This window comes from Rana temporaria, chromosome 5, assembly GCF_905171775.1.
Source record: "Rana temporaria chromosome 5, aRanTem1.1, whole genome shotgun sequence".
Lineage (NCBI taxonomy): Eukaryota > Metazoa > Chordata > Amphibia > Anura > Ranidae > Rana > Rana temporaria.
This window is the reverse complement of record NC_053493.1, coordinates 114,177,193-114,299,088: the sequence shown is the minus strand read 5'-3', so window position 1 is coordinate 114,299,088 and position 121,896 is coordinate 114,177,193. Positions and strand designations below refer to the sequence as shown.

Sequence of the window (121,896 nt, the reverse complement as noted above, 5' to 3'; positions counted from 1 at the left end):
ATGCGTTTTCGTCCGAATGCATTTTCGTCTGAATTTCAGGTATTTTCGTTATCGTTTTAACAAACGATAACGAAAGCACAGAAAACGAAAACCGAAAGATCCGACATAAAAAAATGCTTTATTTTCGTTTTGTGGTCGAATGTGCCTAATTAGTCCAATAGTGTTCTACATAGAGAGAAAAGATTCGACATAGAGAGAAAAGATTCGACAAAGAGAGACATGAATTATTATTTTTTTAGATTCTATCGACCTGGGTCCTGTCCCAGGGGACATGTATCAATGCAAAAAAAAGTTTTAAAAACGGACGTTTTTTCGGGAGCAGTGAATTTAATAATGCTAAAAGTGAAATAATAAAAGTGAAATATTACTTTAAATTTCATACCTAGGGGGGGTGTAAAGTTAGCATGTGAAATAGCACATGTTTCCCGTACTTAGAACTGTCCCTGCACAAAGTGTCATTTCTGAAAGGAAAAAAAGTCTTTTAAAACCTGCTTTGCGGTGAAATTAATTGTCGGCTCTGGCAATTCAGAGCGAATCCATTCATAAAAAAATAAATAAAAATAGCGTGGGGATACCCCCAATTTCCATTACCAGGCCCTTCAGGTCTGGAATGGATATTAAGGGGAACCCCGCCGTCAATTTAAAAAAAAATGGCGTGGAATTCCCCCCAAAAATTCACACCAGACCCCTTATCCGAGCACGTTAACCTGGCCGGCCGCAGAAAAGAGGGGGGGACAGAGTGCGGCCCCCCTCTCCTGAACTGTACCAGGCCACATGCCCTCAACATGGGGAGGATGTCCCCATGTTGATGGGGACAAGGGCCTCATCCCCACAACCCTTGCTCGGTGGTTGTGGGGGTCTGCGGGCGGGGGGCTTATCAGAATCTGGAAGACCCCTTTAACAAAGGGGACCCCCAGATCCTGCCCTCCCCTATGTGAATTGGTAATGGGGTACATTGTACCCCTACCATTTTACGAAGCAAGTGTAAATAGTTTAAAAAAAACACACACCTAGAAAAAAGTCCTTTATTAATAAAAAAAAAAAAAAAAATATCCAGCGGTGACACTCGTTCCCGGCTTCCTGCTCCAACGTTGTCTGTATCCAGCGACGGGTGCCGGTGATCTCCTGTCCACCGATGAGAAGATCCATCCATCCAGAGCGCAGCATCGCTGACCTCCTCTCACCGGGGAATCCCAGTCTATCCCCTTGCTGGGCTTCTCCAGTGACGTAGCAGAGGGTGCGTCAGAGGGGGTGGGGTCACGTGACGGGTGGCCCCGCCTCCCCTATATAAGAAATGTCACAGCTTCAGCCGCTCATTCGCTGGGCTGTGTCCAGCGGTGAGAGGAGGTCGGCGATGCTGCGCTCTGGGATGGATCTTCTCATCGCTGGACAGGAGATCACCCGCACCCGTCGCTGGATACAGACAACGTTGGAGCAGGAAGCCGGATTTTTTTTCTTTTTTTTATTAATAAAGGACTTTTTTCTAGGTGTGTGTGTGTTTTTTTTTTTAAACTTAACTTTTTTTTTAACTATTTACACTTGCTTCGTGAAATGGTAGGGGTACAATGTACCCCATTACCAATTCACATAGGGGGGGCAGGATCTGGGGGTCCCCTTTGTTAAAGGGGTCTTCCAGATTCTGATAAGCCCCCCGCCCGCAGACCCCCACAACCACCGGGCAAGGGTTGTGGGGATGAGGCCCTTGTCCCCATCAACATGGGGACATCCTCCCCATGCTGAGGGCATGTGGCCTGGTACGGTTCAGGAGAGGGGGGCGCACTCTGTCCCCCCCTCTTTTCTGCGGCCGGCCAGGTTAACGTGCTCAGATAAGGGGTCTGGTGTGAATTTTTGGGGGAACTCCACGCCATTTTTTTTTTAATTTGGGGTGGAGTTCCCCTTAAAATCCACACCTGACCTGAAGGGTCTGGAATGGATATTTGGGGGAACCCCACGTCATTTTTCTTTTTAAATTGACGGCGGGGTTCCCCTTAATATCCATTCCAGACCTGAAGGGCCTGGTAATGGAAATTGGGGGTACCCCCACGCTATTTTTTATTTTTTTTAATGAATGGATTCGCTCTGAATTTCCAGAGCCGACAATTCATTATAGCTGCAAAGCCGGTTTTAAATGACTTTTTTTCGTTCAGAAATGACACTTTGTGCAGGGACAGTTCTAAGTACTGGAAACATGCGCTATTTCACATGCTAACTTTACACCCCCCCCCCCCAGGTACGAAATTTAAAGGAATATCTGACTTTTATTGTTTCACTTTTAGCATTATTAAATTCACTGCTCCCGAAAAAACCCTATTCTACAGACACCAAAAGCCTTCAATGACAGATTCGACATAGAGAGACAATGATATTGGCTTTTTTTTTTTTTTTTAACCACTTCCTGACGGCCGCATGTATATGTACGTCCACAATATGGCACGTACAGGCAAATGGGCGTACATGTACGTCCTTGCCTTTCCGCGGGTCGGGGGTCCGATCGGGACCCCCCCCGCTACATGCGGCGGTCGGGTTCCCTCGGGGAGCGATCCGGGACGACGGCGCGGCCATTTGTTTTTAGCCGCTCCGTCGCGATCGCTCCCCGGAGCTGAAGAACGGGAGAGCCGTGTGTAAACACGGCTTCCCCGTGCTTCACTGTGGCGGCGTATCGATCAAGTGATCCCTTATATAAGGGAGACTCGATCGATGACGTCAGTCCTACAGCCACACCCCCCTACAGTTGTAAACACACACTAGGTGAAACATAACTCCTACAGCGCCCCCTGTGGTTAACTCCCAAACTGCAACTGTCATTTTCACAATAAACAATGCAATTTAAATGCATTTTTTGCTGTGAAAATGACAATGGTCCCAAAAATGTGTCAAAATTGTCCGAAGTGTCCGCCATAATGTCGCAGTCATGAAAAAAATCGCTGATCGCCGCCATTAGTAGTAAAAAAAAAAAATTATAAAAATGCAATAAAACTATGCCCTATTTTGTAAACGCTATAAATTTTGCGCAAACCAATCGATAAACGCTTATTGCGATTTTTTTTACTAAAAATAGGTCGAAGAATACGTATCGGCCTAAACTGAGGGAATTTTTTTTTTTATATAAGTGGTTAAAGATTCTATCAAATCTTTTTTTTTTTAGAACATTCGACAGACACCATAAGCCTTCAATGACAGATTCAACCTTAATTCTGATTTTCGGACGAATTCGTTTTTTTTTACGAAAAACAAAATAAATAAAAACGAATTTCGGGAGTAACTAAATAAATGTATTTTTTGGACGAAAACGAAATTACGAAACAAAATATTTCAGTGTGCACATGTCTACAGAATACAAGGTTGTTTGCTGTCAGGTGAACGCCTGTGGCCGTGGGCTAATTTTTGGGGCCTTTAACGGGGGCCTATCAGCAGCCGCAGCAATGTCCCGCCGCGGCCGCTGATAGGCTGAGCGCACTGTGAGTCACCGACCCGCAGGAAGTGGAAGAGACCGTGACCGGAGAACAGGACGGCGATATCGGAACAACGGGGGATCGTAGGCAGGTAAGTGAAAGTTTATTTTGTATAGTTTTACAGCCCGGGCACAGCGGGGGTTAAAAGTTTTAGCTTGGAGAACTCCTTTAAGTGGTTAAGCAGCTTTTCTACTGCCAGGAGAAAAGGCGTTTAGGGGAACCGAGCAAACACTGTGCATGAAGTTTTAATCCTCCCTTACTCTATCCAAATTAAAAAAAATTGTTTTGTATTCAGTTCTACTTTAAGTTTCTATTATAAAGTCGTTTTTTTTTGTTTTTTTTTATCTACTGCACTGTTGTTATTGTTTATTTCTCCACAAAGAAGAAATTGAAATGTTTTAATAAAGTTACACCTTATCAACCAGCCTCAAAACAATGGCCCAGATTCAAGAAGCACTTGCGCCCGCGCAACCATAGGTTGCGCGGCGCAAGGGCTTACTTGCTCCGGTGTAATGAGTGCTCCTGATTCAGGAACCTCGTTACACCGACTGCAGCCTAGGATGTGACAGACATAAGCCTCCTTATGCCTTCACATCCCAGGCTGCATTCTTGCGTTGGCCGCTAGGGGGCGCGGCCATTGTGATCGGCGTATAGTATGCAAATTGCATACTACCACCGATTCACAAAAGTTGCGCGGGCCCTGCGCACGCAAGGTACGGAGTTTCCGTACGGCCACTTTAGCATAAGGCTGCTCCTGCTAATAGCAGGCGCAACCAATGCTAAAGTATAGCTGCGCTTCCCGCTCGCGACGTTCAAATTTTACGTTGTTTACGTAAGTGAACCGTGAATGGCGCTGGACGCCATTCACGTTCACTTAGAAGCAAATGACGTCCTTACGACGTCATTTGCCGCAATGCACGTCGGGAAAGTTTCCCGACGGAGCATGCGCTGTTCGCTCGGCGCGGGAGCTGGCCTAATTTAAATGATTCCCGCCCCCGGCGGGATCATTTACATTAGGCGCCCTTACGCAGGGCTATTTAGCATATCGCCCGCGCAATTTACGGAGCAACTGCTCCGTGAATCGCAGGCAAAGCGCAATATTTGCGTGGGCGCAGAGAAAAATTTTTGCTCTTTGCCCACGCAAATATTGCGCGATTCTACCTGAATCTGGGCCACTATATTTATTTGTCCTTTCAGCTGAGCATTCTACAAGAGGTGACATGTCTAAACAGTATAGTGATATACTTTTACTTTTTTACTTTCATTTACAATAGAACGCTTTGCTCCGCCCTACCACTTATACATATTCAGTGCACCGTCTAAAGGTTGTGCCAGGTGAACTTGCTCTACAAGACGAACAACAATGCCTTCCTCTCTCCCTGCTACAAGACGCTTATTGTATTTTTTATTAAGTTGTTTTATTTTCCTGAATGTATTCTTTCCTATTCTGGGGCAGTCTGCTGCGGAGAAGAAACTTAAACTTGTGATTGTGGTGAGTGATCTGCATTACAGATGTTTGTAGAGGAATATGCTCTGTTTCCTGCTTTCCTGGCTGCTTTATTTTCCTGTGGTCTTCAGGCTCATTTACACCGGAACATGGTGCAGAAAACCTGCGTTCTGTGTGCATTTCTCACGCCGTGCTCAAAACACACTGGGTGTGCGATCTGCTGCAGATGTCAATATACTCCTAATATAATGTCGCACACGTTCCTGGATCAGATTTAAAGGTAGCGGGGGCTGCAGCAACATCTGCTGGTTTTCTGCCAGAATCAGCAACCCATCAGATTAGGTTCCGTCATCTGAATACTTACTGTGCGTGCGCAGCAGGTTTGCTAATCTGACAGAACACCTGCAATCAGAAGGCGGCAGCAGAGGTCTTACTACACCCATCTATGTCATGAATTTCACAGTCATTTTAACAATAAACGGAGTGGATATAATTAAATATAGTACGTATATTGAAATTTGTGATGCTGTTTTAATGTTACATTTTGAAAGAAGCAGTAGGAAGGTGGCGCAGAGGCCATCTTGGTACACTCCGCACTGCTCAGCGCTACTGATTGCAGGTAACATTTCTACACTAAGGAGCAATTGGCAGAATGTGGAATATGGTTCATTAGAGATAGGTAATGTTAATGAACCTTTATCCTAGAAAGACAATTTAAAGCGGGGGTTCACCCTATATAAAAAAAAAAATATTATTTTTTTTCCTCTAGCATTAAATTCGGCATAGTAGCGCGAGCTACAGTATGCCTGTCTGTATTTTTTTATCCCCGTACTCACTGTGCTATTGTACATTGAAGATTCCGGGGAATGGGCGTTCCTATGGAGAGAGAAGGTGATTGACGGCCGGCCCTGGCACGTCACGCTTCTCCGGAAATAGCCGAAATAGGCTTGGCTCTTCACGGCGCCTGCGCATAGCCTGTGAGCAGGCGCCGTGAAGAGCCGAGACCTACTCCGGCTGTCTTCGGGGAGCGTGACGTGCCAGAGCCGGCCGTCAATCATCCTCCCTCTCCATAGGCACGCCCATTGCCCGCGGGAGTCGGAATCTTCAATGTACAATAGCACAGTGAGTACGGGGATAAAAAAATACAGACAGGCATACTGTAGCTCGCGCTACTATGCCGAATGTAATGCTAGACTGTTGTTAAGGAGGGTGAACCACCGCTTTAACTAAACTTCTGCTTTAAATAAGTTGTCAGCTTGTTATAGCTCTTGTATTCTGTTGGAGAGATCTATGTGCCTGAGTACCTGGATCTGCATATTTCCTCTGGTCATTAAGGAGTGCCATTCTACTTGTAGCGCCTGTCTATTTTCATGGCAGGTGCTATTGTAAATTTAGAGGGGGGTCAGAGAGTAAATTGACTCTGACCATGTTTATTTAGCTAAATTTGAGGCCTCTGTTCCAGCTCCGGCTGTACTGTTTGCCCGTGCTGCTGTCTGGAGGACTTCAGTCACCCCCCAGACGGTAGGTGGCAGCAGTAGGAGTCAGGGTCGTGTGGATACTTCTCCTCGGCAGCCAATTAGGAGGGTTGATCGCCTCGCTGTGCATGCTGGGGAGGGGTATTTAGGGGGCAGATGTCATTGGTTGGGCGTCGTCGCCCCGCCGCTCTCCACCTGGGCAATCGTCCTACCACCCCGTGTGTCGCCCTCTTGGCTGGGATGTGTGTAGCCGTGTTCCTGGCTCCGGGACCACATTGGCCCGGAGCACTAATCTACTTTGTAGACTGGGTAGGCAGACTGAGTCTAAAAATTGCAAGTGGTCCTGTGCTGTCCGTCCAATGTGGGAGGAAGCCGGTCGATGGAGAACCTGTCTCAGGGACACTGAGCACGAGCCCGGTGTCACAGGAGAGACCTATCTGCTCATCGAAGGACGCTTCGTAACTGAGGCCTTGTACACACGATCAGACATGTCCGATGAAAACGGTCCACGGACCGTTTTCATCGGACATGTCTGCTGGCAGATTTTGGTCTGATGTGTGTACACACCATCAGACCAAAATCCCTGCGGACAGAAAACGCGGTGACGTGGCGGCGACGTGCGCGACCCAGGAAGTTCAATGCTTCCACGCATGCGTCAAATCACTTTGACGCATGCGTGGGATTTCGGCCCAGCGGACATGTCCGATGAGTCGTACTAACCATCGGACATGTCCGACGGACAGGCTTCCAGCGGACATGTTTCTTAGCATGCTAAGAAACTTTTGTCCGCTGGAAACCTGTCCGCTAGGCCGGAAAACTGTCCGGTCGGCCCTACACACGGTCAGACATGTCCGCGGAAACTGGTCCGCGGACCAGTTTCAGCGGACATGTTCGGTCGTGTGTACAAGGCCTGAGAGGCTGGACGAAGTTCCTGACGTAACTAACTAAAGCTGTTAGAAGGAGATCCGGGTGCAAAATCCAGTTGAGAAGGATTTTGGACCGAGATTATCTCCACCTTTAGGAGGGTCTGTGGCAGAGACTTCAACCTAAAGTTTCCGGGTGACACTCTGGCTGCTAGGCTGGTGAGAGAGGCCTATCCAGATGCACTATACCCACTCTGGCTAGAGTGGCGAAGAAGTTTTGTTTTTTGGGAGCAGGACTGTTTCCAGCACCAGTTAACCCTGAATCCGCCATTCTTATTTCTTCTATCCCTTCACCTACTTCTACTCCTATCGTTTTTACCCGGCTGGGTAATAAAAGCACAGAAAGGGCACCTGTCGTATGGACATTGACTTTATTACAGCACTCATCCAGTACCCTAGACGGCGGGGGTACAGACGTAATGTGCCACCCAAAACAAACCAGCAGCTCCTTCGGGGGTAGTGCTACATACTTATCAGATCTATTATTTATTTTATAAAGAATGCAGCAGGAGGAACTAGAACATGCAAGGCAGGGTGGGAGCTCCCAAACCTCTTAGGTAAGCATCCCAGAACTGAGAATTATAGCAGTTATCATTACTGAACATATTTCTGAAGCCAGTGACTGACATGGCTGACAAAACATCCTCCTACTTAAAGCGGAGGTTCACCCTAAAACATGTATATACCATTCCATCCAGTATACTGCCGACATGTACAGTATGCTGTTTTTTATTTTTTTTTCGCTGTACATACCCTCGTATAGCTATTCCCCCCCCCCCCCCGGCTTCCGGGTAGTGTCTCCGGCGGGAGTGGGCGTTCCTATTCAGAGACTTAGGCCCCGTACACACGGTCGGTTTAGTCCGATGAGAATGGACCGAGGTTCATTTTCATCGGACCAAACCGACCGTGTGTATAGGCTATCGGTCTGGTGTCCTTCGGTCCAAAATTTCTAAACATGCTTCAAAACCGAACCGCTGCCCGATCGGACCAAACCGATGGTTAGTACACAAAAGCATCGGTTCAAAACCCGCGCATGCTCAGAATCAAGTCAACGCATGCTTGGAAGCATTGAACTTCGTTTTTTTCAGCACGTCGTGTGTTTTACGTCAGTGCGTTCTGACCCGATCGGATTTTGAACTGATGGTGTGTACACACATCAGGCCGTACGGCCACTTCAGAGGTGAACCGCTGGAACCGGTCCGACGGGCCAGTCTCATCGGTTTGGTCCGACCGTGTGTACAAGACCTAAGTGATTGACGTGATGACAAAAGCTTCCCCCCGGTGCATAATGCGCGTCACCAGTTTCGGAAAGAAGCCGAACTGTGAGTCGGCTCTATACGGCGCTATACGGCGCCTGCGCACCGACGTTCGGCTTCTTTTGGAAATTGGTGACGCGCATTCTGCGCCGGGGGGAAGCTTTTGTCATCACGTCAATCATTTAGTCTCTGAATAGGAACGCCCACTCCCGCGGGAGCCAGTATCCGGAAGCCGGGGGAAAAATAGCTATACAATGTACAGCGAAAAAAAAAAAAAAAAACAGCATACTGTACATGTCGGCAGTATGCTGGATGGAATGGTATATACATGTTTTTTAGGGTGAACCTCCGCTTAAAATATCCCTATTGGGTGTGTTTACCCTGTGTACCTTTGACTGGATTACCATTTAAATGCCATATTACAGGGACCATAGTAATTTTTAGAAGAGGCTGTTAATGGAAAAAAAGAAGTTGACTGAGTGAGAATGAAAGACAAAAGTCCATAGGCTTTTAACCATCACTGTGTAATAAAGATGGTTCCCAAAGAGCTAAAATTAACTTTACTTTTCCAGCACAACAGAGAACACTCTACACTACTCTTAACGTGATTGTAAAGTCTAGTTTTTTTTTTTCTATAAAAATATCAAACATGTTACTTACCTACTCTATGAAATGGTTTTGCACAAAGCAGCCCCACTTCTCCTCTTCTTGTGTCCCTCTTCTGGTGCTCCTGGCCCCTCCCTTCTGTTAAGTGCCCCCGCAGCAAGCAGCTTGCTATGGGGGCACCCGAGCCGAGCTGCAGCTCCGTGTATCCATTCATACATAGAGCTGCGGTTTGGCCCTGCCTCCACTCTCTCTTCATTGGCTAACTGACTTTGATTGACAGCAGCAGGAGCCAATGGCGCCGCTTCTGTGTCTCAGCCAATCAGGAGGGAAAGTCCCGGATGGCCGAGGCACTCGTGGACATTGCTGGATCGAGAGGGGGCTCAGGTAAGTATTAGGGGGGCTGCTGCACACAGAAGGGATTTTATCTTTATGCATAGAATGCAAGATGATAAAAATCTTCTGCCTTTACAACCACTTTAACATTAGTTCACCTTTACCAAAAAAAAAAATGCCTATACAGGTAAGGGGTGCGTGTTGACAAAAACAAACTGAGCAGCTTTGATCAAAGTAAAATAATGCCCTTGATATATGTGTAGGTTGTTTTCCCTAAGCGTGGACAAAAAACACATATGGCATCATCCTATCATGCCTTGTTGCTAGGATGTTGCTAAGACACTAGCAGGTAATTCAAACCCTTTTGCATGTATTCTTTCTCCCCTGTTGCAGTAGCTCTGAGTTCAGTGATACTGTGATGGAGGAGATAGTGGACTACACATGATAGTGGACTACACATGTGTAGGGGTTTGATAGCTCACTGTAGGTGTGGGTAAGCAGTAATGGCTGGAATAATTTTACAAAGTCCTAGCAAAAAGGCAGGATGGGATGTTTTTTAGTTTATGTGGAGACTCGTGGAATGTCCTGTTCTCCTCCTAGAGCAGATAATGCCAGGCACCAACCTCCACCAGTTATCAATTTCCTTTAAGCTAGAAAAGACCTGTAAAGCTGTATTCACGCTTTTGTCATGGCGTTTTAGATGCCAATACTTCTAAGTTATTGTGCTGCGATTGTCACATGGTTAATTGGGATTCAATCGAGGCAAATTGCAATGCGTGACACTTTCGCTCCAAAGAAACTCATGCTCCTTTTTGAGTGACAAGCCCATGATCATGTGTGAATGCAGCCTTATGCCGCATATACACAATTTTTTTAATTGGTCATTAAAAACGATCGTGTGTAGGCTCCAGAGCATTTTTCTCGACGTGAAAAATGGCCATTTAAAATTTAGAACATGCTCTAATTTTTCACATCGTCGTTTTTCACATTGTGAAAAACGGTCGTGTGTAGGCTTTAACGACGGGAAAAAAACGCGCATTCTCAGAAGCAAATTATGAGACGGGAGCACTCGTTCTGGTAAAACTAGCGTTTGTAATGGAGATAGCACATTCGTCACGCTGTAACAGACTGAAAAGCACGAAGACTGAAAAGCGCGAATCGTCTCTCACCAAACTTTTACTAACACGAAATTAGCAAAAGCAGCCCAAAGTGTGGCGCCATCCGAATGGAACTTCCCCTTTATAGTGCCGTCGTACGTGTTGTACATCACCGCGCTTTGCTCGAGCATTTTTCTTTTTCACGATCGTGTGTATGCAAGGCAGGCTTGACAAGAATCACGCCGAGAAAAACTTTGTTTTTTCCATGACATTAAAAACGGTCGTGTGAACGCCGCATTAGTATTTAGAAGTTTTACAGTACAAAACGACTGTGTGACAATTTCAAATGCGGATTTCCATAGAAATCCAAAGTGAAACCACAAAAACAAGAAGACAAGAAGAGGCAAGCATCAATTGCATTACTGAAAAAAAAATATGTATTTGAGCAAATAAAATGGATAAAAATTTGATACTCGATCGGTTTTTGAACTGATGGTGTGTAGGCACATCAGACCATCAGCCTTCGGACAGTTCTCATCGGATGTACTGATCGTGTGTACAGGGCCTAAGAGAAAACTATTACATTTATAATAAAGAAAAAAGCTGCGCTAATGTGGACTATAGATGACACTAGTGATCATAAATACTAGATAGAATCACAAATGAATATACTTTTAGTGCTAAACATTAAATAAGTGAAAAATGATTATGAAGATGGTCTAAAGACCTCAATGAAATAGTGACAGAAAAATATATAATAAAAATAATTATAATTAATATCTCCAAAAATAAATTGAGAACTAGAAGACATCCAGTGAATAGATCTCAGTCCGTGTAAAAATGTAATAAAGATGAGGATAAAAAAAGCAATCCTTGAGGGTGACACTGACGACTGTGTCATAAACAGCAAAGACAGATGTCCATATAAGCTAAAACTTCCCCAGTGTGCAAATGGATCCACGGCATTCAGAAGAAAGTGATGACAGAAAAGTGCCTCCACCGGAATAACACACTGCCGCTTACCAGATGGATGTGATCTCTTGGTTATAGGAGATCGGTTAGCGCATATGGCTATTAACCCAGCCTGGGGTCTCTATATGATAAGATATGTGCCTCAGCTTGGATAGAAGATATCTCATATAACGCAACGATTCGGGGTACACCACATAGGACAAAATAGACTTACATAGCAAAAAACACTTTGGGCTGGATTCATAAAGAAGATACGACGGCGTATCTCCTGATACGCAGTCGTATCTCTGAGTCCGGCCGGTCGTATCTATGCGCCTGATTCATAGAATCAGGTTACGCATAGATCTCCCTAAGATCCGACAGGTGTAAGTGACTTACACCGTCGGATCTTAGGCTGCAATTCTAGGCCGGCCGCTAGGTGGCGATTCCATTGCGGTCGGCGTAGAATATGCAAATGAGTCGTTACGCCGATTCACGAATGTACGCTTGCCCGTCGCAGTAAATTTACGCCGTTTCCGTAAGAGATATGCGGCGTAAAGATAAAGCTGCCCCCTAGGTGGCGTAGCCAATGTTAAGTATGGCCGTCGTTCCCGTGTCGAAATTTCAAATTTAACGTTGCTTGCGTAAGTAGTCCGTGAATGGCGCTGGACCAATGATGTCCTTGCGACGTCATTTAGCGCAATGCACGTCGAGAAGTTTTAGGGACGGCGCATGCGCAGTACGATCGGCGCAGGAACGCGCCTAATTTAAATGATCCACGCCCCATTTGAATTAGGCGGGGATACGCCGCCGCAACTTTACAGGCAAGTGCTTTGTGAATCAAGCACTTGCCCGTAAAACTTGCGGCGGTGTAACGTAAATGTGATACGTTACGCCGCCACAGATTTAAGCAAAACTACCTGAATCTGGCCTTTTAAGTTTAATGAATGTCATTAAAATGCCAACTTACATTTACAGTATGTAATAAAATACTGGCATATATGAACAATCGAGCCGGCCGGCTCATCGATAAGACAGCCGGTATCTTCCCGGTCTAACATACAGCGCAGTGACGTCAGAACGTCGTTCCTCCCAATGTTGCGCCACTAGAGGGACGTGGTCATGGATTACATTTATACCAGGTTTACCCAGAAAAGTATTTATTTATTTTTTTATTTCAGTAAGGCTAACAAAACTGGCAGCAGGAAACCACGGGTTGCATTAAAGAACATCGCTGGCTTCCAGTCAGTGTTTCGGGGGAATTCCTCCCGCGGAGCTACTGCGTTCTCCTGGCGAGAGCCATCTCGGATGGGAGAACATGAAGTGATTATTGCTAGCCGCTGGCAATAATCGCAAGAAAAATTACACGGGCTGGCTGTACTGAAGTTGATCAATCGATCAACTTGGGTGCAAGCAGCCTGCCCATACATGGTTTGAGTTTTGGCCAGTCCCTTCTGAACCAATCAGCCGACATTTAAACCATTTATGGCCGACTTAAGTGCTTTATTGAATTCCCTTGCCATTTATTTACCAACCCTTGAATGGAGTAAGTCTGTCCACCTTGGTGCTCAGTTTTTATTACATTTTCTCTTTGTTAGGTGTTCCGACATGGTGATAGAAGTCCAGGTGAAACTTATCCTAATGACAAGTATAAGGAAGATTCTTGGCCTGATGGATTCGGACAACTTACACAGGTATGACCCAAACATTTATTTTATATGAAATACTTCACCTACACTATGTTTTGGAATAATGTACTAACAACTGTAAAGTAGTCTAAACAATTGCCTATTATCTAGCAGGTTTAATCATTTTGAAACAATAAAAGCAACCAAATGAATCATGAACACCTACCATCAATTTAAATAAACATGTAACTACCGTATATAATATACTGCATATGGTAGCCTTGATCTATTCCATTTTTTTTGTTAAAAACCTGGTTAAAACTGCTTGCAAAATTATGATTATGGCTAACTGCAGTTCTTTCAGGAATTATATGATATGTACAGTACCTAATGGAAACTACTTTTCTGGGAAGTCCATGTGGGTACTAGTTCTAGGAAGGTAAAGTATCTGTTCCCAGCAGGTGTCTGCTCACAATTAACATGCAATCTAGTGGTTGTAGTAGATGGTTTCTGCAGTCAGCATGTTCCCAGCTGCATGCTTCTCAGCTTTTAGGCAAATACCCTGCAATACTCTGCAATACCTAGCAATACCCCGCAATACTTTGCAATACCCCGTAATACTCTGCAATACGCCCCCCCCTCCTGCTTCTACCGACTCAATGCTACGATCGAAGCCAGGATTGTTTTTTTTATTGTTTTTTATTTCAGGCTTCCTAGCTTAGAGGTGAAATGTGGGGTCTTATTGACCACACATCTCAGGCCCCGTACACACGACCGAGTTTCTCGGCAGAATTCAGCCAAAAACTCGATCGGAGCTGGATTCTACCGAGAAACTCGGTCGTGTGTACACTTTTCAGCGAGGAAGCCGACGAGGAACTCGTCGGGCCAAATAGAGAACATGTTCTCTATTTCCTCGTTGTTCAATGAGGAAAGTCGGCCCGCCGAGATCCTCGGCGTCTTCAACACTGAACTCGACGAGGAACTCGATGTGTTTGGCACGTCGAGTTCCTCGGACGTGTGTACGGGGCCTCACTGTAAAGAGGACCTGTCATGCCATATTCCTATTACAAGAGATGTTTACATTCTTTATAATAGGAATAGAAGTGATCAAAATGTTTTATTTTTTGTGGAAAAAAGTGTCAAACTAAAATAAATAAAGTAAAATGAACAATAAAATATATATATTTTTTAAAGCGTGCAGAAGCGAACGCATATGCAAGTCCCGCCCACATATGAAAATGGTGTTCAAACCACACATGTGAAATATCTTTGCGAACGTTAGAGTGAGTGCAATAATTTTGTCCCTAGACCTTCTCTGTAACTAAAAACATGTAACCTGTAAAAATATTTAAAGCGTCGTCTATGGGGATTTTTAAGTAGCGAAGTTTGGCGCCATTGCACAAGTGTGTGAAATTTTGAAGGGTGACATGTTGTGTATCTATTTACTCGGCGTAACTTCATCTTTCACATTATGCAAAAACATTGGGCTAACTTTACTTTTTGTTTTTTTTAAGCACAAAATAGTTTTTTTTTTTAAAAACACGTTTGAAAAATTGCTGCGCAAATACAGTGCGAGATAAAAAGTTGCAACGACCACCATTGTATTCTCTAAGGTCTTTGCTAAAAAATCATATATAATGTTTTGGGGTTCTATGTAATTTACTAGCAAATAAATGATGATTTTTACATGTAGGAGAGAAATGTCAGAATTAGTCTGGGTGCTCCAGAACACCTAATGGTGCTCCCTGCATGTTGGGCCTCTGTATGTGGCCACGCTGTGTAAAAGTCTCACACATGTGGTATCGCCATACTCGGGAGGAATAGCAGAATGTGTTTTGGGGTGTAATTTGTAGTATGCCTATGCTGTGTGTGAGAAATAACCTGCTAATATGACAATTTTGTGAAAAAGACAAGAAAAAAAATCTTGATTTTGGAAAGAATTGTGGGAAGAAATGACAACTTCAAAAAACGCACAATGCCTCCTTCTAAATACCTTGGAATGTCTTCTTTCCAAAAAGGGATCATTTGGGGGGTATTTGTACTTTTATGGCATGTTAGGGTCTCAGGAAATGAGATAGGCTGTCAGTACTTCAGGTGTGATCAATTTTCAGATATTGGCACCATAGCTTGTGGACTCTATAACTTTCACAAAGACCAAATAATATTCACCAATTTGTACTTATTTTTAGGGCTGTGGAGTCGGAGTCGAGGAGTCGGAGTCGAGGGAAATTTTGGGTACCTGGAGTCGGAGTCGGCAAACAATGCACCGACTCCGACTCCGACTCCTACTAAATTTAGATTGCAATAAAAATAAAAAAAAAGCAAGTTTAAATGTCCCAATTCACAAAAAGTTATAATTAATGACTTCTCTACTGTAAGAATAAAGACCAATGCATGCAGTGCCTCACGTAACCGCAAAATGAACACGTTAAGTGACCGTGAAGAAGCATGCTTTTCATGTGCTTCACTATATGGCACGCAACGCACAATTAGGAGCTGCAATACTTATACTTTCCATAGTGTTGTGTTCTGCTTTTACAGGGAACGCATGTTAGAGAACCAGTAAGTGTCCAAATAAAAAAATTCCAACAGGAGTTTTATAAAGCACTAAAAGAAGTTGAAAAGTATGATCGCTCATCAAAACTTACCGTTGAAGAAGCCATCCTTGTTTATCCAGAGATCGTTAGTGATGTGGCCAGAATAGTTACTGCAATGCCACCCACCCAAGTCAGTGTCGAAAGATTATTTTCAGCCCTAAAAATAATAAAGTCTGACTTAAGAGCCTCTATGAAAGAGGATCTGGCAGAGGCAATTCTCTTCCTTAGAACTCTACATTGAATTGATTTGCATTTGCTAAGCCTATAACTACATTTTAAGATTAATATAAACCATTTCTAGGTTTTACAGATTTTGTTTTTGGTTCATTATAGATAAGCTTTGTTTTTGTTCTAAAACAACCAAATAATGTGGTTTGTATTTTTGAACTGGTAAAGATCCTGTTCCTGATGTTTATGCCTGCTGCTACTATCCAGCCACTTGATTGTTTTCATTGTGTTTGTCTTTTGCTTAAACTGTGCAATACAGTAGACTGTCGGCTTCCCAGCCAGTAGTCCAGTGGTAGGTTGCATTTCTTTCCCTCAAGGAATGTATAAAATACATTTGCATATTAATACAGAGTAGTCGGAGTCGGGGAGTCGGAGTCGGGGAGTCGGAGTCGGAAGTACATAAAACTGAGGAGTCGGAGTCAGAGTCGGAACATTTATCTACCGACTCCACAGCCCTGCTTATTTTTACCAAAGATATGTAGCAGTATAAATTTTGGCCAAAATTTTTTGAAGAAAAAATACTAATTTGCTAAATTTTACAGAAACTAAAAAAAAATCATTATTTTACACAATTTTCAGTATTTTTCTCTTATAGCGCAAAAAATAAAAAACCCAACGGTTATTAATTACCACCAAAAGAAAGCTCTGTTTGTGGGAAAAAAAGGACACAATTTAATTTGGGTACAGCGTTGTATGACTGAGTTATTGTTATTCAAACTGTGAGAGCACTGAAAGCTGAAAATTGGTCTGGTTATTAAGGGGGTTTAAGTGCCCAGTGGTCAAGTGGTTAATAGCTCTGAGCTGTCTTCTCCCACTGCTGTCTCTCTCCGAGCCTCTCTCCTGGTGCCATCTTCTCCCAGTGCTATATACAGCTATATACAGTGCTTGTTCAGATACTTTTTTTTTTTAAAAACAGATGTCAGCGGACATGAAAATTAATGTAAAAATTTACATCCGTGTCTGTTTTTGATCCGTTTAAAAAATAAATAAAAAAAGGTAACTGAACTAAAACTAAAAAACAGAACGCCCGTGTGAAACCAGCCTAAAACGTAGAGAAAAGGGATATCTTTTAGTACAATATATGCAAACAAATGACTTATACCATACCCTTGACAATACATATTGTGAAATGAAATAATCTAAATGAGGAACAGTTGGGAGCAATTGGTTATGTATTCTGATTTCCTTTAACATACTGTATATATGCTGACCATTATAAAACTGAGAGTAACATTTACCTTTAGGTCCCTTTCACACAGGCTTTCCAATCAGGTCCTCCTGTCAGTTTTTCAGGCGGACCTGATCGGAGCCTCCATTCACTCCTATGGAGCGGCAGATGTCAGTGGTGACATGTCCACTGACACACACTGCTATCCCACTCTGTCTGTGAAATCCAGATGGATGGTGACCCTATTTTCCGTCCGTCAGGCAGGTACCGGAGCATGATGGGACTGTGACATCATAAGAGAGGCCTATATAAGTCGGATGCAAACCGCGCACCCGTCATTGCAGCGAGAAGAGGCGTCGTGTCAACATCGGAAGAAGGGAGAAGAAGAGAAGAGAATAAGAAGACGACGTCACAGAACAGCGGGCTGGCCGCCTGCTAGTAATTGAGCTAACACACGAAGATAGCGGCGGCCAGCCCTGAAGGAGAAGGCACCGGACAGCGGGAGAAGAACCAGGGTGCGCCGAGTCAACAGCGGAGAGCGGCGAAGATAGAAGAAGACCCCCCGAGAGCGGAGAAGACCCCCGAGAGCGGAGAAGACCCCCCAGAGAGCGGAAGAGAACCAGACGGCGGTGAAGAAGCCCTCCCTGCTAAAAGAGCTAAAGAAGACAGGGGGGCCCCCGGAGCAGACTAATAAATGATTTTAAAAACCCTGTGTCGTGTGTTTATTAACTTTAACACTTTGCCTCCAGGTGAATGGGTAGGGGTACGATGTACCCCATATCCATTCACTTAGGGTGGGGGGCCGGTATCTGGTACCTTATTTGAGGGGGCTCCCAGATTCCGATAAGCCCCCCGCCCGCAGACCCCGACAACCAACGGCCAGGGTTGTCGGGAAGAGGCCCTGTCCTTATCAACATGGGGACAGGGTGCTCTGGGGTAGGGGGGCCCCACAGTGCGCCCCCCTGCCCCAGAGCACCCAACCTCCCCATGTTGAGGGCATGCCGCCTGGTATGGCTCAGGAGGGGGGGCGCTCGCTCGTCCCCACTCCTTTTCTGGTCGGCCAGGTAGCGTGCTTTGGATACGGGTCTGGTATGGATTGTAGGGGGACCCCCTACGTCGTTTTTTCGGTGTAGGGGGGTCTCCTTACAACCCAAACAAGACCTAAGGGCCTGGTATGCTCCTGGGGGGGGAACCCATGTCGTTTTTTATTTAAAAATTGGCGTGGAGTTCTCCCTTTCAGGAATGCATACCAAATGCCGCAGATATAATTGGCGGGAATCCAAGTCGGATCTCCCGTTGCTTCTATGACGGCTTTGTCTCCATCGCAGCAAGCCAGCTCGGCGCTGGCTCCCGTGATGGGGCTCGTAGGTGGTCAATCTCGCCGAGAAAGGGAGCGAGATTGACACAATATCGCGGTCACCTACTGTACATCCCTGACCGTAAATCGCAGGAACCGCTGATGTCCCTCACAGATAGGAATTTACAGGTATGCATCCTTGATGTCTATGGATGCAAAAAAAATTATGTATGGAGAACACCACCAAATGGATGGATACCATCTTGAACATCTGTTCCCACACTAAGCGATTCAGGGCCTTGAGGCTCAGCAGTGGGCAAATCCCATCCATCTTCAGGACCAAAAACAGACTGGAGTAGAACCCCCAAAAATACCCTGATTCCTTAACCTGGGGCAATCACTACCTGGAGAAACAAAACCTGCACAGCCCTGTACAGGCCCCGTAGGTAGGACGGGGGGAGACGAAGGTTGGACAGAAAGAATTTCTCTGTGGGGCAAGAAAGAAATAGAGAAATTATATTAATCAGTTCGTGAACCCACTTGTCAGGAACAAGGGAGGTCCATAGGCCCACGAACCAGCAAAGGCAACCCCCCACCCCCAATATGGATAGGGGCAAATCTTTATGCTGAGGAGGACTTGTCCAAAGGTTTGTGTGGCCAGGAACACTTGGTACCATCCGCAGGGACCTTAAAGGACTTGGAGCCCTTGTCCAAGGAGCAATGGGAACTAAGCCTCTTGCGAAGGAAGGAAGGACCAGGCCTACAATGCAGTTCATTGCCCTTCTTGGCGTGTGGGAGGAAAGTAGGTTATTGATGATCTCATCCAAGGTACCATTGAATCCCCCTGGAAGGGTAAATCCTCCATAGCTTTTTTAGATGTGAAGTCAACAGCCCAACATTTAAGCCAAAGTGCAGATAGAGCTTGGAAAGTATTGGTGCCCTGGACCAACTGGTCTGCCAGTTTCACATACACTGGGAACTGCCTTGTTGGCCAGACTGGGATGACCACTGGATTTAGATTACCCAGCCCATCGCTCAGCCCAGGTGTTGATTGAAGATCTCTGCAGGAAAAAAGAAAACAAGCTACTAAACCACAGGTCTCAACAGAGAACTAGATCCTTACTCCTGAAACACTATAGTAAGCAGAAATAACTGGCTTGCCTAAAGCAGAGTGGGTTTATACCAGATATGACTGCCTAGCTTGTGTTCATTTTCTGCCCAGTGTCCTTGTTCTGGGGCTATAAACCCTGTGGTCAGGAATCAGAAGAGCTATGTCCATCAATAAATGAAAAGAATACAGGTTCTTCTGACTCTCTGGTTTCCATCCTAACCCAATGCTTTCAGTGCTTTTTAAGGCCCCATTGGCTTTCCGATCAGGTCTGCTTGTTGGTTTTTCAGGCGGACCTGGTTGGACGCTCCAACCAGGATGCAAGCGGATGAAAAAAATGCAACCGCCATTCTTTGAGTCTGACACTACTTCCTTTTTGACCAAAACATGACAGAGGTAGCCTGATGCAAACGGACACAAGTCCATGTACAACTATCAAAATGTGGACCATAACTGAATGGGCAAAGATGTCACAAATGTGACATCCATGCTGTTCTACTCTGATTCAGTAGGGTATCTGCTCACCGATCTCTTAGTGAAGGGAACAGAGCACCTGCATAGAAAATAAATCTAATGCCGCGTACACACGATCGGTTCGTCTGATGAAAACGGTCTGATGGACCGGTTTCATCAGACGAACCGATCGTGTGTGGGGCCCCATCAGTTTTTTATCCATCGGTGAAAAAACTAGGAACTTGTTTTAAAATTATCTGATGGTTAAAAAACCGATAGAAAAAAACGATTGTCTGTGGGCACGTCCATTGGTTAAAAATCCACGCATGCTCAGAATCAAGTCAACGCATGCTTGGAAGCATTGAACTTCATTTTTCTCAGCACGTCTTGTGTTTTACGTCACCGCGTTCTGACACAATCGTTTTTTTAACTGATGGTGTGTAGGCAAGACTGATGAAAGTCAGCTTCATCGGATATCTGATGAAAAAATCCATCAGACCGTTTTCATCGGATGAACCGATCGTGTGTACAGGGAATTAGTCATATGGTTGCAATCTTTACCCAGCCTGGACTGGCTCTGTGACATCATAGGAAAAAACAAAATATCCCCCAAAGGGTTGGACTTTACAAGTGACCATAAACTAAGTAACAATTGTATAAAAAGTAGCAAATTTTATTAATTACACATAGTATACCAATTGTATCAAAAATATGTACATCATGAATACAAATCATTCAAATACATAATTGAACAGGAAACACAAGGCTGCTTAGAGTCACACCCAACAGCTGTTTCGGAAATTCTCCATTCTTCAGGGGATTTATAGACAATAAGATCAAAAGATATTTAAAAATAAAAGTATTCCATGTGTCCAAGAATGTGTGTGGCTCAAGATGTGATTGAGAAGCAACAAAAGTCTGGCTCGCCGTCACAGGGCCGGGTCAAAGGCAGAAACCCAAAAAGGGTCCAACTAAGGTGAAAGCAATTAAGCTGACAACCGTAACCACTCCCAGCGGAATCTGAAAGCCTGATGACAAAATAAACAAGCCTTGGACTGTCCTGAATACAAACAGTGTTAGATAAGGACTACAAGTCAAAAGACTTGTTAGTGAGTAGCAGATCCTACGGGATGTAAAGGGTGGAGAGTCCAGCAGTTGAAATCCAGAGATATCCTGTTACCATCCACCACCAAGCACAGGAAGCATTGAACTTCATTTTTCTCAGCACGTCTTGTGTTTTACGTCACCGCGTTCTGACACGATAGTTTTTTTAACTGATGGTGTGTAGGCAAGACTGATGAAAGTCAGCTTCATCGGATATCTGATGAAAAAATCCTTCAGACCGTTTTCATCGGATGAACCGATCGTGTGTACAGGGCATTAGTCATATGGTTGCAATCTTTACCCAGCCTGGACTGGCTCTGTGACATCAGCCGACAGCGGGCTTCATCCTGCTGTCAGCTGAAAACAGGTCACAGGAGTGGCTGTACTTCTCCTTTAATAGTTTTCTCTCTTTTTTTTCTTTTTTTAATGCAAACACTACAATCTGGCATTATGGACAGTATTAAATGTCAAAGTTTGACCTTTACCAAGTGATAGTAATAAGTCAACAGATTCAAATGCTGATGTGAAAAAAATAAAATAGCACTCACAGATTTTTTTTCATGAAAATTCCATGTGTATCTCAACAGCTAGGAATGGAGCAACATTTTGAACTGGGACAATACCTGAGAAAGAGATATGCTGGATTTCTGAATGAAACATACAACAGACATGAGGTAAACACGTGGCAGATTAAATTTTTCTTTACAGGTAACTAGAGTTGAAGCCGAATGGAAATCACAAACATAGATGTATAGCCAGATAGACATTGTACAAACAATCTCCATTTTCTTGTAACATCAGTGTCTAATGCCGCGTACACACCATCACTTTATGTGATGAAAAAAAACGACACTTTCTGTGAAGTAAAAAATGACGTTTTTGAAACTTCAATTTTCAAAGACGAAGTTGCATACACACCATCGTTTTCTCACAATGATCTTGCAAAGTCAGGTTACGTTCCACCACGTTTTACCATTGAAGCTAGCTTCTGGGCATGCGTGGATGAAAAAACGTCTTAGAAAACGACGTTTTTTGCTACACACGGTCAATTTCTGTGAGGTAAAAAGTGCACTTTTGAAAAACGACACATAAAATTGAAGCATGCTTCAATTTTTTTCTGTCGTTTTTTAGAAGACATAAAACGACGTTTTTGCCCACACACGGTCAATTAAATTGACGTTTTTGAAAATGACGTTTTTTTCCATCGCAGAAAGTGATGGTGTGTACGCGGCATAAGGCTTAGTTCACATCACGATTTTTACATCCGATAATCGGACCGTTAAATCGGATGTAATCGTATATGACAAAATCGTATGTAATCATATGCATCCGATTTTCACTAAAAAATCGGATCCTGATTTTAAATAATGTCTTTTTTTTTTTTGTTTTGTACAAAAAAGCTTGTTTCTAGCTCGTTCCAGTGTCTAGTGCGCATGCGTAATAAAAAATCGGGTACGATTTATCGGATAAAAACGCACAGTCATCCGATTTAGATCCGATTTAGATTGACCACAATACAAAAAAAAACGGACACGATTTTAATACGATTTCAAATCAGGACCAAAAATCGTGGTCAAACACGTTTTTTGATACGATTTTAAATCGTATCAAATCTGATGCGGATCAAATCGGATGCACTTGGGGACCTACATTAATGAATGGAAGTGAATGGATACGTTTTGCCATACAGATTTGTACGATTTAAAAACTAAAAATCGTGAGAACAAGTAGGATGATAAAATCGTGGTGTGAATGCACCCTAACAAGTATCTAAATGTGAATACAGTACAACAGGTCCTAGAAAAGACCCATTGCTCTCAGTAATGCAATACACTGTTATTTATAAGGACACTTGTGCTGAGGGGTGTAGCTGTTATTCAGCTCTGCAAGCACAAGGCACTGCAGTGCGAGGGCAGGAAGCAGCATTTTTACTGAGCGTAAAGGGTATTTTAATGGCAATTTAAAAGAAAAACAACTGTTTTATTGTTTTTCATACAAAAAAGATAATAGCACAAATGTAATTTGGCAAAATGTTGAGTGGAAGAAAGTTATTGAATGGTTACCATGTGCAGGCTATAGCATGCTGAGTACAATGGGCATGGGGTGCTGAATGTTATCGGGTGTAAAATGTAAAGTGTTCAGTGCATAATGTGGTGTATGTTGCAGATTGCTTGCTGTATCATTGCATGATGTAGAATGCTAAGTGTATTTTGGGGTGCATGTTGCAGTGTGCTGTGTAAGTGGGTACATTGTATGAAATGTTGAGTTTATTGTAGTGATTGATGTGGTGTGCTGAGTCTAATGAGGTGCATGGTGAGGCACTATAACACTATTTATACATATTGTTGAGAGTAGGGTGTGCTATCTGGTTCTCGCCCTGCTTGATCAAACTAAATTCATAACTGGCCTGAAAGACACACTCTCTATTACAGACCCACAGGATAAAAACTTAACACATGTTATTGTACACTAATGACCCCTTACACACGACCGGTTTTCCCGTCTGAAAAACTGCGATGAGAGCTTTTCGTCGGGAATCACGACCGTGTGTATGCTCCATCTGACTTTTTCCCACAGGAAAACTGCCGGGGGAAAAAAGAGAGCAGGATCTCTTTTTTCCCGTCAGGAAAAATCCTATCGGGAAAACCGTTTGTCTGTATGCTTTTCCGACGGGAAAAAACATGCTCAGAATCAAGTCGACGCATGCTCAGAAGCATTGAACTTCATTTTCTTGGCTCGTGGTAGTGTTGTACGTCCCCACGTTCTTGACAGTGTGTATGCAAGGCAGGCTTGAGAGGAATTCCGTTGGGAAAACCATTGTTTTTTTCCCAACGGGAAAACCGCTCGTGTGTACAGGGCATAAGACGCTGTTATGCTATGTTATGTCTAATGGGGACACATATGTTGCTGATACTAGCTACTGTTATATAGCTGACTGAGTGTTATACTATTGCTTTGGGAGGGTTTGTGTGCTGGCATGTAGAGGCTGAAAGGTTTATCACTATTTAACAGCACCCTTTTAAAACACACCCATGTTTTTCCTCTCTTATAGTTAAAGGGTAACTCCACATTCGTGGGGAAAAACAGTAGCAAATAAAGAAAAAATAATATAGTGTATACAATTGCGACACAAGTCAATATTGTAATTAAATCTTATTAAAAATTACCTTTCCTTTTTAATCTGCAGCTCTGTAGTTTTATGAAAATGCAATGCAATATGGCTACCTGGGTGTGTTCTGTACTCAGATTGTGTACAGAATGCCCCCCAGAAACATAATTTCCTCCTTGTGCTTACTGATTTTCCCAGAAGTCTGCCCTAAGATACAAGTCAGATTTCAGGTATCCCCTGCAACAAAAATTTCATTTTTGGTGAGATACGCTTAACAGGAAATCACATCTAAAGGAATGCAGGTGCAGCAGCTTTCCTCATTAGAGCCCTGCAGGTGCACAACTGATTGATAATTATAAACCACTCCCATTAGACTCACTTTCCGCCTAGGTTCACACTGCTGCGAATTCAAAATCGCGGTAAAATGCGCGATTTTACCGTGATTTCGCGGCTGCGATTTTGCCGCGATTTCGGCCGCAATTTAATGTAAATCGCGGCCCGAAATCGCAAAAAGTAGTACAGGAACTACTTTTTGAAATCGCAGATGCGGCGTCGCACTGATTAGGACAGTGCCATTGCCGACAATTGCCGCCGATTTGAGATGCGATTTGACATGTCAAATCGCATCTCAAATCGTTCCAAATCGTACCCAGTGTGAACCAGGGCTCCTACATGGATACAGACAAGCACACAGGGATTTCTTCAGAATAACAAATGGTAGGAACCATCAACAAAGTTTGTTACAATCCTTGCAATGTACATAGAGGATTAGATCACCCATAGAGGAATATTTTTTTCTCAACAAAAGTGGAGTTACACTTTAACTGTATGAACTTTAGACTTCACTTTGTATACATTTAGACCCATGGTTCTGTTTTGACACCCCTCTACCCAACAAAATATGTATTGTATATGTCCCCCTTCTGGCCAGAGCCCTTTATATTGCAAAAATGCTACTTCGTACTGTAAATACATAGAATAATGTTGTCCTGAACATGCTAAGATGATACAGGTTCCTTAGGATATTTTTCAAATCTGATGTCGATCACAAGCTTTTCTGCCAATTAACACAGCTTAAAAATGGGGGAAATCACCTTATTTATTAATATATTTTGCTTTTTTTGCATGAAGTTTCCCTTTTAGTGTCTTCTACTTACAGCTTACTCTATTGTGTAGGTAGTTCAGTATGACTGTGGTATCTTCTATAGTCTATATACAGTGCCTTGCAAAAGTATTCACCCCCCTTTTTTACCTATTTTGTTACATTACAGACTTTAGTTCAATGTTTTTTTAATCTGAATTATATGTGATGGATCAGAACACGATAGTCTAAGTTGGTGAAGTAAAATTAGAAAAATGCTGTCTATAAACTAAGCTAGGGGGAACTGCTGCAGACACCTGGTGATCTGTCCTAACCAGAAAAAGTGTAAATGAATAAATGAAAATGTCTGCCCTGTGTGATACAAAGGGAAGGGGAAAAAATATGACTGATGAGCACACTGAGTGAATGTACACTAAATATGTAAATCACAATGAGTACGCAATGTGTGATCAAATGACATCAAATCGTCAACAAGCAATAATAGGTGAATAATGTGAAATAAATCCAGAGTGAATCACATTTATAAGCCAACATTGGCAAAAGAACAAATATATAAACAATAAAGTCTCTATGTGGTGATCCCAACACCAACGCACACGTGTTGGAAGGAAGCAAACTTCAGTGTGAACACCTCTTGTGTCCACAAAGTGGATGGTTACAGCACTGCGGTGGTGTCCTATAATTAGCTGAGAAGACTCAGTGCCAGAAAAAACAAAGAATATATATAGCGTGACTCTGTATGATAACCAGTGATGGGGCAAGGACAGGTCACACAGTGATGCACTCACTCATAAAAAGGGGACCATGGGCGTATCTCCACGAACGCCGAGTTCGTAAACCCTACTGTGCGTCAGCTCTAGTCCTCTTTGCCTCCTGACCGCATCAAATGGTTGCTCAGACAATGGCAATTGCAGTAAAAATAAAAAGAGGGAGATACAACCTGTATGTTGAAGGACTCCAAGGTGCATGTCGCCATTCTTGTACAAGGGCAGTGTCTCTTTGATTTATACTGGGGCTCAAATCGAGGAGAGAATCTGTGAGGCCATCTTCACTCGTGGAGACAGACATTAGCTGGGAATCTATGCGGAGGAACCATCCCTGGACCTACCCATACTCATACAAGCCTGCATATACCTGCCTTAAGGTAAGCGCTCTCTCTGTGAGCACAGCACCTAGAAGATTTACACAGAAAATTTCGAAGTTCCTTTAAGACCAGGTGCTAACGAGCAAACATGTACGATTTAACCGGTCCGTCGGACCGTTTTCACCATACATGTCTGCCAGAGGGCTTCTGTACGATGGCTGTACTCATCATCGTACAGAAGTCCGCGCGTAAACAATACGCGGGGCGTGACCGCGTCGTCGCTGCGACGATGACGCGGCGATGACACGGCGACGTGGGCGGGCCTGCCATTTAAATGCTTCTACGCATGCGTCGAACTCATTCGACGCATGCGAGGGACGGCGGGCGCTCGGACATGTACAGTAGGTCTGTACTGACGACATGTCCGAGCGGGCAGGATTCCAGCGGACGGTTTTAAAACACATCCAGGAATATTTGTCTGCTGGGAAAAGGCCCGGCGGGCAAATGTTTGCTGGAAATCTGCCCGCTCGCGCCTACACACGACCAAACATGTATGCTGAAACTGGTCCGCGGACCAGTTTCAGCATACATGTTTGGTCGTGTGTACGGGGCCTAAGATTTGGATTACACAAGGACCCTCATTACCTTATTTTTTGTCATTTTCTGTTCACTTATGTTTGCATTTTGGGACAATTAGCATTTATTGCACATTATTGTCACTCATCACTGATTTTGTTATATATTAGTGGTATATTATCTATATTATTTATTCATTGGATTATATGCACTGATCACTCTCTTTATCAGACTTAAAGATTGCTTTTAACAAGCGCAAAACATCCAACTTGAATGAGCTGGAGCAGTTTTGCAAGGAGGAATGGGCCAAAATCCCAGTGGTAAGATGTGGAAAGCTCATAGAGACTTATCCAAAGCGACTGGGAGCTGTGATAGCCGCAAAAGGTGGCTCTACAAAGTATTGATTTTAGGAGGGGGTGAATAGTTATGCACATTGACTTTTTCTGTTATTTTGTCCTATTTGTTGTTTGCTTCACAATAAAAAATAAAAATAAAACATCTTCAAAGTTGTGGGCATGTTCTGTAAATTAAATGATGCAAATCCTTAAACAATCCATGTTAATTCCAGATTGTGAAGCAACAAAACACGAAAAATGCCAAGGGGGGCGAACACTTTTGCAAGGCACTGTATTCCTGTATAACATATTTGTGCTATTAAGACAGATGATGATAATAATAACAATACTGTTATAAAATGTTTGTACCATAGGTTTTTGTGAGAAGCACAGATATGGACCGTACATTAATGAGTGCCCAGGCTAATCTTGCTGGTTTGTTCCCACCCACTGGCAGGCAAGTCTGGAATGCTAGTATAGCCTGGCAACCAATACCTGTTCATACAATTCCTGTGTCTCAGGATAACGTGAGTAATGATTTACATACACGTTAATACAGTTTTTACATTTTTTTTACTGTATTTGTTAGTGAGCCATTTGCAGAGTATTATAGGATAGCTGGATCGCACTAACTTTTTTTATATATGCCAGTTCAAATTATGCATACCATGAACAACAATTCCAGTGATCAAAGTGCTTGTGCCCAATATAAAATGAATTCAATTATGAAAATATATAAATATATCGACACATACACCTATAGCGTACAGAGCTCACATTACTTATACACTAATTGATGTTGGTTTTAGTTATTATAGAGAGTGGTAATATATATAAAGTTAGTGCGATCCACCTATCCTATATAGTTTTTAAACACCCAGTTCACAGGTGTGTATGTTTATTTGATTGCAGCAAACTTAATAAGCATATACTAAATGGTATCTTGGCACCGGTAACACATTTTTGCATATTTGCAGAGTATTACCTATTGTAGAGGAGTTTCCGTTTACTCATCATGCTCAGATGCAGGCATATGCCCCTCTTACATATTTTTCTACAACTTCCTGGACACACTCAGGGAAGATACATTTCTCTGTTTCCCTTACTTAGTCAACAACTGATGAGGCAGAGGGAGCTGGGCAAGTAATCTGCAGTCACTTGCAGTCAGGTGAGATGTCCTTCACTGTCAAAACAGTTGTGAAGGCAGCCAGGCCAGAACCTAATAGCACACAGCTTCTCTAGAAAACATCCAGCTATACTGTAGTGGGGAGTACCTCCCTGATTGCTACCAAAGTACTTTAGTTCCAGCGGAGAGTGTTTCTTCCTAAGCCGTTGGATCCCTCCAGCTGTTTGCCTGTGTTACCACAGCTACCCTGGACTTTACTGTGATGGCTGTCTATGAGAACAAATGCATGTAGCTGTGCTCTGTACTGTTTTACTGAAGTAGCAATTCTCAGTTTAACTCTCTGTTGTTATAGAGTTCTACTGAGTAAATTTTATCCATTAGGTCAGGGATATGCAATTAGCGGACCTCCAGCTGTTGCAAAACTACAAGTCCCATCATGCCTCTGCCTCTGGGTGTCATGCTTGTGGCTGTCAGAGTCTTGCTATGCCTCATGGGACTTGTAGTTCTGCAACAGCTGGAGGTCCGCTAATTGCATATCCCTGCATTAGGTCATCTCTTAATGAAAATAAAAATTAAGTATATTTACGCTTTTTTCAGTGTCCCATTGAGGTAAAGTGACCCTGTGGTGACATGACCACTTGAATATTGGGCATCAGCCAAGAATCTAATTTCTTTTGAATGACATTGACACCAGTGTCTGACAACTATCAGGGCCGGATTCCTCACAAGGCCACCGAGGCCAGGCCTCTGGACGGCAGGGGCGGCGTGCTCCCCTCCCTCTGTCCTCTGGCGCTCAGATGTCACGGAGCTGGGTCTGTGTGTGCAAGATCCTGCCCCCCTAGACCAGCTCGTGTGATAGAAGATTGAATCAGTATTCCGCCTATCACACGAGCTGTTCAAGGGGGCAGGACCTTGCACACAGACACAGACCCAGCTCCGTGACATCCGAGCGCCATAGGACAGAGGGAGGGGAGCTCTGCGTGTTATCCATTAAGGCAGGGGTCTCAAACTCAAATTACCTGAGGGCCACAAGACGAGTTTTCATATCCCATGGGGGGCCGCATGCAAACTTTCAAACTTCAAAAACAACAGTACTGGTGTCGGTGAATGCATTATTAACCCCCCAGCACTGGTGTCACTGGATGCTTTATTAACCCTGACCACTACACTGCACACTGACCACTACACACTGACCACTGCACACTGACCACTACACACTGACCACTACACTGCACACTGACCACTACACTGCACACTACACACTAACCACTGAACACTACACACTGACCACTACACTATACTACACGATGACCACTACACTGCACACTAACCACTACACACCCCACTGACCACTACACTACACACTGACCACTCACCATCAGGGCACAGCACATCAGGTCACAGAGCCCAGCACATCAGGGTACAGCGCACATCAGGGTACAGGGCACAGCACATCAGGGTACAGAGCGTTTACTTGTGGTTTTCTTCACATGCAGAGTAAAGCAGGAAGCGTCTGTCATAAGTTCACTTCTCTCTCATGTCACGCTGCGGCTGCTCCCCGCCCCCCGGCGCCCCCCCCCCTCTCTTCTCGTCCATCCCAGGTGATATCACAAGCAAATAGGGATGGACGAGAAGAGAGGTCGGGCCGCCGGGGGCGGGGAGCATCCACAACGTGACATGACAAACAAGTGAACTTATGACAGAGAAGCTTCCTGCGCTACTCTGCATGTGAAGAAAATCTACACCCCCCACTTCCGCGGCACCCCCTGCCCTGCCTGCGGGCCATTTAGAACCGGTCCGCGGGCCGCAAATGGCCCGCGGGCCGGTACTTTGAGACCCCTGCATTAAGGAAATGGTGAGGCAGGCTGCATTAATGGGCACAGAGGCTGCATTCAGTGGGCACAGAGGCTGCAATTAGTGGGCACAGAGGCTGCAATTAGTGGGCACAGAGGCTGCATTAATGTTTGAGCAATATATCTTTTAGTGACAACTTTGTGGAAAAAATGTAAAAAAATTAAAATTATTGTAATTTCCTCGAAACTTTTGGCAAAATACAAAATATTCCACAGACTCAACATTCCTATCAGCAAATAGCTTAGGGTGTCTAGTTTCCAAAAAGGGGTAATTTGGGGGAGTTTTGACCTGTCCTGGTATTTTATGTACAACATTAGAAGCTTATGCCACACATCACCCACTCTTCTAACCACTTGAAGACAAAGCCCTTACATGAGAAAAAATATATTTTTTTGCTAGAAAATTACTTTGAACTCCCAAACATTATGTATTTTTTAAAGAAAAGGGTCCTACAGATTAATGCACTAAAACACACTATATTGCCCAAAAGTTTGGTATAACATAAAAGATGATCTTATGCCGAGTACATAGATACCAAACACGACATGCTTTAAAATTGTGCACAACTGTGCAGCGGCGACAAACTACATACATATTTAAAAGCCTTTACAGGTTACCACTTTGGATAAACAGAGGAGATCTACCGCTAAAATGACTGCGCTCAATCTGACGTCCGTGGTGATACCTCACGTGCATGGTGCAACTGCCGTTTACACATGACACAAGACCGATGCTTGTGTTCGCCTTTGCGCGTGAGCACGGGGGACAGGGATGCTTTATTTTATTTTAATTATTTATTTTGCTTTTTTATTTTATTTTCACACTGTTCCTTTCATTTATTTTTTTAATCTTTTTTATTGTTATCACAGAGAATGATACGATAGCAATAGGTAGTGACAGGTACTCTTTTAAAAAAATGGGGTCTATTAGACTCTAGACTTCTCCTCTTCCCTCAAAGCATCTGACAACACCAAGATCGGTTTGATAAGATGCTTTCCCAATTTCCCAATGGCGCTGTTTATGTCCGGCGAAACCGAAGTCATGAAATGCTCGTAGCTTCCGGTTTCTTAGGCCATGGAGATGATTGGAGTCATTCGGATATTTGAACAGCTCTATTGTCAGCTGGCGGAACCACTAGCTGCATTTTCAGGTTCCCCGATGGGACAGGAGAGCCTGAGAAAACCAATGAAGATGACAGGAGGGGGTGATCATACCCTCCCACTGCTTGTAAAAGCAGTCTAGCAGCTAATTAGCCACTAGGATTGCTTTTACATGAAAGCCAACCGCTGGCTGAAAAGAACAATAATAAGATGATACCTAAACCTGCAGGCATCTTTCTGCTATAACCACTTAAAGTCCAGCAACATACCAGTACGTTGCTGGTCCTTGTTGGGCATGTATTGTAATGTTCATTTTTTTTTATTCAGCCTGTGAGCTGAACAAATAAAATAAATTGATCAGTAGAATACCACCCTGCATCCACCCACTTCTCATGATGGGCATACATTTTTTTTAACTGTGGTGGTGAAATCACCTCCTACAGCACTTGAGTCACTGATTTATCGTGAGAGCAAATACTGTTGCTGTCAAGATAAAGAAATCAGTGCTGCAGCTGAATGGTGTACCTGAAAAGCAAACAATGTTAACAATAAAACATTAACTCAATAAAACAACAATCTGTGCCAAAAAAAGAGTAAAAAATATATGCCGAAGCATTGGGGCAATCTGCCCCTAATGTTAAGGACAAATCGCCCCTCCACCGCTGCCCCATGCTCTTTTTTTAACTGTGATGGTGAAATCACCTCCTACATCGCTGTAGTCGCTGATTTACATATAGTGGGAGTGAATGTTGTTGCTGTCAAGATAAGTAAATCAGTGCTGCAGCTGAATGGCGTACCTGAAAAAAAATGGTTAACAATAAAACACAGTAAACAGTAAAGTATAAAAAAATTACATACCTGAAAAGCAATCATGATAAAACATAGTAACAATAAAACATTGCAGTTAAGCATAGAATACAGTAAAAAAAAAAAAAAGCAGAACAATAGAGAGAGAATAGAGGGATAGAGAGAGAGAGAACAATAAAACTACAACTATTTTTGTCTTTTTTATTTTATTTTTATTTTTTGATTATTCTTTTTTACTTTACTTTTTATTTGATTTATTTTTACAGTTTTATTTGTAACTTTAATGGTTCGGTTACAGGTTTGGGTCTCTCAAAATGTGATGGCATCTTTGGAGACCCAGTGAAAGTGTGTTCTAGTCTGTGCAGTGCTGTACCCTGCGCTAATACACCACTAGTGTGTGGTAGCATTCAAAACATTCACTGCTGCAAAGACCAGGTTGGTCAGGACAGAAGGGATAATAATAGCGGGTCTCCCGCCTATATCCGCGTTTCCTACAGGCACAACATTTTCTTTGGGGTGATCGTTGGGTAGGGGTACCAGGGAGGACATATGGGGAAATGCCTCTCATGCAGCCAGCTTAATGCATTGGGAAGGTGGGGCACAGCACCTTCTGGAAACAGAAGGGCTGTGTCGATCTCTTCCTGGAATTTAAGGAGGGATCCAGTTCATCCTGATGCTTTCTATAGCACATAAGCGTTCAGCAGAGCCAATTGGAATAAGTATACAGACACTTTTTTATACAGCATCTGGCCTTACGGGGAATTAAGTATGGCACCATCAACTGGTCATTGAGGTTCATCCCTCCCATATTAAGGTTGTATTCATGGACACAGAGAGGTTTCTCCAGACCAGTCGCCGTTTGAATTTGGACCGCCGTGTCTGCGTGAAGGGAGGGGACAGAACGAAAACATTCCAATTATCCCACAACTTCACTGTGAGCAAATTATTACTTCTCAAGCAGGCTCTCTCCCCCAGCCTAAGATGGGAATATACAAGCTTCTGGGGTAAGCACCGGTGATTAGATAACACGGTGCCACATGTGCCAATTCCATGATCAAACAAGTGACTAAAAAGTGTCACAAATAATTGTCCACATACAAGTGGTACCCCTTTCCATATAAGGGTGACACCAAGTCCCACACAATCTTACTAGCGCTCCAGATGTAGTCTGGGCAGTTCTCCGGCTCCACATGACTATCTTTTCCCTTGTAAACTATAAAACTATATGTATAGCCTGTGGCCCTGTCACAGAGCTTATACATTTCGACCCCATCGTCCCTAATTGGAAAAAGAAACTTGCTGAAAATGAAATTTCTCCCCCTATTCCTTTACATCTTTAGGAATTCCCCAGTTTGCATACCTCAGACCAGGCCCGGACTGGGACAAAAAATAGGCCCGGGCATTTTAGACTGAGCAGCCCGGGTGGGGGGGGGGGGGGGGGCGGTGCAGCTGCACTTTGCGGCGGTTAATCATGAGATGTGGGGTTCCAGCACCCTGCACCTCTGGACCCTTTACATTACACAACACCCTGGACCTCTGGACCCTTTACATTACATAGCACCCTGCACCTCTGGACCCTTTACATTACATAGCACCCTGCAGCTCTGGACCCTTTTACATTACACAGCACCCTGCACCTCTGGACCCTTTACATTACATAGCACCCTGCAGCTCTGGACCCTTTTACATTACACAGCACCCTACACCTCTGGGTCCCTTTACATTACACAGCCCCCTGCACCTCTGGGCCCCTTTACATTACATAGCCCACAGTTTGTTACACAGACACCCCCCTAACAGTTCTGGACCCCCTGCATGTTACACATACCTCCCTACAATGCAGACCCCCTCCCTACAGTGCAGACCCCCCTACAGTACAGACCCCCTCCCTACAGTACAGACCCCCCCTACAATACAGACCCCCCCTACATTTCAGACTCCTCTTACAATACAAAACCCCCCCTACATTTCAGACCACCCCTACAATACAGAACCCCCCCCCCCCACAATACAGAAACCCCCCTACAATACAGACCCTCCCTTCAGACCCATAATGTACCTCATATCCGTGCGCGACTGCATGTCGGGTTCCCTCCCTCTGTGTAGACATAAAGGAGGCGACTTCACTCTGCGGCTCCGACTCGCAGCTGAGAGTGCACTGGGGGGCAGTGGTGTATTTAGGTTTTGTGCTGCCCTAGGCCTGACTAAACATGTGCACCCCCTAATTTAAATATGACCTACCCCTTTCTGTCAATGCCACGCCCCTTCATGTTTAAAACCTGCCCTATCACCTGCAAATCACACCTCTTCCTCTTAAGGATCCACCTTGATGGCACAATATAAGTACGTAAAATGAAATAAATGAATAACTAGTACAGTGATAGGGCATATTTTTACCACTGATCACTGTATTACTGTCACTGGTCCCAAAAAAAGTTACAGTGTCTGATTTATCCACCACAATGGCCCAGTCCCACCATGTACATGAAAGAGTAAAGCCCAGGTATCCATAGTGTAAATTCATATAGTAGGAAGCGCTTGTAGCTTGGGAACAAGCAGTTTTATATGTGAGTAGCAGCTACTTGTAATGGGAGCAAGTGCTTTGTGAATACTGTTCTTGCCTCTCAATGTTACATCGGCGTAGCGCATATGAGATGCGCTACGCCCGCACAAATATACGCCGCTCTACGTGAGTCCGGGCCATGGTGTTTTTATCATCAAAGAGATAGGTGACAGGCAGGGACAGAAGCTATCAGACCCAGTAGCAGCTGGTGCTCAAAATTTTTAGAGGGGCGCAAACAAACTGAAAAATACTGAAAAAAAAAACATCAAATGCAGCCGCTGTGCCCATCAAATGCAGCCGCTGTGCCCATCAAATGCAGCCACTGTGCCCATCAAATGCAGCCACTGTGCCCCATCTAATACAGCCACTTGTGCCCAATCAAATGCAGCCACTGCGCCTATCAATTGCAGCCGCTGTGCCCATCAATTGAAGCCACTGTGCCCATCAAATGCAGCCACTGTGCCCATCAAATGCAGCCGCTGTGCCCATCAAATGCAGCCGCTGTGCCCATCAAATGCAGCCGCTGTGCCCATCAATTGAAGCCACTGTGCCCATCAAATGCAGCCACTGTGCCCATCGAATGCAGCCGCTGTGCCCATCAAATGCAGCCGCTGTGCCCATCAAATGCAGCCGCTGTGCCCATCAATTGAAGCCTCTGTGCCCATCAAATGCAGCCACTGTGCCCATCAAATGCAGCAACTGTGCCCATCAAATGCAGCCCCTGTGCCCATCAAATGCAGCCCCTATGCCCATAAAAATGCAGCCACTGTGCCCATCAAATGCAGCCATTGTACCCGTCAAATACAGCCACTTGTGCCCCATCTAATACAGCCATTTGTGCCCAATCAAATGCAGCCACTCCTGCCCATCAAATGCCATCACTTTTACCCCATCAAATGCTGCCACTTTTACCCCGTCTAATGAAATCACTCATGCCCATCAAATGCTGCCAGCTGTGCCCATCAAATGCTGCTACTGTGGCCCCTGCCTGCCCGGCACTTATTCCATCTCAGGCAGTGGGTGACGGTGTCGAGCTGTGGGACAGCTCCTGTGTCCTCCATTCTTTGCTCTCCTCTGTTGTTCCATTGCATCCAATAGGAGCCAATCAGGTAACGGGTATTAGACCCACGCTACCTGATTGGCGGAGAGGCGGTTCAGTGTTAGAAAAGCAAATATTAATTTGCTTTTCTAACACATCTGGGTGGACTGCAAGAACAATGCTTTGTGCTTGCAGTCCTCCTTTTTGAAGCCTGTTAGAGCCTACGGCTCTAATCAGGTGCTTCAAAAAAACACCCCTGCTGATGTAATTCAGACGCCCGGCATCAGAAAAGAGGCCGGACGCATGAATAGGGGGTGGCAGCGGCAGCCATGGATAGATTCATGCAATGCATGAATCTATCCATTCTACATAGAGGGGGTGGCTGTAGAGAGGGGGCAGTGCCCATGTACCCTTAATGGACGGGACACCTCAGACCCATGTGGCATTTAATTGCAGCTTTTGTCCATGTCTGCACCAACAGGGACATTGCTGGAGCCATGTGTTTGCTGGGGACAGACCTATACAGCATGGATTGGAGCCATAGGAAGTGCTCTTAAAATCCTCCTCAGCTCTGTGCTAGCTACACAGGTCTGACTGACAGGAGGTGGGCAGAGACAGGAGCCAACAGCTAGGGTACATTAAACTCCTCCTTGGCTACATCGTGCCACACAGGCTTGGCAAGTAGCAGTGGAACTAGCACTTACATTTGGGAGGAGGATGCAATAGTGCTTGCTGGACGTGCAGGTCTGCATGTAAGTTCCCCTCACTCTCTCATCCAGTCCACAGAGCCCGGGCAGGAAGGATGGTGCGGAGGAAGGTGGGCGGAGTATTAGGCTCCGCCTCCGGCAATTGTAGTGAGTGCGGCCAGCCTGGACAATCACCGCCCAAGTTTTTTTCACGGGGTTCGGCTTTAAGACACAGCACTGCTCGGGGGGAGACATGCCATGCCACCCGAGGGCCGTCGCGGGCCACTCGCGGGCCACTGGCGGCCCGCGGGCCACTCGCTGGCCAATGGCGGCCCGCGGGCCGCCGCGGCCCACCGGGCATATGCCCGGTATGCCCTATGGCCAGTCCGGGCCTGCCTCAGACTATCTTCCAGTCCATTGATAGAGTGATTTCAGACTTCCACTGGGGTGGGGGGTTGCCACGCATTAGATTGCAAGTGTTACAGCAGCCCTGGAAAAAAGGGGGGTTGGCGGTACCCAATTTTGTTAGATATTTCTCAGCGGGGCAGTTGGTTTTTGCACATAGATGGCTGACTCAACCAGATGATGATGCTGTGGTAATTTTGGAAGCTGCAGTAGTTGGTTCATATGAGGCTCTGTCTGGCCTGTTATACAGGGGAAGAGGGGATCCCTATCCCATAACGGGGTCCATGCGCTCAGTCATCAGAGCATGGGGCTTGTCTAGAAAGTCTGCAATTCAGGGTGGGGTAGTGTCACCCTATAATCCTTTCTGGCGCAATCCAAGCTTATCTCACTTTTTTGCATATCCAGATCGAATAGTCTGGACCAGATATGGGATTAAAACTGTGGGGGCGGTGGTTGGAAATGGGGTGTTGTTGACAATTGATGTGCTCAGAAGTAAGTACCAGCTCCCTAACTCGCACCTGTTCTGTTTTTTACAGTTCAGGCATGCTTTTTTGGCCCAGTTTGGGTCCTTCACCCTGAATGTGCGGGCTGGTGACCTGGAATCACTGCTCAGGGACAAGGACCTACCCAAAGCCTTGTCTACTATATACAAGGAATTATTCACTGATACTACGAAACTTGTTGCATCCTGTCGTGCTGCCTGGAAGGTAGATTTCCCGAAGCTTGACAATGATGATTGGGGTGATATCTGGAGCACCACGTTTGCCAGACTGGTGTCTGCGCGTGATCATCTAATACAGTTCAAATTTCTTGTTAGGATATACCAGGGCTCAAAATTTCAAGTCTTGCGCTACTAGCCAGGTCTTAGGAGTTACTCGCCACCAGCTGCCCCACCCAACCCCTACTCTGCCCCATCCCGATTCTGCCCCTAAACACGCCCTCAGAAATATCTCATGAAATTACACTGCTAAATGTTTTATGCAAAATTAAGTTACAAAAATAAATATTAACAACTTTATCAGTGCCCAGGAAAGCAGCCTATCAGTGCCTCCTCACCAGTGCCTATCAGTGCAGCCTGATTAGTGTCCATCAATGCAGCCTCACCAGTGCCCATCAGCTCAGCCTCATCAGACAGGAAAATGTGGTTGGTTAGCAGGCTGGTTAGTAAGTTAAGAAAGGAATTTCTCTGGTTTTGTTTTTCCTCCCCCAGTACACCTCTACCTCCAACACCTCCCCCGGTACACCTCTACCTCCAATGCCTCCCCCAGTCCTCCAATGTGTCCCCCCTCCCCTAGCTACCTCTAATTCCTCTTCCCAGCATATCTCTGCCTCCTTACGCCCACCTTCCCAGCACACCTGTGCCTTTAACGACCCTCCCACCCCCCAGCAGGGTTGCCAACTTTCAGTAAATTTACAAACAGTTTGTAAAATCCATAATTGTTGCATCTGTTCATGAATGTCAGTGACGGACATGCAGCCTACATGTCCGTAATGGACATTCAAGGACAGATGCAAAAAGTGCAGTTTTACAAACTGTTTGTAAATTTACTGAAAGTTTGCAACCCTGCCCCCCAACACACCTGTGCTTTTAACGACCCCCCACCACACCTCGTCTTCCAAACACCCCTCTCCAGCACACCTATGCCTCTAACCCCCCCCCCAATCCAGCACATCTTTGCTTTCAATCCCCCCCCCCCCCAATCCATGATACATATGCCTCCAGATCTGTCCCCTCCCCATCATACCTAAACCTCCAATTCCACCCCCCCCCCACTCTATCATACCTAAGCCTCCAATTCCACCCCCCTCACTAATCTGTTATACCAATGTCTCCAGTTGCCCCCCCCCCCCCCCCCACCAATCTATCATACTGTATGATAGATTTGGAGATGGGATGGAATTGGAGGCATTGGTATAACAGATTGGGGAGGGGGTGGAATTGGAGGCTTAAGTATGATAGAGTGGGGGGGGGGTGGAATTGGAGGTTCTATTAACTCTAACCCCAATCCAGCACATTTAGGCTCTCAAGGTACAGTAACAAGGTAATGGTATTCCTTGGAATGGTTGATGCTATAGGTGTTTATGTACAGTGTTCAAATAGAAGTGCAATAAAGTGTTTCCCCAGGGCAAAGCAGTCTGTACACACTGTCCCAGTAGAGAAACAAAGGAAGGTTTGCAAAGGTGGGCAATTGCCCTCTCACCAACGAGCAGGCCGATACAATGCCTTCTGGACAGCGACTCCCGGAAAGACGTCCTTGTAGCAGATCACAATCGTCTGATGCAAAGTAGGGAGAGCGGGTTGTCAGACTGCCGAGATGGTGCTGGATAGATGTCTGACGAACAGCAAGCAGTGCTAGGCCCTTCTCAGCCGGGTTGGGATGTTGTACTTCATGTGGTAGGCCACGACCCCTCTCTCCTTGTACGTAGAGGTCCATCACACACAAGGCCCCGGAAGGAAGAGAGCATGGGGCAGGTCTTTGGCCTCTTTTGTAGCTCTTCCCAGCAATCTTGTGGATGGTAGTAAAGATCCCTGGGATATGTTGTCCAGGTGTATATAGATGTGAGGCGATTGCCATTCTGAGGAACTATCAATCCCACAATCCCTTTGATTTGGTGCACAAATATGATGTCAGTTAGTGGTGCTGAGCACTAGAGGGACAATACGATACATGGAGATGATCAGGAATCACTGTACTCTGCAATTGTAGTTCACATTGCTACACAACATTTAGCAACATGCATATTGTGGGAGTACCTGCTTACACTGTTCGGCAGAAAATAGTATGCAACAGTTCCAAAGTATTTTTTTGACAACATCTTATCTGTGTAATATGTTGGACCTACCAGACATTGATTTCAAATCTAAGTAGCTGGTAGGAACATATTTTCTTGAGATTTCCTGAACTCATACTTAAAAATAATATTTTTCTTGAATGTTGCAGAGAATCTGATTTTATTATCTTGATTTCAGATGCTTTTCATATCTACAGACAGCTGCCCAAGATTTGCCCAACTTGTAAATGAAACATGTACATCGGAAAGGTTTAATGAACTTACAAAGCCCTATGTGGTAAGGTTATTTTTCATTGGTAAGAAATTAAACATTATGTGACTGCTTTACTAAACTAGTAGTAGTTTTCATCCAAGTTTGCGTTTCCTTCAAATAGCCATGATAGTAGCCACTCCCGTGTTCTATTTTACATGTTTTTACTTCCCATAAACCTGATGAACACAGGCAAAAATTAAAATAACGCCTTTAAAAAAATAGTCTAATGTTTCCAACAGTGCTGTCAGTTAAACGCGTTATTAACGGCGTTAACACAAACCCATTTTAACGCCGTCAATTTTTTTATCGCGCGATTAATGAGGTTCACCCTTTAAAACATTTTTTTTTTTTGTCAGCACGTACCTCTTAATCCCGATTTTCACCTGACGGCGATCCCGCGGGAGTGGGCGTTCCCAAGCACTGCCTGTGATTGACAGGCTTCCGAACGGCGCATACTGCGCGTCACAGGTTGCCGGAAAAACCCGAACGTCGGTGCGGCTCTATACGGCGCATGCGCACCGACGTTCGGGTTCTGTCGGCAACCTGTGAAGCGCAGTATGCGCCGTTCGGAAGCCTGTCAATCACAGGCAGTGCTTGGGAACGCCCACTCCCGCGGGATCACCGTCAGGTGAAAATCGGGATTAAGAGGTACGTGCTGACAAAAAAAAAATGTGTATATATATATATATATATATATATATATATAAAGAAATATAGTATTTGGAATGAAAACGTAAGTCCAAACAGTTAAAAAATAATGCAGTAATGAATGTGTTCTTCAAAGACTTATTATTGTGATTAATCGTGAGTTAACTATGACACTAATGCGATTAATCGCGATTAGAAATTTTAATCGCTAGACAGCACTAACCAATGTTATGTTTACCTACAAGTTTAATCCCTTGGAGCCAGCGCCTCCCGGCCCTTAAAGGGGTTTAGGATGCTGGAAGGCAGCGTGGGGTTTATGATCACGTGACCACCGTGATTAGCTGTCACAGCGGTCACATGATCAGAAATCTCCCAATCGCAAGAAGGCGTTAGCTGTTCTCTTGGTACAGCTGTATTCCACCAATTCACGCAAATATGTGGCCACTCTGTGCCAAGGCCCACCCCCCGAGAGGCCGCATATTTGCATGCGGACGGCAACAACAGGCTAAGAGAATTGTGTAATGCACTCGGCACTTGAGAGCTGCGCTGTGGACGTCTTTTGTCTATAGCGCAGATCTCAAGTGGTTAAGGAGCGGATAGCCACCATGGCCTTAACAACTGATGAGTCATCAATTCTCAGCGGGGTTCCCTGCTGACAGTTAAATGTAAAAAATAAATAAAAAATGCAGTGGAAAAATTAAGAACAAAAACGGTGTCCCCCCCCATCAATACCAGGCCTGGTATGGACTTTTAGGGGAACTCCGACATCAATTTGTTTTATAAAATGGCGTGGGCCCCCCCCCCCCAAAATTCATACCAGATCCTTATCTGAGCAGGCAGCCCAGCAGGTTGGGAAAGGGGGGGAAAAAGCAAGCGCCCCCTCTCCTAAACCATACCAGACCACATGCCCTGAACATGGGGGGGGGGGGTGCTTTGGGGTAGGGGGTCTTCTTCCTCACAACCCTGGCTGGTGGTTGTGGGGGTCTGTAGGTGGGGGGCTTATCGGAATTTGGAAGCCCCCTTTAACAAGGGGGCCCCCAGATCCCCCCGTGTGAATGAGTAGGGGTACGTAGTATCCCTACTCATTCACCAAAAAAAAATGTAGTGTAAAAAAAACACAGTGGGCAGCTTCTGACAGGTCCGTCATATAAATAAGAATGAAAAGGTCATCCATAATAAACCAACAATATTCCAGAGCAGCGCAAACAAAATTTCAAAAATAGCGAAGAAACATTTTTAAATTAGTGGTTATTTAAACAGTAAACAATAAAAGTCCATATGAGTGTCACACGCCAGTGTCAAATCTTGTAAGCAACGTAACCAATGGGGCGTGACTGCGCAACAATCGGATGTGATAGTAAAAACGTACTTTTTAAGTTCTCTAATTGGTGATAGCGATAGATTGAGCAAGACATGTCCTTCTCCCTGCAGTGTCTTCTCAGAGCATGGTGGCTGTTTACTTCCTGTGAAGATTCTACCCAGAATTCTCTGCTTACTAACAACTTCCTGTACATACAGTAAATCAGATAAACAGAACTGAAGCAATACCAAAAAAGAACACTAGATGGAGCCTGCACTCCACATGAGATTGTCTTATGTAAATTACAAATCCTAAATGTAATTTCAACAACACAGATACAGGTAATCAGAATATAAATCTGGTGGACAGAACACACAATGCTTGCTTTAACTGAATAAATAATCTGGTGTTTGAAGTAATACACTATTGGAGGCTTTCTACATATACTTGCTGAGATCTAAAGTTATAAGTAAGGCGGAGTAACAATTTGGAGTTTCTTTAACCACTTCCCTACCGCCCATTGTCATATGACGTCCACAGATGGGATCTCCCATCCTGGGTGGACGTCATATGGCGTCTGGGCTTCCCGGCCGTCCAGAGGGGCGCGTCCCCCGCAGCATAGCGCGTGACCCGGTGCGCTTCCTCAGCGGCCGCGATGCCGCTATTGATCTGTGTTTGTAAACGCACAGATCCACGGTCTTGTCAGGTGAGGAGACCGATGTGTGTTCCCAGTACAGAGGAACACACATCAGTCTCCTCCCCTTCTGTGTCCCCTCCCCCTACAGTTAGAATCACACATTAGGTAATACATGTGCCGAATCGCAAAAAGTGCTCTGGTAAGGAAGGGGGTAAATTCTTCCGGGGCTGAAGTGGTTAAAGGAGATATGACATCTGTTTTAGGCACTATTGCCAACTCATGAGAATGGGTGGCAAATTGGTCTGGTGAGTGTTATTCCTGGGGAGAGGGGCTCTCAGTATCACTTTGGTGGAGGATTCAAGACTTCTTTTGGACTTATTCATTATGGCCCGGATTCACAGACTTATGAATAAATAGTTGTGGAATTAATCATATGAGTTTCCATTATTTCTTATGGGGAAATTTGCTTTGATATAAGAGTGCTTTGGATTACAAGCATGTTTCCACAATGAATTATGCTCACAATCCAAGGTTTTACTGTATAGTAATTAAGGCCTGTGCGCAGTGGAACACATTTATTTTATTTTTTTAAATGTCCCCCGTTGTAGATCCATCATCACAATGCCCGCTACCACCACTGTCACAAAAAAAATGCTCCTGACGCTGGCTCTCGCCGTCTAAAAAGTATCAATCGCTTATTTTTATCATTTGGAAAATCGTAATAGCAAGCATACGTGTATCTCTATACCTGTAATATTGCTATTTTGTATAATAATTGGATTTCCAAGGGCATTTCAAGACAAATGTTTATGTATTGCTTTGAATCCAGTAGGGAAGGGTTATGCCGCGTACACACGACTATTTTTCATGACGTGAAAAATGCAATTTTTTAAAATGGTCAATAAAAAACGATTGTGTGTAGGCTCCAGAGCATTTTTCTCAACATGAAAATTTTATTTTTCGCATCATTTTTCACATTGTCGTTTTTCACATGAAAAACGGTCGTGTGTGGGCTTTAACGATGGGAAAAAAATGCGCATGCTCAGAAGCAAGTTATGAGATGGGAGCACTCATTCTGGTAAAACTAGCGTTTGTAATGGAGCACATTCGTCACGCTGTAACAGACTGAAAAGCACGAAGACTGAAAAGCGCAAATCGTCTCTCACCAAACTTTTACTAACACGAAATCAGCAAAAGCAGCCCCAAGGGTGGCGCCATCTGAATGGAACTTCCCCTTTATAGTGCCATCGTACGTGTTGTATGTCACTGCGCTTTGCTCGAGCATTTTTTTTTCACAATCGCGTGTATGCAAGGCAGGCTTGATAAGAATCACATTAAAAATTAATTATTTTTTTCTAGGACATTAAAAATGGTCGTGTGTACGCGGCTTTAGACCCTTTGTCAGTTAATTGCTCTTTGCCCCATTGGGGAGATCTCTCCTTATCTTTTGTTGTCACTGTCGCAGGACACTCAGCAGGGACACAAACAGCAATAAAAAGGTCCTTTTTGGTAATGTTGGGAGGGCCAGAACCATTATTAGCTTTTAAATCTTCCTACAGTAGATTGGTCACAAAGTCGTCACAGAGACAGGAAGTGAGGTTAAATTCCCCCATTCTCCTGACAGCAATAATAACCTGAGAGTGTTCAAAACTATAAAAACAAAGTGGATTAGATGAGCAGCTGCATAACCAATACAATTCTCAAATGTATGTCTACTGTTGTTATTTTTAATACAGGAGTTTCTGAACATTTTACAAAACGAAACTGGCTACACATATGAACAATTAAATGGACCGGAAGGACGCAACACTTGGGCTATAATCCACGATATACTATTTTGTGAGGTAAATAAAAGTACATTGCTCTGACATCCAGGAGAAGAGAAGGGGGTAGCAGCGGGAGATAAGCTGAGCAACGCTTCCATGACCTGATCCAAGCACTGCAGGGGGAGGGGGGCTGAGTTCCCCGGCTGACAGCCAGAAGAGAAGGGGAGAGCAGCGGGAGATCAGCTGAGTGCTGAGCGGTGCTATAAGAAGGCACCTGATTAAACCAGATCACAGAAACACACACCTTCCACGCTATACAACACTGCAAAAGTGAGGATTCTAGCAGTTTAAACAAGGGCTTATTTTCAGGGTAGGGCTTATATTGCAGCCCTCCCCGAATATCACAGTAGGTCTTATTTTCAGGGAAAATAATGCAGAGAATGCATTAAAGGGGTTGTAAAGGTAAAAAAAAATTGTTTCCCTAAATAGCTTCCTTTACCTTGGTGCAGTCCTCCATCACTTACCTCATCCTTCGATTTTGCTTTTAAATGTCCTTATTTCTTCTGAGAAATCCTCACTTCCTGTTCTTCTGTCTGTAACTACACACAGTAATGCAAGGCTTTCTCCCTGGTGTGGAGAAAGCCTCTTGAGTGGGGAGGGGGCAAGCAGGATAGTCAAGACGCCCACTGACACCCAGCTCCTTTCTCTATATGCAAAGTAGAGAGTGTCCTGACACTCCTGCTCGCCCCCTCCCCCCTCAAGAGGCTTTCTCAACACCAGTGAGAAAGCTTTGAATTACGGTGTGTAGTTACAGACAGAAGAACAGTAAGTGAGGATTTATGGGGCACCTGGGAACAACCTAAGGGTGCCCATGCATTAAGCCCTGGGGATCATAATCATCCTGGTGCACTGCTAGTGTACATTCTGCAGGAGATTACAAACAGACAGATAAGTCTGTATTTTATTGCAGAAGAAATATTGCATGTCTCTTCTGCAATGTGGAGCCTGCCTGTTCACAATATAAACTTCCTTGGCTTCAGTTCCACTTTAATAATTGTAAAGTAAAATATATTCAGTTTTTGCTTTTGGGTTTAGATACACGGTAAACAATACCAAAAATTCAGTTATGTTAGTTTCTTTGGTGTGGCAGAGCGAGGCTCTATTCCTACATACAGTAAATCAGATAAACAGAACTGAAGCAATACCAAAAAAGAACACTAGATGGAGCCTGCACTCCACATGAGATTGTCTTATGTAAATTACAAATCCTAAATGTAATTTCAACAACACAGATACAGGTAATCAGAATATAAATCTGGTGGACAGAACACACAATGCTTGCTTTAACTGAATAAATAATCTGGTGTTTGAAGTAATACACTATTGGAGGCTTTCTACATATACTTGCTGAGATCTAAAGTTATAAGTAAGGCGGAGTAACAATTTGGAGTTTCTTTAACCACTTCCCTACCGCCCATTGTCATATGACGTCCACAGATGGGATCTCCCATCCTGGGTGGACGTCATATGGCGTCTGGGCTTCCCGGCCGTCCAGAGGGGCGCGTCCCCCGCAGCATAGCGCGTGACCCGGTGCGCTTCCTCAGCGGCCGCGATGCCGCTATTAATCTGTGTTTGTAAACGCACAGATCCACGGTCTTGTCAGGTGAGGAGACCGATGTGTGTTCCCAGTACAGAGGAACACACATCAGTCTCCTCCCCTTCTGTGTCCCCTCCCCCTACAGTTAGAATCACACATTAGGTAATACATGTGCCGAATCGCAAAAAGTGCTCTGGTAAGGAAGGGGGTAAATTCTTCCGGGGCTGAAGTGGTTAAAGGAGATATGACATCTGTTTTAGGCACTATTGCCAACTCATGAGAATGGGTGGCAAATTGGTCTGGTGAGTGTTATTCCTGGGGAGAGGGGCTCTCAGTATGCCCATGCATTAAGCCCTGGGGATCATAATCATCCTGGTGCACTGCTAGTGTACATTCTGCAGGAGATTACAAACAGACAGATAAGTCTGTATTTTATTGCAGAAGAAATATTGCATGTCTCTTCTGCAATGTGGAGCCTGCCTGTTCACAATATAAACTTCCTTGGCTTCAGTTCCACTTTAATAATTGTAAAGTAAAATATATTCAGTTTTTGCTTTTGGGTTTAGATACACGGTAAACAATACCAAAAATTCAGTTATGTTAGTTTCTTTGGTGTGGCAGAGCGAGGCTCTATTCCTATGGAATTGGATGTAAAAGGGACACAGAGTTTGCATATCTGAAGATTGCAAGACTACAGAGGGTAGATTCGAAATAGAAAAAACTGTTCTGGCAGTGTTCTCCAGGTTTTGCTAGTTCCGGATGGGACTCTGTAGTTTGGAGATCCCTAAGGCCGTGTACACACCAGCAAACATGTACGATGAAACCGGTCCGCCGGACCGTTTTCACCGTACATGTCTGCCCGGGGCTTTCTGTACGATGGCTGTACTAACCATCGTACAGAAATACGCGGGGCGTGTCCGCGGTGTCGCCGCGTCATCGGGCGGGCCTGCCAGTTAAATGCTTCCGCGCATGCGTCAAAGTCATTCGACGCATGCGAGGGATGGCGGGCGCTCGGACATGTACGGTAGGTCTGTACAGACGACCGAACATGTCCGAGCGGGCAGGATTCCAGCATGGGATTCCTAAGTGGACTTTTGTTTTGTTTTTTCATTTAATAAACGTGGGCTACCAGGCCCTTAACTATAAACACTTGTCTGATGTGGACTTACTACACAAAAATGCATCTATCACTGAGCCCATGTCACATTGGGTATATTAATTTTATTCTAAAACTAGGCAAGTGGCTGAAACGCACATCCAGAAGTTGTTTGACCTGGTGTGGAATTCCATTTACCAAATGTATTTGATCAAGAACATATCTCAAGTTTGCTGAATGGACAGTGAAGGAGCAGCAGTAGACTGATGAGGTCATCCTTCTGCTTCTTTTTCCTGTCAATATGTGCAGTGCAGGAGAGTCCAATTGGCTGAGATGGTTGAACCTACCTCTAAAACTGGGTACTGGAGGCAATTTACAGCACACAGTAGTTTTGACAGCACAATTAATAATGTGGAATATATGTTCTTTTGTTAAAGAACATTAATTGTTATCAAAGTGTTATGGGTAAAGTTCTGCTTTATAACGTCTTAAACATTTATTTCAGAAAGTTCACAATTTCACTTTGCCTAATTGGGCAACAGATACGGTACTGGAAAATCTTCTTCACCTGTCAGAAATATCCTTGGCTGCTTACTTGGGCATGTACAAACAACATGAAAAGTCTAAGCTGATGGGAGGTAAGTGAACCTACTAATTTTATAAATAGGTACTGACTAGGGTAATAGTGAAAGCTGGCATTTTTTAATAATGGAAATGTGTTTTGAGAAATATGGAGTTTGTCATTCTATCTTTCAATTTCCCAGCTGCCAATGGCTTCAGCAGTTTCTAAAATATTGGCTATACACTAATAGATTTTCAAACAAGCATTTGTACAAATATTCCTATAAAAAAAATCCTCCAATTCCTTCATATGAAAGTACCTTCGATGATTAGACGAATTTCATTTGAAAGTACCTAAAAATGTTGTTTGTTTTTAACCCCTTCACACCTCAGGGTAAAACAAATCTTAATGCCTAAGCACAATTTTGCAACTTTGACATGTTAGTAAAACGGTACATATTACCACAACTACTTTGTGCATCCAGGTGGATCATACCAGGACAAATTGGCTTTCATTTGGTGGTAAATGGTAATGGATGTCTCCTGATATTTTTTTATTTAATTTTTTAAAGGAAAACTGGCCCAAAATAGTAAAAAAATAAAGTTTTTATTTTATTTAGCTGTATACTTCTTGCTCTTATCATAACTTTCCACCTAAGAACAACCTATAATAAATTTCCCTGTGCCTGATGATCGCAGCGATACCACATAGGTGTACAGTGGGGATCGAAAAATTGGGCATCCCAGGTAAAAATGTGTATTAATGTGCATAACGAAGCCAAGGAAAGATGGAAAAATCTCCAAAAGGCATCAAATTACAGATTAGACATTCTTAGAATATGTCAAATAAAGTTAGCAATAATTTCCATCATTTACACTTTAAAAATTACAGAAAACAAAAAATGGCGTCTGCAAAAGTTTGGGCACTCTGCAGAGTTAATATCTTGTACTGCCCCCTTTGGCAAGTATCACAGCTTGTAAACATATTTTGTAGCCAGCCAAGAGTCTTTCAATTCTTGTTTGAGGTATCTTTGCCCATTCTTCCTTACAAAAGTCCTCCAGTTCTTTGAGATTTCTGGGCTGTCTGTCACGCACTGCTCTTTTAAGGTCTATCCATAGATTTTCAATTATGTTGAGGTCAGGAGATTGTGAAGGCCATGGCAAAACCTTCAGTTTACACCTCTTGATGTAATCCCCCATGGATTTTGAGGCGTGTTTAGGATCATTATCCATTTGTAGAAGCCATCCTCTCTTTAACTTCAGCTTTTTCACAGATGGCATCAAGTTACCATCCAAAATTTGCTGAAATTTTATTGAATCCATTTTTCCTTCTACTCGTGAAATGTTCCCTGTGCCACTGGCTGCAATACAACCTCAAAGCATGATTGATCCACCCCCATGCTTAACAGTTGGACAGAGGTTCTTTTCATTAAATACTGTGCCCTTTCTTCTCCAAACGTACCTTTGCTCATTCCGGCCAAAAAGTTATATTTTAACCTCATCGGTCCACAGAACTTGTTTCCAAAATGCATCAGGCTTGTCTATATGTTCATTTGCAAAGTTCAAATGCTGATTTTTGTGGTGAGGACGTAGAAGAGGTTTTCTTCTGATGACTCTTCCATGAAGACCATATTTGTACAAGTATCTCTTTATAGTGGAATAGTGTACCACAACTCCAGTGTCTGCCAGATCTTTCTGGAGGGATTGTGCAGTCAAACGTGGGTTTTGAATTGCTTTTCTCACAATCCTGCGAGCTGTTCTGTCTGATATTTTTCTTGGTCTTCCAGATCTTGCTTTAACTTCCACTGTTCCTGATGACTGCCATTTCTTAATTACATTCCGAACAGAGGATATTGACATCTGAAAACGCTTTGCTATCTTCTTATAGCCTTCTCCAGCTTTGTGAGCATCAACTATTTTCAGTTTCAGTTTTCTAGACAAGGTGCTTATTGTTGGGGCAAGGTCAGATGAGTCTGGGCATTTAAAACCTTTGAGATTGACATCACCTGGTCTTCCCAGACGATGATTGAGAACAATCCATGAAACTGGCAGGTCTCAGCTTTGCAAAGGGGGCAGTGCATGCTATAAATTCTGCAGGGTGCCCAAACTTTTGCAGACGCCATTTTTTTGTTTTCTGTCATTTTAAAAGTGTAACTGATGGAAATAAAATCTAACTTTTTTTGACATATTATAAGAATGTCTAATCTGTAATTTGATGCCTTTTGGAGATTTTTCCATCTTTCCTTGGCTTCGTTATGCACATTAATACAAATTTTTACCTGGGGTGCCCAAACTTTCGATCCCCACTGTATGTGTCATGGTCTTACCTCTTGCTGGCTTCTTTCATCTGACATGTGCTGGCGGCCATGTTGGTTTCTGGGCTTCTTATAACTTACCACACCCTGCGGCTCCTCCTTCCCACTGGGAGGAGCTGGATGCCTTGCATATATATAGGAGGTCTGTTGCTTCAGTTCCCTGCTTGGTCCTCTTGTATTCACATGCTCCTGAGATTGTGCTGCTGCTTTTGGTTACCGACCCGGCTTCCACGGACTACCCTTCTGGCTCCTGATCCCTGACTTCGTTCGGACTACCCTTCTGGCTCCTGATCCCTGGCTTCGTTCGGACTATCCTTCTGGCTCCTGATCCCTGGCTCCGGTGGAAGACTCTGTACTGTTTGATCATCCGTTTGGACTTTTACCTTGCTGTTTGGTTTTCAATAAAGCCTTCCTATTTCATTTATCTATTGTTGTACGTCTGATTCATGCTTCCGTGACAGCATGTTAGTTGTTGTTTGTACCCATAGTACAGCCCAGAAACAATAGTGCGCATTTTGCTTTTTTAGCCTACCAAAAACACACTGACATTGGTACTGATTAAAATAAAAATCCTGTTCAAAAAATATACTGACCTGACCTTGACCCAAACACTAACCCTGGTACTGACCTATGTCAAACCTTGATCTAGGTATTTTTATTTTTTTTAGTATTTATAAAAAAAAAATTGTTGCACACACTATTTTTTTCTCTCTCTTCGAAAAGAGAAAGAAAAACAATCAGAGGCTATTACAGTGATCAGGTGACCCAAGGAGTTCAGTGTCCCAATCGTTGGTACTGGGCCCGAGGCTCTTGATGAGACCCTGGTTAACTGTGTTTCCTAGTGTGTGTTTTAACTGTAGGGTGATGGGACTGACTAGAGGAGACTACAGATCGCTGTTCCTAGCTAGTAGGAACACACAATCTGCCTCTCCTCTCCTCACAGTACCAAGAGAGAAAAAAAACAAAAAAGAAAAATGACTGCTGCACACCCTTAAGAGTTATTACTACGTTTTATTAAATATCAGAAAATAGAGCATAAAAGGCATTAAAAACACACAGGTAACCAATAATGGTATAGTACCCTAGAAGTGACCTGAGAATACACTCACAAAAGCGAGACGGCAAAAATCAGTGACAAATTGAAAACTGGAGCTTGATCATCCAATAAGGAGATCTAAGTCCATAACTCACCCATTCACCCTCCACACAACACAAAGAGACCCCCCACCCCAAGCACATATAAAACCCCCACTGCTATCAATAATCCTAAAGATTTCCACACCATGCGATGGTTCCCTGTAACTACAGGTGAAAGTACCACCGTCTAAGTGGGAAAAGTTGCAAAAAAGAAAAAGCTCAAAAATGGGGACATGAGAGGGATCCACTATATAGTGGTATAGTAATACTGCTCAATTGGAGATAAATGGCAAGTGATAAATCAGATGAGAGAGATATAGTCCCAGGGACCACAGACAATTCTACTAGGCTGGAGAAAAAAAGTGGTATATATATATATATGTCTCTGCTCTTCAGATGGGTCGCCGCATCTGGCGTAAACAGTTATTCAATTTCCATCAGATAGTAACTGATAAGGAGGCATTCAACAAAAATATATATTTGAGACACTGTAGTAGTGATCATTAAGTATCAGAGTTCACCTATGCTGCACTTGAGAGGACTATGCAACAATGTAGCCACAGTTGATTGACGGGTTCCCATTACTTATGGGTAGTGTCCATTCTAATATATCAAGTAGATATGTCCATCAGATATTGAAATCTTGTTGAACTGCTAATGGCAATTAGGCTTACACGAATATTGGATGTGTTGATATATACACTGTTGGTGAGCAGATAATTGATCAGCATTCCACAGAAAATAAACGGTTGAAGTTGTACTCACTGTTGGGCTGTTATGTGTAGCTCAGAGTTGTAGCTACCACATCAAATCTGTACTCACGTGCTGCCAGAGAGATTTGCAGCCGGGCCATCCATCCATGTGTAGCACACAGAGCCTGAAGCACTCCTCATCAGTGCAGTAATGATAGGTGAATGATATAGTAATGTCCAGTATAAAACTGCAATTATACAGTGTCTTCAATGATGTTTAGGCAAATACCAATCTCCAAAGTTGAGAATAAAGAATGTATTAGGTCTCCATGGGGTCAGTCTCTCCAATTTGAGCGTGCAAGTAATGTTCAGATTGCACTGTTCATGTCTCCATGTGATAGTTTTCCTTAAGCTGCTTAGTGGCTCAAGGTAACTATGTTACCGAGCTCCAAAAGAAAAAAAAAAAAAAAGCACTGAGGTTCAAAATGTGCATCGGGGGGTCCCTGTACCCCAAGAGTTTACATGTGTCTCCTCATCAGTGTTACTGCACTGATGAGGAGTGCTTCAGGCTCTGTGTGCTACACATGGATGGATGGCCCGGCTGCAAATCTCTCTGGCAGCACGTGAGTACAGATTTGATGTGGTAGCTACAACTCTGAGCTACACATAACAGCCCAACAGTGAGTACAACTTCAACCGTTTATTTTCTGTGGAATGCTGATCAATTATCTGCTCACCAACAGTGTATATATCAACACATCCAATATTCGTGTAAGCCTAATTGCCATTAGCAGTTCAACAAGATTTCAATATCTGATGGACATATCTACTTGATATATTAGAATGGACACTACCCATAAGTAATGGGAACCCGTCAATCAACTGTGGCTACATTGTTGCATAGTCCTCTCAAGTGCAGCATAGGTGAACTCTGATACTTAATGATCACTACTACAGTGTCTCAAATATATATTTTTGTTGAATGCCTCCTTATCAGTTACTATCTGATGGAAATTGAATAACTGTTTACGCCAGATGCGGCGACCCATCTGAAGAGCAGAGACATATATATATATATACCACTTTTTTTCTCCAGCCTAGTAGAATTGTCTGTGGTCCCTGGGACTATATCTCTCTCATCTGATTTATCACTTGCCATTTATCTCCAATTGAGCAGTATTACTATACCACTATATAGTGGATCCCTCTCATGTCCCCATTTTTGAGCTTTTTCTTTTTTGCAACTTTTCCCACTTAGACGGTGGTACTTTCACCTGTAGTTACAGGGAACCACCGCATGGTGTGGAAATCTTTAGGATTATTGATAGCAGTGGGGGTTTTATATGTGCTTGGGGTGGGGGGTCTCTTTGTGTTGTGTGGAGGGTGAATGGGTGAGTTATGGACTTAGATCTCCTTATTGGATGATCAAGCTCCAGTTTTCAATTTGTCACTGATTTTTGCCGTCTCGCTTTTGTGAGTGTATTCTCAGGTCACTTCTAGGGTACTATACCATTATTGGTTACCTGTGTGTTTTTAATGCCTTTTATGCTCTATTTTCTGATATTTAATAAAACGTAGTAATAACTCTTAAGGGTGTGCAGCAGTCATTTTTCTTTTTTGTTTTTTTTCTCTCTTGGTACATTATATTTTTGATTGCACCCCCCGAAAATATCGGTGAGTACTACATATTTGATAAATAGGTGGGATTCCCATATCCTTCTCTCCTTTGTTTATACTCCTCACAGTACAGGGATTTGTGTGTATACACACATACATCCCTGTTCTGGCTCTTATGCCCATGATTGTGCGTGGCCGGCGGTCATCGCGACCACCGGCCACACGCATCAGAACCCCCGCAGTGTGTCGGGGCGCGGACGTGCCTGCTATCCCGCTTAAAGGAGACAACGTACAGCCTTGACGACTCTCGGGATCGTGTCGACCTGCCACAGTATAATGACGCCCCCTCTCTCTCCTTATTGGTTCACTGGCTATGATTGACAGCACTGGGAGCCAATGACTGTTGCAGCCAATGATGAGGGAGAGTAGCTGGAGAGCCAAGGTTCTTGTGCACATCACTGGATCGAGATGGGTCTCAGGTAAGTATTATGGGGGTTGCTGCACAGAGGCGGTTTTTTACATTCATGCAAAATTACCCCAAGCATTGGTGCCAGTGGATACATTAATAGCCCCCAACACAGCTATCAGAGGATGCATTGATAACCCCCAGCCTTGAGGTCTGTGGATACATTAATAACCCCTAGCACAGGGGTCAGTATTATTAACCCTCTCCCACACATTAGTGCTCAATGGCAGTCAGCGTGCTGTTCAGGCAGGCGAGCAGGCAGGTTGGATGTCCGAACCTGGCCACATTTCCTTCCTGCTCACACAACAAGCAGCCTAGACCAGATCCTGAAGCTGCCACAGGAGGTAGGCAAAGGAGATCCAGTTCCGCGGCTGGAGGGAGGGGAGCAAAATATTCCCCACAGCAGCTATCGCAGCCCAGCCCAGTACTGTGCTCTGCTCTGAAAGACAGGAGTGTCACTCCTGTCATGCAGGCAACTGGAGGATGGAGGCTTTCAAACGGAACTTACCCTTTTGGGTGGAGCTCTACTTTAAAGCGGTTCTCCCACGCAAAAACTTTTTTTTTAAAGGGCTATTTAAATTGCTAATGCCAGTTATTCTTTAAACTCACGTATTTTTTTTTTTTGCGGCCGCTCCGCTGCCATTCGGTGCAAAATATGTAGTTATATTCCCCGTTTTTATTATTTGCCATCTTAACTGTGGGCATAAGCCCACAAGCAGGCACTTCCTGGTTCGGGTGGATGCTGATGTCCCAGCATACTAATCTGTAGCTTGCATCAGAAATCCCGCGATATTTGATATCACGGCTGCGCAGTGAAAACAGGGAGCTATGCAGAGAAGCTCCCAGAGTACACTGCTTCAAACAGGAAGTGACGGAATGCCCGTATTATTCCCGCAACGTTACAGACCGGAAGCCTCATCAATATTACAGGTACTGTACAGATTTAGAAAATGAAAACATCGTTTTTTTTGCGTTTTTGATCGAGAAAATGTAATAGAGGCAATGTTGTAATTAGGGTGGAGAACCGCTTTAAGGTTAAGCTGGAATTCCACTTTTATGTAGCAGAGAAGGTAGGAAAAGTCCAAATATTTTAGACTATCAGGTACTGCATATATTGTTTTAAGGAAAGTAGAAATGAAAATACCCAATTGAGAAATCTTTTTTTTTTAAATTCTATATTTTATTGTTTTTTAATCGATTTTATACAAACAAACATACTTCAATTGCATGCGTATCACATATATAACATATCACAAATCGATTCTGCAATAAAAGGAATTTACAGAGCATTTCAGTTCCAAAATGTTTCCTTTTCTAGATATACTGACGGTATAGATAATCTTCATTATCCTTCCTATTTATCAAGCCGTCACAACAAAAAACAAAAACAGAACAAAAACAAACAAATGGGAAAATCTTTACCAGGGAAGATTGTCCTCTAAATTAAGAAAGATTGAGTAACAAGGACAGGAAGTGAAATAAATCTCCACAAGAAGATACAGACAGATTGAAAAAACAGGGGTTTTAAAAAAAATGACCGCTCTTACAATAACTAGGATTTTTTTTAAAGTTTTCTTAAGATACGCTTTGGATCCCACTGTTTTAAAAATAAAATTAAAATACATTTTTATTAAAATAAATCTAGTAGTAAAAGTACCCTTTAGACACCAGATGCATATTTGTAAATCAGTGAATGTGACTTTCATCAAGTTTTACTGAGGCTGGGTTCCCACTATTGCGTACTGGATGCAGTTTTCTCCACATCCAATTCACATGTCAGGAGACTGTGACCACCTCTCAATGGAGCCATTCGCACTGCTCCTGGACAGATGCAGAGCAAATTGCACAGGAGTCCCGTGCGTCTTCTGGTCTGTTTCAGGTCCGAATTCAGCCAAAAATTCTGACTGAAATCAGACCTGAAACGGTGAACAGGGACGCATCAGACCCCTGCTGTGAGCTACTTTGCACGGTAGTGTGAACCCAGCCTTAGGGTCAGAGGCGTAGCTTGAAGCTTGTGGGCCCCCAATGCGAAAGATGACCTGCACCCCCCCCCCCCACTACCACCCTCCACTTCCACCATGCTTGCAGATACACCCACGCCAACATATTCAAAGTGGCTTAAGAGTTCCCAGGGTTCCCACTTACATCAGAGGACAGGGATCACTGTCACACTTCGAAGGGTGTATCTGGCTTTTATGTTGCCGTTCTGACCTGTGAAATTCTCTGTTTGGAAGGGCAGTGTAGTTGCAGTAGGCAGATACACGATGCGCAGATCGTGGTTGACTGGCTGTGTTCTAAAAGAATGTGGCTTCAGCCCTGTGGAAGAGGAGCAGTATAGAGTGCTGTAATGGGAAAGATCTAGGGGGGCAAAGCCATGTGACACAAAATCTGGAGCCTGGAGCTCCTCAGGGACCCCTCAGGAGGTGTTAAGGGATTTGTTAAGGGGGAGTACATAGAATCCCAGCTGGTGACTAAGAGACACTGAGTGGTGTCTTACCTCACCAGTGACGTCGGTCCCATCGTGGCTACAGGACAACACTCTCCTCCTCTTAAATGGTCACTAAAGGAATTTTTTTTTTTTTCCGCTAAATAGCTTCCTTTACCTTACTGAAGTCTTGGTTTCATGTCCTCATTGTTCGTTTTTGCTTTGATGTTGCTGTAATTCCTCTCTGTTCTGGACACTTCCTGGTTGTCTGTTTTCTGATCACCACAGTAATGGGAGATTTCTCACTGTGGTGACTAATCAAGGAGGTGTGTCTAAAACCCCTCAGCACCAATCCAGTTTCGTTTTGCAAAACCTTCCCTGCCCTCTATTGGCTCTCTGGCTCTGTACCCCCAGAGAACCAGGAAACAACAGCAAAAACGAAACTAAACTGTAGGCACATTATCTGATTGGTTTTTATCTATTTTTAATCATTTTTAAAAGGAATTAGTTAACTATTATGTCTCTATACCCTGTAAACAGTCATTTCAGCAAAAAAAATGTTTTCCTTTAGTGACCCTTTAACTCACTGAGCTTGGTTACCATTCCTTGTTGCCAGCACCCAGCACAGACACTTCCCCATCCTGGGCTGTTCTCACCCCGTGCTCCTCTCCATTCAAGAAATGGCTCACCATTCAGGAAATGGCTCAAAGCTTCTCCCCAGCCAATGAGAATAGAGGGGTGTGGACTGTAGAAGGTAAAGTGGTAGCTGAAGCCCAGTACTGGAGCGTGGCTGTGTGGCCCTAGGACAGATCGGAGGATATGATAATATGACAGGGAGGCTGCAGGGGCCCCCTGGAGCTAGGGCTCGGGGTTGCGATTGTGACCCCTGCAACACCCTACGCCCATGCTGTCATGTAAGACACATTCAACTGGAAAATTCACCTGCAGTAATTATTTGGTAAATGTACTGTAGATTTTTAAAGACAAGCTATAGCTAAACAATTGACAGCTAATGTGAGAACTCATGTAGGCTTGAAGTAAACAATATACACTTATCAGTGAATAGGGTGAAGGTGTTAAAGCCAAAAATTGCACAGCTGGTGTTCTTTGACTTTTTGCAATTAATTGAAAGCATTTCATCTTGTTTTCAGGTGTCCTTGTGAAAGCCATTTTAGAAAATATCACACAAGCTCTCATGCCATCTAGCAAACAAAAGCTGATAATGTACTCTGCGGTATGTATTTGGCTTTCCTAGCAGTATTTCTTCATTATTTTTAAATGGGTCTCTTATGTAAGAAAATCTAGCACAACAGAAATATACCTTTAAAGCGGGAGTTCACCCTAAAAATAATTTTTAACCTTAGATTGAGGCTCATTTTGTCTAGGGGAATCGGCTAGTTTTTTTAAAATCGAAGCTGTACTTACCGTTTTAGAGAGCGATCTTCTCCGCCGCTTCCGGGTATGGGCTGCGGGACTGGGCGTTCTTATTTTGATTGATAGGCTTCCGACAGGCTTCCGATGGTCGCATCCATCGCGTCACGAGTAGCCGAAAGAAGCCGAACGTCGGTGCGGCTCTATACGGCGCCTGCGCAACGACGTTCGACTACTTTCGGAAAATCGTGACGCGATAGATGCGACCGTCGGAATCCTTTCGGAAGACTGTCAATCAAAATAGGAACGCCCAGTCCCGCAGCCCATACCTGGAAGCGGCGGAGAAGATCGCTCTCTAAAACGGTAAGTACAGCTTCGATTTAAAAAAAAATAGCCGATTCCCCTAGACAAAATGAGCCTCAATCTAAGGTTCAAAAAAAAAAATCCCTAAATAGCTTCCTTTACCTTAGTGCAGTCCTCCTTCACTTACCTCATCCGTCCATTTTTCTTTCAAATGTCCTTATTTCTTCTGAGAAATCCTCACTTCCTGTTCTTCTGTCTGTAACTACACACAGTAATGCGAGGCTTTCTCCCTGGTGTGGAGAAAGCCTCTTGAGGGGGGAGGGGGCGAGCAGGAGTGTCAGGACGCCCACTAACACACAGCTCCTTTCTCTATCTGCAAAGAAGAGAGTGTCCGGACACTCCTGCTCGCCCCCTCCCCCCTCAAGAGGCTTTCTCCACACCAGGGAGAAAGCCTTGCATTACTGTGTGGAGTGTGAAAGTTAAGTGTGAAGCTAACAAGTTCACACTTCCCGCGGTAGACAGGCGGCATTCATGAGCACTTATAGGTGGGATCGATGAACATTGATAAGAGGCACTAATGGGCACTAATAGGTGGGGTTGATGAGCGCTGGTAGGCGCTGATAGGTACTGATAGGTGGAATTGATGAGCGCTGGTGGGCACTGATAGGCAGCACTGATAAGCTGCACTGGTAGGCGGCATTGATGAGAACTGATCGGTGGCACTGAGAGGCAGCATTGATGAGCACTGATAGGCAGCACTGATAGGCGGCACTTGCTATGGTCTGTTTTTCTCTTGCAGCATGATGCAACTATAGCTGCTCTGCAATCAGCTCTAAATGTAACCAATGGAAAGATCCCTCCTTATGCCTCTTGTCATTTTTTTGAGATTTACCAGGTTGGCAATGAGTAAGTATCTAAACAATAGATTACTGTAGGATTATAGTTTTCTCTTTTATGATCTCATTTAGTTTATATATATATATATATATGTGTGTGTGTATTTTACATAAAAGCATTCAGTAATGAAGAGGAGGTTTTCATGTTACATGTATACTGTATAATAGTTCTTACAGCACACAGATGGCCATGCCAGCGCACTTAAAAAAAAAATTCAACAAAAATGTTTTGAATGTTTGTTGATTTTCTTATCATTTGTTATAATTGGCAAATTCAGTTCATTCTAAAATGTTAAAAGCTAACAACATTTTAGAATGTCATTCGCCAAGTTTCTGATGCCATTGTCAAATGTACTGACAAGATTTTTCAAATGAACACTTTTTTGAAAATCTACCAGTGTATGGTTAGCTTTAGCTTCACTAACTATTCGTGATAGCCTGTAGGTCACCTTCTTGGTGTAAGAACTATGTATTAGATATTAACAAAAGCCTTGCAGTCTATGTATCAAATGCTTATACAAATTTCTTGGTTAATCCTGTTCAATGTAAAGTAGGCCAGGAGACAATTTTTTTTCCCTATCTACCGTGATTTTCACAAACAATGGCAGACACTGATATTGCTAAGCGTGCCTCCTTCAGTTCTGGACCTTCGCCACTGGCCACACATATTAGTGAATGGTCAGACCAGCAGGCACAATCCAGCTGTCTGGAAATGTCTTCTGGACCATTTGCCCCCCTTAACAGCAATGCCCTAGCCTGAACAATTGTGTTTAGGGCAAAGGAGGGGGCAGGGTGACCTGGGTGCAGATAATCGTAGCACTAAGGAAAACAATAATCTGGCAGGGTTCTCTAACTTTCTGGATCATGTTCATTATAAATGCTTATTTGGGCTGCTTTATGCTGCCTTGTAGATATTGGATCATCTTCTGATCCAACTAAAATAGGCCAGATCAGAGAGTATATGGGCTGCAAAAATGGTACTCTAAATTAAAGGATAACTTTGGGTATGGTTGTCGTTGGTTCATAATAAACTTTGTGCCAAGGCTATGGGCATTTAGTTATTCACACATTCTTAGGAAAGAGTATATGAGCTTTAAAAGAAGTCCCTCACTGACCTCTGTAGCTACAGGCACTTTGGAGCAATTCATCCTCTAAGGTGATAGCAAAAGCACTGAAGTTGTTAGGTTCATTGTCTAAGATAGTACAACTTCCACTAAATTGTATTTCTAGTCAGAACCTTTATTTGTGGTTTTGGATCAAGCAATGAATGGTTAAAAACCTTTTTTCCTTTTTGGAATATTTCCCTTTACTTCCTGTTTTGCAGACACAGCAGTAGGGATGGGACTCGAACGTTTGAAATCTAAAGTGCTAATTTTAAAGGCTCATATGCAAATTATTGTCCTAAAAAGTGTTTGGGGACCCAGGTCCTGCCCCAGGGGACATGTATCAATGCAAAAAACAGCCGTTTTTTTTGGGAGCAGTGATTAATAATGCTTAAAGTGAAACAATAAAAGTGAAATATTCCTTTAAATGTTGTACCTAGGGGGTGTATAGTATGCCTGTGAAGTAGCGCTTGTTTCCCATGCTTAGAACTGTCCCTGCACAAAGTGTAATTTCTGAAGGAAAAAAAGTCATTTAAAACCTTGCGGCTATAATGAATTGTCGGCTCCCTGCAGTACAGAGAAAAGTCAATGATAAAAAAAAGATGCGTGGGGGTCCCCCCAAATTCAATTACAAGGCCCTTCAGGGATGGTATGAATATTAAGGGGAACCCTGCATCAAATTTAAAAAAAATTACATGGGGTTCCCCCCAAATATCCATACCAGACCTGAAGGGTCTGGTATTGATTTTAAGGGTAACTCCACCCAAAAAAAATGGCGTGTAGTTCCCCCCAAAAATCCATACCAGACCATTTATCCGAGCACGCAACCTGGCAGGCCGCAGGAAGAGGGGGGAAGAGAGAGTGCCCCCCCCTCCTGAACCGTACCAGGCCACATGCCCTCAACATTGAGAGGATGCTTTGGGGGTCTGTGACCCCTCAAAGCACCATGTCCCCATGTTGATGGGGACAAGGGCCTCATCCCCACAACCTTTGCCCGGTGGTTGTGGGGGTCTGCGGGCGAGGGGCTTATCGAAATCTGGAAGACCCCTTTAACAAAGGGGACCCCAGATCCCGGCCCTCCCATATGTGAATTGGTAATGGGGTACATTGTACCCCTACTATTTCACAAAGAAAGTAACAAATTGTAAAAAAAAACACAGACACCATTGGGAAAGTCGTATCCTGCGATGGGTGATTTCCTCTCCGGGGTCCAGCAATGAGAAGATCTTCACTTTATCCAGGTCCAGGATCCAGCGATGAGATGTCCGCAGCGCAGCGCATCACCTGTCTCCACCGGACACACCCAGGGAATGACGCGGCTTCAGCCAGTGACAGCTCTTATGTAGGTGAGGACGGGGCCACCCTCTGACGCAAGGGAAAACCCAGGCTTTCCCAGTGATGTGACGGGTGACCCCGCCCCCTCTGATGTAATGACAAACCTGGGGTCTTCCAAATTCCGATAAGCCCCCCGCCCGCAGACCCCCAAAAACACCGGGCAAGGGTTGTGGGGATGAGGCCCTTGTCCCCATCAACATGGGGACATGGTGCTTTGAGGGGTCACAGACACTCAAAGCATTCTCCCAATGTTGAGAGCATGTGGCTTGGTATGGTTCAGGAGGGGGGATGCTCTCTCGTCCCCCCCTCTTTTCCTGCAGCCTGCCAGGTTGTGTGCTCGGATAAAGGGTCTAGTATGGATTTTTGGGGGGAACTCCACGCCATTTTTTTTTTAATTTGGGGTGGAGTTCCCCTTAAAATCCATACCAGACCTGAAGGGTCTGGTATGGATATTTGGGGGGGACCCCATGTAATTTTTTTTTAAAATTTGGGGTGGAGTTCCCCTTAATATCCATACCAGACCTGAAGGGCTTGGTAAGTGAATTTCGTGGGACCCCCACGCATTTTTATTTTTTTTTCTTAATGGCTTTCAATGCCTTTTCTCTGTATTGCCGGGAGCCGACAATTCATTATAGCTGCGAGTGATTTTAAATTACTTTTTTTCCTTCAGAAATTATACTTTGTGCAGAGACAGTTCTAAGCACGGGAAACAAGCGCTGCTTTACAGGAATACTTTACAAACCCCCTAGGTACGAAATTTAAAGGAATATTTCACTTTTATTGTTTCACTTTAAGCATTATTAAATTCACTGCTCCCGAAAAAAACTTCAGTTTTAAAAACTTTTTTTGCATTGATACATGTCCCCTGGGGCAGGACCCAGGTCCCCAAACACTTTTTATGACAAAAACTTGCATATAAGCCTTTAAAATTAGCACTTTAGATTTCTCCCATAGACTCTTAGGCCTTGTACACACGATCAGTCCAAACTGATGAAAACGGACTGATGGTCTGATGTGCGTACACACCATCGGTTCAAAAACCGATCGAGTCCAACGCGGTGACGTAAAACACAACGACGTGCTGAAAAAAACGAAGTTCAATGCTTCCAAGCATGCGTCGACTTGATTCTGAGCATGCGCGGGGTTTGAACCGATGCTTTTGCGTACTAACCATCGGTTTTGACCGAACGGTCATCAGTCCATCAGTCCGATTTTAAAGCAAGTTCTAAAACTTTGGTCTGAAGGACAAAAGTCCGATGGGGCATACATACGGTAGGTTTGGACTGATGAAACTGAACTTCAGTCCATTTTCATCAGTTTGGACTGATCATGTGTACAAGGCCTTACAGGGTGTTCTGTGGCTTTTTGAATTTGCCGCGAACACCCCAAATGGTTTAGAGGTGGTAAAATCTAGGACAGGAAGTGGTAGCGTTAGGGACTGTTTTGTTGGCAACAGTTCCTCATTCGTTTGCTACATCCTTATAACTCACAGCTGCTCATAGCAACCATGCAAATCATTTCCATCTTTATATTACCTGCACTCTAATGTCAGCTGGAATATTATTGCTTTCCATAGGAAACAGATGTTTCTCGCCCTTGTGTACTATGGGTATCTTCAACCATTTATACCTATGGTCAATATGTAAAATCATATATGCATTTCTACACAGATTTTCGATTATTTCTTGCCTACTTCTATTAACCATTTCAGTCTCGGACCATTTGGCTGGCCAAAGACCAAAACAGTTTTTGCCATTCGGCACTGCGTCGCTTTAACTGACAATTGCGTGGTCATGCGACGTAGCTCCCAAACAAAATTGATCTCCTTTTTTTCCCACAAATAGAGCTTTCTTTGCTTTTTTTTTAGTGCTATAAAAAAAGTTAATTCTCAGTTTAGGCCGATACTTATTCTTCTACATATTTTTGGAAAAAAAAAACTTGCAATAAGCGTTTGTTGATTGGTTTGCGCAAAAGTTATAGCGTCTACAAAATAGAGAATAGTTTTATGGCGTTTTTATTAATATATTTTTTTTACTAGTAATGGCGGCGATCAGTGATTTTTAGCATGACTGCGACATTATGGTAGACACATCGGACACTTTTGGCGCTATTTTGGGACCATTCACATTTATACAGTGATCAGTGCTATAAAAATACAATGATTACTGTGTAAATGTGACTGGGGGTTAACTAGGGGGCTAGGAAGGGGTTGAGTGTGTCCTAGGGAGTGATTCTAACTGTTAGGGGGCGTGGCTCCTGATGAGAGGGAGCAGACAATCAGTGACCTGTCACTAGGAAGAATGGAGAGAATTTAAAGGGACGTATCTGTACGCCCTTTTGCCTGTCTGTGCCATTCCATCGATGTATACGTTTGTGTGACGGTCGGCAAGCGGTTAATCTGAACACTCTTTGTAACCTTGGTGAAGATCCCCACACATTTATTTTTTTTAATTCTGTGACACATATTCACTATTCCCTGTGAGTAGGTACTTCTGTGTCACATATTCCACAGGGCCTGATTTCTAAAATACAGAGAAGTCAAAAGGAGGAGTTTCAGAGGGTGGAATCATTATAGGAATCACAGCTTGCAGGTAGCAAGTTACCATGGGATATGTAGTCTTTAGAAATTGAAGGAAAACAGCAGATGGACTTCTCTGCATGCAGGGAATCCAGGAAGTTGTGAAAAAGATATTGCCAGCAGACAGACATCAATTGGAGCGTGAAAGGAAAGCTTGTCAATAAAAAGTATTATTTGTATTGCTGTCATAATGCTGAAAAGTGTATGTTGTGACTCTTTTAACACTAAGCCCTCTTTCACATTGACTGCAGCTTGAAATCGCACAATTTCAAAGTTGCATGTCAGTGCGACTTCGGGTGCGACTTTGAAGACATCTGTGTGGCTTTATGCACAGATATCTATTCAAGTCGCATCTGAAATTGCCAAAATTAGTGCAGGAACTACTTTTTCAAATCGAACCGGCACCACAAAGTCAGCATCGCACGATTTGAACACTGCAATCACCGACAATAGGGTGCGATTTGTCATGCGATTTGACAAGCAATGTAAACAAGGGCTTACACACACACTACCTAAAACATTTTTTAAGTATCACATATTTCCTATTTATTGAGATACATGTTAAATGTCATTTTAATATGATTAAAAACAATAATTAAATTATTATATATTCAAATAATAGGAGCTATACTATTGAGATGTACTATAAGAATGATTCTTCCGCTGAGCCGTACCCAATTGCTTTACCAGAATGTTCCCAGTCTTGTAGTCTGAAGCGTTTTACTGACCTGACATCCTCAATCATTGTGGAAGACTGGAGAAAAGAATGTGGATTTAAAGATGAGAATGATAATTCAGGTATCGTTACAGTTATATCTTTATATAACCAAGGTGTCAAATGTTATACTAAAAGGATTGAAACCTTTAAGTGATACTAAAGGTTCAGGTTTTTTTTATTTTTTTAAAACAAACGTGTAATACTTACCTCCACTGTGCAGTTAGTTTTGCACAGAGTGGCCCCGATCGTCCTCTTCTGGGGTCCCACGGCGGATCTCACGGCCCATCCCTGCAATAGATAACCCCCTCTGGGAAGCTCTATCCTGAGGGGGTTACCTTGCAGGCGTGCTCTTGAGTCATTAACCAGCGTCCATAGCCGCCAAATCTATGACTCAGCCCTGCCCCCCTGCAGCCGCATCATTGGATTTGATAGACAGCAGCGGGAGCCAATAGCTGCGCTGCTATCAATCTATCCAATGAAGAGCCGAGAAGCCTAGGAAAGAGCGATGCAAAATTGCGCCCACGGAAATTCAGGGCTCAGGTAAGTAAAACGGGGGCTCGGGGGGGGGGGGGGGGCGACACTGCAAGGTGTTTTTTCACCTTAATGCATAGGATGCATTAAGGTGAAAGAACACGAGGGTTTACAACGTACCCTTTTACTATACAATTAGACAATATGTTTTTTTTCACATTGTTCAAATAGTCATGAAACAAACTTTTGTTGTCAAAGATATACATACTATGACCAACCAAAAGTAGAATTCCAGCCTAACACCAACTAGTTTTAAAAATGTCCCCTTCCCCCTCCTGCTACCTATAACTATATTATCGCATGTAACAAAAGGAAGGTATGTATACTTACCTATTTTTAGTCCTCTCCAGTCTGTTCACGTGATCCCTGTGTCAGTGTGCATCGGCTGCAGGGGAGAACGTTCAACAATGGCTGGGAATTCCAGGAGCTGTGACGTTGCTCGTAGGTATGTCCCAGCCTTTGCCAGTATGGCATCCTCTACCCAGCGGATCACGTGACCGCAGCGGACTAAAAATAGGTATGTGTACAACTTTTTTTACACAGGTTAATCAGCGGCGGACTGATCGGACACTTTTGACACTTTTTTGGGACTCTTTTCTCTCCCCATGTGATATCTCCAGTGGACAGGGCTGAAATTCCCCTGCTGACGTCAGCAGAGGAGCAGAAAGCCAGAAGTCACGTAATCGCTGGAAGATACTATTAAAACCGATAGAAATATGCTTTTTTATAGAAAGCACAGGCACTAGGACTCAGCTTTTTATGTGACAGAGGGGATGATATTAAGATGATATATTTTTAAAGCAGCAGGGAGAGGAGCAGAGCAGCGATAGTGAGAGCTGACAGGCAGGTAGGGGAGAGGGGAGGAGGACAGAGGGAGACACAGGGAGAGCTGCAGATAGCAGCATATGATGGAGGTACATACACTGACCACGGTGTCAGGGCTCAGGAGCCCTCATATATCGTGGTCAGTGTACAGAGGAGAGTATAGAAACTAGCAGGATCAGCCAGGTTTTTCAGGTGATACAGGGGGCAAATTACACAGCACAAGCACTGTGCTGTATAACATGTTTTAACGTAACAGGATCCTTTTTTTGGGGGGGGGGGGGTTAACAAACGCTTTAAACTGCTTTTTAGAGTAAAGTTAGTCTAAGCAATTGAGAAATTAATGCGTGATCTCAAAATTCACCAACAGGTGGTGCTGTGGGCAAAATATCTGAGATGACAGCTAACAGCCTGCTCAGAATAGAGGGAATTATAGAGTGCAGGGATCTGTACTATCTGCAAAATGTTGCTGCAATAAATATATTGTATGTTGATGGTAATTCTTGTATGGTGTTTATTTTTAAAGAAAATGTTTTTTTTTTGTTTTGTTTTCTACAGGCAAGGTTGCTGGATTGACAATTGCTGTGGTTATCCTGACCATCGCATTACTTGGTCTTGTGGTCGTGTTTCTTATCTGTAGGAAACGGTGGATGAAGGAATATTATGCGTCAGTATGAGAAAATCATTGGAGAAGCGCTCAGTTGTATGCCATTAAAAATTATGTTATATTAAAATGACCGTGCGTAAAAAACAAGAGAACTGGCTACTAAACATCTGGCACAAAGGCAGATGAAAAAAAAATATCACTGCTGTTATCTCATCAAGAGGTCACACAAATCTGTAACAAGACTGTATGAAGTGGAATCAGAGGATGCGCTTGTATCTGAGTTTTTGGATGATGCTTTAGAGAGCAAAAGTGACCGCTATGCTTTGCTAAGTGTACAGATTACATCAATCACTTCATTTCTGGAATATAAAGTAGGAAATACACAAGGGGAATGAAACAGATTTACACTAATGAGATTTCTTGCTAAGAAAGTGTTCAATACATATATATTACATAGCAATAATATAAACGTTATATATTTTAGCCATTTTTACATTCTTTGTTGATGGAATGGCCCTCCTCATCACAGCTAGCAATAGAAATGATGCCTTTGATGCAGACAAAAGTCACTTGTTTATGGCCCTAGCTTTAGTGTTCTCTGCATGGTGTGCAAGTGTTGGGTGCTGCCATAATGAAATGGCCATTCTCAGTAGAGGCATAGAACAGCGGACACCTACATGAGGTTAAGTGCATAGAGCAGGGATATGCAATTAGCTGACCTCCAGCTGTTGCAAAATTACAAGTCCCACCATGCCTCTGCCTCTGGGTGTCATGCTTGTGGCCGTAAGAGTCTTGCTATGCCTCATGGGACTTGTAGTTCTGCAACAGCTGGAGGTCCGCTAATTGCATATCCCTGGCATAGAGTATGCACAGCAGATTACGCCTGATCCAGGTCTTGTATACAAAGTTCGCCACTGGGCTGTCTGGGCAGTGTGCCCTATAGAAGGTATGTGTTTTAAAGCTCAGGGATTTTTGTCTACATAGGCAAAGGTGCATTTTGCCCCAACCGTCCTCCCTCACCATCCTCCTGCCTGCCCACCGTCCTCCCCCACCATCCTCCCGCCTGCCCACCGTCCTCCCCCACCATCGTCCCACCTACATGTAGCAGGTGATTTTCTAAGTAGAAATCGGCCCATTTATAAGATGACACCAGCTCGATTCCCGGGCGTTTGTTTGGGTGGAAATGTGTCGTGATGACGCGGAGAAAATCCCCGACACGTTTCAGCCAATCATAGGGCCAACATTAGGAACTTCGCCCAAACGAACACCCGTGAATCGAGCTGGATGCCAAAAGCAGTGTCATCTTATGAGTGGGTGGATTTCCCCTTAGTAAATCACCTCCTACACACGCCAGGTGTTAGGACGATAGGCACCTTAAAATGTGAGTGGATATTTTATATTGTTTTAAAAAAAAAAAAGGTCTCAAATGGCATTGCACAACGAGGATTTTTTCTGTCATTTCCATCCATCTGCATGAGGCTTTTTTTTCTACACGAGACATCAGCCAACAGACTTCCACAGGGGTATCCCCACACGCTTGCAGGACCACATTAGAGATAGGTGGTCAACTCCTATGGGTGAGAGCACATCCATGTGGGGCACCCAGTCTGAGCACATCTGCACACGGATTCATTATTGAGCATTTTATATCATCACTATTTGGGACTGTATAAGATATATATGTGTGTATAATAATTTGTATACTATTTTGATACACTAAGCACAGTGGACGGTTTTATATAATAAATATCCAGTCAAAGGAAGAACAAAGGGGATAGCAAGCAAACAGCAGCTGGTCTGGATCATGCAAATCAAAGAGCAGGACTGGATGCTGCTTTGAGGCAAAAGACACAAAAAATCACGAAAACAAGAAGAGAGGGATGGTCGGTGGGTGTGTTCTACTAGATCAAATGCCACCGTCAATACAAGTTACAAAAAAGAAATGAATTCCCCTAGGTGGACTTTAAAAGCATAGATCTAGAAAAATATGTAGGATGCATAATATTGTAATGAAAAATATTTATTTATACAACAAGATTAAAAACATGAATTGGAATGTATACAAATCTGTATGAAGACACCAATGATTAAGTATAGAAGCAGATGTCATCTTTCACCCGACGCGTTTCAAAGTAAACTACTTTTTCTTCAGGGGTGTGTTTTTAACAGACATAGGCGTAAATTTACAACATTGTAAAAAAAATGTATATTTATATTAATTTATATATATATATATATATATATATATATATATATATATATATATATATATATATATATATATATAAAAAGAAAAAACATGCCAGTTGAATTACGTATTATTTGTTGTAAACACTTGCATGCATTGTTTGGTGTTAACAGAAAATCATTCCAAGTGTCGTGTTTGTAGTTAAAACCAAAGTAGAAAGAAGAAGGTAGCATGCCTCAATGTTAAACATATAAATGATGAAAAAATTGTTGTGGTCTATTAAGAGATATTTCTGAAGACCTATATGAGCGGGTTGCCCGGCTTGCCAGAGGGGTAGATACTGAGGTCGGCAGAAAGGCAGAACAACCTACAAATTAAAAGATATACTGTATATATAATGACATGTAAATCTAGTATCATATTGTAAGAATATTATTACTTATAATAGGCACAGGCATAGGTGGTCATTTGATATTCTATTGTGTTTAAAGCGGAAGTTCCGTGGTATATCTTTTTTTTTTTAATAGTGCATTGATTGTTTTAATGCTTAGTAATTTGGTACTCACGTGTTTGAGGTTTCTAATCATCCCCAGTCTGAATTGGGCGAAAATGTAAACTTATAAAAATCGCTGCCGGAATTTGCCATTTTGTTTGCTTTGTGAAGCCCACAAGCAAATACTTCCGGGAAGCGGTGAATGCTCGTCACGTGACCTGCTTGATAAGTCATGTGACGAGTGAAATCCCGCGAGATTACGACAGTGGGCGTTGTGAATTGTCTCCTTGGATGCATGACACTGTGCTCCCAGGAGACATTGGGGCGCTGGGGAAGAGAAAAGACACGCCCACTCCCGCGGGAGGGATACCAGGAAGTGTCTGCAAATACTCCAGATTCACGGTAATTAAACACAATAAAAAAAATGAATAGCCCAATGTTTATGTATATACTGCACTGATCTGGATGAGCTGAAGTGTATATTTAGGGTGAACCTCCGCTTTAAACTATAAAACCAAAACAAGGTTAAAAGCTAAAGCAAATGTATAATTGTATTATATATTATGTAAAGTATATTTTAGAATAACATGGGGCTTATGTGAAAGCAAAGTATTACTTATGTCAAAATCATTACTCGGTCGAAAACTGTATATTTTTTGCTGCTGCTTTTTTTTGTAAGATGTGATAATAAAAATATTATTGTGAATTGGTTCCGTCTACTATAATTTCATTTAAAAATGGCATCATATTCAAAAGCCAGTACAGCTACCTATACCTTTTGTTTTATTTTTAATACTCTTTCAAATATATAACATAAAGTGATTGTAAAGGTGTTTTTGTTTTTTTTTAAATATCAAACATTAAACTTACCTGCTCTGTGCAAGGGTTTTGCACGGAGCGGTCCCGATCCTCCTCTTCTGGGGTCCCTCGATGGCGCTCCTGGCTCTTCCTCTTCATCGAGTGCCCCCAAGGAGGGTCGCTTTCCTTGGGGGCACTCGTGCTGGCAAAGCTCCCGAGTTTTGCCTCCATTGACACAGACAGCAGGACTCGGCCCTGCCCCCCCCCCCCCCCCCCCCGCTCCTGTGACATTGGATTTGATTGACAGCAGCCGGAGCCAATGGCTGCTGCTGCTATCAATCAATCCAATGAGAACCAGAGACAGCGGCTGGAGCTGTTGTGCTCGTCCCCATTACTGGAACGATCGGGTTTAGGAAAGAAAAGGGGGGGGGGCAGCTGCAGCACAGGATTTTCACCTTAACCACTTTAGCCCCAGAGGATTTGGCTGCCCAATGACTGGGCCATTTTTTGCGATTCTGCACTGTGTCTCTTTAACTGACAATTGCACAGTTGTGCGACGTTGCACCCAAACAAAATTGACATCCTTTTTTCCCCACAAATAGAGCTTTCGTTTTGTGGTATTTGATCACCTCTGCATTTTTTTTTTTTTTTGCACTATAAACAAAATAGAGCGAAAATTTTGAAAAAAAAGCAATATTTTTTACTTTTTGCTATAATAAATATCCCCAAAACGATATAAAAAAACAGCTTTTTTTAATGAATTATTTTACATATTTTTGGTAAAAAAGCGGATATTGATTGGTTTGTGCAAAAGTTATAGCGTCTACAAAATAGGGGATCGTTTTATGGCATTTTTTTTTTTCATGACTGCGACATTATGGCGGACGCATCGGACATTTTTGAAGCTATTTTGGGACCATTGTCATTAATACAGAGATCAGTGCTATAAAAATGCCAGGGGCTGGGCTACCAGTGACACGACACTGATCACTGCTCCCGATGACAGGGAGCAGTAGATCAGTGTCCTGTCACCAGGCAGAACAGGGAAATGCCTTGTTTACACAGGCATCTCCCTGTTCTGCAGCTCCATGACACGATCGCGGGACACTGGCAGACATCGAGCCCGCGGTTACCGCAGCCGTGCCATTCTGCCAACATATATGTACTGCCGGCGGTCATTAAGTGGTTAATGCATAGAATGCATTGAGGTGAAAAACAATGAGGGTTTACAACTCCTTTTAATGATTGGACTTTTTAGTAACTTTGCAAGTGTGCATCAATAAATGTGGTCCCTTCATTGCAATGCATAGCAGTAACACACCCCATGTCATCCCTACACACCTGCATTGCAGCAAAACGCAACAAATGTCAATACCCTAACATGGTGCAGGAATTATGTTTTTACAAATGAACAATCTGCCTTAACATAGCATTAGAGCTGCACGATTAATCGTCAAGAATCGTTATCGCAATCTTTTTCCGTTGCGATCTTGACACAGGGTTTCACGATCTTTGGTATGCAAAGAATTTCCTCTCTGCTCTCAACCAGAAGTCAAAGTCTGGGAAATCTGCCAAGTCTGGGCAGTCTGCCAAGTTTTGAAAACATTCTTTCTCAGTGGAATGTTAAGTCTAAACATTGTATCAATTTGACTTTTACATCAAAGGAATAGATTTCTGTATGTAAATTCGGAACGTTTAACCACTTAAACACCAAGGGCCAGATCCACATACATTTAGATCCGCTCAGCGTATCAGAGATACGCTACGCCACCGTACCTTACCTGGCGGAATTTCGAATCCTCAACGATTTAGCGCCGTAAGTTACGGTGGCGTAGTGTATTTCTGGCGGCGGAATTCAAATCGGCGATTAGGGGGCGGGTTTCATTTAAATGAAGCGCGTCCCCGCGCCGATTGAACTGCGCATGCGCATTATTATGCGAAGGAAAAATTGAGAAGGGCATAATTTCTAAAATATATCAGATATTAAACGACACAAGAACACAGAATACTCTACCATTTATCGAGAGATGGGAAGAGGAACTGGGCTCTCGGTTGAACGAGCTTGATATTAACCAAATAATAACTAGGGTCCATGAAACCTCAATAAATAATGACACTAGAGAACTCAACTACAAATGTTTGGTTAGATGGTATCTTACGCCGGATAAATTATATAAATTCTCAGGCTCTGCTTCACAGCAATGCTGGAGGGATTGCGGTGAAGTGGGCTCTATGGCCCATGTTTGGTGGACATGCCCTAAAATAAAAACTTACTGGAGGGAGATCAGAAAAAAAATCCAAGAAATTACAAATAACGTACTCCCGGATGATCCTTGGGTATGTGTTTTGCATGGATCCCGAACTCCAACAAAACAATATCTGAAGACTCTGATCCCGGAACTTTTGAATGCGGCAAAACATCAAATAGCGCGTAACTGGCGGAAAAAAAGAGAGCCCCTCATTGAGAGGGTGGTGTAGCAGAGTAGAAGACATTTATAATTTAGAATTTTTAAGATTTAGAGACGAAGAGAACTGGGAAGAGTGTATTGAAAGGTGGGATAAATGGAAAAGGTTTAAACATACAATGAGTTTTGTTGACGCCATGGGTATTAATATTAATATTAATTTATGATGCACTGATGAGAGGCTGGAGCTTTTGTAGTTTACGGATTGGATAGGCTTACACGGGGGACGACTGGTGGGGGAGAGGTCGAGCGGGCAGAGGTGAGCCCGAGCGGTCTCTCTCATGTAGTCCGGAGAGAGCTAGGGCGCAATGCATACGATTAAGAGAGGGGAGGGATTGCGCAATAATGGCATCAAAAAGGTACTGAAATTAGGGAAAAAGAAAAATAAACTGGCAGGGGAGGTTGGGGGAGCGGGAGGAAGGGGAGGGGAAGAAAGGGTATTTTTTCCACTCAGATTTGGAGTGTTTTGTTGTTTTTATGTAAATTAACTTGAAAGATGAAAAGAAAGAAAAATATCTTAAATACATTATAAAAAAAAAAAAAAAAGGGAAAAACATAATCATAAATTTAATTAAAACGATCATGATCCACTTATGATGCGATACCATAGAGGAGATGATATCGGCAAGTGAAGTATGGGCCAGGAGCATGGTCCTCTCCTCGTCCAATAGATCCTTTTTATCTTTGGTGGAGTCTGAAGTGGAAAAAAAAAAAGAACTGCGCATGCGTCGTCCCGAAATTTCCCGCCGTGCATTGCACTAAATGACATCGCTAGGACGTCATTTTTTAAACTTAGACATGAGTTACGTCCATCCCGATTCACGGACGACTTACGCAAAAAATAAAAAAAATTCAAATTTCGATGCAGGAACGACGGCCATACTTAACATGGCAAGTCTATCTATACGCTGCAAAATACCAGCTTTAACTATACGCCGGAAAAAGCCGACTAGAGACGACGTAAGAGAATGCGTCGGCCCCACGTACGTTCGTGGATCGTCGGAAATAGCTAATTTGCATACCCGATGTGGAAAACGACGAAAACGCCACCCAGCTTGAGTGAAGGATGGTGGCTTCCTCTTACTAGTCTGTGGCCACCGCCGCCTGGACTTTTCCTCCTGTCATTTGCTTAATTGCTTTGTTCAGTGTTTGGCCAAACAATAACCTCCCATTATAAGAAAGGTCAAAGGCTTGTGTAGAGGTTCAGCCTGCCCTCCAGTGGCATAGCCATAAGGCTCTCATAGTAGTTACTGAGTGCGCCAGCGCTTGTAACAGGTCTACCAAAAGCATCAGCCAGAAGCCAGAAGTCAGTTGCTAGATTCAACTCTTTCTGGAAACTATGCAAAATCTTGCAGTTTTCTGTGTTGAATGCAATACTATTCCTGAAGTATATATATATTGTGAGGGATTAGCTCGTGGGGATCACCTTTTCTGAAATCACAGTCTGTAAGCAGGCACTTTCTTTTAAGTCTGGCGGATGCCAGATTTTATTTATAAACGGTTTGCAGATTAAAATAAACAAAACAATAAATTAAATCCTTGCCGTCCGGCGCTAAACTAAACAAACAGGATCTCCTCTCTATACAGTGTGGGGCTAGTCCCTGACACCCACAAAACATGTAGTAAAGCAAACCTTTTCAGTCCAGCACTCAGCGCTCCCCTCACTCAGGTCCCTTCCTGAGTTTCAAGCCAGAGCCCTGTTGTGCTCTCTTCCTGGACATTTAAAGTCCAGCTGATTGTGGACTCCAGTGGACCCAAACATCCGGACCGGAATCCTAGCCAGGCCCAGAGGCTGTAAAACCCGGAATGGATTCCGGTTCAGTCTCTCATAATGGAACGTATGCGAGGTGAAATGTACCTATGATCATGTATCGCACCTCGCATACTGTCACATATCCTCCCCCTCTGCTCAAGCCCCTGCGGCTGAGCACTTGACCCAACCATACAGTGCACACGGGAGAGGGCATCTGCATTATTTTGGAGCTTCCCTGGCCTGTGCTCCACCGTAAATTTAAAAGGCTGTAGAGCCAGGAACCACCTTGTCACACGAGCATTTTTCTCCCTGTTATCACACATCCACTTCAGGGGAGCATGGTCTGTGACCAGCTTAAATGACCTCCCCAGTAGGTAATACCTCAGGGAGTCTAAGGCCCACTTAATGGCGAGACACTCCTTTTCTACGATGGCATAATTTTTCTCGTGCTTGTTCAGCTTCCTGCTCAGGTATACCACTGGGTGCTCCACACCATCCCTGATCTGTGACAATACGGCCCCTAGTCCCACCTCAGAGGCATCCGTCTGTATAACAAACTCCTGGCTAAAATCCGGGGTTACTAGTACGGGTACCATACAAAGAGCCTGTTTTAACTTCTGAAATGCCCCCTCGGCTTCGGGGTTCCATTTGACCATGACCGACCCCTTACCCTTCGTTAGATCGGTCAAGGGGGCGGCAATGGTGGCAAAATTGGGTATAAAACGCCTGTAATACCCCGTAATGCCCAGGAAGGCCCTCACTTGTTTTTTATTGACTGGTTGGGGCCATTTTTGAATTGCCTCAATCTTATTGGTCTGCGGCTTGACCATTCCCCGGCCAATAATGTACCCAAGGTATTTGGCCTCCTCCAGGCCTATGGCACATTTCTTTGGATTGGCCGTGAGATGTGCTTCCCTAAGGGAATCTACGACCGCTTGTACACGGAGCAGGTGCGATTCCCAATCTGGGCTGTGGATGACCACATCGTCCAAGTACGCCGCTGCATACGAGCGATGTGGTCTCAAAATTTTGTCCATCATTCGCTGGAATGATGCAGGGGCTCCGTGCAGACCAAACGGCATCCGCTTATACTGAAACGAGCCCTCAGGAGTGGAAAAGGCAGTCTTCTCCTTGGCCGATTCAGTAAGCGGTATCTGCCAATAACCTTTCGTTAGGTCTAGGGTCGTTATGTAGCGAGCCTGTCCCAACCTGTCCACAAGTTCGTCGACCCGGGGCATCGGGTAGGCGTCAAATTTGGACACACTGTTAAGTTTTCTAAAATCATTACAAAACCTAATACTGCCATCAGGTTTTTGGGACCAGCACTATGGGACTTGACCACTCACTGTGAGACTCCTCGATCACATCCAACTCTAACATATTTTTTATTTCTTCCGCAACTGCCTCTCGCCGGGCCTCTGGAATTCTATATGGTTTTACATTTACCCGAACCCCTGGTTCCGTCACTATGTCATGTTGGATCGTGTTGGTCAGTCCGGGTAAGGGGGAGAAAAAGTCTCTATTTTTCTGCACGAATGCCCTAACGTCACTTTGCTGTGCTACAGACAGGGAATCCGTGATGGGAACGTCAGGTATCACGGGTATCCGGTCTGTTGGAAGTGGGGACGTGGCCAGTAAAGTCTCTCGGTCCTTCCAGGGCTTTAAGAGATTTACCTGGTAAATTTGGTGTGGTTTCCTTTTCCCTGGCTGGTAGACTTTGTAGTTTACCTCCCCCACCCTTTGGACAACCTCAAAGGGACCCTGCCACTTGGCTAAAAACTTGCTTTCTACCGTGGGAACCAGTACCAACACTCTGTCCCCCGGGTTGAAAGTACGGACCTTGGCACCCCGGTTATAGACCCTCCTTTGGGCCTCCTGGGCTCGCTCCATATGTTCCCGTACTAGGGGCAGAACGGCTGCAATTCGGTCCTGCATCAAGGAGACTTGCTCTATGATGCTCCTGTATGGGCTGACCTCTCCTTCCCACGTTTCTTTAGCAATATCTAGCAGGCCCCTGGGATGCCTACCATACAAGAGCTCAAAGGGGGAATAGCCTGTGGAGGCCTGTGGAACCTCTCGTATGGCAAACATGAGATATGGTAGCAAAAAATCCCAGTCTCTCCCATCCTTGTCAACCACCTTTTTCAACATACTCTTCAAGGTTTTATTAAACCTTTTGACCAGACCATCTGTCTGGGGGTGGTAGACAGAAGTACGGAGATGGGAGATTTTGTACAATCTACACAATTCCTTGGTAACCCTTGACATAAAAGGGGTGCCTTGATCGGTCAAGATCTCTTTTGGGATCCCTACTCGACTAAACACCTGGACTAATTCCTTGGCAATAACCTTGGCGGAGGTGTTACGCAAGGGTATGGCCTCAGGATAGCGAGTCGCATAGTCCAGGATCACCAGAATATGCTGGTGACCTCGGGCAGATTTCACGACCGGCCCCACCAGGTCCATGCCAATCCTTTCAAAGGGGACCTCAATTATTGGTAGAGGAACAAGGGGGCTGCGAAAATGGGGCGATGGTGCTGACATTTGGCACTCGGGGCACGATTCACAGTACTCCTTGACCTCTGCATGCAAACCGGGCCAGAAGAATCTTTGGGTGATTCTCTCCCTGGTTTTTTCGACCCCGAGATGTCCCCCCATTACGTGACCATGAGCCAGGTCTAGCACCACCCTGCGAAAGGGTTTGGGAACCAGTAGCTGTTCTACCTCTTCCTCTCCATGTTTTATCACCCGATATAACAAATGGTTTTTAATTGCCATGTAGGGAAAGGACACCACCCAATTAGGATCCACCGGTTCCCCATCCAACACCTTAACATTTTCCCTGGCATTCATGAGGGTGGGCTCTCGCAGCTGCTCGGTACAGAAATCTTCCCTCCTGACCTCCAAGTCGGGTACCACATTTTGGCTACTCTCCATGTCAGGGTCAGGCGAGGTTTCCTGTTCGTTACCCTCAGGCTGGGTGCTAGCTTCTAAGTCCTCCGGTTCCCCAGCCATGGCAGGGAATGGTGGAGGATCTCCGGCCTCCTCGATCCCACCAACAGCATGCCCTTCCCTTTGGCAAAACGGGTCTGGTGAGAGTTCTCGAGTTTCCCCAGGAGGGGGAGCGCTATCTACGGGCCTCCCTTCACTCTCCCATAACTTCCAAAAATTAGGAAAGTCCCTTCCCACTAAGGCTTCATGGAGCAGTGAAGGTACCACCCCCACTGAATGTGTTACACAGCCCCAGGGGGTATCAACCTCAACCACCGCTGTCTGGTAGTCCCGAGTGTCCCCATGGATGCATATTACCCCAATACAACTGGGGTGTAGTTTTGCGGGGTCTACACACACACTCCTGACTAAGGTCACCACACTACCAGAGTCTAGCAGGGCTGTAAGAGGCTTGCCATCTACTGAAATAACGCACATTTGTTTTTCCAGGCGACGCTGACCTGTCGCAACACATGCGACCTGTGCAAACAGAGAAAGGCGTCTTACCCTATCAACATAATCACATTGCATAGGTTCATCATTTAGAGGGCAGTTTGCAGCAATATGGCCTAATGAATGGCAACGAAAACACCGTATTTGCCCTACCCCCAGTCCTCTTACCGGTCCCAAAAACCTTCCTGGCTTCTTTGGCCAGTCTCCAGGTCTAGGACCTACAGTCTCATCTGCTGTAACAACAGTCTTATCCACTCTCCCCAAACTCTTGAACCCCGGAACAGTCTTACCCGAACCGTTGGGAGATCTTGCACCCCGAGACACTCCGAAGTGGGGCGTGGGTGGGTTTATTAAGTCCTCGGTAGCACTGTACCTCTCCACTAGGTCCACCATTTGGGCTGCAGTGTTGGGGTCCCCCTGTCCGACCCACTTTCTCAGGGTAGCAGGGAGCGCACGCAGGTACCGGTCCATTACCACACGCTCCACAATCTGAGGGCTGGTCAGAGTCTCTGGCTGCAACCACTTCCTGGTGAGGTGGACCAGGTCAAACATTTGTGACCGGGGTGGCTGGTTGCTGGAATAGGACCACTGATGCACGCGCTGGGCCCGGACTGCCATGGTGACACCCAAGCGTGCGAGTATTTCTGTCTTTAGAGTCTCATAGTCCTGGGCCTTATCTGGTTCTAGGTCAAAATAGGCCTTTTGGGGTTCTCCTGTTAGGAATGGGGCCAATAGTCCCGCCCACTGCTCTTTTGGCCATCCTTCGCGGTCAGCGACTCTCTCGAAAGTCGCCATGTACGCCTCAACATCATCCGCCGGTGTCATCTTTTGCAGGTGGTAGGAAGCACGTACAATCTTTGGTTCCGCTAACACCGGAGGTGCGGACCCCTTTTTCAGTTCCATCAGAGCTTCGGCAAACTGTCGGTTCATCTCCTGCTGGGCAGCGTGTTGTGCTGCAACGGCCTCTGCGACTTGGCGGTGTTGTGCTGCAACGGCCTCTGCGACTTGGCGGTGTTGTGCTGCAGCGGCCTCTGCGACTTGGCGGTTTATCTCCTGCTGGGCAGCCTGTTGTGCTGCAGCGGCCTCTGCGACTTGGCGGTTGGTTTCCCGCTGGGCTGCATTGGCCTGTAGCAGGGCCTTTAACATTTCTTCCATTTTCAGAAAAGTGCCCGCATTCTCCACCACGTGTGAGGGATTAGCTCGTGGGGATCACCTTTTCTGAAATCACAGTCTGTAAGCAGGCACTTTCTTTTAAGTCTGGCGGATGCCAGATTTTATTTATAAACGGTTTGCAGATTAAAATAAACAAAACAATAAATTAAATCCTTGCCGTCCGGCGCTAAACTAAACAAACAGGATCTCCTCTCTATACAGTGTGGGGCTAGTCCCTGACACCCACAAAACATGTAGTAAAGCAAACCTTTTCAGTCCAGCACTCAGCGCTCCCCTCACTCAGGTCCCTTCCTGAGTTTCAAGCCAGAGCCCTGTTGTGCTCTCTTCCTGGACATTTAAAGTCCAGCTGATTGTGGACTCCAGTGGACCCAAACATCCGGACCGGAATCCTAGCCAGGCCCAGAGGCTGTAAAACCCGGAATGGATTCCGGTTCAGTCTCTCATAATGGAACGTATGCGAGGTGAAATGTACCTATGATCATGTATCGCACCTCGCATACTGTCACAATATATATATATATATATATATATATATATATATATATATATATATATTAGGGCTGTGCAAATTAACTTTTAATTAATCGATTAATCGTTTTTTTATCTTTTTGATCGATTAAAATTCTTTTGATTGGTACTCACCTCTCCGCCGGCTTCTGGGCCTTCAGGGAGTTCTGTCAGAGATCCGGTGACGTCACGGACACCGACGGGGCTTGCCGTGTCCATCTGAAGGGCTCCTTTGCTGTGCCTTCATATCTACATGCCGGCGGGACCTTACTATCAGCCACACGCAAGGGCTGTTACACTTCCCTCTATCACTTCCCTCTATCAACCTGGGATTCTACAACCATCCATTGGGAGTTGTGATAGTTCCCTTCACGGGACATCTACGGACTGATGTTAACCCCTCCTCATCTAGATTCAGCAGTTGTATCGTTGTCCCCCTTTTTTTATACCAGTATCATACTTGGCTACATGTTTTTATGACTGATTTTGGTACCGTTTGGTATTACTCGCACCATTTTTACAGTTTATGTAGCTACATCGATTTTATCTCCAGTGCAATATTTATTTGGTTACCTACTTGAAGACTATAAAAGTTTTAATGCTATTCCCATCGAGCGCTGCCTTTGTGTGTTTTTTGTATTCTTCTATCCATTTTTCCAGTTGTTGGTAGCTGCACTGCAAGCGAGTTTTTCTCTGTTGCTGATTGGTAGGCAAAATCTGTCACTGCACAGGTTTGGTGCAATTACTATGTTCCAGATGTGTTTCTGCATGAGTGTTTTTGATGCATTCTCAATGCGTTTTTGCCACTTTCCAGATGTGTTCCATACAGAAACAAGGCAACATTCTTCTTTTGTTGACTGCACTAGAATGAGCTGTACTGGTGTGAACTAAGTAAATAGAATAAAAGTTGCAACTGTTTATGCGTTTCTTGATGCAGATTAAAAAACGCACTGGACTGCATCCGGTGTGAACAAGTCCATTTTTTTTTTTTATCCATAGGATCTCTGGAAGACATTTGCCGTCCCAGACACTAGAGGGCAGCATCCACCCTGGAAGTGCAATGCATAAACATACGTCAGCCATCTTATTTGGATAAAGTTCAGAGAACTTGTTGCTGTAAATTGGTCTTCTGACGAGGTCTCGGTCATCCTTCATCAACAAGTAATTTACGCTCTGCCAGTATGGGAAAGGACCATCATTCATGAACGAGCGGTTTACACTCTGCCAGTATGGCAAAGGACCATCCTCCATGAACGAGAAATTTACGCTCTGTCAGTATGGTAAAGGACCATCCTTCATGAACGAGCGATTTACGCTGTGCCAGTATGGGAAAAGACTATCCTTCATGAACGAGCAATTTGCACTCTGCCATTATGGGAAGAGACCATCCTTCATGGACGAGCGATTTACGCTCTGCCATTATGGGAAAGGATCATCCTTCATGAACGAGCGATTTACGCTCTGCCATTATGGAAAAGGACCATCCTTCATGAATGAGCGTTTTACACTCGATCGTCAGGGGTGTTGCCTACTGCGTGGATATTTGGCAGCATACGTTCTGTTATAGCTGCTTTAATAGACCTTAGAATTTTGCACAACCACATACTTGTGAGGTAACCTGTGCGATTTCATTTCTTTGCCACTGCAGACTGCATACAGGCTCAAAATGCACCCTGAGCTTGGCAAGGCATCTTCTATCATTCTGGTATAAACGCATGGGCCAATCTCCTTTACCTGGCAGGACTGCAGAGGGAGAGAAGCCTTCCCAACTGCAGACCTCCAAGATCATTTACCCCATTGCATTGGGTCTGGCGATTCATGGTACGGGAAGACCATTTCCAATTCAAAGGTCTACCCTTCAGGATCAGCACAGCACCTCGAGTCTCTCCAAGATCTTGCCAGCTATCATCGCCGTTATACGTTTGAGGAGCATAAAGATCTTCCACTACCTATATGACGTTTTGATAGTGGCCCATGCAAGCGAGGAGTGGACAGCACAACGCGAGGTGGTGCGGAAGATTCTATCCGAGTTCGGCTGCATTGTCAACAAGCAGAAGAACCAGTTGATTGCCTCCCAGGAGATAGAATACCTAGGGCTTGTGTTCTATACAAGCAAATAGCCATGTGTCGCTACAAAGACGCAAAACAGCCAAGCTAGTAGCCCGTGCAAACAGCTTGAGGGAGTCCTCATCACTGTCAGCAATGGACTGTATGACGTTCATCGCAGCGATCCCAGCTGTCCCCTGGGCAAGATTCCACACAAGGGCATTCCAGGTGACTTTTCTGAGCCAGTGGGATGGCGTATCACTTCACCAAAAAGTCTGCATACCAAGACGGATCCGCCAGGGCTTAGCATGGTGGACAGTACCAGAAAATCTGTCGCGGGGTATGCCCCTCAGCCCCGGAGGCTGGATTCAGATAACCTTGGGTGCCAGTCTCCGGGGCTGGGGCGCTCACTGCCTTGGCAGACAGGTACAAGGCGTATGGGGCAAGATGGAAACCAGACACTCTTAGAATTGCAAGCAGCATATCTGGCCCTGCGGGCCTTTGAGGATCTGGTTCAAGGGCCTGGGTCAAACTGATGTTAGACAACAGAACGGCGGTGGCATATATAGCCAAACAAGGAGGAACCAAGAGCTTGCCGCTATTGCAATTGGCGACCAAGATATTTGTCTGGGCCGAACCACATTTGGAGGCCCTGACAGCAGCCTACATTCCGGGCAGCCAAAATTGCATTGGGGATTGTCTGAGTTGGGAGTTCCCCAACAAGAACGAGTGGCCACTGAGCAAAAAGGTCCTGGAAACAATCTTTTGCAAATGGGGGACACCCTCGGTGGATCTAATGGCGACCCCAGACAATGCAAAGACACCCCAGTTTTTCTCAAGGTTCCACTGCAACGAAGCGATAGCCCAAGATGCCTTCTCTATTCCTTGGGATTTTTCCCTAGTCTACCTTTTTCCACTGGTACCGCTAGTAATGAAAACCGTGTTGAAAATTGCGAGGGAGAAGGGCCATGCAATTGTAATTCTACCCTTTTGGCCACGGAGACCCTGGTCCCCTCTGCTCCTACAGATGACGGCAGTTCCCCCAATACGTTTGCCACTGAAGAGAGACCTGCTGCAGCAGGGCCAGTGGTATCATCCCAATGCGGGCAGGTTGCAATTGACGGCTTGGTTGCTGAATCAGCCAGACTACAGGCGCAAGAAATCTCAGAAGAGGTAATCCCAACTTTACTGAAATCTAAGAAGGCCACGACCAATGTTACTTAAAACAGAATTTGGAGAAAATTCACATTTGCTTTACAACAAAATTTCTCCCCATTGGACCCAAACGTCGCACAAGTGCTGGACTTTTTACAATTGGCTCTAAAAATGGGCTTAGCCTATAACACAATAAAAGTACAAGTGTCAGCCTTAACATGCTTCACAGGGCACAGATGGGCAGATGAACCACTAATAAGACAATTTTTTTAAAGGCGGCCATTAAGTTGAATCCACCAAGAAAATCTCTGTTCCCAGCCTGGGACCTAGGCACGGTACTAAAAGCTCTTCTACATCCATTCGTGCCGGCGGAGACATGTCCGCTTTGGTTCTTAACAGTCAAGCTGATTTTTCCCACAGCCATAGTGTCAGCAAGGAGAGTCTCCGAGCTAGCAGCTCGATCCTGCAAGGACCCATATTGCATCATTCTCCCGAATAGAGTAATCCTAAGGCCCTCATCAGCCATAACTCCTAAGGTGGTTTCCAAGTTTCATGTGAATTGGGAGGCGGTTCTACCTAGCTTCACACAACCGCCAAGGCAAGAAGAGGAGCTAGACTTCAGACCGTTAGATATGGTCAATCTGTTTTCAATGTATCTACACCGCTCTCTACAGGTGCGCAAAACAGATTCCTTTTTCGTCCTGCCATCAGGTCCGAAAAGAGGACAAGCCGCCTCAACAAGAATCATATCTACCTGGATCACCTATCAGTCTTATGTATGAGAAACAGGGGCTGACACCTCCACAGGCGATTAGAGCTCATTCTACGAGAGGGGTGGCAGCCTCATGGGCAGGGTCTGCTAAGATACCGATTGAAGACATATGCAGGACCGCTAGCTGGAGTTCCTGCGAAACCTTTGCGAAACATTACAGTTTAGACGTTACAACGGCTAATGCATCGAATTTTGGGAACGCAGTGGTGTCGGCACCCTTTTCAAGCAAAACAAAATATTCACTAAAGCAGCATTTTCAGTTGTTCGAGTCTTATATTTATTTTCCCACCCTAGATGAACTAAATTAAATCCCATCGTGTGCTGACGTGAGGCTGGCCAGGAAAACTGAAAATTGTTATCAATACTTACTGTAATTTTCCTTTCCTGGCCTGTCCTCACGTCAGTACAGCTCTTTTCCCTCCCTATAAGCCTGTCGTCCGCCAGTTAAGTGGAACAAGGATAAGGGAGGAGGGGCCCCCTATTTATCAGCTAATAAAAAGGTAGTACTGGAGAACCGGAGGTAGGGATTAACCCATTGTGTGCTGACGTGAGGACAGGCCAGGAAAGGAAAATTACAGTAAGTATTGATAACAATTTTCTGTTATTTTCTCACTGAAAATTACAGAAAACGATACCACATTTTGACCACGAGATGGAGCTGACAATCATAGGAGGGAATCTATTGTGTAAAATAACTGCAGCCTACATGAACGCTTGTGACATTTGTCTAACTAACATTTTAGAAATAGACCTCCTTAGGGTTTTGAATTTTTAAAGTATTTTGTTTCTGTTTTTACCTTCCTTGTAATATTTAAAGGGGTTGTAAAGGTTTTATTTTCTAAATTGGTTCCTTTAAGCTAGCGCATTGTTGGTTCACTTACCTTTTCCTTCGATTTCCCTTCTAAATGTTTTTTTTTCTTTGTCTGAATTTCTCACTTCCTGTTCCTCCTCAGTAAGCTGTTCTGGCTGACTAACCCCCAGCCAGAACAGCTTGGATGATAGGGGCAAGCTTACTGAGGAGAAACAGGAAGTCAGAAATTCAGACAAAGAAAAAAAAACATTTAGAAGGGAAATCGAAGGAAAAGGTAAGTGAACCAACAATGCACTAGCTTAAAGGAACCTATTTAGAAAATTACAACCCCTTTAAACTCTCTTCTTGATTTTGAAGTTTACTTTATAGTATCTGCAGCTTAATATAGTGATATTTATGCAGAAACTTTGCACTTAGCTGCTATAATGTGCACTGCATAATCCCAGAGTTAACTTAATTTGTAAAGGATTGCAGAGTGAAAAAAAAAACACGTCAGCAGATCGCTTTATTGATTTTCTTTTGTACAGCTGCAAAAGATTTGTGGAACAAACTTATAATAAAGAACATCTACTTTGGGGCTCATTCACACCAGGGGCCAGATTCAGGTACATCTGCGCATATTTGCGTCGGGCGTAGCGTATCTAAGATACACTACGCCGCCGTAACGTACTTTTTTTTTTGGAATCCTCAAAGAATTTGCGCCGTAAGTTACGGCGGCGTAGTGTATCTTTGGCGGGGTAAGGGCGCGCAATTCAAATGGATGTGATGGGGGCGTGTTTTATGTAAATACGTCGTGACCCAACGTAAACAACTTTTTTTTTGAACGGCTCATGCGCCGTCCGTGGGGGTATCCCAGTGCGCATGCTCGAAATTAAACCAGAACAAGCCAATGCTTACGACGGTGACGTCATTCTACGCAAATCCCTATTCGCGAACGACTTACGCAAACAACGTAAAAAATTCTAAATTCGACGCAGGAACGACGGCCATACTTAACATTGAGTACGCCTCATAATAGCAGGGGTAACTATACGCCGGAAAAAGCCAAACGCAAACGACGTAAAAAAATGCGCCGGCCGGATGTACGTTCGTGGATCGCCGTATCTAGCTAATTTGCATACTTGACGCGGAATTCGACGGAAACGCCACCTAGCGGCCGCCAAAAAAATGCACCTAAGATCCGACGGCGTACTAAGACGTACGCCTGTCGGATCGATCCCAGATGCAGTCGTATCTTGTTTTGTAGATACAAAACAAAGATACGACACAGGAACTTTAAAATTACGCGGCGTATCAATAGATACGCCGGCGTAATTCTTTTGTGGATCTGCCCCCAGGTGTGTATTGTTACACTGGGCAGATTTGCCCAGCACAGTCAAAAGCATGGGCAAGGCAAGTTGCTTTATGCTATGTGTGTTCAGTTCAAGGGTACAGTAGTGCGCACTGACAAAAAGTAGGACAGTGCTTATTTCATGCTGCATTGTATTACAGTACACCACATTATAATACGCTGTGGTGAATACTTATGTAGCGCTACCCCCGAAAGAGCCGCTGATCTGTTTTTGGGATCGGCATATTGAGTTACCTTAATGTGGCGTATGGGTGCAGTTGGAGAACAAAGCAGTGAGCGAAAGTCCAGACAGTGAATAAAGAGTTTTCCAATGCTTTATTCCAGGCCAAACACGGCCAACATCAACATCAAATAGGAAGAGCAGGTTGATGAAGAAGAAAGAGAACCTTGCAGTGTCAGGCCTGGATATTGATTGAGCAGTCCTTGCTCAATAGAGTACCAAACTGTTATTCGTCGCCACTCTAGTTGGAGTGGGTAAAGTGCCCCCGGACAGACCCCTCTCACAAGCCTGGCAGCCGAAGTGTCACTTAGGATTTGCTGGGAGGAACAGATCTTTCTCACAGATCTGGCTCTAGGGCCTCTGCCACAGGCCTATTGCTTTAGGTGAGCTAGATGAATAAATTGAGCAAATCCTCCCAGTAGGTTTTAGCATAGGTCACCAGATGACAGCAACACGTACCTGTCACCATTCCGGTCACCAGATCCCCGATTGGCTCGCTCAAGCCCTGTTGGACAACCTACCTCCGGGTTCCCCTCAAGCCGACTCCCCAATCGAACGGCACCCAGCCTGGGATCCTTTCAATAGAACCAGGAATCCAGTAAGTCACTGGAGTCCCTTTTTACCTCAGGATGAGGGTTTAGGTAAACTGCAATTCTGGCCTGGTGGGCCTCGCTGACGGGGTCCATGGATGCGCGCACCCCGAAGGTGGATGCCGCACCTGGAACCGGGACCCCGCAAAAAAACTTTCTTAGCACATGACACCTGTCACAGATATACCCCTCCCCAGCATGCCTTTCGAGGGAGAAACTTCTCTGATTGGCTGCTGGGGAAAGTTGCTCTGCCAGAACCCCTCTGGCGCTAACTGCTGGCCAGGGATGCACAGTCTGACTCAGTGGAGTGACAGAAGTCCCAATTTTAGCACATTTTGAATGGGAGCAAAGTAACTCTCCCATTCCCCACTAACTTTAGCGTAGTGCCCATACTGAAAGTAAGGGGGCGCTACACTTAAAATGGAATATCACTTTTTTGCATTAAAGCGGAGGTCCGCCTTAAAAAAAATATTAAAAGCCAACAGCTACAAATACTGCAGCTGCTGACTTTTAATAAATGGACACTTACCTGTCCAGGTTGCCCGCGATGTCGGCAACTGAAGCCATTCAATTGCTCGGCTCTCAGCTGACCCCCCGGCCGCCATCCTCGGTAAGGGAATCAGGAAGTGAAGCATTGCGGCTTCACTTCCCGGTTCCCTACTGTGCATGCGCGAGTCGTGCTGCGCATCCTAACTGGTCCCCGCTGTCTTCTGGGACCTATGTGTTTCACAGAAGACAGCGGGGGGACAGGAAGGGGTGTGACCCCCGCTGGGGTCTATGCCCGGAAGTGGGTGCAAATATCTGTATTATACAGGTATCTGCACCCCCCTGAAAGGTGCCAAATGTGACACCGGGGGGCTGGGCCAGACTTACCATTGGGCTTGACTGGGCTCAAGCCCATGGGCCGCGTCCAATAGGGGGCCCTGCCCGTTTACATTTAATTTTTTTCAATAATATGCCAGTCATTTAATTTTTTATTTAAAGTGTTTATTGGTCTACAGTCTTACCTGTTCTAGGGACATTTATCATTTTTGTCCTCCGTCCAAGTAGACAAACTGTCTTTCTTTTATTACCCTTGTAAAGCTATTTTTGCAATACTATGCCCGGTGTCTGTCCTTTTGTTGGATGTGGCATGTTACTTTGGCTCCAATTGTTGGATTTGCCCTTTGAATACATTGCACTCTGACTTGTGTCAGTGCTTTTTAGTGCCCATGCTCAGTATACATCATGTCCTTCGGGACAGCGTTATGTTTACTATTGATAACTACGCGTCATCATTATGTGACGCGGTCGCGATGACGTCATTACGCCCAGTCATTCTTATGCGCATGTGCGGGCATCCGAATGACACTATTTATAGCTGCTGAGACTACCAATGGACAGACGTGACGGCTCGTACGGCGGAATTATATGATCCCTCTCCATCTGACAGGTACAGCAGAGGCTTTTTCTTTGCCAGGCTCTTTGTGGTGATATTGGGTTATTTATCCCCATACACACATACATTTTATGCTGTTTTTCTTCCCTAGGTATACCCCTTTGAAGTGGGAGAATACATAGCTTGTGTATGTATCATTTTGTTCTATTTAACCACTTCAAAACCGCACACCGTCATATGACGTCCAAAAAGGGGATCTCTTATCCCGGGTGGACGTCATATGATGTCCTGTACTTTGTGCGGTGATATCTGAATGATGCCTGCACCTAGAGGCATCATTCAGATATCATTTTGTTCCGGCGGCGATCCTGCGCACCATAAGAACGATCATAGCGGCGGTTCCGCCACTTGATCGTTCTTATAGGCGGCGGGAGGGGACTCCCGCCGACATCCGGTGCTTCTCCGGGTTCTCCCATGCCATCGGGGGCCCGGAGAGATGATCGCCGTGCGCCAGATGGGAGGCATAGCGATGACTAGTGACCAGATGGTCACCAGTCATCTCTGTGACCGTCGGAGGCCCGGGCGCGATGTGATGATGTCACGCCTGGGTACCCGTGAGTAAACAAACCGCAATTGCGGCTAGTAAGAATGATATCTATGATTTTTTTTTCACAATCTCATTCTTTCCAGCCTGGAGGAGAGATGTGGGGTCTAATTGACCCTGCATCTGTCCTTAAAGAGGACCTGTCACACACTATTCCTATTACAGGGATGTTTACATTCCTTGTAATAGGAATAAAAGCGATCGAAAAAAAGGGGGAAATAAATAAATAAATAAGTAAAAAAAAAATTAAAACGCCCCTGTCCCCGGTAGCTCGCGCTCATAAGCGAACGCACACGTAAGTCCCGTCCACGTATGTAAACGTTGTTCAAACCACACATGTGAGGTGTCGCCGCGTGCGTTAGAGCTTGTGCAACAATTCTAGCACTAGACCTCCTCTATAACTCTAAACTGGTAACCTGTAACATTTTTAAAGCGTCGACCTATGGAGATTTTTAAGTAACAAAGTTTGGCGCCATTCCATGAGTGTGTGCAATTTTAAAGCATGACATGTTAGGTATCTCTTTACTCGGCGTAACATCATCTTTCATATTTTACAAAAAAATTGGGCTAACTTTACTGTTTTGTTATTTTTTTAATTCATGAAACCATTTTTTTTCCCAAAAATTATTGTGCAAATACCGTGCAAGATAAAAAGTTGCAATGGCCGCCATTTTATTCCCTAGGGTGTCTGCTAAAAAAAACATATATAATGTTTGGGGGTTCTGAGTAATTTTCTAGCAAAAGAATGATGATTTGTACATGTAGGAGAGAAGTGCCAGAATAGGCCCGGTATGGAGGTGAGTTTTAAAGCCCTGTATTGAAGTGGTTAAATTAATGTATGGAAGGTAGGGCCCAAAAGTGACTCAAGCCCAGGGGCCCCCACCACCCTAAGTCCTGCCCTTCCAGGGGTGGGGGGAGGGTTCCGAAAGGCGAAGGTTCCATTTTTTTGTAAACCCATGAAAAATGAAAAAAAAAAAAAACCTGCAAGACAAAGGCATAATGAGCTAGTATGACTAGCATACTAGCTCATTATGTATTACTTACCTTAGACCAAAGCCCACGAATCCGTCCTCCGGCCGCATCCATCGCTCCCGGAGGTTACTTACGGGTTTAGCTGCTCCGGCACTGTGATTGGCCGGAGCGGTGATAACGTCACTCCTCACATGCGTGCGGGAGCCGTCAAACACGGCACTGCCAAGTTTAGCATGGCTATTGTTAGTGCACCTGCGCGCCCTTGTCTACGGCAAATGAGCCGTAGACAGCGGTCCTGCTTTTGCACATTATGTCCTATAAGTATTAGGAGTATTAGGGGTTAAAATATTACAAACCGCAATTTCTTTGTGCTGTATTCTAAATTGAACTTTCAAACGGTTTAGTAGGTTTTTCAATACTTAAAAGCAAATATACTTAAAAACTATAGAAGATACTACTGTTCTGAATAATAATACCTTCTGAAAATGCTCGTTCTATGGCTATCATGTATTTATTAGCTTCAGTATTGTCACTAACAAAGATTAGGAATGCAGACTAGGAGTTCTGATTTTACTTTAACTTTTATGATCTGCATCAGGGTCAGGGTCTCAAAGCATTGAAAACAAAGGCAGCTAGCATTTTTTAGTAGGTGGTCATTATTGGGTCCATGAAGATAAAGGAGTGGATCAAAAAAAGCCAGCCACTAAAATAAAAGCCAGAAACTCCACAAATTAGATAATGCAACAGCAAGGTTTACTTATGTAGCGCTACTCCCGTAGGAGCCGCTGGATAGGATAGGTTCTCTGTTCTTTTCCCCGGCCTCTGCAATGACTTCAGCCCCTCTGATAAACTAGGTTAAAGGGGTTGTAAACCCTCATTTTTTTTTTAAATAACAAACATATCATACTTACCTCCACTGTGCAGTTAGTTTTGCACAGTGTGGCCCCGAACCTCATTTTCTGGGGTCCCCCGGCGGCACTCGCGGCTCCTCCTCATATCTGTAAACCCCCTGGGAGTTACCTTGCGGGTGTACTCCCGAGCTCAGCATTTGCGTCCATAGACACAGAATGCCTGACTCGGCCCACGTCATTGGATTTGATCGACAGCAGCGGGAGCCAATGGCTGCACTGCTATCATTCTATCCAATCGAGAACCCTGGGCAGAGAGGTACAGCGCATCTCCGCTGAGGGAACAAACGGCTTGGGTGAATAAAACGGGGGGGGGGGGCTAGGAGGCCGGTCAGTGTCAGACATTTTTCACCTTAATGAATAGGATGCAATAAGGTGAAAAAACACGAGGGCTTACAACCCCTTTAACCACTTCCATACCAGGCACTTACGCACCTTCCTGCCCAAGCCAATTTTCAGCTTTCAGCACTGTCGCACTTTGAATGGCAATTGTGCGGTCATGCTACACTGTACCCAAACAAAATTGGCGTCCTTTTTCCCCCACAAATAGAGCTTTCTTTTGGTGGTATTTGATCACCTCTGCGATTTTTTTTTGCGCAACAACTAAAAAAAGACTGAAAATTTGGAAAAAAAAATACGTTTTTATTTTTTTCTGTTAATTTTTTTGTAAATAAGTAAGTTTTCTCTTTCAATTACAGGCACTGATATGGCGGCACTGATGGGCACCGATGAGATGGCACTGATGGACATCGATGAGGTAGTACTGACGGGCACAGGTGAGGTGGCACTGATTGGTGGCGCTGGTATGCGGCACTGATGGGCACTCATAGGCGGCACTGATGGGCACACATAGGCGGCACTGATGGGCACACATAGGCGGCACTGATGGGCACACATAGGCGGCACTGATGGGCACTCATGGGTGGCACTGGGCACTCATAGGCGGCACAGATGGGCACTCATGGGCGGCACTTATGGGTGGCACTGATGGATACTTATGGGTGGCACAGATGGGCACTGATAGGTAGGCACTGGGCATGGATGGGCACTGTGGGGCGGCACTGATGGACACTGTGGGGTGGCACTGATGGACACTGGGGTGGCACTGATGGACACTGGGGTGGCAGCACTGATTTACTCATATTGCCAGTCAGTGCCCATTTGTGGGCACTGATTGGCATATTTTTTTTTTTTTTTAATGCTTTTTTTTTTTTGCAGACTTTTTTTTTTTCTTGCCCTTCCCTGGTGGGCCAGGGTGGGCACTCCCTGGTGGTCCAGTGTGGCGATCCGAGGGGGGGCTGCGCTGATAAACAATCAGCGCGAACCGTTCGGCTCTCCTATGCTCGCGTCTGTCAGACGCGAGTGAGGAAGAGCCATCAACGGCTCTTCCTGTTTACATCGTGATCAGCCGTGATTGGACACTGCTGATCACATGGTAAAGAGTCTCCGCCGGAGGCTCTTTACCGAGATCGGAGATGCAGGGTGTCAGACTGACCCCCACGGGCGCGCGCGGCATGAAATCCTGCAGGACGTCCATGGACGTCCTGTCAGGATTTCAGAACCACTTCCCGGACGTAAATCGGCCGTAGGCCGGGCGGGAAGTGGTTAAGCAAACAAAGCTTGAGATATCACAGAAAACACTGAAGGCAATACTGGATACAATATATGATTGGTAGCGATAAAGACTGTTCACTTTATGCAGGTTATGCGCCCAAGATGCTAATACAGCTTATTAGGAAGTTACATCCTGTGGTTTCATTGTATTGCTTACATCGTCACTATGGAGATGGCCGGGGAAGCTATTTAAGTGCTTGATTGATGTTGGCTACTGAAGAAGTCTGGCCTGGACTGGAGCTGAACTGGTAATGTCATTTTCGCAGTCATTTTGTATAGTCAGATAGTGAGATTTTCATACGCTGCTACTGCCATTCTGAAGAGATAGAAAGATGTTATTTTAGATGCGCTTTTTTTTTTAAATTAATATAAGTGCTGTCAACGCTTTGAGTGCTATATTAACCACTTGACCACTGGGCACTTAAACCCACTTAATAACCAGACCAATTTTCAGCTTTCTGTGCTCTCACAGTTTGAATGACAATAACTCAGTCATACAACACTGTAACCATATGTCCTTTTTTCCCCACAAATAGAGCTTTCTTCTGGTGGTATTTGATCACCTCTGCGATTTTTTTTTTTTTCTATAAATGAAAAAAGAACAAACATTTTGTAAAAAAAACTATTTTTCTTAATTTCTATCATAAAATTTTGCAAAAAATCATTTTTTTTAAATAAATTTGGCCTAAAATGTATACTGCTACATATCTTTGGTAAAAAAAAAAAAAAAAATGGATATTATTTAGTCTGGGGGAAATGTATTAGGGTCTACAAGCTATGGTACCAATTACTGAAAATTGCTCAATTTGATCACATCTGATGCACTGACAGCCTCTCTCATTTCTTGAGACCCTAACAAGCCAGTAAAGTACAAATACCCCCCAAATGGCCCATTTTTGGAAAGTAGACATTCCAAGGTAGTTAGTAAGAGGTATAGTTAGTTTTTTGAAGTTGTCATTTTTTCCCACAATTCTTTGCAAAATTAAGAGTTTTTTTATTTTATTTTTTCCACACCATATTGTCATTATAACAGGTTATTTCTCTCACATGGCATGTATATTCCACAAATGACACCCCAAAATATATTCTCCTGCTCCTCCTGAGTATGGCGATACCACATGTGTGAGACTTTTACACAGTCTGGCCACATACAAAGGCCCAACACCGAAGTAGCAACTTCAAGCGTTCTAGGAGCATAAATTACACATCTAGGGCCAGATTCACAAAGGTTAGCGGATCTTTAGATCCGTGTAACCTATGTGTTTTAAGATCCGCCCTCGCAAGTTTGTGAGGAAAGTGTCAAATTCACAACACACTTACCTCCAAACTTGCGACGGCGGATCCTAACTCCCCCGGCGGAATTCTAATTCCGCGGCTGGGGGAGTGTACTATTTAAATCAGGCGCGCTCCCGCGCCGATTTAAATACGCATGCGCCGTCCGGGGAATTTCCCGGCGTGCATTGCTCCCACTGACGTCGCTAGGACGTCAGTGGTTTCGATGCGTACGCAAACTACGTAGTTCCGTATTCGAGAACGACTTACGGAAACTACGTAAAAAAAATACAAATCGACGAGGGAACGACGGCCATACTTAACAATACTTACCCCTGCTTTTAGCATGGGTAAGTATACGACGGGTACCGCGCTACGGAAACGACGTAAGAACACAGCGTCGGGTCCGCGTACGTTAGTGAATTTCGCGTATCTCGCTGATTTACATATTAATTCAGTGTAAATCAGCGGGAACGCCCCCGGCGCCATTTTTAAATCCAAAAAAAGATCCGACAGTGTAACACAGTGTAACACTGTCGGATCTCAGCCCTATCTATGCGTAACTGGTTCTATGAATCAGGTGCATAGATAGGACCAGTAAAAATCAGAGATACGATGGTGTATCTGTAGATACACCGTCGTATCTCTTTGTGAATCTGGCCCCTAATCTCTCAACCACCTATTACACTTTTGAAGGCCCTGGAGCACCAGGACAATGGAAACGCCCACAAAGTGACCCCATTTTGGAAAGCTAACACCCCAATGTATAACCTATGAGGCATAATGAGTCTTTTGAATAGTTAATTTTTTCCCAGATGTTTTTGGAAAATGTGGAAATAAAATGAAAACGCATTTTTTTACACAAAGTTGTCCATTTATAGGATATTTCCAACACATAGCATGTACATAGCAAAAAATACACCCCAAAATATATTCTGCTGCTCCTCCTGAGTATGGCGATACCACATGTGTGAGCTTTTTTAACAGCCTGAGCCTGGCCACATAGAGACCCATCATCCAACATTCTAGGGACACAAATTACACATCCAATTTCCTTACAATCTATCACATTTTTGAAGGCCCTTCATATTTCTAACACAGCATGTACATACCAAGAATTACACCCTAAAATACATTCTGCTGAGTAATGGGTAAAAAAAAAAAAAAAGATTACCTGTGTTTTTAGTAGTGCAATTGTCCACAGGAGGAGAGCCCCGATCCAGGCAGCAGGCAGGGGCTTGGTCAGCGACAGTGAATGGAATTGTCCAGGCAGCAGGAATGGAATATTGTCCATAGTCAGTGTGAAGGATATGCTTCAGTTAATTCTCCCTGCTAGTAATGCTGTGTATGTTAAAGGGTAATTGATCTAGTGTGTTGTGTGACGAAGCCCTGTGTTTACTGTTTACTGTGATCAGAAGGGGCTCATGTTAATTATTCTGATTGCTTCATTGTGGTAATTACCTCTTCTATATGCGGGGCCAAGCTGTCTAGATAACGTATTCTGTTACAACTAGTAATTACCTTCACTGATGTCATTATCTAAAGAAATGTGTCTTCAGAGTCTGCCTATAATCTGTATTAGAGCCCCCACTGTGTGTGGAAAGGGGGTGGAGATTTCATTGTTCTTTGATTGAGGATTTAGCTTGTAAACTGCATATATACCTGGCAGCATGCTGCCATTAAAGTGTCTTGTTCCAGCAGTAACCTTGGCTCATGTGTGGCTTATTGGGCGATTCCAGGAATATTCCTCCTCGTGGAATATTGGGTGATTTTCTTTATGGGAAGAAGGGAATGTTTGACGGGGATATCATTCTAATACCGTCACAAATGGTTGGCAGCAGCGGGATTTTCCCTTCTACTCTCCTTTACACCCGGATTCCAAGCAGACACTGGAAGAACTACTGGAAGTTCGTGGAAGGATTGCTAGCAACAAAACCAAGCGGGTCATCATAGCAGAATTAATGGAGCTAGACCAGGAGAACTTGGTTGCAGCAACACCAGCAGTACAAGAGATGGAGACACCAGTGATTCAGGAGGAGGAATCGCCAGCCAACAAAGTAATGAGAGAGAAGCTAGCATGGTTCGGTCCGAACCCAACGGCGGATGTGGTGCTGAAAGTGATGGACCTGTTAGTAAACGCAGAGCTACAGTTAAAACTGGCAGCAGTCCAACAAGCAGCCGCACATTCTCCAAACAGTGAGTACAGCACAGCAGACACAAGGAAGATTCCGTTTAGCGCTTTTAAAGCTTTTGATGAAAAGGACTGTGAAATTGATAACTACCTGGCAGATTTTGAGCGACAATGTAACCTGCACCGAATAGCTAGAGGAGAGTGGGTTTCAATATTGTCAGGCAAACTGTCAGGTAAAGCTTCTGATGCTTTCCGGACCGCGCCAGATCAGGATATCCATAGCTACGCCCGGGTTAAAGAAGTGCTCCTGGCTCGTTATGCAGTAACCCCAGAGAGCCACCGACAGAAGTTCAGGGACTCACGCAAAACCACAAAAGACTCTTACGTGGAATGGGCATGCCAGTTATCCCTGTCGGCCTCTAACTGGGTTAACAGCAGCCAGGCCACCACCGCAGAGGACATTTTGCAACTAATGCTCCTGGAGCAATTTTACAATCACATCCAGACGGATGTCAAAAACTGGGTGAGAGATCGCAGGCCCATGACTCTACCAGAGGCCGCTAAGTTGGCGGATGAATATGCGGATACTCGCAAGACAAACCAGGTCACACCACGGGTACAACCTCCACGACCAACGGCGCCCTCACACCCACCAGCCGCTAGATACCAACCTCCTAACAGACCAGTGACATCTAGCCCTCGCTATCCACGCCAGGAGGACAACGAACAACGCTGCTTCCAGTGCAAACAGCTGGGTCACTTCAAGCAGAATTGCCCCATAAACGACAACACCAGGTCAAATTGGTCTCAACCTGGGTACCGCCCACCAGCAGCAGCCCATTGTGTAGACTCGGCTTGGGATCCCCAGGAGCTGGGTCAGGAAGAACCATTGGGCACCCTTTACGAAGCCCTCATGGTGCAATCTGTTATTACGGACAACAGGGAACACCATTGTCGGCTGGTCATGGGTAACGGAAAAAACCGCCCCGGGGATTAAGAGACAGCCGGGTGGGCGACAGCCATGAGCCGGAGGGGCCCTGGAGGGAGCTGGGCAGAAAGAGGCACCGGCGGCTACCCTCCAAGAAGAAGAGGTCCTGGAAGCCGTATAACAAGCTGACCTGGGAGGAGAAGAAGCGACTGGAGGAGAGGGAGTCGTAGCGGGCATCCCAGATGCGGGCCGAGATGTTCGCCAAGGGCCCACCGGTGGCCCCTTACACCACCACCCAGTTCCTGATGATGAAGGACCACGTGGAGAGCCTGCAGGACATGAGCAAGCAGGAGCTGATCCGTGAGTACATGGAGCTGGAGGAGTGCATAAGCCGCATGGAGGAGGAGAACAACCGCCTGAGGTCACAGCAGGCTGACCCCCCCAAGCTCCATGAACTGGAGATGGAGCTGGAGAAGCTCAAAGAGGAGAACCGGCGGCTGCGGAGGGAGCAGGGGGTGGCTGACCCTATGGGGCACTGATCCAACCCCCCCGGACTCTGAGCACCAGTGCTACAGCATTTCAACAAATATACATTTTTATTTTTATGAATCTCCTGTGATTGTCACTTCAGAGCCATAACCTGCCCCTCCCATAGCGGGACACCTAGACGGCGGTGCACAGACCCATTCGCCGTCTTCACACTGACTTCTGGTGACTCTGCAGATCACACAAAGACTTAGGGACTGACCGGCGTGTGATCTGACGACCCGGTGGCATACCTGAGTCGGAAGCTGTTGCCAAGGGAGGTCAGTTACGCCAAACGGAGTTAACCTCGGACTAAAAAAACTCTGAACCCGTCAACCCTACTGGACCAGGAAAGGTCCAACCGGGTTGCCGGAGCAGGGAGAAAAAGGGGGGCCATTGTGAAGGATATGCTTCAGTTAATTCTCCCTGCTAGTAATGCTGTGTATGTTAAAGGGTAATTGATCTAGTGCGTTGTGTGAAGAAGCCCTGTGTTTACTGTGATCAGAAGGGGCTCATGTTAATTATTCTGATTGCTTCATTGTGATAATTACCTCTTCTATATGCGGGGCCAAGCTGTCTAGATAACGTATTCTAGTAATTACCTTCACTGATGTCATTATCTAAAGAAATGTGTCTTCAGAGTCGGCGCCGAAGTGTCTGCCTATAATCTGTATGAGAGCCCCCACTGTGTGTGGAAAGGGGGTGGAGATTTTATTGTTCATTGATTGAGGATTTAGCTTGTAAACTGCATATATACCTGGCAGCATGCTGCCATTAAAGTGTCTTGTTCCAGCAGTAACCTTGGCTCATGTGTGGCTTATTGGGCGATTCCAGGAATATTCCTCCTCGTGGAATATTGGGTGATTTTCTTTATGGGAAGAAGGGAATGTTTGACGGGGATATCATGCTAATACCGTCACAGTCAGTACAGGCAGGGATACTTTCCATATACAGTCCAGGGCCAGTGCAAGTAGAAACATTGCCAGCAGAGCCAAAATATTGGTCCTGGTAGTAAGCAGGAACATGGTCCAGGTAGCAGGCCAGGAAAGAATGGGGCCAGGGGTAGAGGCTTCTCCCAACCAAATCTCTTTGAAGCCTCCGGGCAACCAGACCCTAATCCGAGAATGAGAAAACGAAAAAATATTTTTTTTCATCCAGAAAAACAATTCTGGAGCCCCTCACATATGTGAGACCCCTGTGGTCCAACTAGAATAGCAGGGTAAAAGATCAATCCAAGAGGCAGGCAAAAAACGTGGTCAAACAGTCCAGGGTCAGTTCCAGAGAAGGCAGAGGTAGGTACAGTTAAGCATTAGGCAGAAGTGTGGTCGTAAAACAAGCCAGGGTCAGTTCCGGAGAAGGCAGAGGTATTTTTAGCATTAGGCAAAAGAGTGGTCGTATAACAGTCCAGGGTCAGTAACGGAGAAGACAGAGGTATGTACAGTGCAGTGGCATCAGGGGTGTGGAGGAAAATGACAGGAAATTTGATTTTTTTTTACCTAATAATCTGGAGCAGTATGGTAACGGCGGAAACATACACCTAAACAGAGGCCTGGTTGGGAAGGACAATCGGGACAATAAACTGTGGTGTCTCTTCTGACTCCTTCTCTGGAGCACACCCGGCATCTCTTCTGGTGTTTGCGCCCATTTTCACGGGGGGGGGGGGGAATTTGTCAGGAAAGTGGCGTTCGTGGAGTCTGCTCACGCAATCAGTGCGAAGAATTTCTGGTGGGATTTCAGGGAACAAAAGGGCGGTGATGACTTCTTCTTGAAAGTAAAGATAGGGTGCGGGATTCGGAGTTGATTTTTTGTATATAACATAAGCGTTATAGAAGTCTAAACTGAAAAAATATATGGCCACTTTTTTGTACCAGTGACGGGATTTTCTTGAGGGAAGGTAGGGTTCAATTATTTGATCGTTGAAGTCCACTCCTCCCATAAACAAATTGTAATCGTAGACACAAGATGGTTTCTGTACTGGGCCTTTTCTTTTGGGGACTTCCACGTAGGTGTCGTCGTGGATGGTGGTGAGCATGTGGACGTCTCGTCTGTCCCTCCACTTGACAGCCAATAGCTCCTGGTTCCGCAAAGATGTCGTCTCTCCTCCTCTTAGCTTCTGATTGACCAATTTTTGTGGGAAGCCCTTTCTGTTGGTTCTTACTGTGCCACATGCTGGGGTGTCTCTCCGGTGTAGATTGCGAAACAGGGGCAAGCTGGTATCCCCTTTCCAAGGAGCGGATAGATAAGCTCCCAGACCACTTTTCCACTGCTTCCAATATACTCTGGGCATTCGGGGGGATGCAGTTGGAGGAGTAGATGTATCCCGTGTCTCGGTCGCACAGTTTGTACGAATTTTAAATAATTTGTCAAAAGAAGGGTCATTTCTGGGAGGGCACTGGGTGTTATCATTATAGTGGAGGAACAGTAGAATCATAAAGTATCGCGATCTGGGCATACGGGATGAGAAGACTGGCATGTGGTGGATGGCTTTGGTAGACCAATAGGAGTAGGATTGTTTTTTTTTTTGAGAGACCTGTATTGAAGGTTAGGCCTAAAAATATTTTGAACTCCTCTACGGTCAGTTCTCTCCACTCAAAGGGGCGGGCATAACTGGAATCAGGGTTGCTTTCTATAAACTGCTGAGCGTAGAGGTTGCACTGGGCCACAATGGATGATAATAATTCTTCTGTAAAAAGCAAATAAAAAAAATCTATCATGGCAAAATTATCGGTGTTCACCTGGACACCTGGCTGGGTGGTGAAAGGGGGGATATTTGTTGCTGCAGAATTAGAAGGCAGCCACAGGGGGTTTTGAAGGCCATAGGGAAGGCTGGCATGGCCCCTATCCCTTTGGGGCGGAGAGGACATCCTACTGGTGCCTGGCCTTTGTTGCACTGCTCGCGGGGTGGACGGCACTGCTCGTGGGGTGGACGGCACTGCTCGCGGGGTGGACGGCACTGTGCTGCTAGTAGTAGGCTGCTGCTGCTCCACGCCAGAACACCTTCTTTTAGTGGGCACACATTCCTCCTCTGATTCCGTATCAGACCCGCTGCTTGTTACGGGCTCATAGGCCGAATGCGAATCGGACAGAGACTCAGAGAGCTCCCCGCAGCTCTCATCAGTCGCGCATAGTTGCTGGAAGGCCTCCTTGGTGGTAAAATATTTTTTTGCCATACTGGTGGCTAGTGAGGCTGCACTGCAGAACACTGGTGGCGCTGATGTGGCACTGCAGTGGTGCAGGTGGAATTGATGGGCAAAGGTGGCACTGGTGTGAACTGCTGTGGCTCTGGTTGCACTGCTGTGGCTCTAGGGTCGCTGATTAGCAGGCGGCACTGGTGGGCACAGGTGGCATGGGTGGGCACAGGCGGCACGGGTGGGCACAGACAGCACTGGTGGGCACAGGCGGTACTGCAGTGGTGCAGGTGGAACTGGTGTGAACTGCTGTGGCTCTAGGGTCGCTGATTAGCAGGCGGCACGGGTGGGCACAGGCGGCATGGGTGGGCCCAGGCGGCACGGGTGGGCACAGGCGGCACGGGTGGGCACAGGCGGCACGGGTGGGCACAGGCGGCACTGCAGTGGTGCAGGTGGAACTGGTGGCTCTGGTGGGCACAGATGGCACTGGTGGGCACAGATGGCACTGGTGGGCACAGGTGGCACTGTTGTGCACTGGTGGCACTGGTGGCACTGTTTTGGCACAGATGACACTGTTTGGGTACAGATGGCACTGTTTGGGCACAGTTGGGGCAGAGATGGGGCACTGGTGGGCACTATTTGGCACTGCTGGGCACTCACTTTTTGTCCTGTATCTCTCTCCTCTTCTCTCACGCTGCAACGGTGTGAGGAGAGGAGAGAGATGACCTGGAAACGACCTGTTTGCCAGGTTTGTTTACATTTGTGATCGTGCCGTCATTGGATGGCGCGATCACGTGGTAAAGAGCCGATTTCATTGGCCCTTTTCCGTGATCCTTGTTGCTGCGGGTCCCGTGGACCCGGCGAGCAACATTGATCGCGTGTGCGAGAATGATTCTCTGGGAAGACGTCCATGCACGTCCTCCCAGAGTTAAGCAACCGCCTTGTAGCCGTATTTCGGCAATAGGGAGGTGATTACCTGGTTAAAGTGGAAGCAAACAGTGAATATCTACCGTGTCGTCTTTTCAGAGCTCCGTGCTGTGGTCTGTGAGTCCCGTGCGCATGCGGTGTGACGTCATGCAGAGTTAAAAAAAAATTGTAGCAGTTTACTACTGCTTTAAAGACATACATCAAGTACTATTAGTCCCCTCTTTTGTTTTGTACATTAAAACCTTGGTTTGCGAGCATAATTCGTTCCAGAAACATAGAAAGAAAGAATATAATTGAGCTAATTAAACTCACTAAGGGGTAGATTCACAGATAGAAGATACGACGGCGTATCTCCAGATACGCCGTCGTATCTCTGAGTCCGGCCGGTCGTATCTATGTGCCTGATTCATAGAATCAGTTACGCATAGATATCCCTAAGATCCGACCGGCGTAAGTGTAGATTTTTTTTATTTGCCTTTTACCGAAGAATTCCAACGGAACTTCCCCCGCTGAGGAAGTTCCGTTGGAACGTAACACATACGGTGGAAGGAGCCTTTTCTGACGTCACCCGCTGCTGCCCTATCGAAACTTTATCGTTTGTTTATATGCCGGCTTTTTATCTTTCTAAATGTGAGTACCCTGTATAATACATATTGGAATAAACTTGTTAAAAACGGTGAGCACTTAGATTCTCTCTCTGTATATGGATTGGCAGTCGGCTGACTCCTAATGGAACGGGACTGAAGTGCTTTTGGACATTTGAAATCTAACCTGATATTCTGCTTTATTGATCACCTGTTCGTTCAGGGGTCAATTTCATGAGGTGAGAGTGTTTAGAGAGCCTAGAGGTGGAGGGTTTTTGTCACGGCTGTTTATCATTCCAGCACTGGTGAAAAGATCCTGTGGAGTTTTTTACTCATCACCCGTTTGGACTTTTCTGTGGACTCTCTCTTGGACTTTTCTGGGAACAATTGTTTTTTATATTTTTAATTCTTTATTTAGATGGTGTATTTATTTAGTGTTTGCGCTGCAAGTACCTTATATTTATCTTTGTCATTGAATTTAGGGAAAATTCTTCAGTGTTCAGCTTGCATAGGGGGTTTTAGATTTATATATATTTAATATTTTTTTGTGCTGATTGCACCCCCTTTTTTTGCAATAGCATGGGAATCAGCCTAAATATAGCGCATTAATAAGGATTTTAAAGAACTGAAGAAGAAATTTGGTGGGGTTATTAGTACAGTTTGAAAGATATAAAGAATACGGGACGAATTCTCAATTTTCAGGAGTGCCATCCTTCCAAACCACGAGTGAATAAAAACACACCAGTCTTTCAACCTGCTATTTACTAATGACAATAAAGGTTTATAATTTAAACCGTAAAGAGATTCTAGACTGGGGGGAATTTGAATACCTAGATATTTAAGAGCTTTAGTTTTCCAAATAAAAGGAAAAGAGTCCTGCAACACTGAGGCAATGGAATCTGGTATGGTGACATTTAATGCTTCTGTTTTATTGTATTCACTCTAAAATTGCTATTGTTGACCAAAGATTTTAGGCTTACCTGTAACAGAATTGTAGGGGAATGTTTCATTTTTTTAGAGACAGTCAGAGATGTTCTATGTGTGCACCCTTAGTCACACGACACACATCAAGCTGGTAATTCATTTCCGCCCAATCGCGATTTAAGATATATGAATTTGTGCAGTGATAGTGTCTGTGATACGCTGTTTAAGCTCTGTTAGATCAACAGGAAGGGGAGAGGCAAATACCTTGTCCTTTACATACCTCCACAGGAAAAAGTGTTAAGTCAGGATTTTTTGGGTGGACATTGGGTCAATGGCATGTTGTAGTCCACGGCTCGTCCAATCCATCAAAGAGGAAGATGTTCATCGAGGTAATCTCCCACATTGCCCGACCAGTGTAGTGGTTCACCATCCAATCGTAGATAGATTTTTGGTTGGAGATTATTTTCAGAATTTTGATCGAAAATGCCTTTGCACAACAGTTACAGATTATGTTTTGCTCAATTCAAGAACACAAAACACCTTCTCCACTGCAGACACTGCAATTTTGAATGACTAGTCACATGACACATGCGCCTACATGCTATTGCCATGTCACTTTCCTCAGTAGCGGATCACAAACTTTATGAGTACATCTACCTAACAGTTCATAGTTGTGGTTTGTGTCTTTAACTGTTAGGCCGCGTACACACGATCAGTCCATCCGATGAGAACGGACCGATGGACCGTTTTTATCGGTTAACCGATGAAGCTGACTGATGGTCCGTCGCGCCTACACACCATCGATTAAAAAAGCGATCGTGTCAGAACGCCGTGACGTAAAACACGACGACGTGCTGAAAAAAAACAAAGTTCAATGCTTCCAAGCATGCGTCGACTTGATTCGGAGCATGCGTGGATTTTTAACCGATGGTCGTGCCTACTAACGATCATTTTTTTTCTATCGGTTAGAAACCCATCGGTTAAATTTAAAACAAGTTGGCTTTTTTTTAACCGATGGTTAAATAACCGATGGCGCCCACACACAATCGGTTTTGACCGATGAAAACATCAGACCATTCTCATCGATTTAACCGGTCGTGTGTACGCGGCATTACTGTTTTACAGCATCTGGAAATTGTATACTTCTTTATGAATCACCCTCTATTGCTGAAGAATCCTAATATGAGGGCCCTTTTTAGACTGAGTTCATAGTTACTGTAATTGGAAAAGTTACTTCATAATACAATATACTCTGTGAGCCTGGACCAATTTATTCCTGGAAAAGGGAAATACATTTGCAGCAGACTAAGAGATCAAATCTTATTACACAGTAGCTTTGGAAATGGAAATGATATATTCAGCATCTGGCTTAAAGCCTAGAGATGAATTTAAGATGATGTACTGTACTTTTATATGAAGACAAATGAACTGGTTCGTGGAAAATTGTATTCAACCAGGAAATGAATGCTCTAGTGTGGATATCTATGAACATATGGCATTTCGTGTCAACTGCACACTTTTTAGTTCCTGTAAAACTTTGGTGGGTTCCTCTGTTTTGTCTTGAATTTATAGCACGTTTTAAACAAGAAAGGGGGTCCTGGGCAAAAAAACAACTTGGACCAGATATTTTGAAATACTGTACTGGGTTGCAAACAAAATAATTTTGAAAACACTTTCCAGGGCTGGCCTGCAACAAAGGAAACATTTAACCACGACAAATTGATCTTTGACAATGCAGCTATGAAAATTCCCCTTTGCTAGTATTTCACAACTGGGGATGAGCCGAACACCCCCTGGTTCGGTTCGCACCGGAACATGCGAACAGACAGATTTGTGTGAACAAAATCTATGGGGCACGAATGTGAAAAATCTAAAGTGTTCATTTTAAAGGCTTATAGGCATTTTATTGCCATAAAAAGTTTATGGGGACCCGGGTACTGCCCCAGGGGACATGTATCAATGCAAAAAAAAATAAAAAATTTAAATGGCTGTTTTTTCAGGAGCAGTGACTTTAATAATGCTTAACCACTTGAGCGACGTTGCACCCAAACAAAATTGATGTCCCTTTTTCAACACAAATAGAGATTTCTTTTGGTGGCATTTGATCACCTCTGCGTTTTTTATTTTTTGCGCTATAAACAAAAAAATAAACGTGAATTTTGAAAAAAAAAGCAATATTTTTTACTTTTTGCTTTAAAACGGGGGTTCACCCAAAAAACAAATTTTTAACATTAGATTGAGGCTAATTGTGGGAAGCACAATCGGGTGTTTTTTTTAAATCAATGCAGTACATACCTTTTTAGAGATAGATGTTCTCCGCGGCTTCCGGGTATGGACTGCGGGACTGGGCGCTCCTATTTGATTGACAGACTTCCAACCGTCGCATACAGCGCGTCACGAGTTGCCAAAAGTAGCCGAACGTCGGTGCGCAGGTGCCGTATATCGCCGCACCGCCGTTCGGCTTCTTTCGTCAAGGCGTGTCGCGCTGTATGCGACGGTCGGAAGCCTGTCAATCAAATAGGAACGCCCAGTCCCGAAGGTCATACCCGGAAGCCGAGGAGAACATCTATCTCTAAAAAGGTATGTACTGCATTGATTTAAAAAAAAACACCTGATTGTGCTTCCCATAATAAGCCTCAAGCTTATTTCGGGTGAACCCCCGATTTAATAAATATCCCCAAAAATTATATAAAAAATATATATTTTCTCTCAGTTTAGGCCGATATATATATTGTACTACATATTTTTGGTAAAAAAAAATACAACAAGCATATATTGAGTGGTTTGCGCAAAAGTTATAGCGTCTACAATATAGGGGATAGAATTATGCCACTTTTATTATAATTTTTTTTTCTAGTTATGGCGGCGATCTGCAATTTTTATCATGACTGCGACTTTATGGCGGTTACATCTGACACTTTTGACTCTATTTTGGGACCATTGTCATTTATACAGCGATCAGTGCTATTAAAATGCACTGCTTACTGTGTAATTGACACTGGCAGTAAATGGGGTTAACAACTAGGGGCGAGGAAGGGGTTACGTGTGTCCTAGGGAGTGATTCTAACTGTGTGGGGGGATAGGCTTACTGTGACATGACACTGATCGCTGACGATCCCTGTCACTAGGCAGAACAGGGAGATACCTTGTTTACACAGGCATCCCCCCGTTCTGCCCCTCCTTGACATGATTGCGGGCCGCCGGCGAACATTGAGGGCAGGTCACGGAGAACCACACAGCTTCTTAAAGGTTATGTACCTGTACGCCCATTTGCCTACCGCTGCCAATCTGCTGACGTATATCAGCGTGCAGCGGTTGGCAATTGGTAAAGTAAAACAATAAAAAATAACATCCCTTTAAATATCGTGCCTGGGGGTCCCCTTAGTCTGCCTGTAAAGTAGTGCATCTTTCCCGTGTTTATAACAGTACTGCAACAAAATGAAATTTCTAAAGGAAAAAAAGGAAGCTGGTAACATTCCGTCTGCCATCACTCAGTTATCTGGTCCGGCACCTTCTCCCTTGCAAGGGTACTAACCCCTGACATTTTTTACGCTAAATTGAACATTAAGCTACAGCTCCTGCAAATCACGCGGAACATCGCAGCGGAGGTGAGCAAGATCTCAGCTGAACTGAGGGGGGAAATTACCCAGATTTGAGAGCGCACTGATGCTCTTGAGCATAAATTTGATGAGATGGTGAACTATGTGCAGGCAATAGAGGAGGAAAATTATAATCTCAGGCACTCAGTCTCCCAGTTACAACTAGAACAGGAGGACTTAGAGAACAGGGAAAGATGCCAGAACCTACGTTTCCACGGTATCCCTGAGACGGCGGGTGACTCTGCCTTTGGCCCATACCTCCTGGGGCTTTTCAATATATTGGCCCCCATGGTGGTGGATGTGGACTGGCGCATGGACAGAGCGCACCGCTCTCTAGGCCCGAAGTTTCCGGCTGGAGCCAGGCCTAGAGACGTTATTGTACGCTTTCACTTTTATGATAGCAAGGAGGCTTTGACCTTGGCCACACGCAATAAATCCCAGATCACCTACAAGGGAGCTAAGCTGCAGATCTTCAATGATCTTTCCCCCCATTACACTGGCGAAGGTGAGGGGCAACTTGAGGAAGCACTACTCCACACCCCAACGCTCACGATTCGCCAAACAACCGCTCTGATTTGGTTGACTGGACCATCTTGGATGTCATTCTTCTTCTTTCTTCTCCCTAATCTCAAGGGATTCACAGTGCTGCGAACTGGACTCAAGGTATTTTTGTCCAGTTTTTTGTTACAGTTGCCCTGTATTTTTTAAGGGGTAGCTATTTTTCCCATTCCCATGGGTTGAATACTGTTTGACGTTTTGTTATTTGTTTTTACTTTGTTATTCAATTTTTAGCAGCTACTGCCAAGTTCACAAGGAGGACAGTCGGTTCCCCTTCTCTCTTTGGAGTTCCATGCTGGGGGTCCACATGTGTCCCTTTTATGGCCTGCTCTGACACTCCTCAAGGCCCCCTGAGATATAAAGGTATCTTTGGCTTTCAAAAAAAGCCCACACTGCGGAGCCATGGGCCGGCGTCCTGGGAGCGTCAGATGTGACCGTACATGATTGATGGCTCGCTCCTGATACATTAGGAGTCTGGTTTGTTCCTCCTGTGCAATGTAAGTTCGGCCTGCTTCTCCTCCCTATCTGCTGGTCCATCTCTCCCTCTGAACTCCCCTCCTCTTCCTATCTTGTGGGCACCCACGCGACGTCTGTAGACACATCATCAACAACGTCACCTTCCCCATTACTAACAATAGAGATCTCGGAGTAGGTAGCAACAGCGGGCACCAACCTCCTTGGGCTGATCTGGGTACTTTCGTCAGACTGCTGAGTGCCGGCTGTTGCTACCTCCTCTTCCTGATCCAAGAATGGCTGCGCATCGGAAATGTCTTCTGATGGATCGGAAAATAATTCCTGTGACTCAAGCGGAGGGTATATGGTGGTGGTGGTGTTGGTGCTGAGCCACTCAACCATGTCTGGTGCGTCCTTTGATGTAATCGAATGAACATTGTGTCACTTCCGGCCTGGTGCTCATGCCCTACCCCTACCACCCCTGCGGAAGGGCCTGCCTCTTCCTCTGCCTGTCATTTTTTTAAATGACCCTGTGACAAAAGGCGGACCGCAAACGAGCAAAGTTCGCCGCAAAACGACCGCCAGGCCATCTTTATTTCCCATCCATACTCATTCATGCTCAGCCATACTTATGCATGCGCAGTCATCCCCAGCCATACTCATTCATGCTCAGTCATCCCCATCCATACTCAGCCATCCTGATTCATGCTCAGTCATCCCCAGCCATAAGCAATCATCCTCATCCATCCATATTCATGGTTCATCCATCCCTATTCATGCCCACCCATCCCTATCCACAGCTCATCTGTCCCCATTCACGGCTCATCCATCCACATTTATGGCTCAGCCATCCATATCCGCAGCTCATCCATCCCCATTCATGGCTCATTTATGCCTCATTCATGCTCATCCATTCCACATCAGTTCTCATCTATGCCACTACAGCGCCTCACAAAAGTGTAATAAAGTATAAAATCTATGCCCCTAGAATACCTGATGATGCTCCCTGCATGTTGGGCCTCTGTATGTGGCCAGGCTGTGGAAAAGTCTCACACATGTGGTATTGTCATACTCAGGAGGAGTAGGAAAATCTATTTTGGGGTGTCATTTTCGGGAATGTACATGCTATGTGTTAGAAATATTATATAAATGGACAACTTTTGTGTAAAAAAAATGCTTTTTCATTTTCTTTCCACATTTTCCAAAAACTTGTGGAAAGAAATGACATGATCAAAAGACATATTATGCCTCATAGATTATACGTTTGGGTGTTTTCTTTCCAAAATGTTGTCATTTGTGTATGCAGAAGTGCACAGTGAACACAGTGGTTGCAGAAATGTGGACTGAACACAGAAATGCAGTGAACACAGCGGATCCAGAAATGCACAGTAAACACAGTGGGGCAGATCCACAAAGAAAGTATGCCGGCGTATCTATTGATACGCCGGCGTAATTTCAAAATTCCCACATCGTATATTTGTTTTGAATCCTCAAAACAAGATACGACGGCATCTGGGTTAGATCCGACAGGCGTACGTCTTTGTACGCCTTCGGACGCCTTCGGATCTTAGATGCAATTTTTCGGCGTCCGCTAGGTGGCGTTCCCGTCGTAATTAGCGTTGAGTACGCAAATTAGCTATTTCCGACGATCCACGAACGTACGAGCGGCCGTCGCATTTTGTTACACGTCGTTTCCGTTCGGCTTTTTCCGGCGTATAGTTAAAGCTGCTATCTGGTGGCGTACTCAATGTTAAGTATGGCCGTCGTTCCCGCGTATAATTTTGAAAATTTTACGTTGTTTGCGTAAGTCGTCCGTGAATGGGGCTGGACGCCATTTACGTTCACGTCAAAACCAATGACGTCCTTGCGACGTCATTTAGCGCAATGCACGGCGGGAAATTTTAGGGACCGCGCATGCGCAGTTCGTTCGGTGCGGGGACGCGCTTCATTTAAATGAAACACGCCCCCTACCCGCCACATTTGAATTCCGCGCCCTTACGCCACGAGAGATACACTACGCCGCCGTAACTTACGGCGCAAATTCGTTGAGGATTCAAACCAAAGCCAGGTAAGTTACGGCGGCGTAGCGTATCTCAGATAGGCTGCGCCGGTGCAGATCTTTGTGGATCTGCCCCAGTGGATGGAGAAATGCACAGTGAACACAGTGAATGCAGTAATGTGCAGTGATCACAGTGGATCCAGAAATGCGCAGTGATCACAGTGGATCCAGAAATGCGCAGTGATCACAGTGGATGCATGAAATGTGCAGTGATCACAGTGGATCCAGAAATGCACAGTGATCACAGTGGATCCAGAAATACGCAGTGATCACAGTGGATCCAGAAATGCACAATGTTCACAGTGGAAAGAGATTGTGGTGTAAATGAGCCCTTAGAATGCCTACAAATCTATACAGGTGCAGCGCGCCCTCTTACTGTATGTACCCTTTAGTGTACTTTAAGCACACATGTGTGCTTAAAGTACACTAAAGGGTACATACAGTAAGAGGGCGCGCTGCACCTCTGCACCAAAGAAAACGAAAAAAAAAAAAAAAAAAACATCCTGGACTTCACATTTTCCCACATCAGAGATCACAGGTGATCCAGTAATGTGCAGTTTTTACAGGAGAGTCAGTAATGTGTAGTGATCACAGTGGAGCCAGTAATGCACAGTGTTCACAGTGGATCCAAAAATGCACAGAGTTCACAGTGGATCCAGAAATGCACAGTGAATCCATGAAATGTGTAGTGATCACAGTGGATCCATGAAATGCGCAGTGATCACAGTGGATGCAGAAATGCGCAGTGATCACAGTGGAAAGAGATTGCGGTGTAAACGAGCCCTTAGAACGCCTACAAATCTATACAGCGTTCCCTATCAAACATGTGTGCTTGAAGTACACTAAAGAGTACATAAGAGGGCGCGCTGCACCTCTGCACGAAAGAAAACCAAAAAAACACATCCTGGACTTCACATTTTCCCACATCAAACATGGCAGCCTCCGGAGTCCGGACACTTCCGGCTGTCCCGTCTACGTTACTCAGAAGCAGTCAGCTGACAGTCGCCTGACAGGTACCAGGGGGGTGTGGAGGCAGGCTGTAAGGGCGGTTGCTGCGCATGCGCATCGCTCCTGGGATGTGGACTGGAGGACCGGGGGAGGGGAGTAAACATGGCGGCGTCCAGCGACAGTCTGTGAGTCAGGCATAGACGGACGGTGCCGTGACAGAGACCGGAGAGGGGGGAAGGAGGGTGTACGAGCACTCCGGGACTGAGACCCCCCCACCCTGCTTGGAGAGGAGGAGGAGGGGCCGTGTACCGCTATAGGGGCGGGGACAGAGTCCCGGGTACAAGGCGGCTGTGTGCAGGTACATGTCACTGTGTGTGTCTCCTCATAGAGGGGGATGTGGGCGTGTCTCTTCATAGAGGGGGGTGTGGGTGTGTCAGGGAGCTGCGCTCCATCTCTACCATTCACCACCAGTGTTCATTTAATGACAGGTGAGCCGAGTGTCCATTGAGGTGTGTGCTTTGTCTCTCAGTGTGTATGTGATGATGTATAGAGGTAGATGGCTGCCTATTCCTATATAGGGGAATACTCCTCCTGATCAGCATGCTGCTTCCTGATTCTTCCAGTACTTTGTCACTGCCGTGTCACTCTCCAGTGTGACTCCACTGCTACCTGCAAATATCCGTATCCACTGTAGATAGATCATGAGGTGATTCTTCTACATGAAAGAACTTTGCTTAAAGAGAAGTGCTGATTCACTAATAAAATGTATATTTATTCTCCCCTAGATGGCTTCAGCATGGCGCTGATGCTACAGCTGTCTGAGCGATCAAAGACCACCGATCGCTCAGTTCTCAGTCTTTAGTGAGCCGGTGATTGCCCCTCCAGGGCTCACTGGAGTGCCGACCTGTGCAGTGGGCTTAGGCTCTCTTAGCCGCCAGCAGCCGCTCATTCATCAGGGTGGATCCCAACATTATTGTCTGAGGCTGGGTTCACACTAGAACACGCAGCGGCTCACAACAGCAGTCCGGTGCGTCTCCATTCACTGTGTCCGGTCTTATTTCAGGCTGAATTCGGACCAGAAGACACACAGGGCTCTTGTGCAATTCGCACCGGTGCCGCTGCGGAGAGGTGTGAACCGGCTCCATAGAGAGACAATCTCTTGCTATGCGAATTGGTTGCGGGGAAACCACATCGAATTGGCATAAGTGTGAACCCAGCCTAAATCCCTGCAGAGCCTGGACCAGCGCTGTGACTTGTGCTGAATCTGGGACGCTGGAGCGCAGAACTAAGAACCATAGATCAGTCCTTTGCATTCTTTTGTCTGCTGGTGTTATCCACTTCTTCTTGTGGCTGCTCCTGAGCTGGGCTGTGTGCATCCAGAGACGCACAAAGCGCAGCTCGGTCCCATCTCCGTTTCCTCCGCACAGGAATTGACTGACAGCTGCTGTAGCCTTTAAGTTGGATTTACTGTAGGCAATAGACTTTGCAAGTGCAGTTTCTCCAGAGCTTAGTAAATGAGGGGATGCTCTGCTGACTTCAATCTTCCAAGCAAAAGTGCTGTGTTCTTTTTTTAGTTTCCTTGCATATGACTGGGTATTCTTTGCTTAGTGACGCTTCATCTCATTTACTAGGTTCTGGAGAAACTGCCTTTAGTAAATCCAACGCTACGTCTCCCACGGCTATCAGACTCTTATTCAGGAAGAAAGAGCAGCGCTGCGTAAGTGATTAGGGATTCGGGGGTAAAAAGTATTGAAAGTTTTTTTTTTTACCCTAATGCAGAGAATGCATTTAGACAAAAAATCCATTTGAGTTTAGAACCATTTTAAAGCCTAAGGGGCAGATCCACATCTGCACCGGCGCAGCGTATCTGAGATACGCTACGCCGCCGTAACTTACTTGGCTTTGGTTTTAATCCTGAAAGAATTTGCGCCGTAAGTTACGGCGGCGTAGTGTATCTCTCGCGGCGTAAGGGCGCGGAATTCAAATGCGGCGAGTAGGGGGCGTGTTTCATTTAAATGAAGCGCGTCCCCGCGCCGAACGAACTGCGCATGCCCCGTCCGTCAAAACTCCCAGGGTGCATTGCTCCAAATGACGTCGCAAGGACGTCATTGTTTTCGACGTGAACGTAAATGGCGTCCAGCCCCATTCACGGACGACTTACGTAAACGACGTAAAATTTTTAAAATTATACGCGGGAACGACGGCCATACTTAACATTGAGTACGTCACCAGATAGCAGCTTTAACTATACGCCGGAAAAAGCTGAACGGAAACGACGTAAAAGAATGCGACGGCCGCTCGTACGTTCGTGGATCGTCGGAAATGGCTAATTTGCATACTCTACACGGATTACGACGTGAACGCCACCCAGCGGCCGGCGGAAAATTGCATCTTAGATCCGACGGCGTACTAAGGCGTACGCCTGTCGGATCTAACACAGATGCCGTCGTATCTTGTTTGGTGGATACCAAAACAAAGATACGACGCGCAAAATTTGAAATTACGCGGCGTATCAACAGATACACCGGCATCATTTCATTGAGGATCTGCCCCTAAGTGTATCTAATATAAAATGAAAAAAACACAGAAAAATCAGAACATGAGACATAACTTGTAAACAGTAGAATGTGTCCCTTGTGTTGATTCTTCTCCCCCCCCCCTTTTTTTGCCTCTAATCTCCGGTGGGGGTTAATAGATCTAATGGGCAGCATAGTACAGCTTCTATGAATAGCAGAGGTGGGCATCGTTTGTTTATCTTGATCGGAGACAGTGGCAGGCGCCTTGGTTGTACTCGCCTCCGCTGCACCAGGAGATTGGGACAGAGGAAGAGGAGTTGGCACAAATGACACATCTTACTGTGACTGTAAGTTATGTCCCATGTGCTGTGTATTTTTAACCACTTAAGGACCGGACCAATATGCTACTAAATGACCCAAGGGGTTTTTACAATTCGGCACTGCGTCCTTTTAACAGATAATTGCTCGGTCATGCGACGTGGCTCCCAAACAAAATTAGCGTCCTTTTCTTCCCACAAATAGAGCTTTCTTTTGGTGGTATTTGATCGCCTCTGCGATTTTTATTTTTATTTTTTGCGCTATATACAAAAATAAAGCGACCTTTTTGAAAAAAAAAAAATATTTTTTACTTTTTGTTATAAGAAAAATCAAATAAACTAAATTTTAGTCAAACATTTAGGCCAAAATGTATTCAGCCACATGTCTTTAGTAAAAAAAAAATAGCTACCTAGCGGCAACAGTGACACTAATACAGCGATCAGAAAAATGATCGCTTAGTGACACTGGCAATAGGGAGTGAAAGGGTTAACTAGGGCGGTGAACAAGGGGTTAAAACTTTATTGGGGGGGGGTACGGGGGCTACCCTGAACCTAACACTAACTGGCTGTCACACTGACACTAAATACAGGGATCAGTACATATATGATCACTGCATTCAGTGACACTGTGACAGGGGGGTAGGGCGGGGGGGGGGGGGTTGATCGGGGGGGTTAATGTGCCTATGTGTAGTGTGTGTCAGTGTAGTGTTGTGCAGACTTACTGTGTGATGTATTCTGTCCTCAGCGGCGGTTGAAAATACTGCCGAGAGGAGAGAATACATCACTTCCCCCTTCCTGTGAGCGATCCGGAGGGGGCGGACAAAAACGAACAGCTGCCCCCTCCTCCCGGATCGGTCGTGAAGCCACGGGAACCGCCGCATGTACCGGGGGGGGGGGCACGGCATTCTGCCGACGTAAATGTACATGCGGCGGTCCGGAAGTGGTTAAAGGGGTTGTAAAGGTACAATTGTTTTTTCCCTAAATAGCTTCCTTTACCTTAGTGCAGTCCTCCTTCACTTACCTCATTCTTCCATTTTGCTTTTAAATGTCCTTATTTCTTCTGAGAAATCCTCACTTCCTGTTCTTCTGTCTGTAACTCCACGCAGTAAATCGAGGCTTTCTCCCCGGTGTGGAGTGTTGTGCTCGCCCCCTCCCTTGGACTACAGAAGAGTGAGGACACCCACTAACACACAGCTCCTTTCTGTATCTGCAAAGTAGAGAGCGTCCTGACTCTCCTGTAGTCCAAGGAAGGGGGCGAGCACGACACTCAACACCAGGGAGAAAGCCTTGCATTACTGTGTGGAGTTACAGACAGAAGAACAGGAAGTGAGGATTTCTCAGAAGAAATAAGGACATTTAAAAGCAAAATGGAAGGATGAGGTAAGTGAAGGAGGACTGCACTAAGGTAAAGGAAGCTATTTAGGGAAAAACATTTGTACCTTTACAACCCCTTTAAGTCCAAATGTACATTTATTTTCTCCATAGGAGCCTGCAAAGCATTTCCCCTGTGGATCGGGGTGTACTGGCAGACTTGTTCTCCAGCTCTCTGTACCGAGTCAGCTGGAGAAAGCGTCAGTAGATTGTGTGGCAATTACCGCATTCTTTTCCATTGAGAACTACAAGTCCATCCGCCGTGGTGGTGGAATAGAAATTGTTTATTCATTGACTGATTTCTGTGAATTAATGACAAGGTTGTGCAGATGGAGACCCATGCAACTGCATTGATTCGAAAAGTCTTTCAGATTGTAAGCTCTAAGGATCAGGGCTCTCTGATTTCCTCCTATATTAAATTCTATTGTAACTGTACTGTCTGCCCTCGGGTTGTAAAGCAACTCAAACTGTTGGCACTGTATAAATCCTGTATAATAGTTGTAAAAAAATCCACACCTAGCAGCAGCTTGCTGTAAAATCAGGTGATGTCACTGAACCTCGTGCGATGCTGGGAAAGCTCAGGGTGACAATTCTCCATGTGCAGGAACCCATTTTCAGGGCATTTGGGATGCACAGCTTTCCCAAGGTACAGCAGTGATTTTTGCCCTCACCTAGGCAAGCCTACTTGAAGCTGGGGTAAAAGGCGAGTGATTTGAACATTTTTCTTTCAATTGATTGCTTTCAGGGCACATATTTTTCTTTAGGGGGCAGGGATCTACAAACAAAGAAAATCTTTCCTTTCCATGAAAGGTCTCCCATAGACAGTGCAATTCGGCAGAATGGCACGGACAGGCAGAACGACGTGCCCGCACGTACCGGCCTAGACGTGGGTCGGGGGTCCAACCCACGTCTAGTCCAATCGGGACCCCCCCCCCGGTACATACGGCGGTCGGTAAGCCTCTGGGAGCGATCAGGGATGAGGGCGCAGCTATTCGTTTCTAGCCGCCCCCTCGCGATCGCTCCCCGGAGCTGAAGAACGGGGAGAGCCGTATGTAAACACGGCTTCCCCGTGCTTCACTGTGGCGGCTTCATCGATCGTGTCATCCCCTTTATAGGGGAGACACAATCGATGACGTCAGACCTACAGCCACACCCCCCTAAAGTTGTAAACACACACTAGGTGAAACATAACTCCTTCAGCGCCCCCTGTAGTTAACTCCCAAACTGCAACTGTCATTTTCACAATAAACTACGCAATTTGAATGCATTTTTTGCTGTAAAAATGACAATGGTCCCAAAAATGTATCCGAAGTGTCCGCCATAATGTCGCAGTCACGAAAAAAATCGATGATCGCCGCCATTGGTAGTAAAAAAAAAAATTCATAAAAATGCAATAAAACTATCCCTTATTTTGTAAACGCTATAAATTTTGCGCAAACCAACCGATAAACGCTTATTGCGATTTTTTTTTTTTTTTTTTTTTTTACCAAAAATAGGTAAAAGAATACATATCGGCCTAAACTGAGGGGAAAAAAATGTTTTTTTTATATATATTTTTGGGGGATATTTATTATAGAAAAAAGTAAAAAATATTGAATTTTTTTCAAAATTGTCGCTCTATTTTTGTTCATAGCACAAAAAATAAAAACCGCAGAGGTGATCAAATACCACCAAAAGAAAGCTCTATTTGTGGGAAGAAAAGGATGCAAATTTTGTTTCGGTACAACATTGCATGACCGCGCAATTACCAGTTAAAGCAGCGCAGTGCCAAATTGTAAAAACACCTCTGGACATTTAGCCGCATATTGGTCCGGGGCTTAAGTGGTTAAGTGACATAATCGGCTGCTTTGCTGTACAGACAAAGGTAGATTATACAGAAACAAAATGTTTCTAAGAATGGGTACGTACATTTGAGCCTTATGTATACAGGCTTATTAATTTATGCTCCAAATGTGGTGATTTTGCATATGTACGGCGTGCACGTTTGTACGTGCGTTTATGTGCATATGGCTTTGAGTTTAAATGCATTCTACCAGCCAGAATAATTAATTTTGGCCATTGGAACACATTGATGCTCATAGTGTGCGTGTTTACGGTATTGGAATAATAAAAGCTTGGAAATGGTCTTTTGATTGTTGTAGAAATGATCACTTCAGGCTCCCATTAGTAGTTGTTGCCACTTTCACAGGGGTTGTCTCTTTGAGCCTAGGTTCACACTGCTGCGAATTCAAAATCGCGGTAAAATGCGCGATTTTACCGCGATTTCGCGGCCGCGATTTTGCCGCGATTTCGGCCGCAATTTCATGTAAATCGCGGCCCGAAATCGCAAAAAGTAGTACAGGAACTACTTTTTGAAATCGCAGATGCGGCGTCGCACTGATTAGGACAGTGCCATTGCCGACAATTACCGCCGATTTGAGATGCGATTTGACATGTCAAATCGCATCTCAAATCGTTCCAAATCGTACCCAGTGTGAACCAGGGCTGAAGGCTATTCATTTAGTGCAGGGATATGCAATTAGCGGACCTCCAGCTGTTGCAAAACTACAAGTCCCATCATGCCTCTTCCTCTGGGTGTCATGCTTGTGGCTGTCAGAGTCTTGCTATGCCTCATGGGATTTGTAGTTCTGCAACAGCTGGAGGTCCGCCAATTGCATATCCCTGATTTAGTGGCTCATAACTTATACAGGACTTTTCTGAGCTCCTGGGAACTGAATGGCGCTGCAGGGGAGAGAAGGAATTGTCAGGCCCAGATTCACACGAATGCTGCTACATAACCCTATGTTTTTTTGTAGATTGTTTTGTGCATTTTTATGTTTTAATGTATTTTTTTTTATAAGAGGGAAAGGTTGTTTGTTAAACACGAAACCCTGTCAGAAACACACTAAATATGCATGTACATGCGCTTTTTATGCTCTCTCATTGAAGTCAATGGGGCTTAAAATGCACTATGCTGCACTAAGGCCGGAATCACACTTGTGCGGTGCGAATTTCAGCTCTCTTATCTCTGCAGAGAGATAAGAGAAGTGTTCAGCAGATCCATTGCGTTTTAGCTGCGAATTTCTAGACCTGGGAGAGGGGAGGGGAAGTGTATTGAGCTGAATGAGAGAAATACTGAAGAGAATAGAACACATCTGCGATTCAGCTGCATACCCATAGAAGATAATGGGCCTGAATTCGCACCTGAGCCACACCGCAATGCCTAAAAAACGCACACGGTTTTCCGGCAATGCGCAGTGCATCGCACATATGTGAACCAGCCTCATTGAAAACAATGTATTTTGAAATGTTCTGCGAATTGGATGCGGTTTAAGCCGCACTCAATTTGCATAGGTGTGAACCCGGCCTAAAAGAAGCACCTGCCACCCTATGAAAAATTGCAATGTGGCATTGATGTGAATGGGCACCATAGAAAATAATGTAATATCCATTGACGTGCACTGCAGCGCGACAGCGGACTCGGACATTGCGCTAATGTGAACTGGCCCGGCATGGGCAAAGTACAGGTTCACCTTTTGCGGATCATTGAGCTGTCCTTTGGTCACGTGATCCTGTAAATGTGTTATTTTAGTCACCTTGTCCAACCTGTCAGTCAGGCTCCTCACTTCTCCAGCATATGAAACTACCGAGGTGTACTTGGACTTGTAGTTCCACCAATGCTGGGACTCTACATTGGTTAGACCAGCTAAAAGCCAGTGACCTTTCCAGGGTAGTATATTGTTATAACTAAAAGACATACACCAATGTTCTGCAAATTATGTGCAAAACTTGTGTACTTTTTATTTAACATTTCCTCCTGTAATAAAAGAGATGAAAAAGATGGACAGGGATGTTGGCAACTTCATGCCCCCATACATGAGCCAAATCTTTTCGTAATAAAAGAGATAACAGTCATCCGATCTATGCGTTTGTGATGGTCATATGGGTCTGCATTTATTGCTTGAACGAAGATATCTGAATCCTCTGAAATCTGTTTACAATACATGCCTGTTCCATTTCCTGCCATCAGCTGACTCTGCTTGTATCAGCACCTTTCATACTTGCTGCAGGAACATATTCCAAGTCATGTTCTATGGCTGTCTCCCACTAAATTCTATTGTCTATTACAATTTCCTTTTCAAATTAACAGCATCTGTCCTTCATTTTATGCTTCTGATTAAGCAGATTTTGCCTAGAAGTAAATGTTCCTTTTATCCGTGGATGTTTTTCCTTTCTTCTCTAGGATTGGATCGCGTTTCATCACTGCAGGGCTTATGATGTGGTTACAGACTTGCTGTAATAAACCGTTCAATGCTCGGTTATCTCTTTGCTTACAACTATTTATGGAAGGGTCAGATTAGGCAAAAGTATTTTCTGCAGAAGAACCTGGTCTAAGAAAAAACGTATCTAGCAACTGTCAGTTTTTTTAGTTTATATGAGCTTTAGGCTGCATTCACACCTTGGCGTACCTAATCGCTGCGTTTTGTCCCGCGAATTGCGGCCACAAATTGCGGCGTCTTGTACCACGATTTGCGGCGACAAAACACTGCGATTGTGAATGCAGCTTACCCCCAGGGCCACATCTCCTATGCCGAAAGCCGCCTGAAAAAAAGGTCCGGGACTTGTTTTCAGGCGGCAGGCGTTCGGCATGGAGATGTGAACCATCTCCATAGAGGGCAATGTAAAATCATCCCTCCAGCGTCTTAGGGGCTGCTGCGGCGTCGCGCTTCAGGCGTATATACGCCTAGGTGTGAACAGAGCCTAAAATAAACCATATTCAAATATTTACCTATTTTGTGAAGTTGAAGGTTCAGTTTGGGGATGATTCTATTTGAAACCAGTTTAACTATTATTCAGGATTTGTTAACCACTTAAGCCCCGTACCTTTAGGCAGCTAAATGCCCAGGCCAGGTTTTGCGATTCGGCATTTGTCGCTTTAACTGACAATTGCGCGGTCGTGCGACGTGGCTCCCTAACAAAATTGGTGTCCTTTATTCCCCACAAATAGGGTATTTGATCACCTCTGCGGTTTTTATTTTTTGCGATATAAACAAAAAATAGAGCGACAATTTTGAAAAAAATGCATTTTTTTTTACTTTTTTGCTGTAATAAATATCCCCCAAAAACATATATACAATTTTTTTTTCCCCTCAGTTTAGGCCGATACGTATTCTTCTACCTATTTTTGGTAAAAAAAAATCGCAATAAGCGTTTATCGATTGGTTTGCGCAAAATTTATAGCGTTTACAAAATAGGGGATAGTTTTATTGCATTTTTATTTTTTTTTTATTTTTTTTACTACTAATGGCGGCAGTCAGTGATTTTTTTTTCGTGACGGCGACATTATGGCGGACACTTCTGACACATTTTTGGGACCATTGTCATTTTCACAGCAAAAAATGCATTTAAATTGCATTGTTTATTGTGAAAATGACAGTTGCAGTTTGGGAGTTAACCACAGGGGGCGCTGTAGGAGTTAGTGTTCACCTAGTGTGTGTTTACAACTGTAGGGGGTGTGGCTGTAGGTCTGACGTCATCAATCGTGTCTCCCTATAAAAGGGATGACTCGATCGATGCAGCCGCCACAGTAAAGCACGGGGAAGCCGTGTTTACATACGGCTCTCCCCGTTCTTCAGCTCAGGGGAGCGATCGCGAGGGGGCGGCTAGAAACGAATAGCCGCGCCCTCATCCCGGATCGCTCCCTGAGGCTTACCGACCGCCGTATGTACCGGGGGGGGGGTCCCGATCGTACCCCCGACCCGCGGAAAGGCAGCGACGTGCGGGCACGTCGTTCTGCCTGTCCGTGCCATTTTGCCGACGTATAAGTACATGCGGCGGTTAATTAATAGTTTGCATAGCACAGGGGTGTCCAAACATTTTTCAAAGAGGGCCAGTTTTGATGAAGTGAACATGCGTGAGGGTCGACCATTTTGCCTGACATTTTGTGAGCCATTAAAATTCGGTCTAAGGCCCCTTTCACACTGAGGCGTATTTCAGGTGTTTTAGCGCTAAAAATAGCGCATAAATAACGCCTGAAATACTCCTGCCCCAGCATTCTCAATGTGAAAGCCAGAGGGCTTTCACACTGAGGCGATGCGCTGGCGGGAGAAAAAAAAATCTCCTGCAAGCAGAATCTTGAAGAGCGGTGTGTGTATACCGCTCCTTCCCATTGAAAACAATGGGACACCGTGGTAATACCGCCGGCAATGCGCCTCTGCAGAGGCGCGCATTGCCGGCGGTATTACCGCTTTTTTTGCCCGCCGGCGGGGGTTAATACCGCACCGCTAGCGGTCGAATGCCGCTACAATTCTATAGCAATTCCGACGGTATAGCTATACCGCCACCGCACATCCTGCCCCAGTGTGAAAGGGGCCTTAGTGTGTTTGTCTGAGCACTAATACACAATACCCAACAAGAATTCCCTTGCCTTTGTGGCTGTGTGTGGTGGAGAGATGAGCTCAGGTGTGTTATTTGGATATACCGTATTTATCGGCGTATAACGCGCACCTTCACTTTTAAAAAAAATCTTACATTTTTAAATATAGAACTGTTGATCAAAATAAGGGTCACTGCCCATCAATACAGCCTCACAATTGCCCTGAAAGCAGCACCCCCGTTGCCCTGAAAGCAGACTCACCATCGCAGCCCAATTCATTCATCTGCAGCATTGGAGGAGACAGGGATTTTTCATTTTTCATTTTCTAAATAGGTTCCTTTAAGCTAGTGCATTGTTGGTTCACTTACCTTTTCCTCCGATTTCCCTTCTAAATTTTTTTTTTCTTTGAATTTCTTACTTCCTGTTCCTCAGTAAGCTTGCCCCCATCATCCGAGCCAATCTGTCTGGGGGTTAGTCAGCGTGCTCACCCCCTCCCTTGGGACTACATCCCTGCGGGGAAATGACAGCGTCTCCCCGCAGGGATATAGACCCAAGGGAGAGGGCGAGCACGCTGACTAACCCTCAGCCAGAATGGCTCGCATGATGGGGGCAAGCTTACGGAGGAGGAACAGGAAGTGAGAAATTCAGACAAAAAAAAAATCTAAGGAAAGGGTAAGGGAACCAACAATGCACTAACTTAAAGGAACCTATTTAGAAAATTAAAAAACAAACCTTTACACCCCCTTTTAATTTGTCTAGGCACCGCATGTGTCAGTCTCTGCTGCAGCCGAGGGAAAACTCTGGGAGACGCTGGCCAGTTTGTTCTGTGACAGAACAGTGCAGAGCTGTCAAAGCCTGGTGCAGTGCTCGGCCAATAGGAACTTGTTTTGAGGCAAAGCCATCAGAGGCTGATGAAGGAGGCTTTGCCTCAGAAACACGCTCCTATTGACTGAGCACTGCAGCGGGCTGCACCAGGCTTTAACAGCCCTTCACTGTTTTGTCCCCGAGCCAACCTGTATTTGCATGTGCCGACGTCATGCGGCACATGCGCACTTAAGCCAACTGAAGCAATGGCAAGGACGTGCCGTTGCTTCAGTTGTACTGCGCTGTTTCTGGCGGCTCGCACGCGTGGGAGTGATGGCATCGCGGCTCCGGCTAATCACATCGATTTTTTTTTTTCCCCCCCCCCCCCCCCTCTTTCAGGAGGGTTTACAGACACTTTAAGTATGCCAAGCTAGATTGTCAGGCTGTGTTTAGTTGTGAAGGCAGGATATAGTCGGTGACGGCAATGATTTCTTTTTACAATTTAAAAAAATAGGGCATAGCTCCCCCTTCTTCGTTCTTTATTGTTAAACCTTTTTCGTGTTTTTTTTTTTTTTTTTTTTTTTTATGTAAAAGCTTTTCTGCATTTGTGATCTTGCATTGCACATGTGTGGCACAGGGGAGAATTATGTTTATTGTTAAAAAAAAAAAAAAAAAAACATAATTCTCCCCTGTGCCACACATGTGCAATGCAAGATCACAAATGCAGAAAAGCTTTTACATAAACCTTTTTCGTGTGTTTTTTTTTTTTTTTTTTTTTT

The 121,896-nt window shown here is 44.7% G+C and overlaps 2 protein-coding genes across 4 annotated transcripts in view; both read left to right on the top strand.

The window, feature by feature from the left end:
* The first annotated feature begins 4,736 nt into the window (after positions 1–4,736).
* On the top strand, positions 4,737–66,888 carry LOC120940273 (prostatic acid phosphatase-like). Its single transcript, XM_040353032.1, has 11 exons — positions 4,737–4,944; positions 13,139–13,234; positions 21,711–21,797; positions 27,704–27,856; positions 39,881–39,979; positions 44,277–44,384; positions 47,505–47,637; positions 57,364–57,446; positions 58,686–58,792; positions 64,421–64,596; positions 66,428–66,888. Exons 1-11 carry the CDS (start codon positions 4,816–4,818, stop codon positions 66,544–66,546), a joined length of 1,290 nt encoding a protein of 429 aa, XP_040208966.1. The 5' UTR covers positions 4,737–4,815; the 3' UTR covers positions 66,547–66,888.
* Positions 66,889–109,886: 42,998 nt separating this feature from the next.
* DNAJC13 (DnaJ heat shock protein family (Hsp40) member C13) overlaps positions 109,887–121,896 on the top strand; it is a 220,226-nt gene continuing 208,216 nt past the window's right edge. For 2 of the 3 annotated variants that reach the window (XR_005749412.1, XM_040353030.1), the window contains exon 1: positions 109,887–110,112. The gene's annotated coding sequence lies outside the window, so the exon portion shown is untranslated. Of the gene's footprint in view, positions 110,113–111,386; positions 111,472–121,896 lie in introns of those variants that run through there. The other variant, XM_040353031.1, reaches the window with a different exon arrangement.

Coding starts and splice junctions, on each gene's coding strand:
- LOC120940273 (XM_040353032.1), top strand. CDS start 4,816: ATGCCTTCCTCTCTCCCTGCTACAAGACGCTTATTGTATTTTTTATTA. Junction 21,798..27,703: donor AAACATACAACAGACATGAG/GTAAACACGTGG, acceptor TTTGTACCATAG/GTTTTTGTGAGAAGCACAGA. Junction 47,638..57,363: donor AAAGTCTAAGCTGATGGGAG/GTAAGTGAACCT, acceptor TCTTGTTTTCAG/GTGTCCTTGTGAAAGCCATT.